Source organism: Amphibalanus amphitrite, unplaced genomic scaffold (assembly GCF_019059575.1).
Source record: "Amphibalanus amphitrite isolate SeventyFive unplaced genomic scaffold, NRLGWU_Aamphi_draft 001091F_arrow, whole genome shotgun sequence".
Classification (NCBI taxonomy): Eukaryota; Metazoa; Arthropoda; class Thecostraca; order Balanomorpha; family Balanidae; genus Amphibalanus; species Amphibalanus amphitrite.
The window spans coordinates 89,142-233,320 of NW_024882585.1; the positions used below are offsets into that span (position 1 = coordinate 89,142).

Sequence of the window (144,179 nt, forward strand, 5' to 3'; positions counted from 1 at the left end):
CGGTTCTGCTCCTTTCTCAATTCCTCAGTCATGCCTTGTGCAGCGCCTTCGGAGCAGGTCTTCTTCAACACGTGGAACAGCATGTGGGCTAGACGAGATCTCGTCCCAGTGAGGCCAAAACTGGCGGCAGCTGTGGAGCGAGTAGCGGGATCGGCTCCCATGACGGCGGGTCCAGTGGAGGTAGAACGTGCAGGCGTAACAAAGCTGGCGTTGACGGTAAGGCCAGGACTGTCGGAAGCAGCTGCAAGATTGGCGGCTGGATCAGAGCTGGCGTTGACGATGAGCGCAGGACTGTCAGAAGCAGCTGTAAGATTGGCAACTGGAACCACGATGAGGGCAGGACTGTCAGAAGCAGCTGCAAGATTGGCGGCTGGATCAGAGCTGGCGTTGACGATAAGGCTGTCAGAAGCAGCTATAAGATTGGCAGTTGTATCAAAGCTGGCGTTGACGCCACCAAAATCGCTCCCGACGTAGGACTCAGACGAGCCACCAACATCAACACTGCTTGTGGTGTAGATACCTTCACTGGCTTCAGCCTCAGCGCTCATGTTGGTGGTGGCAACTGTCGAGCTGACAACTGGATCATAGCTTCCGCTGCTGAGTAGACTCGGTATCATCTCCAAGTCAGGGTCTTCCGTTGTAGGAATCCTTTCGGCAGCGGCGAGGCCGAACTCAGCGTCGTCGAGGGTGGCGGCTGATCTCAGCATGAACACGCTGAACGTCAGCAGGACGAGCTCCATGGTGAGTCCTCCGACGCTCAGCTGGCTCACAACTGACCAACGTCTGACGCCGGAGCCAGCTCGATGGCTGTGCAGTTATGCTCAATGATGTCTGTGTTTATTGAAGGGTGATTCCCGTGTAACCAGCTATGGTGTGTCAGATTTTGTTCCTCCCCCACCCCTCCCCTTCGGGGGAGTCACAGCCCTCGTTTATATGTCCTTGGCATTCCCACGTTCTGAACACAAGGCAGACATGTTTAGTTGACCCGACTGAGCTGAGCTGTTGCAATTATAGTCAGATCCATCGCGTGTTTGAGTTCGAATATTGCATTTACAAACGCAAAAATAGGTCCTACCTAAATTTAAATAAAATATAAATTTTTGCATGTAAATTATGCGCAGTTCCAGTGTTCCGCCTAAGAATGGAATGAAGCATCACACCGAGGAACAATGATAGCAAAAAAAACTATCATTGTTGTATGACAAAAAAATGCGATCCAATGCAATGGCTTTCTCAGAAACACCACGAATTTCTGAATTTTCGTTTCAAAATATATCTCCATTTACAAAGCATCACTGTTAAGAAAAGATGTCTGTCTTCCTGCTATGGCTTACATTCCTCTTTCAAGCCCTAATTAGGTCCTTTCAATTTCTTATGGGTAGACACGTTACACATTGCACGTAAAAGATAGCGACGGGTAAGCTTAAAGGGACTATCCCACCTTTAACATGGGGTTTGAGTTGAGATAGCCAAGTTTGCGGCGAGGTTCAGAAACCACTATCTATCTAGGTTGCAACCCCCGCGGCCTCTTGGTGTTGAAGAAATTCGTTCCCTTCATTTGAAAATGGGCCTTGCGCAAGGCCCTATCTTCAACATGGAGCGACCGTTAGTGTGACGTCACCTCGTTTAGTCATTCTGATTTAAATGGGTTTGTTCGTTGAAAAATCGCTTAAAACTTGGTCTGAACTTTGTTGTGGTGCCTACAGAGTAAAAAGAATCAGCTTTATGACAGTAATGTGGCCTGGGGAAGGAGGTAATTTTGGGCTGTGACGTCACATATTTGAAAGTTTGTGTTTGGAATATGGGAAGCCTAAGATGTTTAATGAAAAATAAATGCCAGAACCGTGTTCCTGGTCATCCAATCTATAAAGTCGGGCACAATTTAACTGGTTTTAACAACATTTTAGAAGGTGGGATAGTCCCTTTAACTGAACTTAAAACATGAATGGCGCTAAAATATCTTGTTTGTATTAAGAGCCAGGTTATGTGGCCAAAGTTCAGCTCTTATATCGCAGATGCCTACGTTTTGAGCAATCGCCAAAAAGGCCAGACTTTTGCACCAACTCCAACCATTCCTTGGCCATGGGGTATTGATGACGTTTTTGTTCTTATGACACTTTTTAACGACTACATTCTTATCTATCATAACTCCCAAGTGACGTTCGCCGGCAATTTCCCTTTATAGCTCAAGGACAGGAGCATCCCAATTATTCACGTTAGCTTGTTTTTTCTGCTAAAATCATGAAGAAGTGGTCCAATCGTAACTTGTTTGTTTTATTTTGTCATGGGAATTGGGCCCTTGCGGTTCATTAAGACCATTGTAGAACCGGGAGGATTATAAGAATTAGAGGGGGAGAATGGTCTGGACAGGCAGCCTAGTGAGTCACCGGGGCTGAGCCCATCCAATTGGGCAGGCCGACCAGCCCCTCCCCCCCCCCCCCAAGCACTCACTGCACCCGACTACGGGTGTGCTCCCTTAGGAGCTGTAGTGCGTTCCAATGGGAGCCGCCCGCTTGGGAACTAGTCGCCTGTCCTGCCTGGACCAAAGGTTACAGCGTGGGGGAAAAGGATTTGAATGTCCTGAAGATTGAAACGACGGAACGAGTGGCAATTGTAGCCCTCATCGCCCACAACACTTCTAGATGTCGGGCCTCGAATACGATGTTCAGCTGTTTTTTTTTTCTTATTTCGTGTTATGTATTATCATGTATTACTATTTCGTGTTTTGGGACACCTATGTAAGTACATCTCGATCATTATCACGACTTCTCTTATGTAAGTATGTATGTGCAACTATGCATGCCCCCTAATTCTGAGAGCGCTGTTGCGGTCAGTCCCGTAGCCTCCCTGCTGGCTGGTTTGTTTGTAAGTGACGACGATTGGACTAGGTTTGACATTCCAACTGCATGCAGCTGGAGCTCTGAAGGGGCCAGGGGAGTCCCTATTCCACAGAGGCTCGGCGGCAGGGAAGAAACCACAACTGAGGTCATTTGTTGACGTCTCCAGTTGCCAGTAACACATCGGCTTGTTAGGGGCCATCCCCCCAGGACATTCCGCTTGAAATTCATAAATGCCGTTGCACTGTCCGACTGGGCTATCCTGTCTATATCCTTTGACGATTAGAGAATGGTCAACGCTTGTTATGACCCCCACATGGCGAAAACCGTCCAAATTTATATAAGTTATAGTAATGCTGCAGTAGGTTTCAACACAAAGTTTTAAGATTGTCTTAGCATGGCGTTTATTTTATCTTTGAGACATGTCAAATGAGCTATATTTTGGCCTTATGAGTTGAACTTGAAAAATCATGTCAAGCGTCAAGCTCGTCTATACCTAAACAGTAAATAGGAATGCCTACGACATAAATAGGCATGTATATTGGAAACCGGAAACCAGAAAAAGTCATGTATCCAATGTTATGGATGCCCTACTATTATGAACTGTTCTGGACTTCTGCCACATCTTGAGTCCCGGAATGTAGATGTTATAGCTTTACATTCCTCGTTTCCGCTAGCTTAAGCTACTTCTCAGGTCAGGATGTCAAATCTTCTTGGTCAGGTGAGGCTAACATTCCAACTCAAGACGGAGACAAAAGTCCGATTGCTTACATCCGTGACACTAACATCTCATGATTCACATAGGAGCTAGGACTAACTAATAACCAGGGCTGCGGAGTCGATGGATTTTCGGCGACTCCGACTCCGACTCCGACTCCGGCTTTCAAAAACCAGCTCCGAATCCGACTCCGACTCCGGGCAGAATTGTCGACTCCGACCGACTCCAACTCCCGACTCCGACTCCGCAGACCGAGCAGGGCTACGGAGTTGACAGATTTTCGGTGACTCCGACTCCGACTCCGGCTCGGGTTTCTAAAATCGACTCCGACTCCGACTCCGACTCCGGTCACAACTGTCGACTCCGACCGACTCCGACTCCGACTCCGACTCCGACTCCGCAGCCCTGCTAATAACTATGGAATATGATTCATATAATCAATCCAGCAGTATTATTGACCTGAGAACATCCGCGATGCAATATGGATCATCACTCTAGCATGTCTTTCAAAAGCTAATGTCTGCTAAGACTGGCTGCTAAGAACCTCCATGACCCCACGTGACTTAAAGGGACCCTCCCACCTTAACATTAGATTTGAGTTGAGATAGCCAAAATGGGGTCCCTGGCTCACAATTACCGGTTTCGGCACTCACAACATCGAGAAATGCCTTAAATCGGAAATATTGAATTTCAAAATTGCAGCATTTTGATTCAGAGGGGCTAATGCATAGGAATACCCCTCTGAATCATGAATGTGTGACGTCAGCGCAGATATCTAACGATTTTTGAATGTTTGACTAAAACGTTTTGTAGCACGCGGTGGTATATGCTGCTTTGCGCGCAACAAGTGCCGCACTTTCAGCTGCCAAACTATTGCTTCCAAATAAAGTCGCTAGGAACAGCGGAGATCCCAAAAAGTAAACAAAAGTAAAAGTCTAATATCTTGAAAACCGGTGAATATTTTTCGGTGAAATTTGGTAGATATTCGTTTTCGCTCTTTCTGAACCGAGCGACATCACTTTCATGCCAATCAAAACTTTTTTGAAGGTGGGAGGGTCCCTTTAAAAAAGGGTCATGTGGGGTCACGGGTACAGTTTTGAAACTCGGTATTCAATAGGAGCCAAGCCGTCCACTTGCCATCGGTCATCGCCAATGAAATAAAACTTCCAACGGGTGCGGTTGGCTTTGGTTTCACAAGTGACAACGCCACCGACCACAGAATAGGTGTGAGCCGATTCTAGCGTCACCTATACCTAAGCAGTCAGTGGACGGACGGCTGGGCCTACAGAAAGATGACGCCACGGTTGAAAAAAGGAACGCTGTGTGATTGTACTTATACTCAGATTTGCTAGCGAAAATTAGATTATTAGTCAGCATTTGCATTCGTATTTCGTAAGTGGCAATACTCTTGCGTGCATGAGTAATATACTTTTACTTATGTCTTTGCAACATCATCATTACACTTCAACTTCATTACCAGTAAAACACATTTTGGGACGACAAACGGAGCGAGCGAGAGGAATTACGAGGGGATATACCTAACTTCAAACTGACGTGTGGTCGGCAGCCCACTAACCGGTTTCTAGTGATGTGCCAAATTTGAGCGCAATCGGCCTAGTGATAACCGAGGTATTGCAATTGTTACAAAACTGACACCCCTTCGTTTTGCAAGTGGCACGTGCATTAGGGGTCACCCAAATGTATCGGAAATAGTTCAATACATGGTAGGAGAAATGAAGCGACCCTACAAAAAAAAAAAAACGCAAGTGAATCGGTCTAGTGGTTGCTGAGATATAAGCATCGCAGAATCGTAACCACGGACGGCCGCTCATACTCAGAAAATTTTTGCTATTCTACGTGAGACTTCGCTCGCTCCGCTTACTCCGTAATCAAAGAACAAATGTTATTTGAGTTTGGCAATGCAGTGTCCTATTAACCCTCGCCCGGCCAGGGGGGGGGTCGGTTGATGCAACCCCCACCCCCGCCCCCACCAAGGTTTATCGCAAATAACGTAAAAACGGCGGCGCATAGCGCTGCCAAATTTAGCATACCCTCTGGGCAACCTTTTGGCACCCATCCTGAAAATTTCAAGTCACAGTCTTTTCAGGTCAGGTCACCAGTTCACAAAAAGCGGTACAAGGTCAGGGGAAAATTGGACTAATTTAGCGGCAACTGAATGACAGAGTTTTTCATTGATAGCGTGAGTGCAGTGGCAATGCGCTACCACATTTCAGACACGACTTGGGGCATCTATTTGTCACATGACCTGATAATTTTAAGTTCCAGTGACCTCAGGTCAGGTCACAAGGTCACAAAAGCGGTACATTGTCAAAACGGTACTAAAAATGCACTATTTTGTTCATGAAAAGTGTCATCGATTTGAGTCAAACTTGCAGGATATGCTTAGCTCACCAAGTGCCATCATATGTACCACAGTTTTTTCATATTCAGTTGACCTGAGGTCATCTAGATGTCATGACAAATTTTAAGGAAATTTGCCTGAATGGGTCTAAATATGTAAAGATAAGAGATTTGTGCTTCATTTCAGCGTTTTTGTATTGTACAACCTTGAGTTATATCTACTTGATGTTTGCAAGCTGTAAGAACGCTATAGGTCGGGTCAACTGAGGTCAACTAAGGTCAAACTACGTTTTTGCTAATAACTTAGCACACAATGAGGCTAGAGCTTCAAAAATGGTGTCATCGTGTTCCTTGCGATCAGGCAATTCGAATGATATGCGATATGATGCGCTTTAATGAGCTTGAGCTTAATAAATTACTTTAAGTTCACTTAATTTTAAGAAAATTTCAGTTTCATTTAAATTGGTAACAAGGATCGATGGGCATTCGATGGGCACGGACGTGCTGAGTTCACTGCTGCTTTTATTTTTGCTTTTTCTTTAGGTACTAGATAAAACGTTATACGTGAAATACTTTTGTTATGTTTTAGCGAAATTTTTGCATTTATACCCCCAAACCCCCCTAAATATTGACCTATATCAGCAAAATTTGTACAGGGGCGAGATCTCTTATGGATCCACCTACCCTATAAATTTGGCGTTTCTAAGTGCTATAGGAGCTAATCGTCGGGTGGTGGGGGTGGGGGGAGGGGGTCGTGGTGAACTGGGTATACCAATGCTGGTAAGTAAGTTTTAATAGGATTGGCATTCGCATATTTTTGCATTCATATTAGGCCTACCTAACATTTGGGTTGTAAGTTAGTTTACCCTGGGTGCAAGGCTGCTCAAAGTATGACCACCATCACACATGGACGTAGCCAAGGGGGGGGGGGAGCACGTGGGCCATGCCCCCCCCCCCCCTGAATGCGAATAAAAAAATAAAAAAAGCAACTGCACCCCCTCCCCCCCAAAAAAAAGTGGGCCAAATCCGAGGAGTTTTCCTTTTTGGAAGGGGTGCACGACACTAGGCCGCGAACTGTGGCCCCTCCCTCAGCAAAATCCTGGCTACGTGCCTGACCATCAGAAAACTAATTTGGGTGGTATTTTAAATATTGTTATTATTGTTACATATTGTTATTTCAGAGTTAGCTCTAAGCTCTGTCAGTCCTATCGTTTCCTAAGCGCCCTCCCCGTTTGCACGGGGGCGCCGCGTCCCGTCCTGTCATTCGTGCATAGGCTCGTTGACCCGCCAGTGAGTAGAGCTATCGCTGTGCTGCGCGATGGTGACTGGTTGGTGTTGACTGTCTGCCGGGGTGGCGGAGTCCGGTGCACGGATCAGCGAGGCTGTGGCGTGACTGTATCTCTTCGTGCCCGGTGCAGTAGGTACAGTGGACAGCCGAAAGTGGAGGAATACTGCAGGGTCGTACAGGACGACCTGGTTCTGACGAGTCGTCGGGAACGCGGGCAGGAAACCTGAACGATACAACACAGCTCTGTTTAGTGGTGATTCGGTGAAAGGATTTATTGATGCTTATTTGTGTCTCAAAATAGATGTGGCGAAAGGATAAACTGGTTTGCCTATTTTTTGTTGTAAAGCGAGCAGAGAAAAATGCAATGATAGAGTGAACGCTTTTAGGCTCATGAAGTGTTGTACAGGTGTTGATGTATCAAATAAGGAAAGAAAACAAAAGAATTAGTTTAAGGGTAACTAGAACGAGCGTAGACAGCTGTGTGAGGCATGCCTCAGCTAATACAGTACGTACCACATGGCACATCGTACTCAGATGGATAGTGCGTCCTGTTTGCTCATGTTGATACTGAGCATTTAGCTTGTAAGGATCAAATCTTTTTTCATTAATTTTGATTAATGCGTTTGGCAATAGTGAAACTATATTTGGATATTGATGCAACAAGGATGTCATGTATTATAATAAGCCATGGTCTGGTAGGTAATTGTATCTTTCGTTGTATTTGTGAGAACGGTCACGTTATAGTCTTAAATCATTTATTTATCTCGCTTGAATAAGTATCCGCTAGTTTTGTAGTCACACTGCGCTATAGTTACAGTTCTGGAGTAAAGTTCTTTGTTACTTCTTGTTTGCGCGCTTATACGAAAACAACTACGCTGAATAGAGTCTATTAGGGCTTGAAAGTTTGTGGAAGTTAAATGTCAGCGAATAAACGAGGAGGTTGAATGAAATCTTACGTTTTTAGGTAAAATCCATACAGAAATAGCGTTAAACAGACGTGACTAAAGGTGGACATTGTTCGGATGACCAGATAAGTGCATCACCCTCATGGCATGTTCTGTAGTAGTTTTGCATACAATTAAGTCTATACCCTCCCATGCTTCCTTGCTTTAGGTTTCAACAGCCACATAATTGTCCCGTGCTTATTGACGTGCGCCTCGAGGAAACTAGTTTCCGTCGGCACTGTTGGGGCGGCTATTTGGTGGGGTTCAATCAGCCGCAATCGCTGCGGTGTTTCAGACGGTTCGGGGGGCCGCCTGTGGCACGCCACCGCCGGCCTTGGCTGGTCTATCCATTTGTGGTGAGGGCTGGCAGTTGAAGCCACAGGCCCGAGGCCTCCTCAATGAAATCCAGAGACGCGGTGCAATGGCAGACCCGGCCACATCTTTGAAAATTTCAACGCAGGAGACTGGATGTGGTCTGGAAACGGAGGATAGCAAATATTTTCTAAGCTCAAGACACTGCAAATAAAAGACGGAATTTGCATGTGAAGAAATGTATGATTTATCATACGGGCTAATCCTGTATTCTCATATTTTTGACATGTAAGTAGGTACCTATGAGTCCTATGACCTTATAACTACGTATGCGGTGCGAGCGACTTTAGCGAGTGTCATTTGAGCGAACGTCATTTGAGCGAACCATTTTCAGCGACTGGCAACTTGGCGAATATCAAATTGAGCGATTATCAAATATAGCGATAATCAATTTAAGCGAAAGCTATGTTTCAGCGACATCTTTTTCGTCGACTACAGTTTGAGCGACTGTCATTTCAGCGAAACACTTCATCGTCCCGTAACGGTGTATTTTTTCTTTTTTCTTTTGCGAGCGTTCGTACAACGAAAGTTTCCGGAACTTTCCATGGTGATCCGGAACTGGATGGCGGATGTCACGTTCAAAGTTCAGACATTAACACGCGCAGTGGAAGGGGGGGGGGCGGATTTCGCCCACCCCTCCTGTTTTTCGTTAATAACTCGCGCCGCAAGCATAATATCAATGTGAAATTTCGGCTACCTGTCCAGAATTGAATTGCAGATCTTCTCGTGCAAAAAATAAGAAAATCGGTTCACAACTTTTCTAGTAATAGCGGTGTAAAGTCAAACATCCTGCCGCCGCGGCGGCGCGGCGGCGCGGCGGCCGGCGCTAGCCGTTACGCGCCGCCTGAATTTGTAGACTGTGCCGGGGCGGGACGGTTCCGTCTTTACATCGCGCTCCTTACCGCTGATTATATTAGATTCGCGTAAAATTCGGTGAGAAGACTGAGAAATGTACAGGCAATCATATGGTCAAAGAATTTTGAAAATCGGCCGGTAACAACTTGAGTTATGAGTGTGTAAACACAACATTGTGATTGCCGCGTTTCCCGCGTCGGCCGATGCCGCCTCAGCCGGCGACATCTTACCCTTCGCAGGCTTCTAACTGCCATACTTATTGTTGGATTATCTAGAAATTCACCATACATACTCACAAATGTTTGCTCTTTCGTATAGTGAAAGATTAAAAAAAATCGGCCGGTAACTTTCTGAGTTATCGGCGTGTAAACGCAAAAAAGTCGCTAATATGGCAGATTTGACCACATTTGACCTCATTTGACCTTGAAGATATTGACCTAGGGTCATGAAATTCACACACAACATTTTTTTTGAGTTATCGGCGTGTAAACGCAAAAAAGTCGCTAATATGGCAGATTTGACCACATTTGACCTCATTTGACCTTGAAGATATTGACCTAGGGTCATGAAATTCACACACAACAGAGTTCCCCATGGCCCCCACCTACCCTCTAAATTTCGTCTTTCTAGCTCCAGTGGGAGCTGAGATCTTAGGGGGGGCGACATCCGCCCCCCCCCCCTTCCACTGGGCGTAGTACACGTCAAGTGGGACAAAAAATGATCATTTTGAACCTCACCTCCTCCGATTTTTGCGAATTTTTGTGAAACTACTCATCTATATGTGAAAAGAGAGGAGACATTTTTTTTTGTCAAAATATGACGTCACGTTTCGGAGATACACGTCATCAAACATTGACTTAGGCAAGTCACATTATCATCTTTAAGCGTCATAACTATTGAAGTTTTAGACATATCACCATGAGACAAAGTGTGAAATGGAGGGAAAAGATCAGGCTTTAATTTGAGGATAACAATGTTGTCGTAATTAACTAATTAGTGAACTTAATTAAAATTCAAAAAATAAATTTAGATTTTCTGAAAAATGGGTACCCTTCGATTTTGCTGATTTTTACATATTCTATTCTCCTATACATTAGCTACATCATATAAAAAATCCAGAATGGGCCGACGTCTACGTAACTGTCTTTTGGACTTCGTAATGTCTGGCACTCGCGTGTTTTGTTTTAGCAACCAAGGAGAGGCGCTACCCGGAGATGCTTCTTTCTACCCCAAACCAAAGCAAACCTTACCTGACCTGACGTGACCTGACCTAAACTAACACGCGTAAATATGTACACTGTACAGCCCTCACGGCAGTTGCCGACTGGCCAAATGCTACCTAGATACGAACATTAGCCCTCACGACAGTTGCCGGCTGGCCAGATGCTAGTTAAAAACGAATGCGCGTTAAAACACTTCAAGCTGACCGGCTGCGAGCCAGCGACCTTTAGATTTCGAGGTGGGTACACACTTACTACTAAGCCACGAAGATAGCTGGTCATCGTAAGTCAGTTTTTTTTAATGATGAAATTGGACATTCTTCGGGCAGCGCCTCTCTTTGGTTGCAAAAAGGAAATACGCCTGACTCTCCCAGCGCTAGGGGAGAAAGGCCCGGTTTAGCCAAAAAAAAAGGTATAAAAAAACGGAATTTGAATTGTAGGTGGGGTGGTGGGGAACTTTATCGTGTGCAAATTTCATGGCCCTAGATCAATATCTTCAAGATCAATTGAGGTTAAACGTAATCAAATTTGCTCTAGTGACTATTTGCGTTTATAAGCCCATAGCTCTAAGAGTTACTGGCCGATTTTCCTATTTCTTCCTTTATACGACATTTGTAGTGATATGAGAATCTCTAGTTAATCTAACCATAAAGTTGGCAGTTAGCGGCCTGCTAAGAGTAAGATGTCGCCGGCAGAGGCGGGGATCGGCCGACGCGGGAAACGATTCAGTCACAGATTCAAGATTGTGTTTGCAACCTAATAATTCAATTTTTACCAGTTGATTTTCGTATTTATTTGAAAATAGATTGCCTGTACATTTTTTAAGCCTTCACACAAAATTTGACACGAATCGATCATAATCAGCGGTAAGAAGCGCGGTGCAAAGATGGAACCGTCCCGCGCCGGCACAGTCTACCACTCAGGCGGCAACGGCCGGCGCCGGCCGCCGCGCCGCTCCGGCAGGAATGTTTGACTTTATACCGCTATTACTAGAAAAGTTGTGGACCAATTTACCTATTGCTTGCACGGGAGGATTTGAAATTCGATTCTGGACAGATACTGAAAGTTTGACGTTAATATAATAATTATGGCGTGAGTTATTGGTGATAAACCGGTGGAGTTAGCGAAATCGGCCCCTTCCACCGCCCGTGCTACGTTGCACTACTTGTTGCTATATCATCCGAAGTTATCGTTGGCCCACTCTATTTTTCTCAGCACGTGTGTCTTACGTGTAGTGGAAGACAATATCTAAATTTGAGCAAAATCGAAGGGTACCCATTTTTCACAAATTACATTTTTAGAAATTAATTCAAAATAAAATAAATTCAAAATCACCTAAAAATGTAAAAATTGTCAAATTTAACTAGCATAACTCCTTATGTACACATTTCAGTTTGTTTGAAATCAATAGCTTCAAAAATGTTGAAGCTATAGATCTTTTAAGATTGCAATACATGTCCAATTCTGCTCAAAAAGCAGAAGTTTAGCGACTTGTATCTCTGTAGCCCGAGGGCATATGACAAAATCCTTTCACCCTCAGAGGTTTCACCCAATAGCCAATAAGTATACCAAGTTTGAACAAAATCGCAGAGGTGGCCGATTTTGGCTGTCCCGGTTGACATGGAATGCCCCAGTACTCGCAACCCTTCCACTGCGCGTGTTAAGCTCCAAATTTAATGCCACATTTCTAAAAAATTACAGCGGTTCTATTTCACCCCCCCCCCCTCTCCTGCTGTTTGCCAATAATGATGACCAAACGTTTGTTCAGAGATTCATATTGCTTGTGCTGTTTTTCGCGAAATTCCCCCCGCTTGAATTTGGATCAGTTCCCCATGTTGTAAAATTTGTTCTTGCCCCAAGCACCGTACGAATTTCCAGATATTTGGGTGAGGTCCCTAAAACATAGACTGGATCCCCCTGTGCCATCCCTCGAGTTTATTATTGGTCCTTGGTATTCCTTCCATCGTCCTATCTCTCACGTTCCACATTTCCAGATCAAAGTTGCAGAATGAGGCCAGATATTTGTGTGGTTTCCAAGCTTAAAAGAAAATTTTTAATTTGCCGCGCGAATGCAAGAAATGCAAGAGCAAGAATGCAAGAAAATATTGCGCGAATGCAAGAAAATATTGCTGAAAAACGGGAGGGGGGGCTCTGTAGACCCCCCCCCAGTCATGCACGGGTTAACCTCCATATATTCGCTCAATCTGGTTTCGCTGATTCTGGTCCTCGCTTAACCCGCGACCTGGTGGAGGGGGGGCTATTTTTTGCCCCCTCTCCAGACTTTTCGATATATCTCCAGAACCGCTGCGCCGATCGTCACCAAACTTTCAGTACCCTCCCGGACATCAATTTTACACATTGTGACCAAAAATTTTTTCCAAAGGCTATGATAGGTTGGCCGGAAATGACGTCAGAGTGACTTCATGTTCTGCCGTTTCCGACTCAAAAAAGGGTTTCGCGGGAAGAGCTGTCAGGCCTATAGCTTTGCAAATACAGAAAAATGATAAAGACATAAAAGCTGTAGAATCGACAGGGCTACAAAACTGCCATCTCGGATTTTTGAAATATTTGGAATTTGACCCCCAAAAATCAAAAAATAATTTTTTTTATATAATTATCGAAAAATCTAAAAAGTTTTTTTAATTTCGCAAAAACCGGAATATATGTGATAGTCCTCACCGCCTTCCATTCAGATACCAAATTTGAGATTGATACCTCTTTTTTTGGCGAAGTTATAGCGAAAAAACTGTTCAAAATTGATGACGTCAAATTTTCAAACTCAATTTTTAGCAATTCTAGACCCCGTAGCGCAAAACAAAGACCACCATTAGACTCCCCGTGACGAGCTGCATCGAATCAATACCCACTTTATGCAAAACTATCAACTTTAAAATTTGACCTTTTTTGGCCTGACCTTGACCTGACCTTGACCTGAACTTCACCAGAAAGTGACCGAAGCCGTACCTGATAGTCTTATAACCAACACCATTGAGTTGGAAATGAAAAATTGGCCATAAAACATGCATCACACAACCCTAGTAAAGTTGGGCTCATGTGACCTGACCTGTGACCCTTGGTGACCTGACCTGTGACCTGACGTGGTATTTTCAGTGACCTCTAATAGCAACATATCTACTAGGCAACTGACGCCCTATCGCTGATTCTCGACAAAATGCGTTTTCCTCGGTGTTATAGCGCATTCCCTAGAAGACCCGTGAACGGTGAAACATTTCATCTTTGACCTGACCTGTGACGTCATCGGTGACCCCGAGGTCAATGAAATTTGGTTTCCCTCGACAAATTTGACAGGCCTTTCGAACGCCGTTTGAATTTTGTGGATCCGTCCAGTAGTTTCGGAGATATGAGGGGGGGCAAAAAATAGCCCCCCCCCCCCCACCAGGTCGCGTTATAAACAGACCCCACCAGGGCGCGGGTTAAGTTGATAATCGCTGTGATTGAATTCGCCGACTTGACAATCGCTGAAAAAGTCAATCGCTTAAATTGATAATCGCTGAAAAGTCTTCGCTCAAATGTCGTTCGCTGAAATGACGCTCGCTCAGGTGTCGCAGAACGTAGGTATGTACAGGTCTCGCGGGTTTTAACGGTAGGTTTTGCGCCTAGAAAATTTAGTGTACTTCAGGCTATATCTTCGTCGTCTTAAGCTTTTACGTGTTGAAGATGCGATCGACTTGTTGGGTAACAAGCCGTCCATGATCGTGTAAAATGGCTTCATCGTAGATTGATGTTTCTGAGATATAGCCGGAAATGTACCTAAATGTGCAAAACCTACAGCTTAATCTCGCGAGAGCCGTACATACATCTACTATGTAAGCAGGTATGAAATGCATCATACGTTAACGCATTACAGGCTACATTTTGGAATGAAAGAGATCCGCCCTGGCACTTCTAAATGGGCACGTTTTTTTTCAAAACCTCAAATTATTTTCGAACAAAGGAGGCAATAAATATGAGTGAAATGGATAGCTTTTGCCACTTTAAATTTACCTTAAACCGGCACCGCCTGGGCTATTTCCGTACCCACGACAGCCTGGGGGGGGGGGGGTCGGATCCGACCCCCCCCCCCCTGTTATCTCAAGAACCAATGGTCGTATCGAGCCCCGCGAGGCGGCGTTCGAAAGGTCTCTACGAGACCTTCCCAAAGCACTCTTAATATTTTAAGATTGAGGTCAACTTTCGGGTCAAGGTCAGGTCAAAGGTCAAATTCAGGAGTTTTGCATGACTGGGCTTACGGACAGCGGAATCGATAGCTGCTGCTCGAAACTCACCAAAAATGACCTCAAAGGCCTAGTGAAGGTACCATGTGCGTATAGGGGTCATACTAAGTACGGGTCAAGGTCAGGTCAGGTCACGAAAGGTAACGGTTTTCACTTTCTGCTACATGGGCGTGCGACACATGTTTTATGGCTTATTTTTCACGCCGAATCCGATGGTAATGGTTATATGTGACCCCAAGTCACTGTGCTGGTGATAAGTGTGCATTGAAAGCATAAAAAATCGTTTATACCATGCATAACTAAACGAGGGCCAAGAAAAAAAGTCAATTTTTCAACTTTTTATTTTTGACATAAAAATGCACTTTTCTAGACGAGCTTTGTCCCAGGAATCTAGTGGTGCCATTTGTTTTCACATGCGATGTTCAGAAGTGCCTCTAATTCACGAAAATGCTTATGACGTCACCATGCCCTATGCATGTTGGAGCTATTTTTTACAATTTGGGGGTCAAAAATCAAGATAGAAAGTTGAAATTTGGGACATCTAATGTTCTAATAGAGTTCTATAACATATATTCCGGTTTTTTGGAAGATCCCAAAGTTTTGGATTTTATTAGCTGTTTTCCAACAAATATAGTTTTTTGAATTTTTAGGGGTAAAAAACGCATTTTATGGAAAATCCGAGATAGCCATTTTAAAGAAATCGTTGAGCTGCGTCTATTCATGCCCTTAATTTGCAATTTGCTTAAAACCTCGATTTTTGGCGATTTTTTAAACATTTACCATTTTTTGACTAAAAACGCCATGTAGTTACATCATTAAAATCGATGTATCTCAAAATTTGTTGGATATTTTTCTTAAAAATTGCACAGGAGACGTCAAATTGATGGGGGAGAAGGTATGCCAAGTTTCAAGTAGATAGCGTAAGCGGTTCATGAGTTATTCAAGAAAAACGGAGGGGGGGGGGGGTCGGATCCGACCCCCCCCCCCTAGGCGGTCGCGGGTTAGTAGATACTGCCCGATTCAAGTTGTAATTGAAATGTTCCAATAGTAGTACCTATACTCAGCCCCAGGTGAAACTCAGCGAGAGTATTTTGAGGGATCATGGAGGGCCTATAATATTGTTGGGGGTCCAGGGCAGCAAACTGAAACTTAGACACTCGCTATTCAGATCAGACATTAACTACCCGCGAGCCACGCCCTTCCATGCGGTGTGCCCGGGCTTGAAGTGCCATGGGTGCATGCAAGTCTGCTGTCTGGGAGATGTTAATTGTGAAACTTGCCGAATGAGGGAGAAACGCCACAGTTAACGTTTTGCTCATGCTCTTATCGGCATGGTGTATTATTGCCCTCAAACGATGCATCTTGTCTCGACTTTTTGTTCAGTTAAACGGAAGACGAAGCCAGAGAATAAAGGAATGAGGGGGTGATGAGGGACAATAATAGATGCCTTTCAGTAAATACCAATCCGTGAGAAAATGGCTTGTCTTATGTGTGAAATCGGAATGTAGCCCCGTTTGTGATTCTCGAAGGAACGGCAGTACCTAAACGTGTAAGTACCTCACACCTGCCAGCTCACAATTCTCCTATCACGACCAGTGTCAGTTCGTGAGACCGGTGAATGTGTCAAGTTACAGCTGTCGGTGTCGCTTGTACGAGGTGTCCCGGTAAATGGGGGGGGGGGGGGGGGGCAGTGACCACAACTATACCGCTCTGCTCAGGAGGGGGACCAGAGCTGGCAGCTCTGTTCTGTCACACGACGCACCGGTTCGCGGAATCGGTCCCCCATCCGCTCCGCGCAGCGGAATCGACGCGACGGCTCGAGTAGTTCGGCGAGCTGCCGCCAGGGGCGCTGTGAGTTCCGGCCTGTTCCGCCGCCACTCGGCCCAGCCCGACGACTTTCGAGACGGCAAAAATCGGCGAGATCAGGCCCAGGGGCTCAGTCAGGGGCGAGCAGACTGTTTGGCGCCAATAACACCTGCTGTGGTGACTGGCTAGCCTCAGTTCTGGAATCGAGATCGTGATACGGATCGGTATTTGCAAAATGACGACGCAAAACGACGCCAAGGCCGAGCCTCGTCGTTCTGAAGAAGCGTGAGCGGCTCTAGGTAAAAATGTTGTGGCTTGCATTGTCTAAGAATATTTTTAGTTGGAAAGGATGAATGACTTAGAAGCTGGTCAGCCATTTGTCGTTAGTGGTTTCGTTTGGATCGTGTGCCTCACTGTCTCATATGAACTGTTTGAAAATAAAGAGATCGCCGTTTATGGTCGCTACAGTCGAGTGTTTACAAAATCGGAGCAATGTCAGTCTTTTGTAACAAATGGCATAACTAGTCTCAAAAATAAAAATGGCCTGCAAAATTCAGTTATGCCTAGTCATGTAAGCTATTGCGGAGCATTGCCGATATCATTTGAAACAAAATAGCTTTGCATTTAACCCAACATATAAAGTACCTACCTGATTACAGAGACACATGACAAACAAATGATGCGATTATTCAACAAATGATGAATAAGAGCACATCAGCACGATAGAAGAAAGCGAGCTGTTTTGCAGAGGGTACTGTCCTGAGTGCAGCCCGGCCCTGAATTGTTAGTGCAGCCCGTGCAACAGACGTTCAGCGAGCAACGAGCTGGTGAGAGGAGGGACGCGGTTAACGAGAGGGGGAGGCTGCCGGGCGGAGGGGGGGGGGGGTGGCTGAGGAAAGGAGGGATGCAGAGGAGATAGGCTGCCGGGCAGAGGGGGAGGCGGTTGAGGAGAGGAGGGAGGGGGTGGTGAGTGGGGAGGCAGCTGGTTAGAGGAGAGAAACAGTTAGTGAGAAGATGTAGGTTGTTGGTGAGGAAGGAGGCTGCTGGTTAGGGGATAGAGGGGCAGGGGAGGTGAGGGTAGTGTGGCGGCATCTGGCGCACACATGACCCGTCCGTCCGACCGTCTCGGCACGCGGGGGAGCTCGGCAGTCGACACTGAGTGGTAGCCGTCTCAGTTCTGCAGACCGCGACAGGGGATAGCGTGAATTAGTGGCGGACTTATCAGCCGACGGCGCTCACAGCCGAGGTAGCAGTCTGAGTTTCATCACGCTTGATAAGCCACATCTGTCTGTGGATGGAGTAACGGCCATTGCTGAACACAACGGCAGCAAAACGAGCTGCCTCCACGGGGGATATTTTCAGCTGAATGCGGTGCTGGAAGATATTCTTCTGCAATGACACATTCTGTTTCGACCTGAGCCCTAGCCATAAAGCAAAATATCGGTGTGAAAAAGCTTCAGATTTGAAGCCCACGATGCACATGAATCCTTTTATCGAAACAATCACATTTTTGCGATTACTCATGGCTCTCCAGCTTGAATCAAAAGCTATAGGGATGCGGGTATGCGAATAGGCCTAGTTCCTATCCTTCGTAAAATTACACAGCTCCGTCCCTATCTCATCCTCTGTATACACAGCTCTGTCTTCATCCCATCCTCTATAGTCTGTTCTTGCACACACATTACACAGCTCCGTGTCCCCTGGGACGTACTCGACCGGGTATCACATAGGCTCAGAGCCGTCAGCCGCCCGATCGAGGCCTCGTGACCCGACTGGCACGCAGCACGCGGCGTAGGTATATATCACTGTGCCATAAAGGGCATGCCTGTGACGGCATTGGCTTACATTGACGGTCGCTATCCTTGGCAGCGATGGCGGTTGAATAGAGATGTCTGGTGACGTGTGCCTCGCCAGTCATCGGAGAGGTAATATCTCATCCCAGTGTTTCTTTTGAGGATTACTGAAAGACAAGAATAGTTCAACTGACCTTTAGAAGAAAGGATTTAGATGAAAGGCTCTAGACTACCTTTAACTCGAAGAATCTTAAAAGACCTCGCGCTTGCCAACCGTCTTTGAGCATCAAAACACATCAGCAATGCTGTAATAGTGTTGGGCTCCGCTGCTGATCAAAGTACCTACCAGGCAGGGACAGTGTCGTCGATGGCCGACATTTACCGATGCCTCTACTTCTACCGAGCCTTACCAGATTTATCTAACTGCGCCGCCTGGCCAAACTTCCGTCAAGCCTGTGACATGGGTCGCCAAGGCTCTTCTATTAGCATGCATGATGACCATCTAATATGTATGCTAATTTTCCGTCCATATGCCATTGATGGTATACCCCGGTGCGTGGAAATCCGCAGGATAGCTGGGCACTGTGAACATAATCCAGTGTCTGACACCGTCCACGGCAAAGGCCCAATATCCCGCACACGTCTTTTGTAGGAGAACTGCGAGTAGATTGGCAAGCATGACCAGGGGCTCAACAGCAAGTCGTGCTACCAGCTTGGAATTCCTTAACCCTCGCCCGTATAGGGGGGGGGGGGGGTCGAACGGACCCCCCCTCGGTTTTTCGCGAATAACTCGCGTAAAAAGCGACCGGTCGCGACGAAACTTTCAGTACCCTCGCGTAAATTTTACACCTACCCTGAAATTTTCATGACCCTGACCCTAATGACCTTTGACCTGTGACCTACTTTTCGAGACCATGTTTGGCCGGAATCGCGATTCGGCGTTTGTCGGCTCGCATTAGCCGCGCGTTTGCAGTCTTTTCGTGGTTTTAAGCGTTCAAACATGGGATATAATGCTGCTCCCATGCATTAGGGTGGGTGTCAAGGTCACCGGAAGGTCAGGTCAGGTCACTGACCTTTGATGACCTCGGTTCACTTTTTCGAGTTTTACACGTTTCTAGGCCAGTTTTTGGAGCTGAATTCGAATTTAGCAACCATATGAACATTTACGAAGTAGTTTTGGCACCTTCGTAACATGTTACGAAGCTGTCAGAGGTGGTTGCCACCTACTACGAATACCCTTACCGGTTGACCTGACCTGACCTGACCCGACCTGGCCTAAATGCATGAAGACATCATCTGCGATCATAACTAACATGATATTCGTGATCAGCACCCCGAAAAACCCAATAGCAGCCACGCTTTACGACTTTCTAACAGGTCCCGATTTTCCCGACTTTTGGGTCATTGACCTGACCTGGAAGGTCAACCGATGACCTAGGACCTTAAAATTGGGTATCATCGGCTTCCTCTCGTCACGGGCAACACGCTCTTTTTTCCGCGAAGCTCTAGCTCGATCAGGGGCGAAACGGCAAGGGGGGGGTCCAACGGACCCCCCCCCCCTTATACGTTCGCGGCTGGAAAAACACCAATACTGGCGAGGGTTAACCCTCGCCCGTAAACGGTGTTTTGCCACCTTCGCCCATGCAGGGGGGGGGGGGTTGGTGCGACCCCCCCCCTGGCGTTTGAAAACGGAGCGTCGTAGAGCTTAGCGGAAAAGACCAACGGATTGCTCTCAACGAGATCTCGCGATTGGTGGTATATTTTTTGGTCCTAGGTCATTATTTGACCTACTTATGACCGGTCAAAGGTCAAATTTTCGGAAAAATCTAACTTTTTCAGATTTTCGCGCCAATTGCGGCAAAACGGTAAGAGATATCAACTTGAAACCTTCATTATCGTGATCCTTGATCAATTCTCTATCGTTTGGTGTGTATTTCGATGTCATAACTCTAAAAATGATGCGTTGGGAGCATCGGAAGTCTGCAAGGTCATTTGTGCATTGGGTCACGTCAGGCGTGTGACGTCACTGACCTGACCCTGACCCAAAATGAACTACAAGAAACAACCGACGATGCCTGAAATGGATGGCAAATTCGAATTCAGGGCATCAAAATACCCCGAAAAGGCATACAAGCGCAAGAAGTCATTACAGGTCAACCGAGGTCACTGACCTTACCTTGACCTTTAGTAACCTTCAAAATGTCAACGGACATTGTGCCAATGTCAAATCAGCCAGTTGTGATTCTAAAACAATCCATCAGTGTGTCAGGTCAGTCGGCATTTATACCAATGTGAAGCAATCTCCAATTTAGCGTAAATCTGGCCGGAGGTTGTTCCCTTTATGACGTCATAACTCCGTGACCTGACATGACCTTGATAAAAAATACCAAAAGTTGCGCAAAGGATGCCCCAGAGGGTACTGAAAATTTGAGCAGGCTATCTGAAACGGTTCGGCGTGTAGCTAAGAAAAACCTCAGGGGGGGGGGGGGTGCACCTGCACCAACCCCCCGTACATGGGCGAGGGTTAAACAAAAAGAAAACTATTGATTTTCCTAACACCAGCACAGCTATGCCTTCAATGGCTTAGACAAATAATCAGCACTGTGTGAACCACGGCATGGCCGTAAAATAAACTAAAGAACGACGTATCCCGTGCCGTATGAAAGGACGCATATGTATTTGGCGGGTCAGTCGTCTTATTACTGAGCTAACTTCAGTTTTAAGAACAGCCTGGCTACAATGCATACATTGAAAAGTATTTTGTTTGTAACCCATCAGAAACTGCATGGCAGTTGTAACCGTTTTCTGTTCTGTCGATAAGGGTCAAGATATGAAATCTTATTGAGGACGCTAATCTAATCGATGAAATCATGTAGCATTCAAAAATGATTGAGCTTCATTCGCACTCATGCAATGCGAGGAAATATTGTTAACCACGCAACCCGAGGTCTGCTGTCGAACGCGATTGCCTCGAATGATCCCCGATGGCAGCAAATGTTTTTGCTGACCTTGGTACAATGTACCGAGGTCATCAATAAATTTACCGTAGCACGCCGTCAGGCGTCATACGCCACTGAGAAAACGACCCACATTCTATTATAACGTGGCATTCACCTAAAATAAGCACAGCATTCCCTACCGCAGGGCACTCAGGGCAGAACTGCAGTCACTCCGATAGCGGCAGGGACAGGCTCTGCGCTGAACGCCGGCAGCGGCAGGGACAGGCTCTGCACTGAACGCCGGCTCCCTTCCTCTGTGGGTGGAAGTGCCGCGATAAGAAATGTGGCCACAGAGACATGGCAAGCTTTATCAGACGAGATGCTACCGCCGAGTGCTGTGCCTGTGTCGGTGTTGTGGAAAAAGTGTGGCTAAAGGGTGCATATCTGCTGCATAGCCGGACCCATCGATTAGCAGGTGAGTTAGACGAGCTCACTTCATATTTGAGTGGTTTAAGTGGGTGCAGAAAGCTGTCACGATGTCATCTGTCTTTGTGAGTTGCAATGTTAGGCATTGCATTACCTTTGTCTTAGTTATTATCACTGGTGAAGGGATAAGGCATGACGTCATTTAAACTAGGTATACACGAAGCCATTCGCTTGTGTGATTTTCCCCTTTGGTACAAAGCACAGTTCTGTCATGTAGCGTTTTCCATGGTGCGCCTGTCGTGCAGAAAGGTGCCGATTAAAAATGGTCGCCAGTGTTGCCCCTGCCACCCTCGTCTTTCGTCAATCATTGATGACTGTTGAGATCCCTTCCTCAGGTAGATCTGATCCTGCAGTAGTTAAAAGCCTGCCGCTGTTGGCTCTCAGCATTTCGAACGATGAGCTACGAGTGGGCGGGTCCCGGCATAACCGGAAGATATGGACCACCGCCGGCACTCCCTCCCCGACCGAGCCGAGAAGTGGCACCGCGTCCCAGCCGCGACCCACCACCAGTTCCGCGTCCGCGCCGAGAACTCAGCCCCGAGCCAGAGCCAGAGTGGTACTGGGGCAACATCAGTCGCGAGGAGGCCTCCGAGAAGCTCAACGGCCAGCCGGACGGCACGTTCCTGGTGCGGGACTCGCAGACGGCCAGCGGCGAGTACACGCTCTGTCTGCGCAAGGGCGGCAACAACCGGCTCATCCGCATCTGCTCCAAATACGGCAGGTTCGGCTTCTCGGAGCCGTACCAGTTTGACTCGATGGCGAGTCTGATCGACTACTACCGACGAGAGAGTCTGCGGGAGTACAACCCCCAGCTGAATGTGCGGCTCGAGAGGGCGCTGGTGGAGCCACGACCGGTGAGTATATGTAGAAGGAATCTCCTACCCAGGAGAAAGGGGCGTCGTCGGGGTAGAACTTAGTCGGCAAGGCGATGCCGAGCGGTTGTGATCTCTCGATTTCGAATTATTATTCTGGCTACACAACGGATCGAACCTTAATCGACCAGCTTGTCCCTTTTCTGCATACTCCGTCATAGTACGCTCTACTAATTAGCACATTTCAACGCTCGAAACGCACGCTTGAGCTTTGGCAGAAGTTGCAGCAAGTGCAACCATCCTTGTTTTAGCTCACAGGGCTGTGGACATCCTGGGTCGATAAGGAAATTAGCGGACATTGTGGTTTTCATGCGTTTCTGGACAGCAGCGTGACTCAAAATCCGATTCGCGGGCAAGTGGAGCTGTGTGACTTGTGTTTCAACAGAAACTGTGTCCGCTTCTCGTAACATCTTGACGTAGGTTCGTTGCTCACCGGATGCCCTGTGGCCGCAGATTGGTGACGGCCACACCATCTCCAGTCTGGTGGATCAGTTGCGAGACATGCGTGACGCTTACGACGAGGTGACGGCCGAGCTGGAGCTGCTGGAACGGCGCAGCGACACGCGCTCGTTTGCTATCGCTAACCATAAGAAGGCTCAGGAGGCCTACGCTGAGGTGCTCCTCATGTTTAACGAGCAGGTGCACATAGCGAAGAATATCCGACCAGAGCTCCACGAGCGAGACCAGTGAGTTTCACACAACATCGTCCAGCGCGCGATCGATGGATGGGGCGAGCTGTGCAGAGATGCATTGAGACGAGCTGCCAACTTCTGCCAATTTCTTCCTCATCACGGGCGTAGACTGAAGCTGTGATGGAGGATTGTGGTAGACCGATGCGTGGTGTTCTGGCCATCATGCATTACATGGAATATAGCATCATCAGCTGAAAAGCCATTTTATGTTAAGTTAGGCGGTGTAAGTCACGTATCACATGCGTCCCCAATACAGTATTGATAAAAAAAAATAGTTACCTTTCTGTCAGTTTTGTGGATCTGTTGACCTTCACATGACGTTGTCGGCCAGCCGATGACATTGATGTCTTCGTGTCTCTCCTTCTCAGAGTGCAGGAGAACAGGCGTCACCTGGAGCTGCAGCGAGAACGGGTGCAGCAGCTGCAGCACCAGATGGGACAGGAGCTGCACAGGTGGATGACGTCCCTGCGCTCCACCGAACGGGACCTGGGCGCCGTCCACCAGCAGGAGCGCCAGATGATGCAGGACATCCGAGACGTGGAGCGGCAGCTGCAGCGGCGAGGCGTCAGCTACGCCCAGCAGGAGACGCTGCTGGCAGGCCGCGGTTCTGAGCCGGCCAGCGGCCACGGCGAGCCCCTCTCCGAACAGCAGGACCGCTGGCTGCTCGAGCGCTGCAACCGCGATGGCGCCCAGGCCTTGCTTCGCGACAAGCCGGACGGCACGTTCCTGATCCGCCGGCGCAGTGACCGGCCAGATATGTTCGTGCTGTCCATCTGTGCGCAGGGTCGCGTGGAGCACTGCCCCATCTTCTGGGGGGAGCGAGGTTACGGTTTCTCACAGCCGTACGCCTTTCATTCGAGTCTCGGATCGCTGGTGGATTACTACCACGAGGAGGGAGACCTGAGCGACTTCAACTCGGTGCTGCCCAAGAGGCTGATGTACCCGGCGCTGGGTGTGACTGCGGCGTAAAACATCAGCTGGCTGTGCTCTCACTGATGTATTTTTTGTGTGATAAAAACGAGCATTCAGGTGTGTTTTATTTCTTTTTGTACTTACGCTGAGAGTCAAACGCTACATATAGAGCTTTTACTGCACGTTTTCCAGACCATACATAGTTATAGTTGCGCCATTTCGTTGTCACAAGTGCTTTCGTTTTGGGTAATGTACGATGTGATATAAATGCTAGGTAAGTGATATATCGCTTAACACGAATACTAAGCACGCTTACTCTCCTTTTATTTCTTGTTCGTCAGCCTTAATTAGCCGGAGACTCAGTCTCAATTATCCGGAGACTGAACAACGATTTTTTCTTATTTGTTCATAGGGTGATCGCAGATCCACAATGTTTTGCCAGGAAAAGCTATGTCATGTTATGCTGAGACCACTGCCACGTCAACGAGTAGTAAAGGAATCTTGACGTCAACCACATCAATTATGTTAAAAAGTCAATCATATCAAATTTTCTAAATAGTACAGTGTTCCTGTTTGACTCCGATGTTATGTTGTTGGGTTTCGCGACTTTATTCCACTTTTTCTGGCCTCCATTTGTGTGGATAGTTATTTGATACATGCTCTGCATAACATTGCTGCAATAAAAGGCTACAAGAATGATACGGTGACGTTTTTTTTTTTGTCGGATTGGGCTTTTATCATCATCTTTTTATCTTTATTTTGAGCTAGACAACGATGTGTTCGACTAACTCGTTTTTATATCAACTAAGTCTTTGAAGTTACCCTACCAACAGTCAACACTTCACATGGATTTAATTTAAGCCCAGATCAGCATTTGAGGAGCAGGAACCGATTCCGAGGCAGCCATATGACTAAAGTTATGCATTATGTCGTTTGATATTTTGCTTAGGACTTTTTATAAATACTTTTACCATAGATCAATTTGAGTTTTATGCCTAAGAGTGGTGCAGAATAAAGGCATAATTTGCAAAAGTCAGAACGTACCTACATAATGGGTCATGGTATAGGTCATACTTTAATCTGAAATTGATCACAAGTTAATTCAATTCTGGAATGCGTGCAGAAGATGGGTTTTAAGCAGTAGGTATCTATGTATGTACGTAGAGCAGGCTTTGATTCATTCCAGAAAACGTTTACTCATCTAACTTAATAAAGTGGGTTGACGCATAACTGGTGACGCTTGTTTTTACTCGAGGCGAATATCATTTCAACTTCAGGCATGTGTATACATTTGTAGCTTGTGCTCTGTGCGTCATCACGCAAAACTGATGTGTATAACCAGTTCATTCGTATGTACTTATCTTGTAGTTACTCACCGAAGATGTGCAGTGCTTGCATTCTTATGTAACGTGGATAAAAGAGTGAACGCATGATATAAGCATAACTGAGATTAACAGAGGATGAGACGAATGACGATATTTCGATAACTAGGGCAAATAGCCTGAACTGTATGGAAGGAGAAATTTGTTTTCAGTTGCTTTTGAGAGGAAGGGTTAGCTCGGTGGGCAGACAGCGACAGCTGCGTACTTTAATTTCTACGCAGACGTATGTTAATAACACGTGCAGATGCATGCATATAGATACACAAATTCATACATGCATAACTACCTCATGTACGTTGCAGTCGCAATGTGCATGCTTTGCGTGCGGGACCGGTCCAAGACCCGACGGTGCCAGTTCCGCCTCAGTCGGGCGGCCGGCTCAGTAGCGTGTCGCTGTGTCGTGTATAAATTGTCGGCGATCGTCGGCCGTTGTAGCCGCCTGCGCTCCCACAGGACCCCGGACAGTCGGCCACTCTGTACCGACTGCTCAGGCTCGGCTGAGAGTGAGGACAGCGACTGGGGGCACCAGCCGCAGCGGCAGAACTCGCGGCCCTGGTCGGACATCTCTGGCATGCAGTCCCTGGCTGATCAGTTGATGTTTCATGCAGACGCAGAGCAGTCAGACTGTACTCGCATGATGGATATATATTTTTGTGTTCGGAAGTTCCTGAGTTGACGGTGGCTCTATAGCCAGCCCTGGTCGTCGCTTGGGCCAGTGCCATGCTAATATCCGCTTTTAACCACAAGAATACCTAGTGCTGTTCATTGTGGTCTCAAAATGCACTATATGGTGTATTGTACAGGGAGGTGTGAAAAATGATAATCTTGTGTAAGCTCATACTGACATATATGGCAAAAGTCAATTATTCAAAATAATTTATAATAAGGACCAAAACGCGTTTCGATTATATCGTCATCAGTTGGTCCTAAAATGTTTTAAAAAGTTTTAATAAAATGTCCTAAAAAGTTTTAGGACCAAATGATGACGATATACCTAATCGAAACGCGTTTTGGTCCCTAAATAAATTATTTTGAATAATTGACTTTTGCCAGATAATCTTGTGATCTAGTCGTCCGATCTGGAACGAGGCAGCAGTTCATTCATTTGGAACGCAAGTTAAATTGGAGTTATGAAGACATTCTGCAGACGTTTTATGCAAAATGCATTCACTCTCCAGTTACGTTCAACTACAATGGTATGCAGATCCAATGATTGATTAGCCAAGTTATAAGGCAACTAACAGGATCCCACCGGGAAATCATCGCTTTTCTGAAAAAATGTTTAGAAATAATTTATTTGTGACAAAAACTCCTCCTCCGTCGCTCTCTAGCACTCCCCTGCCCTCTCTTTCCCTCTCCCTCCCTCCCCCTCTCTCTCTCTCTCTCTCTCCCTCTATGTCCGCCTTCTTGTCCCGTTCTCACTATTTCTGACGGCACTGGTAAAGTCGAGCTGTTCCGACCTGGCGTGACCTATCGCAATTGAAGTGTTTTGTCATTCACTATGCCATTTCCCGTGCGGATGACCTCATTTCCTTCACCAATGTGACTCGTCACCATCTATTCCGGCAATATGATTCCAGCGGATAACTCCTAACAGTCGACTCTCGAGCGCCCGTCCGGCTGACCCAGTCAATACTGGCTGTAATTATGACAACAACGTGCACTTATTCCTCCCCAATAGACTTGCAAGCGGCATCGGACCCAGACTGAGCTGTCCTGGGCCAGCTCCAAAGTGGCGGATTTTCCTAAAACTACACAGTCCAGGGCGTGACTTCCGTGGCAACACGTTGGTTCGAGAGGTCATTAGGTACATGCAAATTAAATGGGCGCTCGATTAGCTACGGGGGTCGGAGCGGCGGCGGGTCACAATATGGATACGGCCGGAGCACGGCATAACGCAGTCAATTATTGTCACACAGCACAGCATTGAGTTCATGCCACGGCCAATTACGGTTCTAATACTGCGCATTGCCTCGCCCCTCCCCATACTGCAGCCACCGCGTGAACAACATCTCACTTAGGTCCTGTCCCATTCCATCACGGCTTTACACAGACCGAAATGGTCTTGCACAAACTTGTAGGTCCAGCCTAGCAAGGCTCCTTGCTGCCTAACACGACCCAGCACATCCCAGCACGGCCTTGTCCGATGCAGCACGGCCAGATCCGGGTTGACCGCGTGGGCATCGATCGCCGCTCTGAGGCTGCCCTGCGGCGTACCCCCCACCCCCCGCCTCATGCCCCGAGCTCTGAGTCCCGAGAGCCCCACGCTCCGAGCTCCAAGCTTCACAAGCCATGGCAGTAAATTTGTTTAAAATTAATCATCACATACGATATGGATTTTCGACTTAAGATGAAACTCATTAATCATGTGATGACTCAAACGGTTCATGGGGCTCGCAACGTGGAAAGATGGCTATCAACCTTCAACAATAAGGCAAAGAAGCGCATTCCATGTGGATGATTTTGGGCAATCTATTTACAATATTTAATTTATGGTGTTCTAATAAAACTAATTCACTCACGGAGTTGGAAAGTTTTGTGCGTACCCAGCGGCTTAAATGTTATGAAATTAGAGTACAAGTTGAGTCAACTTATCTCCATTTAGGTATACGGACCTGTTCGTGGATGGGGCCCGGCATACCTTATGACCCCACCATCCACCAAGCTTCCATGGTACGGCGCACTCACCGACATTGCCGATCTTATGAGCCGAGACGGGCACTGCAAACTTCAGTGACGGGTCGTGTCGGCTGGCACGCGGCACGTGTCACGATGAATGTCACGTGGTGCGGCGGCGCGAACGTGCGCCATCCTGCAGCAATAGGCTGAGTGTCAGCAGACGTGCAGGGCCAACTGATGGGCTCAGGGATAATATGGCCAGTCAATGAGGTCGGCAGAGGTCGCACATAGGCACAAACGACTGGGTGGCCTTGGGACAGCTGGTGTCTGTGGCGGCGTCAGCTAGCGTTTCCTGTTACTACTTAATCATTTTGTTTAAACATGCTTCCTTATCAACAGGCTGGCAATGAGATAAACGCTACAACGTGAAATGGCAATGCATGCACGATACTGATTGGAAGAAGTCTTAAATTACTTGAGAATGTCATGCCATCACTTATCTATGGTTGGTTCACAACTAACGGAGTGCATTACGGGTCATAATTATTATTTTTTCAATACAGTTATCAAAGGATAACGTTACACCGTGCATTTGATAGCGCTAGCGCTCGAATGATATTGATGGCATACCAAAGCGAACATTGATTGATGCAATGTCTACCCTCACCATATCAACAGAGCATGCATTCGTGAATTCAAGTTGCGTTCCATTTATCAAACCTGTCACCTACCTATGCCGTGATAAAGCACCCCACCGCCCTTCTACTGCCATATTCAGGTCATCCCCAATCGTATGCCCACTCGCGATGAACCTCCTACACGCACCACATCTGGCCAGTTAGCTGCCCATATCTGATATACAAGCTACTACACTTGCCCGCATCCGATTCGGACGGCTGATGCGCCGACACAACCCACCAACACTATCACTATGGAGCGTTTCGCAGTCGCTCGAACACGACCAGCGATCTGGCGGGCTCCATATGCGGGCTCAGACTCATGCCCACGTTGGTCTACAAGCGCCGCTCCGCATAAGAACTGACTGCTCACCGCTGATGGGCAGTGTCCTCCACCCACGTCCGGACACAGGAGTGTCCGCGCCGTGTCCGGGACTGGACCGGGGGAGGGGTGTCCTCCCATGGCCTGTCACCGCGCCGGTGACCGGCTGAGTGTTTCTGGCTGGGTCTCCGGCGATATACCGCAGCCGCCCGGGAGGATCGGTCGCCTCTGGCGAGCAGCCAACCCAGCCCGTCCCCCGTCGGCCGTCACAATTTCTCGGCCAACGACACCGGTTTCGGCTGACTGCGGACGGACGGACACGGTCCCGAAAAGGGTCAGTGACCCTAGCAGGGCCCTCTCTGCCCCGTGTCGACCTGGCTGGCCCCACAGGCCCTCTGAGGCCCGTCTCGGGGGATGACCGGTCAGCCCGAGCGAACAAATGAGCTCTGTCATCACACGAACTAATCCTGATCGACTCAGCCGACCGGCAGCTCGACGCCGCCCGATGAGATATTGCTAATGGACCGACCAGCCCATGATCGCAAACTGCGCATTGAGCCCGCGATGCAGGCCAGGACCAGAGCTTCTGTCGTGTCGGATTTTCGTTCGACAAGTCCATTCTGCTCGCTCTGTCTCTCTTTCCGGTATATCCGTAAAGGGACAACAATAGAAGACTTCCACAGCAGATGAGTCTGCTTTGGGTTACGAGGACAGCCTCTGTGATGGTGAGACTTCGTGTCAGCGACAGACTGAGACACGTATCCACTATGGCTATACGGCAGGGCGAGGACGCTATCCTTGGTTTGAGTTGGAATGAGAGGAGAGCCCTGAGACACGGTCTACGGAGAGAGAAAGAGAGAGAGAGAGAGAGAGAGAGAGAGAGAGAGGAGAGAGAGAGAGAGAGAGAGAGAGAAGAGAGAAAGACAGAGAGGACAAGAGAGAGAGAGAGAGAGAGAGAGAGAGAGAGAGAGAGAGAGAGAGAGAGAGAGAGAGAGTGACAGTCTCATGATTTGTGTGTCTCATAAAGCCAATTCAGCCTTTAAAGACTGTGTAGAACAGGGTTACCCAATGGTGAGACCATTCTGCTGTGGTATGTACCGGGGTGGACAAACCATGGTTGACATTGAAATCCTCAGCGCGGCACCACCGAACTCCAGACATCCCTCAAGTCGGTGACAGATAGAGGCACCCTAAAGTCAGTGATAGATGGAGGTGCCCCACAGCCGGTGCCTTTGTGTGACAGAGGTCCTATCTCGTAGCTATGCAGAACTCTCAGCCATGAGAGTCTCTGTTTGACCATGCTGAAAGACAGACGGCTTTCATGAATTGCTAAACGGCATCATGTTTGAGACATGATTGAAAGATGTGCTTGAATCACTGTTATATAGGCGGGAAAGAAGCTTTTATTAAGCCACATAGATGCATTGTGTTCAGAAGGTGCAGCACTATAAACATATACAAACTCCTACATGCATGACATGTCTAGCAGTATAGCAGCGAGTAGCGCTTTTCCACATATACATAGTTATTAGTTAGTAGGCAAATGATAATGAGTTTTCAAAGACATGCACGTATAAGCAAATGAGCTCTAAGGGAATTTCATTACAAATCGAAGCACATTAAATACACTGATGCACTGCGTAGTGCGACGCACAATCCATGCGTATTCATATAGCGTGTCCAATAGATTCGACGAAGCTCACCTAACTATATCAAACGCAATATAACACTCTGTGAAAAGCTCTCTCGCTGCAAGGAACGATAAGTGGCTGCTAAGCTGCCGGATGGTTCTTAAGGTCGCCGCAGCTTATGTAACGCTTCAAGGTAAAATGTATTGTGCATATATGAACTTGCCGCGCGCTGGAGTGCAGTTTTCCCCGAGGCGACCCATTCAAACCAATCTTATGAGCTGCTGAGTCAGCCTGCAGCCAGAGTTGAGCAATTTCGCAAACTGAATTTAGCTCCAAAACTAAGTAAGCTTCTCAGACTTCTGGGAAGCCCGCCCCCGGACAAATGCGCTGACGGCCCGGGCATGGACTGGCGACGGGTCCGTCGACGGCGGTCCTCCCGGGAGGAGCAGATCACATCCAACTCGGACAGTAGGCCGGAGCTTGGAGCAGAACTTGGCTGGAACTTGCACGGTACGGCAGGGGCGTCTGTGGCCGCCGGTGGTCGATGTGAATGTCTTCAGTGGCTTTGTGCCATCGATCTGGCAGTTTCGGCAACAGTGATGTCAAAAATAGCTTCTGACAGCCTGGGTCAATATCTGGTACAGCTGGCGCAAGAAAAAAGTGCGTCACCCTTGTGGGAAGGCACTTCGATACTGGCAGTAAAGATAGTTACATTAAAAAATGGCTTAGCTTCAGCTATATAGCACCAGTCCTGCGCTCCATTAAATAATCAGAAATCACAGTCTCTGACTCTCTATTGCACTGCAGACACATCCGAATACCTTGCGCCGTGCTATTGAGGCCAGCCGGAGGTGCATTCCAGGAATTAATTATATCAAAGCGCCCAAACCAGGATCGTCCAGAGGCCGCTGAACATTGGAGAGCTTCGCCATTTCATGTCTGTACAGTGTACAGTCGGCCGCCTGCCTGGCGTACCACGCATGCGGAACACGCTGGCCGTTATGTAACCGGTGGGGCATTTCATTTCCGATTTCATCAGTTGGGACCGCCCTCCGACCGACCTCTGTTTAGTCTGCAGTAGCCACTGAAACGAGTCCTCTCCAAACGAATCTGCCAGGCGACCGTCACCAGACGGCAGTCAAGGCTAAGTAGCATATTGATGACATTTTGTCCCGAGTTCAGACGGTTGATATTGGAAATCGGTGATTAAGATACCAAGGATAAACATTAGAATAAGTTAATTTTAGCCTTTCAAGGATAACGTGCTGGGCGAAGCCAGCGGCTTGCAAGTTAATTCTTTAAGAACTGGTTTGACTAATATAGGTGTTAACGTTATAAAGCGAAGACATATTACACAATATAGCATGCACACATTGCACAGTCTTCAACTTAACACTGGCTAAAAACTTCAACGTTCAGTAGACGCCGGCTAAGGAATAAGGATATCTGGAACTTTTTGTCAAGATGTCAAGTCCTTCATTGGTCAACATCATAACTAAGTCTCATGAGTTATGTACTTCATTGGTAGGTATTCATTTGTCAAGCAGGCTTTATTTTTGTATGACAGTGAGTTTGCTAAGATCATTTTGGCATTAATTGATCTACACGTCATTCGATTTCCAAGTTGTGTCGTAGCGAGCAATTTATCAGGATTTAAAGATTACAGTTAACAGTGAGGTCAAGAGGTACAAATCAATTGGAAGTCCATAAAATGGCTGCTATGTGGATCCCATGTTTAATCAACCCGCGCCCCGCTGGGGGGGGGGGGGCAGAATCTGCCTCCATCCCGTTTTTCGCCAGAAACTTCTAAATGCGTTACGCCAGCGTCGTCAAACTTTCAATACCTTATCATACGTCAACTTAACACGTTCCTTGAAAATTTGAGCGAAATCTGTCATAAAATGTTTGAGAAAATGACGTTTAAGTGACGTCATGTCACGCCATATTCGCCTCAAAAACGGCAAAACTTCAAACGCCGGTAACATCGTCATTTTTAAAGGAATCAAGACGTAACAAAAAAGTTATACGTGATTCTACTTTGTCTATCAAATGGCTGTCTTGCTTTTGTGGAAATTTTCGATTTTGGCCTATTTTTCTTCAAAAAGATTTTTTTTTTGGAAAATCATTAAAAAATCCAAAATTTTGAGTGTATCGAAAAACCGGAATACATGTCAGAGAAGTCCTCTATGTGCACCTACCTACCAATTTTTAGAAGAATCGGTTCAAAAATGTGGAGTTATTCAATTTTTCATGACGTCACGACACAGTTTTTTAATGTTTTTTTAGTTTTAGACCTCGTACGAACACAAAATAAGCACCATTCGATTTGCCGTGAAAAACTGCATTAGATGGACACCTTTTTAGGTCTTAACAATCAACTTCAAAATTTGACCTCACTTGACCTGACCTTGACCTGGCCTGGACCTGAAATTCATCCAGATGTGGTCCATATCACTTATTGACGGATTTTACTAATTTTACGGATCTGTCCAGTAGTTTCGGAGATACGGGGGAGGCAAAAATGCCGCGGAAGGTGGCCGGGAGGCCCACCGCCTGCCGGATAAAAATCTTGTGTCTTCACATTTTGGCAAAAGAGTCCGTTTTGGCCGTAAAAAAGCAGACCGATAATTCGATTTGTTAAGTAGGCATACATATAACACAAAGTTCCTACCTAATAAATCAGGTTTAGAAGAGCTTAACAGCTTTGCGTTGGGTCCTATCCATGTCGAGCAATCCCCCAATTGGTATTAAGTCAATTTAGACATATGTCTAAATCATCATATGATGATTGCTGAATGCCGGGAGCTGGCAGTTGATTATCCTTAGACTTGCAAGCTCCATTTGAAAGAGGCGAGCCATTTGTTGATTTTTTTTAACCTATACGCCCCGAGGGGGATGTTTGAACAACCCCGTACGGTTTTCGGCACATCTTGTAATGTATTTCATCTGATTTCAGGTAATTGTTATCTTGTATCTGCGAGGAAGGGCCACGCCCGAATATATTGGTTTATGTTTCTATTTCTGATAGAAATGAGCAACAACTTATTCTTCATCCCTCTAATTATCGTATTTCATCTGCACATACCAAAAAGTCCCAGTTTCCTCAAGAGTCAAGGTCAGGGGTCAGGTCACCAGTTCACACTAAGTAACCTTCAGAAAAATGTAATGTTCACAATAGCTACAGCGACGGGACAATTAGGTTTTTAAACTTGCAGCGGCTTATAAGGATCACAATATTTATTAAAATATAGGGGAGAGTGGCCATATTGCGCCACGTTAAGCGAAACTGGCTTGAGCTTGGAATACAAAGACAGCACAGGTTAGCTGTTTTCACATTATATCTAGAAACCTTTTTCCTACCTTTTTAAACACTAATTTATCGCATACTTCAACTAATTAGCCAGACACGGTCTTTTTAGAAAGTGTTGCAAAGGACGCAATTGTCGAATACCTTCGATAAATGCGCCCACACCATGGCGCAATTGAATTCAAATGCGCCCACCGCAAATACGTGCATTAGCTACGGCTGTAAATATAAGAGTGATAAGTAGGTAATGCGTTGTATGATGTGTCATTATTTCATTAATTTACCATCTGTTTTTTAGATATTTTATTAGAAGTGCACAGTGCCCTCAAATTGCTTGTGGTTTTGTCATCTGCTAAGCCTTTCGAATATTAGCCATCATTATTAATGTTACCCATTTTAATAGCATGCCCGGGTGTGGCGCATTTACCCCGGTCGCATTTGAAAAAAAAACGTAGTGGTGTGACCGAACATGGCGTCCCTATTCACCGCAGCCACAATATCTTGCATGGAGGTGCTCAAATCATTCGAAATTAACCATCTGTCCGAAAAATTAGCAGTACCTACATGTGTCCAAACATTCACTAAACCTTATTCTACAGCTTTGAAGAATGCTTTTTTCGCTTAGAAACCCCAACATTTAAACAAAATCGTTACTTAAGCTCATGCTGCCTTACCTCTGCCAAGGTTCCACCGGAAAAGGAAGTATGATCGAGGTGGGTAACTTTTGCAACCACCACTAGGTACTTATGGTGTGCCAATTTTTCTGGAGCTTGGGAGGGCGCATTTATCTCGCGGGCGCAATTAGGGTACTCTCCCCTAATATCTCGGGTTTATACGTCAGAACCTAAAATATGAAAAATATGGAAAAAAATATGTGAATAATATGCATCGTGTAACCAGTAAGTATTGTATAATGAAATGGAACGTTGAAACCGCAACTCCACATTATATAGGGGAGAGCGGGGTCATTTGGCCGCCCGGGTCACTTTGGCCGCCCCATGCCTACGCGTTTTGACGGTCCCGAGCGATTATTTTTGAATATGGCACCATCCACCGTCATAAGAACTACTTTGGAAAGAAACTAAGGAAACTCGGCGACGCCCAGTTTTTTTGTAAAGCCAACGATATTTGAATTTTGGCTAAAAAACGTAACTTTTTCTTCTTTACGAAAAGTTGCATGGTGTCCCTTATTTGGGTGACATCAAAATTTTAACTCTATTGGTAGAACAATCTGGTAATTCGGGAGCTGTCTGACCCTTTTGCAAGTTTAAGTAACAATTTTTGCTTGTCTGCGGACCCATTTTCCTAAGAATGTCATATTGGGGTAAATTGGCCGCCCCATACTGGGCGAATTGGCCGCCCAGCGACTCAGTTGAATTTTTGCCTAGTCTGCGAGCGACGCGCTGCGCTGGCTAAGTTCTACCGCTGAGGATGGTAATGCGGCGCAGTCTAAATGCAAGGAACGACCTAACCAAGGTGTCCGCTGATTGGCTTTCGGCACCTGGCGGCAGATGGTAAGCCCGGGACGTCACATCGACCTCTACCAGGTGGCGCCGATTTTTCGTCGTGCCTAAGACGCCACCTTCACGCGGAAGAACATCCTTAAGGGATTCGAAGCGGCCGGGATATCGCCGCTCAACCGGGATATCTTCGACGACGAAGACTGCGCCGACGGCGGTCTTCGCACCGGTCGTCGCCCCAGCGACGGCAGATCAGCACACCGCGGCCCCGGCCGTGCTCCAGCTGCCTGCCGCGGCCGTGCTCCAGCTGCCAGCCTCGGCCGTGCTCCAGCCGCCAGCCCCGGGGCCGACCGTGCTCCAGCTGCCTGCCGCGGCCGTGCTCCAGCCGCCTGCTGTCGCCGTGTCTTAGCTGCTTGTCGGAAGCCCTGAGTCCATCCGACCACTTTCGCAGCTGCGCATCAACGTTCGAAAAGCCGGTCGGAAGAAAGGGCGTTCTAAAATCATGACTAACAGCCCGGAGCGGACGGCTTTGAAGGACGAGCAACAGGCACGTATGGCGAGGAGCAAAAACCGAGGTCCACAAGCTGGACCGTCGAACCATCGAACGTCGGGAGCTGGACCGTCGAAGAAACAGGGGCGCAAAGATGAAAAACAGTGAAGCGCAGTGATGACTGGACATGTGTCCATGCCGTCGGGACCGTATTTTACAGTGGATGTGCTTAAGTGCTGGGTCGAAGACGGGGCCTGCTGGAATCGTTTTTATTTCATGTTTACGACAGAGTTTGAAATAAACAAACAACTCGTGCACGGTGCACAAAGGACTCAGTGTGATTGTCGTCTAAAGCAATCTACGATCTGGCAGCCATTACAGTTGGCTGTTATTATCACTGGGCAGTGCTCAACTCATGAGTCGTAAGCTCGTAAATCAAATGCGGCTCCTCACTTGCACTGATTGAAATGAATCGGGTGTAAGCCTAGTCCTTTGAAAAATTAAGGATTTCAGGCGAATTAAAAATGAGTCACGATGCCCATCATTTGTGTCAGTATTGGGGCATCTGGATCGTCACATCAGTCATGCGTCGAGTCAATCCAGAATCCATGAGTTAAGCACAATCTTGGGCGTCAATATTTCAGGTTGTCTCAGCTCTGTAATGGGTATATCTCTGAATCACATGCCCGGCCAAATGACCCCACTCCCCCGGCCAAATGACCCCGGTACCGGGGTCATTTGGCCGCCGTGTAGTCTTTGAAAGAACGGTTAATTACTACCGAAACGAGATGTCCCGGCATGATGCAAGTAATAGGCCAGAACAACAATTGAACGCCCCACACCCCTCCATGGAGAAATCGACCAAACGCGCACTGGTTTTCTCAAAATATTGTTTTTACAAAAGGGCGGCCAAATCGCCCCGTTCTCCCCTACCTATCCCTGTGTCATCTTAGGTCATTTACCCGCGCCGTGCTGGTGGAGGTGTTTTTAAGCCCCCTCTGTCTTTCGCAAATATCTCACAACGGTGCAGCTGCGCTCCACCGTATTTGACACACCTTTTCATATTCCTGGGATAAAACTGAAATGCGCCTCTTTTGGATGAACGTTTCTAAACACACTCACACATCAGTTATGAGTAAACATGACGGCCTGAATCGGAAAATTGGACCCCTGACCCCCGTCTTTGTGCCCCTGAGGTCATTTCAGGTCATAAAAGGTCCTCAGCAGTTTTTTTGACAATAACTTTTCAATAGAGACATGCTATAGGGTTGAAAACACGTCAGATGTGTTAAGCTGGACGATACGGATCGACTGATATGCAACATGACCTTTTCCGGTCAGGTCAGGTCATGACCTTGAAATGAGGACAAATTTTCAAAATGACCTTTCAAGGTCAAAGTATAGTTCATTCAACGCGCCTCGACAGGCGAAACACGATGATGGCAAAATTAATGTCGTGAATCTTTTGAGTCAAAATTATTACAGAAAATATGTTTCATAAAAACGGCTATTTTTTCAAAGTTTTTGCCCTCTGAAGGCTAAACCGTTGACCTGATGTCAAATATAAAACATGATAGCGAAAGAGCGTTGAAAGAGCTATCGAATGCGCATTTTTGCGGCGCTAGAGCTCTATATTGATTCCCGAGTTATGCGCCGGGTTTTTGAACATTATTAATAAGCAAATTTTACCTTTGATGACTTCTGGCGACCTGACCCTCGACCTGACTTACAAAATGACTGGCGTTTTCTTAATTGTTCTTGACGCTCTTTCGAATGCCGCTTACCGCGTGTCATTACGTGACCCAGGAGCCGAGTTAGATGGGGGAAGGTGTGAAAATGCCCCCCCCCCCCTCCCAGCACGACACGGAAAACTCAGACCACCAGCACGACTATGGTCTATATGGTTGACTATGGTCCAATTCTAAAATTGACCTTTCAGTGTTCACTTGGCACGTGTCTTTACGAAAAAGAAACACGACGCCAAGGCCACGATGCGTGTTACAAGCGTTATGTAAAAAGCTATCGGGAAAAATCAATTTCACAAAAATGTCGATTTTGATGGTTTTAGCACGGAATATATAGTCTACGACATATTCCGTGGTTTTAGACTTCTGGAGCTGAACCGTTTACCTTAAGTCATGTTGATAGTTATTTAACAAAGCAACTTGTACTTGTAGAGCGCTAGTGTTTTCGTTTATTCGGCAGTGCTATGGCTATAGGCAGTTCTATTCGTTTCCGTGTTAAGAGTTGCTAAAAATATCGATATAGGTGACATTTGATCTTTGCCGACATCTGGTGATAAGACCCTCAATCTGACCTAAACAATGACTGAAGCTATTTCTTCCTATTTTTACGCTCCTTTGAGCGCCTTACTGGATGTCGCTAAGTGAAGCCGAGACAGATCGGGGAGGAGGAATTTACCCCCCCCCCCCGCCCGCCAAGTCAGCTAGTTAAAATTCTGAGGACTTTCGATTGATAAATCTAGCTACGCTTGAAGAAACCATCGTTTGAAATAGATGCGCATTTTCAAGTGAAGCTAAGTAGCCTAATCTTCCCGATGTACATGTATGGAACCGATTACCAGGCGATTGGAGGAAAAATGAAAAAGAAAATTATGAACAAATTCTCACATAACATCAAAAACTGATAATAAACAGACGTTTAAAGCGCTCCATCATTGGGTCTCATTAGGAAGTCAACGCAGCGATAGGTATGTCACTGGATCCTCAAGGATACCGTATGATGACGTTATTGTGACCTAGCCTTCATCAGTGTATTATTCGTGGTCGTCGAAGCTGTGAGACAAAAACTTGGAGCGGAAAAAATAAGCGGTCTACTAGGGTATGTAGGTAAGTGGCGCTTTAAAGGTATAAGGAATAGTTAATGGCATGTGATAAGGCCCGGTAGGAATTGACCCGAAACCAGTGGCGCGGGAACCGGGGGGGGGGGGGCTAGGGGGGGCTGAGCCCCTCCAACTTTTCGGCTGGGGGGCTCGTAATGTATTTGAGCCCCCCCCCCCCAGCTGGAGGAATCGAAATCGGAAATCTACCAACATAATTTTATAGATCCTACATAGGCGCGGGAACCGGGGGAGAGGGCAGTGGGGGAAGCTTGCCCTCACAACTCTGGGGCCGTGGGGGCGGTGCCTCACAACTTTTCATGAGGCCAGGAACCGTTGGGGCAGCTTGTCCTCCCCAAATTAGGGGTTGTGAGTCACAAAGAAAGAAAGCATGTAAGTGAAAAATCTACCTATTTTACGACTCGGCAACTCATTTGGCAGCTTAAAACCTTTATTCCAGGTTGCCAAAACGGTAGTTTCTTCACTCAGCTGAGACGGAATACCTCACTTTTTTGCAAAAATTTTCTTCTTTTTTTTCGTTGAAAAGGCCAAGGTCTGAAAAATAAGTGGCCTAAAACCGATGAGAAAACTAGATTTGGGGGTACCCTAGGTTGATCTCTCGGATGGTTCAGCCCCCCCAGTCTGGAAGAAGTTCCCGCGCCACTGCGCGAAACAGGTTTCATTCCGGTGGTGACAATGCTATTCGCGCCTGCAGTCAGACAAAAAACTCCGATCCTTTTGTTAAGGTCTAGCAAAGCATATGCCACATGTTCCGCACATCTGTGTTTAATTTTGATAACGTATGGCAGAAGCCATTTCAAAGACACTGGCCGCTGTAGAGCGCCGATCTCTCTCCGACTCAGCATTTACCGAACAAAATATTTGGATTACATCAGCCCAGGGGCCTGGTCTGGCTCATAGAGGAGCCGGGTGGCTGAGAAAAACAGCGTACAAAAAAAAAACGACCTAACTCTGCAGGCAGCAGCAGCAGCTGTGATCAATGAGCAATGATCAAAGATGAATTTCTTCCTCTAGACAATGACTGCAGGCTGCAGCCGCTAGCCATATTGCCTCCTCCCTCCCACCCAGCCTAAGTCGTTTCTTCATCAGCATTCCGTTCAGACGCTTACGTCTCAGTGTGTCAGTTGAAGTCGTAACCCTCTTCCTTCGGTAACTGTAATGTGTTTCTCCCCCATCCTCTCCACCAGACAGCTCGAACAGTTCCTGACCGAGCGGCCGTTTCTGCGGCTCGACTACCCGGCCGCGTTCCCCGCCCGGCCGGGCTCGTTTCTGGCAATAATCCGGCCGGTTCTTAGTGCCTGTTTGGCCGCGGCTCCCATGAGACAAGGCCAGATCACATGTCTCCGTCTGGCGCACTCGACTGGTGCATGATCGCCGGCTGCCACCACCTCTTCAGGGAGGCGCGCTGTGCCCGTAAAACACGACACGGGTGCACGAGAGGCCCAGCGCGACACGTGGGGTGGCGCCGCCGCCGCCGCCCCGGACCGGCGCCGCACTGCGCAGCCAGGAATGCATGACACGGCTATAAATAGATCGGTGGATTGAGGGAACCAGTTGCGTTCTGCAGTAACTTGTGTGATTAGCGGCGGTTTCGGTGTCCGTGAAACGCTACTGACACTTCTGCGAAGTATAGTCGATCGTGTGTTATGTTTTATGCCTCCCTTCCTTGAATCCCGTCATCCGATCCTGTCATCTACATTCCACAGCCTCCGAAAACATTAAGATAGAGCAGTTTCCCTGTATTCTTTCTCAATTAACTGCTGTACAAAGGGCGCGACCAAAACAACGTCTCTTCAACATGATTACACGATGCATTCGAAAGCCTGGTGTGAACGACTGTCCTTACACCTCGACACACCCACTCAACATAAATAATGGAATTAAGACAAGAGCGTGTGCCACGCGCAGCCGGCCACACATATGCGCACAACGATCTTACAAAACAGTCGAGCGAACCTTTCATGATAAATTAAAAGCAGCGAGCGGGCGGGCCGGCCGGTCGGCGTGAAGTGGCCGCACCGGCCGGTCGCCTGGGTCGCCCCGCTGCCTTTCAGTTCGCCGATATCACAAGTACATGAACAGCCTGTAACCTGCCGACTGCACTACGCCGTCCAGCGACCAGCAACACACAGGATTCGGGTCGGGCGTGAGCCGACCGCCGGACCCACCGGCCGTCCGCGGCGATATCAGAGCCCGCCTCGCACGCCGCCAACAATACTTTAACGAAAACTCGTATGTGAACTGCGCTCTCGCGTCCCGTTCCGGCGTGCCTCGGCATGAGCCCGGCCTCTCGGGGAGACTCGCCGAGGTGCGTCTCGGCGCAGCCGGCTCCGGCCGTCGTTTGTACTCGCCCGGGCGCTCGGCATGACTAGAGGACCGGTGCCGCGGCCCACACCATCACAGATATGCGCTGCTGCCCGTCTGTCCTTCGCGCGCTCTCCCGCCGCCGCTCAGTCGGGCAGGCAGAGATAGTCGGCCGGTGGTCTGGCCAGCGCCGGGTACTTGAGCCGCGTCGGCAGCTTGTCGTTGAACTCGCCCAGCTCATTCTCGGCGTAGTGGTCGACCAGGGCGTGCAGGCTAGCGTGAATGGCGTACGGCTTCGAGAAACCAAAGCCGCGCTCCGTTCGGTCGATTAGACAGTGCTGTACCTGGCCCAGAGCGCGGATCGACAGGACGTACATCTCTGGCCGGTCGCGGCGCCGCCGGATCAGGAACGTACCGTCCGGCTTGTCGCTCAGCACAGCGTCGGCACGCTGCCGGTCCCAGTCCTCGAGCAGCCAGTACTCCTCCTGTTCGGAGAGGGGCGTGCCGCCGGCGCCCCTGTCAGTGACGTCGGTGTCCTTGCCGACCTGCAGCTTCTCCAACCGGTCCTGGGTGATGCCGCGCCAGCGCAGCTCCCTCAAAACCTCGCTCTTGAACTGCTGCAGACTACGCTCCTCCTGCCGCACGCTGATCAGGCCATGGTCGGTAGTGCGCGCGTACGGATGCTGCTTGGCCAGCTCCTCCTCCACCTGCTCCTTGCAGTGTCGCACCTGCTCCAACCTGCTCTCCAGTAGCTGGAAGTTCTTTGAGAGCCTGTCGAAAGAAGAACAATGACGTCAGTAACGGATCAATGCACAACAGCGAAAAACAGACGGCAGTTTCTAAGAGTGAACGCACTGTGGGGGGTTATTGGAAACTACCTGCTGCCGAGGCAACATCTTCAAAGGATGTGTTCGCGGAGGTAGCATCAAAATGAATTTCGCTGTCAAACAAATTAAACCACTTGTCCAGATAATGAAACTACCTGCCAGTATGCGCGCACACAAGACTAGTGGCAGCAGTGCGCCGAGCGGCGGTTATTTATTTTCTGCAGTACGATTTACGAGCCATCGACTGACACGAAGAGCGTTCAGTAAACACACAGCCCTTCGGCCGCATATTTTCAGGAGTGGTCTGGCCGACACGTGTCTCGCCGCCTGGGGGCCCAATAAACAGTCGACCACTGTGACCGGGCTGGCCTTGAGGGCCTTCCAAACACAACTTTTCTCGGCAAACAGATCAGTTCGCTGACCGGTCCGACATGGCGCCCCAGGCCCGCGCCAGCCGACGTTCCCGTCGACCCCAGGCCACGCTCCCTTCCGCCCTAAATCTACCCCGCGGCAAAGTACCCGTCCCCATCTCCCTGTCAATACTCACTGTTCTTTCTCATGGAGCTGCGCTTTGCTGCGGTTAGCCAAGTGCAGTTCGCGTTGTTTCTCCAGCATATGCACGAGCTCGATATACGCCTCGAGCGCCTTCTTCTGGATGGTGATGCGCTCCGTGACAGAGTTCTTCAGCTTCTCCAGCCGCTCCAGCTCGCCCTCGAGCTTGTCGTGCCGCGCGTGGGCCTTGCACAGCCTCTTGATGAGCTCTGCCGCGGATTCGGAGGCGTGCTGCAAACACAGGGTGCGTACCGGTTAGTGGAGCGTTCGAGCCGGGGTCGACGTTTGCAGACGGGCCGCAAACAGCCGCTGACAATCAACAGTGGGGTGATTCAGCACGCGGTTGGGGGCTGTATTGTTTGGATATGCATTGAGATTGCCGATAGGACACTAGTTACACTTAGTTTCCTATGGCTGTCATGTACTACACGTTGGACACAGCTCGCTGCCCTCCCGCCCTATGGACGGGCGGCCGGCGGAACATAACACAGTTCCGGTGACATGGAGAGTGTCGGGACTGCGACACGCCCACCCGGCCAGCCAACAGCGGGGACCAGTCGGAGCCGCTCCCACCGGACCCACCCGCTAACGGCCGGGATCCACCAGACAGATCCCCCTTCCTGCGCAGTACCAGATCCAGACAGATCCGCAGCTGGCTCAGACTGAACAATGAGCGTGCAGCCCAATTCATCCAATTTAATCCAATTAGACTAATACCTCACAGACATCGGGAATGCCAGCCGGCTGAACCCGCCACCTCAGACTGAATGACCCTGACATGACCCCGCCCGCGCGCCTCTGGACAGAGACGAGTACTCACCGGTCGCGGCTCCGCGAGGGGCCTCTCGAGCCGCACGTCCAGCTGAGCGTTGTATTCCCTCAGGCTCTCTCTCCGGTAGTGGTCGATCAGACTCGCCACCGAGTCGAACTGGTACGGCTCCGAGAAGCCGAATTTGCCGTATTTGGAGCAGATGCGGATGAGCCGGTTGTTGCCGCCCTTGCGCAGACAGAGCGTGTACTCGCCGCTGGCCGTCTGAGAGTCCCGCACCAGGAACGTGCCGTCCGGCTGGCCGTTGAGCTTCTCGGAGGCCTCCTCGCGACTGATGTTGCCCCAGTACCACTCTGGCTTGGGGTCGAGCTCGCGGCGCAGGTAGGTTGGCTGAGACGACTCCCGGCTGATGCGCGGCGCGGCATCCCGGCTGGGTCGCGGAGGCAGTGCCGGCGGCGGCGGGTCCCAGGCGGTCACATTCGGCCCACCCCACTCGTAGTTCATCACGAGCAGCTCCAACACGCGTGTGTGAAGAGACGATCGCTCCACCCACGTCCTGTAAACAGAGACAAAAACATAGCGTCAGGCCACAAAGGTCGGACACACACGCATACACACACCTGTGTCCCACAAAAGACAGGCACACAGACATACCCATGACGACAAGTTTTCGAGGTCGGGCCTCCACAGCTCGCGGGACCACAAGGACAGCGCCCCACCGTGCCCACCCCGCACACACACACACACACGCGCGCGCAGACAGGCATACACAGGGAGCCGGCCGGCCGGCGCCACATCACCAATATCCACACACTGGCAAGCATATCACCGTCCCGAGTCAAAAACACCAAGCACTCACTCAGAGATGGTCCTTGCCGTCCAGTTCGCACGTTTCCATCGCAGAAGAGTGCCCAGCTCCCACGAAATAAGCACGAAACGGCGCAGCGCGCACCAACACCTCCACCCCGGCCGCAGTTTTATCAACGAATCCAGTCGCCGGCTGCGCCAAGGCCGGGGCATTCAGCGCAGCGCCACCACCGGCAGTATCGACGTGCGCCGGCGCCGCTGCGCTGAATGCCGGTCGGCCTTCGGGCGGACGGCTGCCCGAGCAGGCTGTCGGCCGGCCGGCGCCCGCTCGGCCGAGTGGATATGTCACAACGGCCGGCTGACGTCAGCTCGGCGCCTCTCAGCGCCGGGAAACGCACATAATGGTGCGTGTGCGTCACCACCCGGGGTGCGCACGTGCCGTGGGGAAGCAACAGACGTCGTCGGCGCACTTCAAAGCGGATTACTCTGATTGTGGGAATCAGAAACTCGGGTGGCAATGGAAGTCGCATTTACGATGCCCAATGCAACTCCACTCATCCTATCACCCAGACTACGATTTCTCTCCTGAACTTCAACCACTAACCCAGCCAGGGGCCCACCCAACGCAGCCGGTCCGAAAATACCGAAACCAGCCAGCTAAAATAACTAACGAAAATAGAGGGGCTGGCCGGCGTGCCGTGTCCGCCGGCGACCGGTCCGATCGGGCGGCCCAAACCGGGCCGAGCTGACAGCCGGCGAGGTCGCCGGTCGGCCGGCGCGGTGGCGCCACTCGGCGGTCCGAGCCGCGCCGCGTCGCCGGGCCAGAGTCGAGAGCGGCGGCATCCGTCGACCGCCGCCGGCCGGTCGTCATTTATCTGACGTCCACGCCGACGGCGGAGGGTGACGTCTCTCCGTCCGTCGCGCCCCTGAGCCGCCAGGAACCGGCTAGCGGCCGGGCCGAGCTCAGCACCGGGCGCCACACGTGGCATTCGACACACTCGCGTGTTCGTAGAGACGGCAAAAAAATCCACAGCCGGTTCGGAACACGGCGGAAAACGGACGCCACACCGCCGCACCGAGGCCGGGGCGAGACACGCGGCTCGTGTCCGCGCTCAGAGTCGGCGGGCGGTTGTTGCGCCGCTGAGTCAGTTGCTGAGAATGTGTGCCGGCCCCGGTCGACCAGGAGGCCACCGTCGCGCCGTGTACACGCTGTTTACATGGCCCGACGGACGCCGACGGCTGCGGCGCAGTGCTCGCGAGCCGGCCATGGCACGGTCGGCCGGTCTCGGCAGAGACCAGACAGACAGTTGCTCGGCGACCGACAGGAAAACCAGACAGCCAGCAAAAACGGCCCCGGCGAGACATGCACGCCCGAGAAATCAGCCATGCGGCGGCGGCGGTGGGGCTGACTGCGCCGTTCTCCCCTTTGGGCGGGGGCGGGGGCGGTCGCTGGCAGCTCAGTGTCCCGAGGGCTCCTGTCGGAAGTGACACGCCACCGGGTCTCCAGCCAGCCGCCGGTCCCTGACCCACTTCTTGGTGCCGCTCCGCAGTCCGCCGGCGCGTCCCTTATTTATCCGATCGGCGCCGCTGCAACAGCTCCAGCCGCCGTCACCGGCCGGTCGCGCGCAGCGGCCTGACCCGAACCGGCCCGATACAAGATGGCCGCCCGGCCGGCGCGGCGGGAGCACCGACAGCTCGCCGGCCGACAAACAGCCTCCGACATTAGACAGACGAGTCTCGAGGCCGGCACTCCCACCACGAGATGACGCCACACGGCTCACAGAGAGACGCACACATATACATATACACACACACCCATACATACAGACAGAAAAACAGCCGGCGCGCATACGGAGCACGGGGCGGCCACTGTTCCCTGGAGACAGGAACTCAGTGCGACTGTCAAGGGGAACAGGGCCGCGTTGAACGCCCACTGATATGTCGCAGATAGCACACGAAAACAGAGTGATACACCCGTGTGTTCACGACCCCACCGAGTGATAATACGCCCAAGATCGATGCTGGCCAGACCAACAGCCGCCGCAAGTCCCATGGGAAACATCGAATCAAAATAATAGCCGCTATCACATTACATGCACTGGCACACCAACAAGCATGGCTTTCGGCCGCTAGTCACTAGTCAGCCGGCGTCCTCCTTTCAGCGACAAGTCCCTTCCGCCAGCCCTGCCCTCTTTCCTTCTCTTCTACTCACGTTAGCTGGTCGTACGGAGGCCGGATGAGGACAAAGCTGAGCGTCTTGAGCAGCTGCGCGGGCGGGAAGCGGCAGCCCCGGTCCTGCTGTAGCCGACACAGACGGCACACATGGCGCATCACCAGCCGCAGAGTGGCAGCGTGGTGGTCCTGCAGGCGCGAGACGAACGCGTCCACATCCGGCGCGCACCCCTCCGCGCTATCCTTGTAGGCTGCGAGGAACAAAGGAGAGGGCACGGTCAGACAAATATCAAGGGCACAGCGCGGAGAAAATATACACTGCACACCAACAACAGCGACACTGTTTGTTATTCTTGTATGCATTTATTCGAGCCAGTCTGGCGAGGGCTCGTCCTCGCCCATCTACAACATCTCTTTCGAGTTTTACGTCCGTCCCTTCCGCGTCGTAGGTTTATATAACACCCCTGTCCCCCACAAATGTCCACGCTGACAATTTTTCGAAAACATTCATCGTTACATAAGCTTTGAAAGGCGTGCAGAACTGCGCACTGGTGGTCAGCAGCCAAATGCGCCGCGTGCGCCACACATGTCACGCCGAGCCGCGGCGTGCCAGACCAGGCCCCGGAAGGTCCGTCCCGGCCGTGGTGTGTCGTGCGCCGGCGTGGCGTGTCGGTAGACGGCCCCGCCCGGACGGCGCCGGTGTGGGGTCGACGGGTACGTCCCCTCCCACGGCCAACTCTCGGCAGGGAGAGGAGAGGACGCACCTCGCGACCCGCACAATTCCGCCCCTACACCACCCACGGACAGACGGCAGGGAGAGAGAGAGAGAGAGAGCAGTGCGCCGCGTGGGCCGAGCGCCGCCGGCAGCGGGCACGATACCGCGACATCAGGAGCTCACGGTACTCTCCCGCTAATCGCATCCACGTCGATCAATGCCCGCAATAACACAAAACCAATCTAGTTAGCGAGCGCTGACCATCGTCAGATACGCGCGCGGGCGGCGAGGCGATATTTTCCGTCTACGCCGGCGGCTAAGCCCTCTGCAGCGGTTTCCAAGATCAGTGAACCCCGCACCCGACCTCGTGCTGTCGCGCTGGAGCGGTGCCATCACCGGCAGACACCGGTGCCGCCAGCCCACGCGCGCCGCCGCGCTGTTTGCAGCGTTTTTCGCCCCCACGTGTCGTTGGCGCAGCGCGTGCGTGCGCCGCCCGGCCGTCCGTCACAATGCTCGGCGCTTATCCTGCTGATCACGCGCGAGGCCGACTAGTTCGCTCTGTCCACCTCTTAACTCTCTCCCCTCGGGATTTGGCCTGGTTGCAACACACGGCACTCAGCGAGCGGTACGGTTGGAAACAGCGGGTTATATCGGCCACCCGGGACGTGGATATGACTGTGGGTCCACCCCCGTCCCTCGGTTCGAGAGCTTAGTGTCACGGCACGGGCCTGTCGGTCGGCCGAGGACCCCCGTCCCGCACCGTGACATTGAATGTGACGTGACGGGCCCTAGGACAGTGCACTCCCAGGTCCGGCCAGGTGACACTCGCACTACCGAACAGCTGCGCCAGCCGAGCGAAATAGCTGACATTTCGATTTCCCGAAATTCCCGCTGGGATAACGAACCAGCGAGGCAGATAATTGGACCGGCCGGACCAAATTGGTCCATCGATACCACTGTCATTAATCGGCCCATAAAACGCCACACTTGCCAATAAATAAGGTCTGTTTTCAAACACAATGACAATTAAAACTAACTGAGGTTTGTTAGTCAAACTAGTTTATACGATGTCAATCGATCAAGGACTCACTTCGGTTGTGAATGAATTTGCGATGTTAAACACACTGTGAAAATAAACTAGCAGCGTGACTGAATAGCAAAGAGCAATACCATATTCAGCACAGCTGCAGCTAAGTTATTTCAAGCCAGCTGCGACAACCCCTGGCACATCAACCACGACGTTTCTGATGCAACTCCATCCGAACTCGACACACTAGCTGATAAAGCCGCAGAGTGCAGAGCGCAAACACTGCCTGACGACACATCCCGGCTGGTAAATAATTAAACAACGCCCCAGTTGCAGGACTTAATCAACAACAGAGGACAGAGGCTGGCGGTTGGCGGGCGGCTGCACGTACCTTTGGCAAGTGTCAACATGTCCTCATAAGCTTCTGTAGGCATCACAGGGTTGGGCAGCTGGGCCAGGTACTTTTTCACCAGACAGCTCACGTGTGAGAGCTCAAACTCGCCGAGATCGGCGCCCTCCGGATCTGAAACAGGAGAAGACGAGTTGTCAGTAAGTTATCCTTCACATTTCCAGTCACACACACAGCGCGCGCATCTATGTAGAGCCAGACTAATAAGAATAATATTGCGTTGGACCGTATGAGGTATGCAACAATATGGTTCATGACATAGCGTTGATTCAGTTATCACAGCGTAAACACGCTTTTCCACGAATGTCGGCGAGTTGATGCGTCTCTATCTTTCTCTCTCCGCTCTCTCTTGAGCCGATCGATACCACCAGCACGGTATAACGTCAGAACTCAGAGCAGCCAGCTGATCGCCCAACCGGCATACAGAGATAATACCTAACAGCGGTACAGCTATATCAAACGACACATATCGTCATTTTCCAATATCACATTCAGTGAGGCACCACCGCCATCTCAGCGTCCTCGACACTAGAGATAACCATCTAACCCAACTCTAAGCTCCTGCCAGCCGATCGACCCCTGGCGGCGACCCGTAAACTCAAGCTTCACCGTCTCACCGCCGGGCGGCCACAGCGCAATAGGCGGTCACCCCAAGAAGGGAGAGGGGAGGGGAGACCATGACGGCACGTGTCGGGCCGCCCCAGAGAAAATGACACCCATCTAGTAAGACGCCACTGCCGGCCGGCCGGCTCTTGCCCAAAATGAAATAAATAAATAAAAGTAAAGTTCCAAAGTAGCCCGAGACCAAGATTCATTTGAGGTCATATTTTGAGACCAGAAATAGGCCGTCGATTTATAACGTGTCGTCGGATAGAGCGGCACTGAAAACTTCCAATGGTATTCAATAACAGTCCGAAAATTTTATAATATAAATATGGCTGCAAAGAAGTATTTGGATACGTTTTTGCCGACAAATGAGGTTTCTATGTCGGGTGTTGGCATCTGCAAGAGCCCGTCTGTTTGCACGCCAGCCATCTGACATTCGAGACACCGCCAGCCCGAAATAGCCTATAACCACCAGCATCAGCACCCGAACCGCGAGCGCGCCGCCTATGCATATGTATCAGCATACAAAGCAGGGGCCCGTCGTGTTACATCGGCCCGGACCATGTGGAAAACCGGTCCGATTTGCACTCGGACACGCGGGCCCCTCGGCCGTACACGCCAGATAGCGACGACGAGCCCATCCCTGGCCGCCACTCACCGCGCTCCAGAGCGTCCCGCAGCGGCTTCAGGTCGTCCCAGGTCGGTGCCGTTTCCTCATAGATCTCATAGCAGTTGATGTGCCGGTCGCGCTCGCAGAGTCGCTCCAGCGCCGAGAGACAGGCGAGCAGCACGGGCGGCCCCAGCTGTCGGCTGGACTGGAAGGTGGCGGTGAGCTCGGCGCCGAACAGGGACGGCGCCGGCCGGCCGACGGTTCCGGGCTCGCAGGCGGGCAGGCCGGCCGGCTGGGAGCCGCAGCGCCGGTGCACCACCAGGCCGCACTCTGTCGAGCGGAGGAGGAGAGGCACGTCAGACCCCATAGCGGCGCCGGCCCGGCACACAATGCCGCGCCTGTTGAGCTAGGACGGTGCCGGTGCCGACCGGACGGCCCGGCTCCGGTGGCCAAAACGGGGCGGCGGCGGCGCCACGCACCCAGTCACAGCAGTTTGAAGTCGATCCTCCGACAACAAAACAGCCCGGATACACAGCGGTCGTTGGTCGTCCCTGGCCGACCCGACCTGACACTTCAGACCTCCGGTACACAAAACGACCCAATGTGAGAGCACATCAACCACGTACACAAAACGACCCAATGTGAAAACATATCACCAGAACAGCCCAACCCGGCTACAGGAGACACGAAACCGGACCCCAAACCAAAAGACCCTGAGCTTCTCAACTCCACTGCAACAAACCACAACAGAGGACACCAACAGACCACACAGACCCCACACTAACCACAAACAACACCTCTACACAGTCCAACCAAACGCCACAAGGACACTTCACAGTGCACCTGCATGTAGCGATTCGGCCGCCGCCGTCTCACAGCGACATAGCGCCACCAGATAGGCGCGCGATACGGCGCACCGGCCCGCGGCACCATTATCCGTGAGCGCTGCACGGCGGTGCCTAGCAACACACGGCGCTCGGGTCGTGGTGACCTCGTGAGGGCGGGGGCGGGGGCGGGGGCGGGGCGGGAAGGTAAGGCGAAGGCGAGTGACGCAACTAGTAACTAGGGGCGGCCGCCTACACACGAAAAGGCCGTAAAGACGAGAACAAGGCAGGCTCAGACATCACGACGGGCACGCCCAATCGCCCGAAAACAGCGAGCACCACACGACACCAGCATGGCATGAGCAATTCCTGTCTCCAAGCTACACCCAGATACCCAACCCTTCTCTGTAAATTCCAGTTCACACTGACAGTCCCACGATCCCGGCCCGCTCACCGGTGCAGCTGTATCCCTGGTGGTCCGCTCCGATCAGGTAGAGTCCACACACGTCGCAGGTTCGAAGTGTGCTGAAGCTGTCCTGTCGCAGCTGGTGCTCGGACGCCGAGTGGCCGGCGGGCGGGTGGCCGGGCCGAATCTCTCCGGCCGCCCCGCCCTCACCCGCCTGTAGTCGGCGCACGGCCATCAGCAGCATAGTCTGGGTGAACGGGTCCTTGATGCCCATACTCTGAGGAAGCAGAGACGGAAATGTTGTTAGAGGCATGGTCGAGGTTAGAGGTTGGTGCTATTAAACAGGCGAGATGACTGATTACTGAACGTAAAGCATAAAAACCGGCGTACATGAGGGAGAATAAAACTCAGTGGAAACATACAGCTCAGAACCAGCGCAGTGCCGGTCGTCGCGGAAGCGTGGTGCAACCCTGCAATTGACGCGGAGAGGAAGCCGCCGGGTACAGATGAGAATCCAGTTCAGACCGACTCTGTGTACCCAGGCGCCAGCTCGGAGGGAGGGACGGGGAGGGGTTGTGTGATTTCGGCCGCCACCGCGCCGACAAGTACGGCGCAGTAGGGCCGGAGGCGGGGCGTGGGGAACAGCGTCGCAGCAGCATGTGACCCCCGCCCCGCCCAGCCGGGCCCCCGGGGGGCCGCCCAGCCCCCTGACGTCAGTTCGCGGCCCGAGCCGTGTAGGCTTCACACGGTCTGCACCGGATTCATAAACAGCCGGCCATCATAACAAACCCTTGCTGAGGAGGCTGACACGACCCGGGTCACAGGAGATCGCTGATCGTCCGGAGCGTCAGCCGGTGTCAGCACGAGAGGCAAATCAACCCGGACGGAGGCGGTGTTTTGTATGCCGAGAGAGCGACGGTCGTCACAGCGAGCAACACAAAAACCTTCGTACCGAGCGCCGCCAAAAACGCACATATCATTAGCTGCACGCTGGCGAGGCGCCGAGCACGCCAGCAACAGGCCAGCGCTGCCGGCGGCCCCGTCTGACACGCAACGCCGGCGCGTGGTTTCTCAGCAACAGAGGGTCGCCCACGCGCGTCCCACACCGCGCGGATAGCCAGACACTCCGACAGACAGTCCGACATACAGACAGCCGGCCGGGAGCCGGCCCTGCGGCGGTCGCCTCCCCTTCAGATACGGCTCACTCGGTTTATGGCTCGTAAAGTCACAGACTCAGCCGGAGGGGGACGCAGCGCGGCCGTAAAGCGTCGCACACCGGTTGCCATCGGCGCACAGCCGGCGTTGGGGCAGGTCGGCCCCAACAGCTGCTGCCGTTACTCAGTTGTGCTCGCACTCTCTGTCACTCAGGCTTACATGAATCATTGAGGGCGAGGGAAAAAACGTCGAAAAAAACGCCAAAACCACGCGGCGCTGTGGCGGTGCGACCTTCGAGTCACGGGCCTCGGGCGTGCTACAAAGACAAACAGTCAGAGCTCAGAGGATGGCGGCCGATTTGGCGCGGGTAACCGTGCGCCCGGCGGTCGGCCAGTCACCAGGCCGGCCGGCGGGCCGCGGCGGCACGGGCGGCGGCTCGGGCCGGCCGAAGGTCGCGCTATCGCCGCCCGGTCCGCCTAGTAACGGCCAGATAGCGCGGTGGCCTGTTTGCTGGCCGGCCGGCCGGCTGTCGCGGAGCGCGCGTCAACACGCTGTCCGAGCTGTTTATAGTTTACAGCCGGTCTGAGGCGTGACCGTCGGTCGGGCCGACCGAGCCCGAGCCGCCGCTGCCGCCACAGACCACGGTGCACGGCCAGCGCGGCGGTCCGACCGCCGGATCAGTGGCGGCGGCAGGCGCATCCAGTCGGTCGGCCCGGCCAATCGGGGGCAGGCCACGCTGCCTCCCAGCCCCTCCCCTTCCCGTCCGTCCCCGCGCTCCCCTCCCCTCCCCGCGACCTCGTTCCCCGCAGCACCTGGCCTCTAAACCAAACCGTTCGTGCCCGCCGGGCGCGCTCTCGCCCAAGCAGCTGGGCGTCCTCTCACCCGAACCGTTCGACGCTATAAACCGTTTGGCATCCGGGCGCCCGTCGACCGCCCGGCAGTTTCCCTCTCTCTCCTTTATTTCATTGTCCGTTTTTCAGGGCGCCCGGCGGTCCGGTCGTTTGGGGCTAAATTCGCCGCGCGGCCGACGGCCGACCGCCTCTGCTGGCTCGCTGGGCCGAGGCCGCCCGGACGGCTGGCTTCCGGGCCGACCAGGCGGGGACGCCGACCAGGCGGCGGCGGCAGCGGCGGCGCTGGCGCCACCTGCGGCCGACCGCCGACCAGAGGCCAAAGAAGGCACCACCGCGCCGACTCGGGCGGGCCGGGCCGGCTCATCACCCGGAGAGGGCCTCACGCGGGTGACGGACAGCGGTGCGACAGCGAGCGAGTTTCTCCGCTGTTCCGATACCATCTCCCACCCTGCTCTGCTGACAGGCCGGCCGCGGCGGATCGGCCGACGAGTCAGTGCTGGCCGGCGTCCCAGCCGCGAGCGATACCATCAGCGGCCAGCCTGCGCGACCGCCGGCCGACCGGCGGTTCCAGGCCGGTCAGCTGACCGCCGCCGCCGCCACAGCCACCAGGAAGTCTCGGCCGCCGGCTGACCGGCGCGCGGCGCACCAGCTCTCCGCCGGGTCGCCGCCGGAGCAGACAGACAGACCTTCCGCCCGGCGCGCGGCCATCCGACACGTGCAGACGGATTAAAGCTCATGAGAGCGGGATTCCCTGCCTCTCGCGGCGGCGGCCAGACGGCCAGACGGGCGTCCGCTCCGGTTCCTCCCAGGCCGGGGAGTGGCCGGCCCGTCACGCGAGCAGGCAGCATTCCGCCGAGCGCAGGGGAGGCGGCCGGCCGCGCGGTGTTGAAACCCCGCAAGGTCACCTGAATTCCATCCGTCGCTCACCGAGGTATTCGGCCAGGCGCGCGCTCTCTCCCTCTCCTCTCCGCTCTTCCGTTCGCAGAACTGCCCGGCCCATTCCCGGAATGTGGGGCGTCCAAGGCGGCACGGCACGTGCACTCCTCCCCTCTCCCCTCCGCTGAGTGCCCAGCTGGGTGTCCCCTCCCGCCGGTGCTCCCCACGGTGCGCGCGGGACGCCCCCCGCCCGTCCCCGTCCATCAGCCCATTCCCAGCCGACTTACCATCAATTTCTCCTTGTCCAGATTGAGAAGTTGCATACCATCAACGTTCATAGACTTCAAGCATTCAGCAGTAGATATCATGTTGATTGACCCCACCCATTCAAGCACATTGTTGGCCGTCCACTTGTGTATTGGCTGAAACAGAGGGGGAGAAACGATCATTAGCCAATGGTAACGACACGATGATAATGAAACATTCACAGACAGCACGGGGAGGTGGTGGGGCGCTCGATGGCCGTTCCTATGGCGGTCGCTGACCGGTCCCACCCTCCCAGGGAGAGTGGAGAGAGCAGGGAGCGGCGGATGGAGCGCGCGCGGCCAGTGACAGGCCGCCGGCACACTGACAAAGGGAAATGGCACGCCGCTGTGACCGGCGGCACACACGCTCGGTTCGGGCCGCCGGCCGACAGTGCAGCGCTGGGAGCTGACAGAATATACCACCGACCGTCCGAGCGCCGCGCGCGTACAGAAGGTGCACCGGTCAGCTCAGGGCCGGGCGGCACACCCGGATCCAGCAGGCGGGGGTGCAGCAGGCCGTCCTCCATCCTGCTGCACCAGCTAGCTCATTATGCAGTTGCCAAGGGCGCACGGCCGCTGCAGCCGCCTTACGGCACTTTCAAAGCCGATGGCTCAGCATTTATTCGGCACCGAACAACGGCGTGAGCTGGCGCGGCGCACTGCGCGCAGTGGGGTCCGGTCCGACCGGCCACGGCAACAGGCACCGGCACCGGCACCGATCCGACCCGACCCGCCGCGCCGCCTCCGCTCCGGTGCCGCCGCCCCGGAGCGCCGGTTCGGTTCGGCTCGGCTCGGTTCGGTGCGGCCCGCAGCACGGCTCCGAAGGCCATCCGGCCACCAGATGAGCGCCAGCCGGCCGGCCGGCCGACCGGGCGGCCATTTCTGGGCCACGAGCGACCTCCCCCGCCCGGGCGAGTCCAACTCGCCTGGCAACAGCCAATCGGAGGCCGCTGCGTGACGTAACGATCCGCTGCAGCGGCGACCGGCCGGCCGGCGGCGGGCGGCCGCCGGCGCCGCGTGCACCAGGGAAAAACTGACCGGCCGGTCCACCACCGCACCGCCATCCGAAATTGGCCAAGCCGTCGACTCGGCCTGCACGAGCGTGCGGAGCGTGCGGCTCGTGCGACGGCCGGAACAGCGGCCGCACTCGGCGCTGAGCTGCTGCTCCTCGCCGGCCGGGCCTGGGAGCGCCTGCGCCGACCAACAAAGAAAGGTTCCTGGCCCGGTGCGGCCGGCCGGAGCGCGTCCTATCATCGCTCATCTCTCACAGGCCGTGCGCGCCCGGCGCCGCGACAGGCTCCGAATATTTCGGGCGCCGGCCCGTCGAGCTCGACAAGACCCGGCCCGACCTGAGCGGCGCCGCATCTGAAATGAACCTGAGAGCCGGTCTGTGGGACTGGCCGGCCGCATGGCACACTTCGAGGTCAAGCACGGGTCACCGGCCGCTGCACTGAAGGCAGACTGTCGGGAGATGGGCTAGGGTTTAGGAGCATCACCTACTCAGGCGATAGGCACAGTCATTCGATAATGACTGTGCTGCAAGGATTTTTGCAATACCGTGTGACGGGTGGCGGCCGTCCTGCCCGACGGGGCCACCGCCTCGGGCGCGCTGAGAACCAGGTCACGCCTCAGCAGCTAGCCGAGCGCCGCAGCCTGCCACAGCCATATAACCAGAAATGATCGACCCCGTATAAATAGCACGGCGTCGGTACCGACATGGGAGGCGGAGCGGCTGCGGCGGCGGCGGCGCGGTCTCAGCCTCAATGGCACCTCATTCAGCGCCGACAGCACACAGGCGCCGCTATTTCCAGCGCCAGGTCAGCCGTCGCGGTCCGGGGGCGTGAGCGGACCAGCGCCGAGCCTCGCCGGAGCCGACGGAGCGGCGCAGAGGCGGCTCCGTCGGCCGAGCCTGGCGCACCGCCCACTCTACCATCGCTCTCACAACAAAGGACGCACGGCCGCCCCTGCGCCGGCGACACCCTCCGACCCCATTGCGGCCTCGGGCAGCCGCCCATCGCGAGTCCCGCTCGTGCCGCCACGGCTCGGTTCGTGACCATAATGGGCCGAGCGGGCCGGCCGGCCGGCCGCGGCGCAGTGCCGACCGCCTAGCAACGGCCCGTAGGGGGCGCGCGCAGCGCCGGCCGGAGCCGCTCGGCCGCGGAGAAACTGCAGAGGAGGGAGAGGAGAAACGGCCGGCGGACCGTGCGGCGCCGCCGGCGGCCGCGGCCCGGTCGTGTTGCCAGGCTGCCGCGCCCAGTCGGAAATGTCACCCCGCTTCACCGAATCGAACGAATGGCCGAGCTGTGACGGTCGGCGGGCGGCAGCGGCAGTTTGCGCTGACCTCGGCAGGTCATCATCCCGACCTCGACCGGACAGCGGCCTGGCTCGGCAGGTCAGCGACCTACCTTGGCCCGGGGCCGGCCGGTCGGCGCCGGGCCGAGCGGGCTCTCACCTCGCCCGGCCAGCGGGGCGGCGCGCGGCCCTGGCGGCTGCGGCTGCGGCGCAGTCGGGCCGCCACCCTTTTGGGGCCCCTCGCCCGACCACGTGGCTGGCCAACCGGCTCGGCTCGGGGCGGGCTGTCCGCCGACATACTGGGTCAGAGCTCCGCCAGCCGCCGGTGGAAGGTCGCGGCGCCACGGGGCTGACCGCCGCTCCATCACTCCAGTAACGCCAGCGTCGGCCAGCAACAGCAGTCATCGCTCACGGAGCCGCAGACATCAGGCGCCTCTCGGGACCCCTGAACTGCAGCGCGGCACGTGGGCCAGGCCGCCACCGGACACCCCGCTCGCCCCGGGCCGGGTCGGGTCTGTGCGCTCCAGCGACCGGCGTAGATCGCGCCCTCGGTAACGGACACCGTCCCCCGCGTGCACCGTGTCACCGTGCACACCGCTACCGGAGCGGAACAGGGACAGGACTCGGCCCGGGACCGGGCCGCAGGTGACAGCCGACTGCTGTAAAATGGGCGACGACCTGGCCCGGAATCTGGGAAATGAGGATCGTGTTACGTAACGCACTCCCCTGTCCAAACGAGCGAGTGAGCGACCGGTCAGCAGAACGACCGACAAGCCGGCCGACCGGCGGTGGCTATTTGATGAACGCCAAGGTTCATGATAGCGACTCAAGAGACACGCAATGAAGCCACGCACCAGTGGCAAAGCATCTCTACAAAGGCTGAATCAGACTGTCTTGACCGTTGTAACGATTTTAACAAATGGAAGACTGAAGCGGCTGAATAGGATGAAGGCTTCTTACATGTTAATCCAATGCAGGACATATCAAAATTTTCCACCCAGCCATCGGCCAAGGAACGAATATGGAAGCGCGACGGCACCGCGGAAGGATCAGAGGTGCAGCTCAGCAGAATGGAAAAGCCGAGACGAGTCGGTTCGTCCAGCACGGCTCTGAAGACCGGGATCAGTCGGGCGGAGGGTACAGGCCGCCGAAACACCGCCAACTCAACACGAAAAGCCCCAGCAAACACAGTAGGTGTGGCACTTGGCATAGCACTCGGCACGCTATGCTACATAATTTACGATAGGTGGCGCCGTCAAAATTGGCCTGCAACAGGGGTGAGCTGGGAACAGCCGCAGTTGAACAAACAAGCCACGTAATGCAGACATTTACGTTGCGACATAATGACTATTCCGCAAGAAAACTCTAAAATTACTCATTGCTGGCACAAGGGGAGCGCGGACGACTGTATTCCACAATCTACAGTGAGGAATACGGCAGAGAAAAGGCTCGATCAGCACCCACTACGATCACGTGAGGGTCTCCTGACAGTGTGGTGTCAGGGACACAGCTCACATCCGGAGGTGGGGAGATAGGTTTTGGTCCAGTCAGCGAGTCCAGCGGGACAGAAGCCACACCCAGGGCACAGGGAGGTGAGAGAAGGCGGCATTTGGTCCAAAGACGGCGAGCTGACCAGGACAGAACATCAGACGATACCGCCTCTGGCAACCAGGCGTCTGGTGTGGTATACAACCTAACCGATTCCAGGCAGCGGGGACATTCAAAGCAGTCGACTCCACGCGAGGCTGGCTGCCCAGTGACGGCACGGAGCAGGCAGGACCGTGCGTCACAGCATGTCGTCAGCCGTCACCGCTGTGCAGTCGGCCATATTTCGGGCCGGCGTCCTTCGTGTCCGCCAGTCGATACAAGGCGCTGTGGCCGGAGCTCGTTCCAGACCGGCCAACACGGCTCTCTCTGACGTCAGGGCCTGGGAGCGGCCGGCGGCGGACACTGGACCCGCGCCCCTACAGCGGCCATACATGTCCGCCAGCAACGACGATTGCAGGGTAGTCAATACCCACCGCGTCAGCAGGCAGGCAATTAACAAACCCAGTTTAGCCACGAAATAACTCACCGCCGCCAAATGTTGCACCGGTATTTCTAGACAAAGAACATTCATGTCGGGCCCGGTACCGCCGTCAGCTACCTTGTTTTCCGACAGTACGAAAAGCCAGCCGCGATCCCATCGTCACGAAGTAGACGATGTTCACAGGTGACGACAAAATCAGCTCTCCGGGAGTTCCAGGAACGCCCGACCGGCCCTGACAGCGCAGGCAGCCCGCGGCTGCCGGCCCTGACCCGAGCTTTCCGAGCTCGCCGGGCCTCTGAGCTAGCTCACCAGCCGCGCGCCCGCCGACCTTTCCCGAGCCGCCAGTCGCCGAGTCCTCCCTGGAAAGGAAACGCGACTGGAGCCGGCTGCCGGGGCAGCACCTGCGACTGGAGCCTTCCCGGCCGGTCGGACGGGGCTGCCGCCGGCCGGCCGGGCCCGGCCGGACAGCACAAAAATGGAGCCGCGGCGCCGTACCGCGCGGCCCAGCGGCCAAAATTGAAGTGCCAGCCGGCTCGCCAACATGACTCTGGGCACAGACGGGTCAGGAATCGCCCTCGCCGCCCAGGAAATTGCCACCGGGTGCTAAATTCTAGATTGTTACAGCCTACAAGACTCACAAGTCGTAGACCGCTTGGTCCGAACATTCTATCGGCAATGTTAACAAAGCGAGCCAGCGACCTCACAAAAATATGAGGTTATGAAAGGTCACAGGGGCATGGGAAACATACCAAATGCAAAATGCTACCCGAATTAACACATTCTTACTGCAATATGGTCAACGACACATAACTAGCAGTAGCAGCAACGTAGCAGCGTAACATCAAAAATACAAGTATCCATTTCTACCTATCAAAACACTTCAAACGAAGCTCAACAAGCAATAAGTACACGGGAATGGTACCACTCACCTACTTTTTACTCAGGCTCGGGGTATCGGCTAGGAACGACGGTATCTGTCGGAGTCTGGCGTACCGGGGTTGATAAAGAACCCCAGCCAGGAACGAGGCTAGAGTAGTGGCAGGAGCAGGATGGTCGGCACCACGTCCTCCCAGGATATGCCGGTTCCAGGTCAGGAGCAGGAGCGACTCCAGCAGCGAGGTCCCAGCAGTGGCAGCAGGAGCGCTGTATCTGCGGCAGAGGATGAGAAGGGCTCCGTGGAGGCGGGGAGGCCTAAGGTTAAAAAACACCAAGACCGCGGGATAAGGGCGAGGGACACAGTCAGAGTAAGGAGAAAACTAGGACCGAGGTCATCAGAAGGCTTTTGATGTTGGAGAACATATAAGAACGAAACGTTCCGTTGGATGGAGGAACAGTCAGTAACACTGAGGAGCCCCACAGCCAGGCTTCTCTACAGAGGACATCTACGAGTTAGAACAAAGCTAATAGTTCGCTGAGGAGCAGGCTCAAGGCTGATGGAGCGGCACTTTTTCAGGACCCAGGGAAGAGCACAAGAGTGTTCTGGGCGGGCAGAGCGACCGGAGGGCGGTGCCGAGAGCGGCGACCGCTCGAGTCTGAAGTGAAAGGAGGGGTGAACAAACTGGCGTCGCCCGGAGCCGACGTGTAGCGGCCGGGCTAAAACAGGCCGGTACCGGGCGCCGGGTGACCTCAGGTCAGGTCGGGTCAGGTCGGGTCAGGTCAGCGGTACTCACCACCTGTTCGGTGAAGGTGCGGGTGGCCGGCGACTCAGCGGCCCCGTTCCGCTGACACGGGTACAGCGGGCTGCAGCGCGCGCACGGGCCGTGGTACGAGCCGCTGCACTCTGTCGGAGAGACCAGGTCACAGTTGTCACTGGCGTCGCCGGCGCTGCTACTGGCATTGTCACTGGCACCGCGAGCCGTGCCGCACAGCATGTAGTTATCCTTGTTGACGCGCGCAGCCAGCATCGCCGGGCTCAGGCGATCCTTCTTCGATGGCTTCTCACACCCGCTAGCACATTTCATATTTTCACTCGTGACATCGGCGCCCTTTGGCATCTTCTAGCAGCGCGTCGGGTACGGGGCGCGCTGCCGGCGCGGCCACCACATCGCACACTGCCCGACCGGCTCGAACCACTGTTGCCGAGTGGGCCCCCGAGCCGGTCGGCCGGCCAGCTCAGGGCCGCCGCGGCGGACACCGCTCGCGCATCCGCCGGCAGCGCCGCCCTGGCGGCCGAGCGCCGAACTAGCTTTGTAGGCAGCCGTCCCGTCGGCCGGCCGGCCGCCCGACAACAAAGGCTGACACGGATGGGAATGCCGCAGGCCTCGATAGGGTCGCTAAGACCGACAGTCCGCGCGACATCAAAAATAGAGCACGCCTCACGAAGCTTTTGAGTTGGTGGAAACGTAACAATAGAGCTGAGCTGGAGGAAAGTCGCGGGTTAGGCCAGCTGGTGGTGTGTTATTTAGCTCCAAAACACCTGAAACACGTACGGACCACTGCAAGCTGCCTAGACAACATGACAACAAATGACTGAACATGAAATTCTTACAGCAAAGTTTGCAAACTTCGCAAGATGTAAGGAGCTCTGAAAAGCACGGCCCCGTCAATAAGAATTTCAAGCATCAAGTGCTAACTTATTCGCTTTTCTTTCTTTTTGAGTCACAAAGTAACATCGTACCTACTAGTAAATCATTGAAGAGACCCCACGGGATGAAAATTCACACCCCGTATCTTCGATTCACCAGCGCTTATCATTTCAACAATGAAAGACACTGACGGCGAGCTCTCAATACTTGACCGACAAGCCGGCCGCTAGCACCGAATGTCGAGTGCTCTTAGGCTATGAAGCCACCCTCTGTAAGTCTACCCACCCCCTCCCTAGGAAGGGCTTTCACCCAGCCAGCCCCTGGAATGCGATATGTGGTAGAAAAGGTAGACACACCAGTGTATGACTACACATAGTCTGGCCTATGCCTAGCTCTATTGACAGGCATAGGAGCGTAGGTGGTGAATATCATTTGACCGAAAACACCAACCACCGCCTGGCGCACGGCCCGATCCGATATACCTGGTGTGTTGGTCGGTTCACGAGAGCTCCGCGCCGATCCATATCCCACAATGGAGCCGTGCATCCGAGCTGCCAGAGCCAGCCGGTCGGCAGAAATGAGCTCCCACACTGGAAAGCCGCCATCGGCACCGTCGCGCCGGCGGCGGTTTCGGCGAAACAAGTTTTGTCGCTGAAGGATCACGACTTTAATTTGCGGCTCCATCACTGTCGGCAGCGATGTTGTCTCCACCCAGCAACGTCGCAAGCGCCGATGAACTTTCCCTTTTGGTCCGACAAGTTCCTTCAATATGGCCAAAGTCCTTAAACGATTCTGGTGGGCGAAATGTCACGCTTCCAGAGAAATGGGATAGACTGTTCAAAAACACATCGTCATAAAACGAACCGGGAACTCTGTGAATCAAAGCCAGAAAGTCAATTTAACTTTTTCTTAAACTATGTACTTTGACATGCGATAAACATTGCTATGTAGTTGTATAAACATATTTATTTTTATGGTGGCGGATTCGTAGGCAAGTCACACCGCAAGCTTCAATCGCTGTAGACCGTGAACCGTCGTCTCTCGGTCCTTTCAAAATAAGCTTCTGAACACACTTCAGGATCAATCCAGATGCAAAGGCCAAGGTTTAAAAATATCGCGGATGTTGTGCTCCTCAGAGCATGCATGTATGGAAATTCGGCTCTCGCGCGACACACCCCGCATGCGATGAGACAGGCCCAGAAATACACCGTCCCGGCCGGTGCCGTCTCGGCTGGGCGCGATATGCATCCCGGTGTCCATGTAGGGCCATCAGGCTGTGTATGCAGCCGGCGGCGCGGCCAGCCGCTGTATAAGCCGCCCCGATCTGCAGCGCCGCCGGCCCCGCGCCGGCTGGTGCACTGGTGCTGGTGCTGGTGACTGGTGACTGCGGCGGGTCAGTGGTGACCCTGACACGGCCATCGGCACAGAAACAGCCGGGGGGGGGGAGGGTGGTAGGGGGTGCCTGGTGAGTCCTCCCATGGTGCTTACCAGCTGGAGACTGAAGCTCCCACAGCTCGGCCGGCGGTGGAACTACTGCACCAAATAACAGACAGCCCGTCACCTCTGAGGAGAGTTCGTGTACAGCAGAACATACAGAGACCAGCAAACCCAAGTCATGTGTCCTGAGAGATGATACCCCCTCCCGTCAGTCTCCCACAATCCCCACACTTACCACCACACCACCACCATTGCTGCCTCCGATAGCACCATCTCCGTCACCACTGCAACTGTCCCCGCACCCGTCACCACTGCCACTGCCATCACCACTGCTGCCATCACCATCACCACCGCTCCCGCTGAGCTCACACAGCCCCCAATCACCGCCTGACGTCAGCCCCGCTGAAAAATCAGCTAATCTTGCAACAAGTTATGATAAGCGGAAACGAGCTGACCACCAAAAACGCCGTACTTAATGACCGTGCTGTTTTCGTCGGGCGGGTTCAAACACTCCGCAAAATGATGTGGTTTTGGGCGTTCATGATTGTCGACTGCAGCTTTGGGTTGCCGAATCCACCCACCGGCCTAGCGAGCCGTGACTAAAGAATCACATAGCGGCTGAGAGGACCCTAGCAGGACCGCGCCTGGCTCCTCAGGATATCTCAGCGCACACCAGCACAGCTGCGAGGCACAGACCAGGATAGCCACGGCAGGCTGTATGCCGGCGCTGGCCCTCCGCGATGGATGCGCCCGGCGCCCACTATGGGGGCCGGTCCGACCCGGTCCGACCAGGTCCGACCGACAGCCGACGCCCTCTGATGAATACGGGACGATTATCGCATTCCTCAGACGAGCCAGTCCTCCGTCCGTCCTCAGATTTATAACAGGGGACACGGCTAAGACAAGTCCTTCTGTACGGCATTAACCCGCGAGTTGCTGGGGGGGGGGGGGGGGCGTTAAACGCCCCCACTTTTTTCGCCGGGCCATAGCATAAAAACGGCGCGCCGCAGGCGCGCCAAATTTTGGGTACCTGTAGGGAATTGATTGAAGTTTATTGTGACAACGTTTCAAAAAAATCGGTCGGGAAATTTTTGAGATATCGAGGTTTTAGTGACGTCATGATTTCTGAGTTTTCGACCAAAAACGGCATATTTTCAAAAAATCATATAAAATCACAGAATAGACATAAAGACATGCCGTAAACGCCAATAGACTGCCAATACCATGAACAATAGAATGGCTATCTTCGATTATTAATTATCGTTTCGCATTTCCCAAAATCTTGAACTGAATCTTGGCAATTTCTCGTGACTACTTCACGACCATGATACATGAATTTCTTAAATTGAACTTTTTGAGCCAAACACGTACACATATGATAAAATGAATGTCACCATCGTGTTCTACGCCCCAAATTACCCATAAAACATGTGTCACAGGCTGCGAATATCAGTTTTGATTTTTGGGGATATGTGCCTACCCGGTTGACCTGACCTTGACCCTGACCTATGCTTGACTGACCCCTACATGGAGCTGACACACTTGTAGGCCTTATATGATGGATTGTGCACCGTTTTGACAGAGTTTATGACGAGAGGCGCCCATTGCGAAGTCCTGAAGTCAATGCTACTGAAAGCCCGATTTCAGGTGTTTGACCTGACCTTGACCCGACCTGTGACCTCAAAATTCAACTTTAAAGTACTCAGTTGAAGCGTCTCGTCGCGTTCTTTCGTTTGCCGCCTCGTGCGTTTCGCTGCGCCTATTGGTTCTCGAGTTATCGGCTGGGGGCGTTTAACGCCCCCCCCCCCCAGCAAACGGTGGGTGGCGAAATACCCCAGCAACTGCCGGGTTAATTACCCGTAGGAAAACAATACATGTCTTTTTAGCGCCTATAGCGTTAGTTGTACAGGTAAAGGAATGATATTCGCTATGGCGAAGTGATGACAGAAATCTGATCGGCCGAACCTTAACTACCCGACGCCCGTTATTTGTGGTGCAGTCTGTCTGACTTTAGACGCCCACCAAAGGAAAAAAAACACCACTGAAGTCCAGCCGACACAACGGGCCCGAGATTTAACCAGCAGAGCGTTCGCGAATCAGCCCTTCTAAATATAGCGCCAGATCGATGGACGGATCTAACACAGTCTTCATTGAAACAATACGGCTTGACATTCTATTCGACTATATCAGAAAGCATCATGCGTATCCTGGTGGAATTCAAAGAATGAATGAAAAAACAATGAAATAGCGACATGTTGATGAAATAAATATACCTCAGGTATTACAGGCAAATAACAAAGTTAACAAATGTGGGCTGATTCAGCAAAAAGGCGGAAAACAAAATAAGTGTGACAGCATAATAACCAGCCAGCCCCCTGAATCAGCAGCCATCCATCTCAATTCTCTCATCATTACAAACACGGCTAGTGAATGCTCCCATGACAAACACGACAAACAGCACACAGCAGCTATTATCCAGCGAGTGAATCACACTCGCATGGGGAGGCCAGGTCCCCTCCAGTCCCCCCCCCCACGCCACCGTGAGTCTCCCTTTCGTGACATGGTATGGGGTCGTGATATCACGGCAGGCCCACGGTGGAGTGGGGCGGAGTCGTGACATCATGACCTGGTGCTGATGACTGTTATCAGCTCCAGAACCAGCACCAGCCTCAGCACCAGCACCACAGCGTCGTCGTCGTCGTCGTCGTCGTCGTCGTCGTCGTCGGCGTCGGCGGCGGGCCGCCAAACAAAGGAGGAAACGATGCCGCCCCGGAGTCGCCGCCAACGACCACCGATCGAGACCGAACAAAGACGTCAGCCCCGTCGGACCAGAGAAGACCGCTTCAACCCACCAGCAAGTCCCGCATTCTCCTAAACATTCCCACCGTAATGCAAGCAAAATGACACGAACAGTCATCATCGCGGCACGGGCGGTCGTTCTCGTGCGGCCGCGACGCGAGCTGGCAGCGCGTCAGCTGTTCGGAGCGGCGGTCTTGGCACCGGTCCAGCGCCATCGATCCGCCTCCGCCGGCCGGCCGGCCTCGGGCCGCCCGCATGGCAACAGCGTCCTCCCTCCCTCCGTCCGGCCGGACAGAGAGAGGAGCGGAGAGGGCGAGAGAGAGGCGGAGAGGAGAGCCGAGGCAGGCAGCCCGGGGCCGACTGCAGGGCGGTGGGACAAATGGAAAGGCCGACGGGTTTGGCTTCCTGCTTCGCGATTCATCATGGCTTTGCTTGGTCTCAAATGGAGGCACCAGCAGGGGCAGCAGCCACCGCAAGGCCAAAGCAGATCGTATATCTTAGAATAATTACTCGAGGAATAGACGTCCTGAAGCCACTTAGTTCAAAGGCTCCAGTGCGAAGGTTATTGTGAGAAATAATACATAAGTTTTATTGTTGCACTGCTAAGTTCTGAAATCGCCGCAGCCTAACACCAGCGATGCCCGCTACCCAGAGATTTCATGTCCTGCGGTACAGCCTACATTCAGGCGCCCACTGCTGTTGCCATCTAGTGACAGCAATATGAACAACGCCAAACGCCTCGGGCGCTTTGAAACATCCAAAGCGCTACGCCTGCATCTGGGAGTGTAGGCGGAATTCCAACACGTTTTTACGCAGATGTCATAGGATGCGAACAGCACCACAAAATACCTACAGATGCTCTAACGCTTTCAAACATTTCTCCACCTCATTCAATATCTAATCCTTGGCTATTCATTACATAATCGAGACGCATCACGCAAATTACCTGAAGGTTTAAAATGAGGCAACAGAGCGTCATATGCATAGACATAAAAACCACTTCTTGAGCACAACACGCAAGTGACATCGAATGCGAACTAGCCACAGCTGGTTCAGTTCCTTTACTTCACCGTACCCCAAAAAATTCCGAGCTGCTGGAACACAAAGGCTTCACGTAATCTGTCATGTGTGAAAGTTTGGATGAATGCATTTTACGGTTAAAAGTCGGAGCAGCAGCGTGCAGTGCATTCTCAGCTGTAAGGCTGCATCGAAGTAACGAACTACTGCAACAACGATAAACATTCTGCAACTTGCAAACTCAGATTTTACAACCACCAACATCACTCTATATGCCTCAAATCAATCCGTTTGACAAGAAAGTATAGAAGAACGCAAAAACCAGCACAGGGACAACAGGTGATATTAGCACCCGAGTTTGGTATTTAAGCCGCATAAGTCCACCCTGAGCCGGAATTTTTCAATAACCTATCGTAAGCCTTTAATCACAGTGCAGGTAATATTATACTTAATCGCTTGTTCAACTCTCAAAAACACATCATTACAAGGCCCTAACAAGACCCCGCAAGTCAGGCAGGAAAAACCGTCAAGAATTATATTCCTGGCGCTGAGCCAAGGTGCCGTTTCTGTAGACGGGGGGGGGGGGGGGGTAGGGGACGCACAGGGCTCTGTCGCGTTTCGGGGATCTGTCGGCGACGCCAGCACGGTCTTCTGACGTGTCTTCTGACCTCTCCGCCACTAATGATGAGAGATCACAGAGCTGCCCGCCCCGGAGACCGGCAGAGGATGGGAGCAGGGAGAGAGGAGAGCATGTACCGACCGGGAGCGAGATGAAAAATCATAGAGATGTTCGCCCCGGAGACGCGAGGGTAAAGAGGTGGGGAAAAGAAAGGAATACATCGCTAGGGATAGGAGGTGTTGGCTGGCGGGCCGACAGTTTTGACGTCACCTTTGTTGCGTCGATGGTGCTGGCAACGATGAAGGATTGCTTCAAAGAATTTTGAAAGAATTTGAAAATCCAAAGAATTTTCAATTCAAAGAATTTCAATTCAAAGAAAACAAATTCAAAGAATTTTGATCTCTAATATGGACAGATATTCGGACCAAAGGTAGTAGCCGGAGGTGAAAATTCAAATTCACATAGCCAATTTGTGTGGCCTGTGCCACGCTATCCGCATTCCTATCATCAAACTGTTACCTCCAAGAGCGCTGACAGGCCAGGTCTCTGGGAGAGCCAGCAGTTACTCCACTGGCCTGCCGACTACTCGTCGGACTTCAGCGTCACGAGTCACGAACAGTGCGTGCGGAGCCGGTCCTCTGTGATCACCGGCCTCGTGACGGTACTGTCAGCGCCGCTCCCAGTGGGGTACCATTTGGGCCACGCCCAGCCCGACAACACATAAAAACATAATGGGGAACGCCCGGCCCAGCTCACCACGCCACATCGGAACAGCCATAACAGCCATATTCCACACCGAGCAGCAATAAAATCCACCTCAACAAATGGTCCTAACAAATCACTGGCAACGTATGAAACAGTGCATATTAAGCTGACTTATCCAAATCACCGGCCAATTTGTTCCACGTTAGTCTAATGAATCGCCTTTGGGGCGCCCGGTGCCACCTCCAGCGGTTCCCATAACTCAGTACCAGTCGCCTGGAGCCGGTCGTAACGACCGAACCCCTCCACGGCCGCCCCGCCACAGCCGCCCGGTTCCAGGTGCCGCATTGCCAGATTGCATTGCCAAGCGGCGTTGCCAGGTCGTTTGGGCCGTTTTGGTTTCGCTCTAATTCCGTTTTCTGTCCGCTGGTGCTGGGAGCACGGCTCAACGCCTCGTGAAGCAGCTACGCGCCGTATCGGAGAGGCAGCAGCTGATGCTGGAGCTGAGAGAGCTGTAGACGGAGAATTGTGGCCTGTGGTAGCCCCTGAGCGAGCCAGGTCGCCGCTTGGTGGAACATTACGGCAGCAACGTCTGGGCCGGAGTTGGAGTCGTCAGCATAGGATCCAGAATCAGAGCCGGGGCAGGAGTCAGACGAGTAGCCAGGAAGCTCGAGCCGGGCCCAGAGCTCGATAAAGAGGGACTAGATTCATGATTCATGAAGATAGAGACAGGAGAAGCTAGAGACTGAGGTAGCACCAGAGACGGAGCTGCGTCCGAGGTTTGAGCCACCATACGAAGCAACAGTTGCAGGTGCAGTCAGAGCCGATGTTGGAACTACAACCAGGACAAGGTTTCAGAAGAGCGGGCCACACGCCGGCGTACTCCGCCACCCCTGTTACCATGCCGACCTGACGTCCACACCGGAGCCGTTACCGTCATCACCGAGCTGACCGCCGCACTGCACGGCACCGCTTTCCCAAAGCCCGCGCCGCCCGGCCACGTACGCCGGGCCGCAGGCAGCGGGCTCACCCAGGTGTGCAGAGCCCAGTCGAGCCGTGGCAACAAGCTCAGAGTGGGGGGCTGGGAATATCTGCGTACTTTGTGCGTTCTGTGGGCCAAGATCAGTATAAAAAGCTCTAACTTTAAGTACGGGAGAGCACGGGAGCCCCGTAGATATATGAATGAAAATAAGTGGGAACCAAATAACGTAAATATATTAAGTTAAGGCAGCAAGTACTGTACGAACATAGTCTAATATAGAATCACTAGACCAGCTTGAAGTAAATATTTTGCCTCAGGTGGATATATTGTTGAATAATTGTGTAGTGTTTGTTGTATGCAATTGTAGGTATATATATATATATATATATATATATATATATATATATATATATATACATATAGCAAAACAACCAGGTGCACTCAATAAAAACATCCTTATTACTTGAAGGGACGATTCCTCCCTTCCAAGAAAAGAACGCCAAATCTCAGATAAGCCAAATGGTGACGGCAGACAAAATCACTTTGGCCGAAAGGTCAAGGCAAAAAAAAAGTCAGCCAACTCCGGACAACTAAAGGCGATGGATGCATTGGGCTTCAGGATCTATGCCTTTGGGCCTTAGATCCCAGCTACATATAGCTGATAAGTTACTGGTTCAAAATGAATAAATAAATCGTTGCATGGACGCCTGACATTCTACACAACATTCTGATTAAAGCAGCTATGATCGCGTCCAAACATCAGTCAGTTAGTCGATGTGACATTATCCCAAAGAAAACTATTCAGGGGCCAGTCGTAAGGAATCTGCTATCTACTCTAAAATATCAAGTCTCCGCCACCGTCGAGCTATCATCGCTTTATATAGCAAAAGAAGCAGCATCGGCCATCTCTGAGAATCGCTCTGAGAAGCGCTGGCAGCAACTGCAGCATTAGCAGCAACAGCACGATCAGAAGACACAATATGATAAGCGACAGCATAACGGTAGCAACCAGTGCCAGAGCGAAAACCATCGGGAACCATCGACAACGATCGGTAACCAGCGGCACCACCGTCACCAGCGGCACCACCGTCACCAGCCGAGCATCTGCGTTCAGTCCGGTACAGGCCGGTTTCCGCTGCAGCGCCCGGCGACCGCAGCGGACGACGGCACCGGCCGGTCGCCGCAGAGACGCTGCCGCGGTACGCCACAGAGACGCTGCCGCGGTACACCGCCGTAACGTGACTGGCGACCGGCGGCCGCGGCTCGTCGAGCGGCTTCACTTTCACAGCGCGGTCATCGGCCGCTGCAGGGGGGGGGGGGGGGGGGGAGGGTGACCGCGGACCGACCCGGTCACGACGTGTGACCCCGGCGCCCAGCGGAAGGCCGGCGTTCCGACCGTTGCTAACGGCCGGAGGGCATCATAGCGGAGCCTGCGGCTCTTCTCCAACAGCCACGGAGCGCCAGCAGTAGATGACAGTTTCAGTTACTGTAAGTCTCGTAATACGAATATCAAAAACACATCACATTAGCCACCCATGTCCCTCTTGCTCTCCATTCACATCCCAGATGAACCGTTCGGTGGGCGCACGTGCCAGATACCCGGCCCGCGCCCCTTGGATGCAGGGCCTGGGCGCAAACAGGTTGCGCAATGCTTCCCACGCGCCGGGGTCAGGGCTCTCCCCGCTCACAGCCGCCAGCCGCACGCTCTCTCGCCGTCCCTCTCCCTTTCTCGTCCACCAATGAGGAGCTTTTTGCCGCCCCGCCTAGCACAGACATTCCGCACACTGACCACGGGGCTACAATACATCTGCAAAACAAAATACAACTGGCGGTTTGGGGGTAAATATGTCCTGATTGAATCTCTTAAACACCTTGATGTATACAAAATGCATGTAAGATATTTGACCTTTCACTTCGCAATTCGCATCCGCTAATATGAGGGACATCTTCTCATACACTCCGTTCAGATGGATAATTTGAACAGCATGCACCATCGACCTCCCATCACCATCGCCGCGGCACCCCACCGAGGTGTATTTTTAGCCGCGGTTGCAGTGTAGACTGTAGAGAGCCGAGCCTGTTTGTCTGGCGAAGCGCACTGGGGCGCTGTCACTACTAACACGAATGATTGGCAACATTTTAGGCACGGCAGGGCGGCTGTCAAGGCGCTCTCATCAACATAGAGCCTCGCATCCAGACGGGAAACAGGAGCGCGAAATGTGCGAGGAGGAGCGTGCTACGCTGCATCAGGAAACCGGCCTCGAAAGCCACATGCTGCAATGCTTAAAATCTGCCAATCGTCAAAGAACAAGCCAACCGCACAAGTCTAACTCCGGTCATTGTTACGCTAATATGAATCGTAAATACAACGCTAAAGACGTCCTAAAGCGTTGAAACAATGCAATACATTCAAACACAAGTCCTTCCCTCAGAGTTTCGCTCCTCAGTGTATTGTGAGGAGCTCACAACTGCGTAGTGGGAGGTCGATGTCTGTTTTTCATTCTGCACATGTGCTGAGTAAGTCTACCGTCTGCCAGCTGAGCTGTCAGCACCATCGCGCGCCGACCGATCGACCCAGGAGCCCGCACAGATTCTAAAAATATCACACCGAGAGCGCTTGCGAGACGATGGCTTTTACGTAAGGAACAAACATCAAGATACAAAAACTTCATTTCAGAGCAAAATTGGATTGATGTGGAATTTCCAACCCACAATTAATCATTATCGAAAACACATTTTCCAATAATGACCAGCTAATGTCCCATGAACTGCAGCCCTCGAGCAAATAACTCATCGATCGGCACATTCAACTCGCATGCTATATCGAAGCAGAACGACACATGGTCGTCTACCAATTTCCAGTTGCTAAGTGTATTCAGGGTCTTCCGTCAATCATCTGCACCTGGTCCTGTGAGTCAGAACCCAGGCACACGTCAGCCACACGTCAGCACCAGAACTGAGGTCGGTAGACAGTCACCGACTGTGCTAACGGTCGTGACAGTTCCCGTGACAGGCCGTCACCGGCTGCAACAACTGAACAGGCGTGACAGATGCCAAAGTGGGGTTTCAGAGGGAAGGAAATCCTGAGGCGGGAGCCAGTTGGCTACCCTTTCCCAGGCTCACGAGCAGAGGAGGGTTACATCGTGTGATGGGGACAATAAACAGCCGACAGCGAGACCGTGCCTCACGGCTAGGATGCAATTGGTGGCAAACCAATAACGCGCACAGTCATTCCGCACGATTCTAGTGTTCTTGCCTCATGTCGCATGGTTTGAAAATGGGCGAAGCAAATGTCTGAGCCTCGGCGCTGTTTTCAGCACGTCGTTTTGGCCTAATCCGTGGTGCAGCCACTCAGTCTAAGGGGGGCATTCCACGATAGATCGACCAAAAAAACTTAAAATTTACACCCGCATATTTTATTTTTTGCTTAAAATTGGTCTAATCACTAATGGGTTGTGATGGGCGGGGAACCCAGCTGTGGCAAGGATTTTTTTCTTCGAACAACGGTTTCCGAGATATAGCCTCGGGCAGTTCCTGGAGGTCACGCTGCAACCCTATGTTTGGCGGCTTATAACTCAGAAACTATTGGTTTTCTATGGTAAAAACTTGATATGGTTCAACTCGCAATCAACCAACAAACGTTTTGGCTATCTCGGATTTTCGATTTTTGAAAATTTTGATCACGTGACATCTTGACCTTTTTTTCGAAGAGTGACCTTGATATTTCCCCAACTGAAAGTCGCAATTTTGTCTGGTGACGATTAAAGCCTTATCAATTGTCATTCATATGCGATAATAAAAAAGTGGCTTTCGGCCTGCGTTGACCTCAGGTCAGGTCATTTTTATGACCTTCCCATTATTACGAGCGGGAGCGACAGCGAGATCTCGAGAACAAAGCAAGATAGCGACAAGCGGTAAACGGCACAGGGTACACATGGATAAGGTATACAATTTTTAATCAGGTCATTTTCAGGTCAGGTCAAAGATGACGTCACAGGGGTAAAAAGAAAGTCTAAATGGCGGCACTACATATATATGAAGTTTTTCTCGAATAACTTTCGAAGTATCCCAGCTAGGAACAAACTAATAGCACCATCGTGATCCTCTCGTCGCTCCGCATCGAAACATGTGTATGTTGACCTCGAAAGGTCAAGGTAAAAAGTTGACCTTAGGTCACGTGACCTTAAGGTCATCATATATATCATTCGATGGGCCTTGACGAGCTGAACACAATGAGCCTATCCGCGCGGCTGTATCTCAAACCTGTAAGGAGTTATTAGCAAAAAACATTCGGTGACCTTTAATGACGTCACATGACCCAAGAGCAACGTCACAGTTGACCAAGAGCAAAAAAGGTCTCAAGGTAGTCAAAGTTAGTCGCATATGGAGTCACTCATGGGATATTAGGCAATTCCGACGCGTTTTAGTGTAAAAATAAGGGAGCTGATTTTTCCCCAATTGACTTATAATGGGGTGGTCAAGAAATTGACCTGACCTCAGGTCATCGGTATCGAAATTCAAAACGGACTGGCGCTAGGCGAAAGCAAACGGATTGGTGCCTATTCTACGTCTCTTTCTTTATTAGATCAAAAGGTACAGCCAAAAACGGAAAATTATTGTGTGTTCAACGCGTGACCTCGGATGCCCTTTCAGCGGGTCACTGATACAAAGCTGCACCAGTGCCATCAATAATAGCCTAACTCAACATGATTCAAAAGTATTTGAACCGGTCAGATGCGTTTCGGTGGTAGCCGATATTTCTGCCATTGACTTATAAAGGACAGGTCAAAAAATGACCTGATCTCAGGTCAATGCAGGCCGAAAGCCACTTTTTATTGTCGCATATGAATGACAATGATAAGGCTTTAATCGTCATCAGACAAAATTGCGACTTTCAGTTGGGAAAATATCAAGGTCACTCTTCGAAAAAAAAGATCAAGATGTCACGTGATCAAAATTTTCAAAAATCGAAAATCCGAGATAGCCAAAACGTTCGCTGGTTGATTGCAAGTTGAACCATATAAAGTTTTTACCATTGAAAACCAATAGTTTCTGAGTTATAAGCCGCCAAACATAGGGTTGCAGCGTGACCTCCAGGAATTGCCTGAGGCTATATCTCGGAAACCGGTGTTCGAAAAAAAAATCCTTGGCACAGCTGGCTTCCCCGCCCATAACAACCCATTAGACCAATTTTAAGCAAAAAATAAAATATGAGGGTGTACGGCTTTGGTCGATCTATCGTGGAATGCCCCAAGGGCGAGTGGGCGGTCAGAGACCGTGTTTTAGTGGTCTGGTGGAGATTCCAACCCACGCACACCGGCCCATGTGGGCGGACCACTTCTAAATCTGCCCTGAGCTGTCCAAACTGGCCCTCGAATGTACCAAACGATACGCAACTGTTCCGATGGTGAAGAGATGGGACCTACTAACCGGCAACGATCAAATCGAACCAAACATGGCCCCAAGACAGCGAGTTGGTGTTATTGGTGACCTGCGGGATGCTAAAAATGGTTTGCAGTTGGTTCGTTTGCTAACGATGGTCTCTCACGCTATGTGAGTTACATCAGACTCTTGTGCCCCCGTTTCATCTGAGCACCACATCTCGTGAGCCGGAGACGAGTTGATGCCCTGCTGTCGAGCTGCAGACGCGTTTGAAACGGCCGCGGGGCCGGCGCTCGGTGGGCAGAGGGTTGGGAGCGCGGCCCCGCGCTCTGCTCTGTTGTCGCTGGCCGCTCGCCAGTCCAAAACCGAGTCCAAAGACACACATAAATGCAGCCAAGCACAGAGCCGGCGGCTGGCGGCACCGTCGTCAAACACTGCGAGAGCCGCTCGAACGGCCGGGACGCCCATTGGCGACCGTCACGTCCCGTCTGTCCGGCTTCATTTGCGTCATGTGCCAGCCACACGAGCCGGGGAAGAGCCAGGTTTGAGGCGGGGCGCTCAATTGGGCGTGGCAACGACTTAGCGTGGAATCCGGGGGGATATCGGACGATCCGCTTACGTCAATGCCAAGACACTACGTCACGGAATCGTTATAAAGGACAGCACAACAGGAAAATTAAGCGACATCTTCCACACACGACCTACTTCATCAACATCCGCATTCATGACATCAACCTCCCCACGCCTTCCAGTCAGTCAACCCTAGTCACTTTTCATTAAAGGTAGTGTGCCAGCTTTCCTGGACCGTATGGAGTTAATGGCCCAGATAAGGAGAACCAGATTTTTAGAACTTATCCATACCTTCAAAACTCATGGAAACGTCTTAAATTCTTCAAATTTTGAGTACCCCAGTGCGAAATTCGCCCCGACGGGTTGTCGGTCGTACCCCAACCACATTTCACACCACTATGAACAATAAATGCACACACTGAAATCGCTATTACCGATATGCTCATCCAATCAAGTTTCGATAAACCCGTTCATCATCATCTCCTGCGGTATCGAACACGCCTGTTAGGTGGTGCGGTAGACCGCGCCCAAAGCCAGGGCCCCGGTAACGTGAGGTAGCCGAGTCGGGGCAGCGTGCGCTGACCCAAGCCGGGGCCGCGCGTCCTCCCGGTGTCATGTGATAGCCCGGGGCTGCCCGCGGGGATGCGGTAGACCGCGCCCAAAGCTGCGGCCCCGGCTTGGGTCAGCGCACGCTGCCCCGACTCGGCTACCTCACGTTACCGGGGCCCTGGCTTTGGGCGCGGCTTCTGCTTATACTTTGTGGTGCGGTGGTGGTGCGTCGGGCCGCGCGCTCTGACTTCGGCCAAGAAAAATGCGTCAGCTGATCATTGTCATTTCTGCCACTTGCGTGTGAAGAAATGGGGTCATAACTTAAAAGACGGCTTTTTCATATCAATTATTTTACATAAAAACATATTTCAAACCATAAATAATGTTCGACAGCCAAATAAAAGAAACAATACCAATACAGGCTTACAGTTTAAGGCTCGACATTGTGTTGTCTACGATTAGACAGCTGATAACTCATTCCCGTACGTCGTAACTCTATAATGACCTTTGCTTATTGTCACATGTGCGCCGCATTCGCGATTGTTGCCGACGCCTGTTTGCAGGTCAGCCCACTACAGCTGTTATACATATCGAAAAACCGATAAACTTTTAGGCGAAAAAGGCACTATTCCAGGCCCATTTTTTATTTTCTTTGCGATGTTAGGTAAAAACAGAAGCTTCTTATCCTAGGAAAAATAAAATGGGAAATCTTTCAAAGGTGGCACACTACCTTTAACTCCCCTTCCCATAACCCCGCAACAGAAGCCCTTCATGGCGTCACGCCCACCGCCCGGTCAAGTTTCAAGGTGACCGTCAACAAACTAGGTCCGTCCGAAGATCCAACGAAGGGCACCGCAGGGTCAGCTCCCAGGTGACCCATCAGCCATCGACCGACACTTGGTAATAGCCGTGCATGCAGACGGCGGGCCGGCACCAGTCTTTGTTCGCCGAAACTCGGGGCGGCAACACAGCCAACTCGGGACCGATTACCAGCAGACGTTTCGTCAGGCGTTGGATGCTCTGATCCGTCTCACGAGCGCAGGAGACACATGTCTGGCGCACGTGACGACAGGAACTGGGTCACAGGTGGATCGGTCGTTACCGCAGGATCGGGAAACTCTAGTTTTCTCAGGTGCTTCCTCTTGATTTAGTGATGTAGGTACTGTTTGTGGTTCTAAATTTTGTTTATGCTGGATGTTTTCATTAAAAGTTATAGTTTGGTTTATGTTCTTGTTCGACATCACAAGGGTCACGTGGTGATGATCAAAGTCAAACATTGACTGAAAGACATGGCTGTCGGCAAACTGCCTAACGTGGCTTAGGCATGCTGACTATTGCCACCTGCAGACTGCTCAGTTGTCCAGTTGTTCCACTATCCAGCAGTTCAGCAGGACAATACAACCCTCCAGCCGCGCATTCGATCAGCCATCGACCAACCACTGTCCACTGTCCAGTGTCCATGCACCCAGCCGTTAAGAGTTCAAATTAACCGGCTATCTAGCAACCCAGACTTTGAACCGTCCAACTTCCCAACTATCCAACCCCCAACCGTTTGGCGTTTGGCACCGGTGTAGACCCACGTCCATCCAACCAATGATTCAGTCGTCCATCTCCAGCCGTTCAACTATCCGAGTGTCAAGTCATCCAACTGACGAGTGTACACTGTCCAGCTATCCAACACACCAACAGTTCACCTATTCCTGACTTTTGCGTCCAGCCGTCTGACTGTCTGGTGTCCAACCATTTAATCGTATAACTGTCTGTGTTCAGCAAAGCGAGCGTCCCGACATCCAATCTTCCAGCCGTCTGACGGTCCAGTCATTTAACCGCCCGTCTGTCCAGCCGTCTAACCGTCTGACTGCCTAGCCGTCCAATCGTCCAGCCGTCTGACGGTCCAGTCATTCAACCGCCCGTCTGTCCAGCCGTCCAACCGTCTGACTGCCAAGCCGTCCAATCGTCCAGCCGTCTGTCTGTCCAGCTGTGAAATCATTCAGCCGTCTTGACTGGACGACTAGAGGTTATCCAATCGTCCAGTCGTCCGACTGTCCAACCACGAAACCGTCTAGCCGTCTGTCTGTCCAGTCGTGAAATCATCCAACCGTCTTGACTGGACGACTAGAGGTTGTCCAATCGTCCAGTCGTCCGACTGTCCAACCACGAAACCGTCTAGCCGTCTGTCTGTCCAGCTGTGAAATCATCCAACCGTCTTGACTGGACGGCTAGAGGTTATCCAATCGTCCAGCCGTCCGACTGTCCAACCATGAAATCATCCAACCGTCTGACTGCCTAGCCGTCCAATCGTCCAGCCGTCTGTCTGTCCAGCTGTGAAATCATCCAACCGTCTTGACTGGACGACTAGAGGTTGTCCAATCGTCCAGTCGTCCGACTGTCCAACCACGAAACCGTCCAACCGCCTGTCTGTCCAGCCGTTTGTCCGGCTGTCCGTCCGGCAGCCGAGCGCAGTGTGTCGCGCCGTGCCGCCACCACCGCACCTGATCAATAGATGGTCGGCGGCGGCGGCCACCTGGCAACACAGACCCGGCCAGCCGCGGCCGCGGCCGCGGCCTCGGCCTCGCGTCGGCGCCGCCATCTTGCCCGACCGCCGCCGCTGCGCCGCGCCCGGCAACAAACCACTAATGAAGAGCGGCGCGGGCTGCGCGGCCGGGGGCGGCTATTCCGGTCCGGGCCCGCCGACAGGAAGGGGCCAGGTGGAACGGCCCGCCCGCCAGCCCGGCCCGGCCTTGACACACACATAGCGCACGGGTGGGCCAGAGCCCAGCCAGCCCCCGAGCTGATCTCCTGGCACCGCCTCTGAGACACTGTGGAAGGACCTGAGGTCGTTGAAGGTTAAGTGCTTTATGATACCCTCCAAATCCTACCCTCAGAAGGATCAGTGGGTTCGTAGTCAATATCAATTCAACATTTTGCCGCACGGGGATACACTCAGTAGCGGCGGAACACTTTCAATTAAGGGGGGGGGGGGGCACTGCCGACTTTTGGTCCCATTCTTTCCATGCAACGCCCATAGGGCTAATGTTAAAATGCCAAAATCAAAGGGGGGCACGGTGCCCCGGTGCCCTCCCCGTTCCGCCGCCTATGGATACACTTAGCCTCGCTTCCATTATTACCGGGGATCTCAAACACTCAGCATGGAAACAGATCGCAGACTTCCTTTGCTCAATACTGTCACTGGGTACATATTGCCTCATCTTGGAAACAGGTAAGAATGAGTTTTATTGTCAAGGCGATTGCCGCACATTCGCTCATTCGCTGAGTTTCAGGTGCCAAGGAAAAACACATATCATCCGTTGCAGTCGTACCTTATTACTGCTAAACCATGCATACACAACTGGAAGGCATTACCTGTGCGCGAAAAGGGACTTTTCGGAGACTATGCACCTGGAACCTAAGGAGCGCACGCCAATAACCTCATCCCATGCTTTTGCTGGCCTGTCACCGCCTCTGTCCCGCCGCTCTATTCTTGTCCTAACACCAGCCTTATTACTCTCCCCTGTCATGACACCACCCCACATCCTCTCTCGCCGTCCTATCATCACTCCCGACCCGACCCAGCCGCGATCTTTGCAGTCTTCAGCCTCGATGCAGATCCAGGCTGCAAGAGCAGGATGTAGCGGACACGACTACCCGGCCGTTATCGTCACTCAGCGATTGTCGAACGCCGTCCACGGCCCGGCAACAGCCTCACAGCTATCGGTAGCCGGCGAGCGGACAAGAATGCACCCGTGCATGGCCCGAACGTACCTGCATGTGACACTGAGACCGTCCGCGCACGCTATTTTTAACCGTGAAGCGAGCGACACGCCGTGCGGCAAAAAAGAAAGCGGTCGCCGAGACCTTGGCGTGGAGCGAGCTCTCGGGCGGAGCTTCACGCTCCACGGCTAGCGAGCGACCAGGTATGGTGGGTCGGTGTACTTGAAACGTAACTACATGAAACCGGCGGCTGGAGCGCAGGGCGACGACCCCGCGGATCAGCCAGCGTTTGAACAACTTTCACGCAGCCGCCGGCGAAGCTTGGCAGGGCGGCGGGGAGCGCAGGTATACGGTCACGGATCAGAGAACTCACATGCTCGCCGCTCACAGTGTTCCAGAGTGTTCCAGAGCGGATGTCATCAGAAGAGTTTGGTGGGAAAGATCGGAGCGAGTTGGGTGATCACGCCAGGCTTACATCAGCACCGGAGTGTGCAACAAAATCGGAGGCGCCCTCATTCTACCAAACTCTTCTAACCCTCTTCAATAAAGCTGCCTGGGATGCAAGAATGATCACGCAACCTGCCACATCTCGCGCCCTGTTTGGTCATGGCGGACAGTCGTAGAGCGGGGTGTATTGATCGGTACTAGGTGGCGACACCGCCGATAGCACAGCTAGCACCAACCAGGATACATAGCAGTCGGTTCAGCAAGACTAGACACATCGACGTATGACGAATAGAACAGCTGACGAACGATCAGCTGACGCCGGCGCCGCGCGCGCCGAAGAACGCGATGAAGTCACCCCTATTTTACAAAGCTGAGGGACGATATTGTCAGGGTGTGACACACTCTGTCGGGCAAAAAATAGGCACGGGACAGAGCCCACAACTCACGTCTGATGTGACTTCACGCTGACGACAGAGCCATGACATTTGAGCTCGGTGCAACAAAGGTCGTAGCCGCTTCAACAGAAGCAATGTGAATAGAAATTTCGACGTGACTAAGCCCAAGGTATAACGTCAATCGCTTCGAATTTGATCAGTGGCGTTGCATATCTACACCGTTGCCAGTATGCTTCTTTCAACGACAGGCTACGTCACGGCCAGCATTATGCTTTTACAATGATCCTGCTAGATAATGTATGTAATTACAGCCATAACGTATCTGTCATACCGTTCATTCAGAACATGCGCACCAGCTGATTACGCAACATGCGATTATGACCAGATACCGACTCCTGAGCGTAATGTCTTTCCATAACGTCCATAAGGTTGCAAAGACCCGAATCAGACTGGAGATGACCCCAATAACACTTACAATGTTCATCAATGCGACTATCACGCCGTGATTCTGTGATTCTCGTGCTGACAGCGATGATCGAGGTCGAACGTCACTAAAATGTCACACTGGCAGGCCATCAGCTGAGTCCTCCGCGCAGCAACGGTTGTTAAAAATGAGCAGATCGAACAAAAATGAATCGTTGAAAAGGGACAGGTCACCGGGGTTTGAGATCTTAGCAACACCAGAAACGTCTGCCGATTATACATTCAGACGGAACAGTGTTTTAACCTAGCGATGAGTCAGACAAGTGATCCAAATTATCCACCACAAAAACCCGACTAACGGGCAGTCGGCAAAAACTAATGACGTTCGAAAAACGGACAAGCCGTCCGTCTCCGCTGTAATTTGACAAACGGCACATACCATGCTGCGATGTGAGCCAACATTAGAATGCAAACCCTTTGCATTCGGTTGGTTACGGAGCGAGCGAAGCGAGCGTAGTCTTTCTTTTGACCAGTATAGCGCCTTTTGGGGCGACTAACGGAGCGAGCGAGGGGGTGAGTCTTGCACGTGCGAAATTTCGAGGGGGTACCTCCAACTGACTTGTGCACGGCACCCTACTGACCGGTTTCTAGCGATGTGCCAAATTTGAGCACAATCGGCCCAGCCGTTCTCGAGATCTGGGAGCGGCACCCTGCACGTGCGCACGTGCAAAATGGGTCCCAACTGACTTGTGCACGGCACCCTACTAACCGGTCCCTAACTGTGTACCAAATTTGAGCGCAATCGGTCGAGCCGTTCTCGAGATCTGGAAACGACCCCTGCACGTGCGCACGTGCAGCAGCACCCCAACTCTGGCTCATGGATATGCAGTGCCTAGTGGGTGCCTACCTACATGCCAACTTTCAGCGCAATCGGCCAAGTAGTTACCGAGATATCGCAACAATTACAAAAGTGACACCTCTTCGTTTTGCACGTGGCACGTGCATAAGGGGTCACCCACATGCATCGGGAATAGTCCAGTACTTGGTAGAAGGAATGAAGCTACCCTACAAAATTTACCGCATGTAAATCGGTCAAGTGGTTGCTGAGATATAAGCCTCGCAAAAGCGTCCGCACGGCCGGCCGGCCGGCCGGCCGGCCGCTCATACTCAGAAATTTCCATTAATCTAAGGAAAGACTTCGCTCGCTTCGCTCGCTCCGTAATTAACGGAAATTTCTGAGTATGAGCGGCCGGCCGGCCGTGCGGACGCTTTTGCGAGGCTTATATCTCAGCAACCACTTGACCGATTTACATGCGGTAATTTTTGTAGGGTAGCGTCATTCCTTCTACCAAGTATTGGACTATTCCCGATGCATGTGGGTGACCCCTTATACACGTGCCACGTGCAAAACGAAGAGGTGTCAGTTTTGTAATTGTTGCAATATCTCGGTAACTACTTGGCCGATTGCGCTGAAAGTTGGCATGTAGGTAGGCACCCACTAGGCACTGCATATCCATGTGCCAGAGTTGGGGTGTTGCTGCACGTGCGCACGTGCAGGGGTCGTTTCCAGATCTCGAGAACGGCTGGACCGATGGCGCTCAAATTTGGTACACGGTTAGGGACCAGTTAGTAGGGTGCCGTGCACAAGTCAGTTGGGACCCATTTTGCACGTGCGCACGTGCAGGGTGCCGCTTCCAGATCTCGAGAACGGCTGGGCCGATTGTGCTCAAATTTGGCACATCGCTAGAGTCAGGTTAGTAGGGTGCCGTGCACAAGTCAGTTGGAGGTACCCCCTCGAAATTTCGCACGTGCAAGGCTCACCCTCTCGCTCGCTCCGTTACTCGTCCCAAAAGGCGTTATACTGGTTATCTGGACTTCAAATGACGAGGTTCATACGCACGCGGCCTATCTGATTTTTCTAAAATCGTGCACCGAATGATAATCGAACGCTTACGTGACATTATTTAACAAAATGAAAGAACGTCGAACTAGCCTAATTAATCGGATGCCAGCAATCCACAACCTCATTCGTCCGTCACTGCCACTGGAAGATTTGGTAACAACCAAAATACAGCCAGCACTTCCACTAGACAAGTGGCGACCTCAGGGTAAGCGAGAGACAGGGTGGCAGCAGCCTACTGCAAATGCTGTGCCATCCTCTGCAGCACCTCAGTCCTAACTGCCTGAGCACTGCAGCAGTTGGGTCAGCACCGGCGCTCTTCCCGTGACCCCGCTCGGAAACCGCTGTCGCCACCAGCAGGCAACAAAGACTGTGGCGCGGTGCAACGGCTCGGGCAGTGCCGGCCGTGCACGCAGCGAGCTGGGCCAAACGACACACCCTGGGTACTGTGTCGGCCAGTGGAGGTGTTCGCTCGCGCAGAGGGAACGCTGGGTCCCTCCAGCAGCGCAAGAGGAGGGGAGAGACGGATGGTCGGCGAGAGAGGACGGAGGTGGTCGCGAGTCCGTCAGACGGTAGGAAAGAGGATGAAGAGAGGATGACAGAGGTCCAATGGATGACAGACAAATAACAGTCGGACCATAAGAAATCATGGGACACAGCCTCAGCACGTTCAGCTAAGCACAGGCTCCTAAAACATCCCATCGCAAGACACACCACCTTGAAATGACCACAGGACAATCTCCAACAGAGCGGCCGGTCGTCTCTGACCCAGCCGTAAGTATTGGCGCACTGCGTCGGACCGTTGCGCGTTGCCCAAGAGACAACGGTCGGCGGCGGCCCCTGCGCTCACCGAGCGGCCTGTTTTGGCCGCCAATGCGCCGGATCCGCCGCCAGGGCGTCACCTTGGCCGCTGATGGTCTGTTTTTGCCGGCGCTGCAGCCATTCCCCAGCGGAGCGCCGCCGCCGCCGCCGCCGCCGGCCAGCGATGGCCTCCTTTTAGGTCAACGGCGGCGCCGGGCGACAGCCTCATATCGGGCGCCGACCTTTATTACTTTCATTTTTAGCGGCGCCGCCGACGGCGTCCGACCATCCGTCGCCGTCGGACGCGACGCCGACGACGGCACCTATGACGTCACACGTCGAACGACGATGTCTCCGTCCGAGCGCCGGGGAGCCGCCGTCGCCGCGCCGGTCGCAAGAAGACGTCACTCTGTCCGGCCGGCCGTGCGCAGTCCGCCCCCGCTGCTGTGTGGCAGCTGAGTCACGGCCGGGGCGGCGCACTGCTGTTGCTAGGCGGCTGGCCGGGCGGCGGCGGCGGCGGGGGCGGGGGCGGCGCGATCACCTCCAGCGGCCGCCGCCAGCCGCCCGCGGTGACCCGCAAACGCGGCCAGTGGGCCCGCCTCGGCCGCTCCAATACAGCACGATCGGACCGGCACCAGCGGGGGCGGCGGCAGGGCGCCGCCCTCCTTTGTTCTTTGTTGTTGGCTGGATAGTCAGCCCCAGCTGCGCAGCGCTAGAGGCCGTCGCATCGAGAATTTCGCCGGCAAATGATTGATTTACATAATGGTATGAAAGTCTCGCGATACAGGATACGGATCAAGTTGGTCTTGCTAAATGACTTCCCAAACATTGAAATAAAAACCCGATATGCAATGTGAGAAACGACAGGCACTGGTTTCTCAGCATTTTGTACAAATCCACGACGTATCTTGCGAGTACATGTGACGTATTCAATCTTGTCATAAATAAAACCGGTTTAGAATACACCGACTCGTGTTTGGCATATGTTGAGTAGGTAGGCATTTTTAGACTCCTAGTGCGACCATAGGTCCCAATCAACAATGGGAGGAAATCGTTAAGAAAAGATATCATTATTTACTAGCGGAAATCGCGATCTTTCTGCAGCAGCTCACTCAATTAGCGATTGCGTCTGGTGACAAACTGGATATCTGACCGCAGGAGAACGTTGCAGCGCCTTCAACTCAAATCATCACAATCATCCCCTGGCCATCATTTAACCGCGGATTATGGAGAAAGGTCCTGCAAAGCGCACGAGCAGGCGTGCGCGCAACCCACACACACAGGGGCGGGAAGGGGGCGGGGGTCTTATCTATCAGCCGAGCCGCACTCGGCTCGCCGCCAGCTGGGTCGACGACGACCAGCCGGATGGTGCCGGTTTCAGTCGGTTCTGGTCGGCATGCCGCCCCGCCCGTTTCGCTGGCCCGCGGTTAGCATATAGACTCCAGAGTGAAATGTAGGGACCGGCTGCATATTGAGTACAGCGGGGAGTTGGAGCCATTCAGCCATGTCCAGAGGGATCGTGATGGTTCTAACCGGGCACGTGGCTGACGGGACGGAGGAGTCTTTCCAAAGATGCAATTGTAGTTGAACAGGGATATGGTGGGGTACAGGGAATAACGGTACATTTTGTAGGTTGCAGATAACTTTCTTGGAAGAGACAGCGAGAGACTGTGATGGACTTTGAACATCTTGAAGATAGCTCCCATACGAGTAACTCATAGCACCATGCATCAACTGTTGCCAAACTCCCCTTCAGATGACACCATACTACCCACACCGACGGCACCATACACCCACACCCCACATAGCACCCTAGCAGACACCCTGGGTGCACCCCGCGCCGCCGCCGCTCGGAGCCAGACACCGATCACCATCAGCTCACAGCCGCCCGTATGCATAATCACCAGCCGGAGACGGAGCAGGCATGGCCAAGGTGACCACCAACCCGTGCCAGGTCCGGCAGGGAGACAGACGGGCCACAGCGGACAGCGGGCCACTGCACAGGACAGGCGTGCCGCGCTCATTGGACGCGCTGTGCAGTGGCGGTGGTGAAAGATGGTCACGGTGATAATGTTATTCATGAACAAAGAACATGTCCGGATGGGCTATTGTTCGTGTAGTTAGCGGGGTAACTACTTTCTAAAAAGATGCTGCGGTCTCGAAACATGAGCTCGGATTGTCACGAGACTGTAGTTGGCTTCCTCAAATACACTTTCTATTATATGCATGGCTCGTTACTGGATGCTGGAATTAAGCGATAATCGAATTGCCTTGTACTCTCAACCAGCAACATAACATTTCATCACGCATTGGCCGGTTCTTCGAAACGACTCCAGCTGTTCAAACACCTGGACACACTAGCCTGATGAAACGACACCGGATTCGTGCCTTTCCGCAAACCTGAGTCACCACGCCTCACAAAACCTGCACGACACGATCTCAACCTCCAGCTATCCGCACGGCAACGCATGTCGTCCCCTTCCCGAGATCAACCTCGCCAGGAATACGGCGAACCGCGCGAGCCGCCTCCACGACGGGGCATAGTCGGGCCGGGACGGCCGTTGGAGCGCCTGCGCGGTCAGCAACAGGTCGACGTGGACTGATTGCGACAGGGGCTGCTCCCCTGAGCGGCGCGGCCGGCGCTGGTTTCTCTCACCACAAAAGTCAAACAGCACGGCCTCACAGCCATGTCACATGCATGTCAACGAAAAATGGCCGCCACCGAGGCGTCCGATGAGTTGTTGGAAGAGTGGTTCTGCTAAGCGGATTCATGCAATTATAACCAGCTCCGAGAACTATGATTATTGACGTGTGTGATGTGTTGCTAACAAAAATCCCTCCACACCCGACAGCTTTCTGAATACGGCCAATAAGCCGTATAACAGGGATTTAGATATAGCTCCGAGACTGTAAAGTTATATAACAGTGCAAATTATGTTTGGTTTTTGGCACTGGCAAAGACGCTCATCTGGTAAAGTAGGTCGGCATTGCAGTGTTTCTGGGATTTGTGTGGGCGCTGGATTTGGACTCGGTACCTCGAACAGAAGCCTGCCATTCGTCTATAGCGGCCCAGGCATCACCGCGCCATCACGTGATCAATGCACACACGACACAGGAGCAGCCCAGCTAGACTGCGGAGGTAATGAGCTTACGACACGCAAATATCCATCATCCAGGTAAAAATGAAAATAAAAGACAGCTACCAGCACTTAAGAATTTCAACAAGCGCATCGTTCAGTGGAACAGAATGTCGCAGTCCCAGGCAAGTCACGACAGCGAGCTCAGAGTTCGTATGGCCGTACTCCAGAGTTTGTGCGTTGCGATCCATGAGTCACAGCTTCATGAGTCAAGCTCCTATGATCACCAGACCTCACTCAGTCCCAGCTGCCGGTCGAGTCTCCAGCGCACGCCGTCGCCTACTTTCCCGGTAGCAACCGGGCGGTCGCGCTGCTGTTTCGGGAGACGCCCGCTGCAGGCTCCGTCAAAAATACCTCCTCGTCGCGCACGGCGGGCCGGTCGGCGGTGCAGCTAGCTCAACGGGCCGACGACAGCGGCGGCGGAACTTGGAGCGCCGCTCGCCGGCCGTCCATCATTCATGCAGCGATGAAGTTGGTCCCTATCGGACGGGCCCAATGAGGCGTACAGCGCGCGGCCACAAACAAGGCATCCATCTGCCGCACTGGCTGCAGAGGCGGCAGGCGGTGTGACGGCTAAATCGGCCGGCCCGGGGCCGCCGACAGCCGCGCAGAGCTCGACAGAACACACAGCCAGGACACGACCGGACAGCGTGTCAAAGTAGCGACTATAAACAAATCAGCATAATTCCTCTGGTCGACAGAATGGCCTAAATGAACCAAAGAGCACTCACCACTTCACCCACCGATCAATCCCATTGCAGAATGCACCATAATCCATACCCAAGACACCCCTCAAAACGAACATCGGCAGCCTTGAACGGCCGTGACCAGCGAACCGGCCTGTACCGGTAGTCGGCCACCGTCACCACTGACCGGCCGGTCGGCGGGCGCTGTTGATAGAGCATTAGCCCGCCGTGTCGCGCCCTCCAGACCCAGAAATAACAACGTGTATCGTGGATAGCGATTCGAAGGCACAGACTGAAGTTCAGCTACCGTTGGGGCGGGATGGGTTGGATTTGGAATGACAACCTTAGAGTTGGGATGGGCTGCATTCGACAGAACGGACTGCTGGTCTGATCTTCCCATCAGATTGGTGAAGTGTGGAAGAAGTCCGGGCTTTCTGGATTTGAGTGGAAGGTGAGTAACACACCACGTTGAAGAAGTTGTTAAGACCATGTTGAAGGCTTCAGCGAGTGGTATCAGATTCCCATCAGCTTCGTCACGAATGGCGGAAAACTGTGGGCGTGTCGCGTGATAGCAACTACCTGAAAACGGCGAGGAACGGCCTGCAAAATAAATAAGCAGGGCACGGTCTCTTCGCATTCTGCATCGTCGAGGCCCGGGGCTGGCTTATTTCATAGCAGATCTTAAGTCATTGGGATTTCATTAAGAAAACAGCTAAGCGACGTAAGCAGTTTCCGACACCACATATAGCTGCCCACAGGAGCCAACAGAAACCAGAGCGGGAACTCTAGGGTAAAGGACAACTGTCACTGATCGCTGACTCGCGGAAGCATGTGCTGGCAGATTTTCGCTTATGCAAACTAGCAAATCGGTCAGCGGTAAGCCGCAGACAGACTTCTGTCTGCCAGTCAGCCACCTCAGTCACCTCATCCGACCCCGTCACATCATCTGGCCCAGGAGCCTAACAACGCGTCTGGTTAGGACATCACCAAGACCGGGAGCGATGTCATCAGCCAGCGCGAGTCCAAAACGGTGACTTTTTACACCAGACTGACGCCGCTTCCGGCGACCCGACCGACCGCAGAGATAGATACACAGCAGGACAGACTCTGTGGTGGGAAAGATGACAAATGACAGACTCTGGTCGAGGAAGACGACAGGAGGGGCAAAGACCGTAGTCAGGAGACACGGTAGGAGAGATGGAAGAACCTTGGATCGGGGAAGACGAATGGGTTAGAAGGAAAGAAGCAGCCAGCTGATTGATGAAAAGACCGATATTTAGCATCCAGCTGCAAGGAATAAGTTGCAACTTGAGGATAAAAATGTATAAACTATAAACTGATGGGTGTGAAATGTTTTATACTGATGCCATGGGAATCAAATTATCAGTAATACAAAAAAGAAAATGCAGTTTCGTTTAAAGGTCCACCAAGCTGTTTGTCAGAGCATGGCCCCAAAATTCCCCTACCACCTTAGCCAAGTTTCTACCATTCTCCATCCCTCGCCGATGACGGCTGGCGGCCGGTTCTCAGAAACTGTCCACCGAACGGAAAACACTCGAGGACCGCGGGACACGACGAGGCCGCGGCGGCGTCCAACATTCGGTGACACCACGTCATCCGAGCGCCGCCGGTGTGCCAAAAAAGCCGCAGCAGCGCCGAAAAACGTCACCGCCACCGCCGGCTGCAGCTGGCAACGTGCGTGCAAGCTGTTTGATCGATTTTCCTGGACGGCTGCAAGAGAACCTGTTTGAAAAGGAAAGTTACCGAGTGCCCGATGTCGACTCGGAGACGCGTGTGCGACAGACAGCATCGAGAATGGAGCGGGACGGGATATATATGGCAGTGGACAGCCTGCGTGAACAGAAGACGCTCTTCTTTTTAAATGTCCAACCACGGATTTTGAATGGGCTAGCAGTAGACGCTCTTCTTTTTAAATGTCCAACCACGGATTTTGAATGGGCTAGTAACCAAGAAGTGTGTAGTTCCAGTCAAGCATATCATATGTGACATGGCTGAATGACATCTGAATAACACACCGATCGTACCCAATGCCCTTTTAGCGAGAAAAATTAAGGCGCATTGCACAGAACAACGCCGGGTAGATTGCAGCAAGACTTTTTCATATCAAATTAGGTAGCTTCACCAGAACACGTCTTGAAGGGGCAGCCTGATAATACATCTTTCCAAAGTGCAGAATATGTCAGCGTTCTGTCGACACGCTGATGAACCGCCATCCCACATCCCGATAACTACAGGGTGTCCCATAAGTTCGTTCTCACCTAAATTTTACGTTTTTAGGCTCTCTTGCTTAAAGGCACGCTGAAATTGGTTCGTAATTGAGCTTACGTGGTTGCCATGGCTGGTAGAAATATGCTCCACAGTAACTAATTTCTGTAGACAAAATAGTTTTTGCTAGAGAGCCCGCTTCCTACAGAGACAGCTAACGCCGCAACATATAGGTCTCTGATACTGGTAAGTCTCAGTATTTAGTCAGCACGTGACCATTCGCGACGATTGAGGGTGATTGAGGCCTACCAGTCTGCAGCCAATGTCCATCGCTAACTGGACGCACAGTCAGCAAGTGACGCCGATGATTTGTCGGGAGTCAATCACTGCAAGTTTATCCTCTTTCCAGTCAGCCCTCAGGAGTGAGCCAAGTTGCCAAAACTGTGTGGCGCCAAATTGTGGCCATAAAAAAGGTCAAAGGGTTAGAAAGTTGGTAACCAGACTTTTCAGGATGGATTACCAGCTGTCTAAGAGTGTTCTTTCGGGGTACATAACTCAAGGTGACTTAAGCTTTGCTTACCGGAGGGCACAAAACAGTCAAAAACGTCTTAAAATGGCCAAACATGAGTTTCGTTATGCCTGAGGCTTAACAAAACTAGAGGGTTGATGATATCAACCAGGTCATCTGGACTAACTAGTCCACGTTCGAGAGGAAACACTCGTCCAAACCCGAAAACGGCCCCATAAGAGCGAAGGAGGAGGCCTCCGTTTCGTCGTCCCGTTATGTTCCTATGCAAAAGGGCAGGGTCACGGTATTGTGAGGCTATAGGCGTCCAGACGCTGACCAGGTTCTGATTGGTACTCCAGAAACAGTTTTGGGAAGCAGAATGCTTTTCCAAGAACATCTAGGAGGATTATCAACACTCAAGCTGAACTCGAACCACGAGTATGAACACATTTATGGAGGAGAAAATGGCATCCGGGAGGTCGTATGGCCCATCTTCAGGCAAGACAGTGCATCAGTGTACAGGTCAAGCAAAGCTTAAAAGCGGTGCAAGGAAACTGTGACAGGCGTTTGTGGCAAGCTCACATGCCAGGCACCTCATCGGATCAAAATTTCATAAAAAATTGTTGGTAATGCTGAAATTGAGGCTCGTCGAAGCGTAGCGCTGTTCCAGCCTCGAGGAGCTCACGGCGCATGTCAAGTCAGTCTGGGTTAACTTTAAGCCTGCTATGCAGCCAAACATGCCGGTTGGCATGCCGCTGCATGTATTCATGTGTTTGCCTATTAAATGGGGAGCACATTGAGGGGTCATAAACATATCAAAACGCAATGTACTCTGTTTCACATGCAAACATAATGTGAGAACGAACTTATGGGACACCCTGTACACGCTGACCTCAGTTACACCATTGATCGGATGGAGCATATCGTGTAGCTGTTCTGTCCGAAGTACCATCTACCTGTGACTGGAGATGGCTTACAGTTGTCGCCGATGTCTACAAAAAGCACAAGGAGTTTCTATCAGGATTGCAGTGTCCATGGCAGGGGACCTTCCAACAGATAAACCATCCCTGCTGGACGAATGGGAAGCCACCTTTTCAAAAACTTCATAAAGGTAGGCCTTTTAGTGCAGTAGTCTCGAGCCATATCAAGAGATGCTCCAGTGAGCAGAGCACCATGAGCCAAAAGCCTAGAAAACCTTCCAGTGGAAAATCCGGTGGGAAATCTAGCTAGGTTTGGAAGCCGTCATACGAGTCAAACTAGCCAAGCCAAAAGTTTATTTCTGGCGGCTGAGTCATCCTAAAAAATCTTGAACTGAATTGCTAAGCTCAAAATCCAACTTACATAATGCCTACAATATAAAAATTCGCAAAACGCACATAGCCCAAACTAACAGCTACAATATGATCACTGGGACACCGGCCACGGAAACGATAATATTCGGGTCACCTTTGCCGACGGCGCGTTCATAAAGGTCACAGGTCAGCCCGTCTCGACGCCAGGGCTCTGTTGTCAGGAGACCCCTGTCCGCCTCGAAACGAGGACACCGACCAATGTTGTTCAAATGCACAGCTCAGCTCTGATGCGACACAGGATAGTTCTAGAAAGCGGCGCATCACGACGCTCGATATACACCACTAAAAGTGATACATGCAACACCGTGCTATAAATAGCACCGTTTCGGGTTACTGAGGTCATGAAGTCCACGATCACAAGTGAGGAGAATTCTGGCGCCAGCTATATTTAGAACAACTTCTTCCAATCTGATCTGGCGCGGAGCAGTGGCGTCCGGGATTAGGCCTTTCCTAACATTACCTGTCGTAAAATCCCTGTACTCGGCGCCCTCTCATGACGCGACATAAGCGGCATGAGCAGCGAGCAATGAACACCTCTACCAGACGGCCTTCTTGAACAACAGCGCTCTCTCCCCACACTCAGAGCCATGTGATTGGCACCATATTGGTAGCTACATCCCTGCATGGTGACACATTTTGCCCATGGAAAGCTAGCTTCCTTCTCTGTATCTGGAACAGCTGCCGTGGCCGACGGACCACCGTCAGGTCAATTTGCGCACAGGTCAGAGTCAGACAGCGCATCAAATATACATGGTAGCCGTAATTGGCGTTTTGTGTGCTTCGTTTGATCATCCATGCCCTTGGCTTATTGACAGAAGGGTATCGGACTGAACGGCACTTTACTCAGCTGACTGAGCCTACCACCGACATTCATTTCCACATAACACGAAGAAATAATAAATGAAACGAGCTGCATGACCTGAAATCAGCAGGCAAGCGGCTGGGTAGCAGGACATAACAACATTAAAGTTGAACGCATTTTCGCAGAAAGGCTGCAAACTTTCAAGTTATATTGCCACCTGCCCTTACATATATGACCCATCTGCCACTGGAATTTAGTTTCGAACATTGAATACATAGCGGCCGTAACAGGCATAATGCCTAAGTGCAGGGCCATAAATACACTAAAGCGGCCAAGGCTCTGGCAGCAGTTACTGCCATATTTGCTCGCGCGCCAACAGTGTTGCCAGATAGCCGACGACCTTTTGTGACCGCTGCATATATAATAAATCGAATAATAGCCCGGCACGGCACGACCGGCCCGGACAATCACCGTGAAATATTGAGGTGTACCAACACACGAACCGGCTCAGTAACTCCGGCCCAGCACGGCCCTGCCGACAAGCGGCCAAACAAACCGACCCAGCCGTGTCGGGTTTGAGTGGTGTGATTGGAACGGCCGCGAGGTCCTCCGGCCGTTTGGTATCAACATAAACTGTGCCGCGGTGGTCGGCCGTACCGGGTGTTTGGAGGTGAGAGAGAGGTCGGCGACTCCCCCCCCCCCCCCTGCAGTTTCTCGGGGTGACATCACCTGTTTGGTAGCCGTGAGCCATCATCAACTGAGCACGTTAGGGTCCAAGAGCAATGCAAGCGGGGACATTGGGGTTCTGTCGGCAAAGAAGAAATATTCAAGTTCATTTTAAAGGGACCATCCCACCTTAACATTAGTTTTGAGTTGAGATAGCCAAGTTTGCGGCCAGGCTCAGAAACCACCATTTATCCTGGTCGCAACCCCCGCAGCTTTATGGTGTTCAAGAAATTTCTTCCCTTTACTTGCAGGGTGGGACCAGCGTAGTCCCTATCTCTTAACCATTAGCGGTTTTTTGATGACGTCAGCAGTCATTTCAACGCCCGCCATTCCTTGAACCCGAGTTTTGCTGACCTTGAGCTGCATTTTTTATCAACGTGAAATCCGTCGTCGGCGCTGAGAAAGCCTATTGCTTTTCATTTTAATTTGAATATTAGAAGATACCCACCACTGGAACTTGGACTGATATTATACCAAGGCCGAAGATGATCAAGCTGCCTGCTATATCTGGAGCTTGGTGTTCAACTTCAACATGGAATAAAAAACAAAATATCAAAGCAAACTGGATATGGTAGTGCAACTTAAAGTCCAAAGAAATTTGAAGAGCTGACAATTGACATTAATTCTTTTCCTGCAAGGTTTCCATATGGAGATCACACCATGAAGAAATATTTTTGATGTTAACAGTTGAAAGGGGATTGATCTTCCAGTTTTGACGAAAGACGCTGCTGACTGTCTTTGGAAAAGGATGTCGGCATGAGGTGCAATTGTGCTTGTGAAGTGGTTATAACTGGTCTTTTCACAGTATTAAATTAAATGTGCCATTGCAGCCAAGTGTGTTATCATGTAAGGTAAAATCAAAACTACAATGTTGGTTTTACGAGCATTGAGAAGGCTGGTAGGTAACACCTGCCTGTGCTCGTAAATCATGCTGCCAAAGTATTCTAAATTAATTTTATCATACGCTTTTGTTGTCCAGAATGGTTGCACTATTGTTTGGTATCATATTATTCCATGTAAATATGGTAGTGTAAAGTCCGATTAACATGTTACCAGATTTGAAGCTGTTACGTTACCTAAGTACCTGTTTTTACTGGCGTGGTGAATGTCACCTGGATTTTGTTTTGAGGTGCAGACCTAGTAACTCTGACTACATGGGTTTGAAGCTATTATCTATTCTGTTTTTACTGGCCTGGTGAATGGCGACTGATGTTGTCCGTGGATGGCACTGAAACAAATTTTGAGTGTCATGTACAGTGTTTTAATACAATGCTGAGGGCTGAAAGTTGTCTTGTTTAGAGTGGTGAAAGTTCAGGATATGCCAGCCACCATGGTGGGTCAGAGTTAATGTGTTGCAGTCAGTTCGGCTTCGGCAAGCACACGGATGGGCATACGCATCAAGACCTGCTCTGCCATACTTTCAGCCAATTTTACCTAGGTAAGTCTTTTCTTTTTTCTGCCAAAAGCTATGACATTGTGAATTTCAGTGCTGTGGCCTGTGTGTAGCTTTCAGGAAAGCAATTCTAAATAAAGCTCTGATAAAGTGCAAAATCAGCAATGCAGCCCTCTATTACATTTTCTACAACATCTTACTTGTTCCTTGCATGGAGAGAAAAATGCAATGCTATGAATTCGTTTATTCACATAATTTGACAAGCATGCAGTTACCTGCTACTATCACTGCACAAAACAGAGCAGAAAACATCCGTTGATCAAACACAAGACACAACAGAAGTTTACAACATGGGGCTGCCGAACCTGCTTCCTCCCACCACAGTTGATGCCATTTCCTAGCCTGGCTTGATGTGAGCACTGAATAGCTGCTTTGTCTAATTACAGCTCACTACCTTTCAACTTAAACTACTCTCTTTAAAGTAAGAGTGAGAGGCGAGACTGAGAGCGTTCAGTGTTCATAGCAGCTCGACAGACGACAGACAACAAACATCTTGACAAACCAACCAGTATTTGATTTGGCTAATGATTTATGTGCTTGTTGTATCATGGCCAAACTACTTTAACAGCAATAATCCCTGTTTCATCTTGATCTTGCTTTTATTTCCATTTGAACTCAGATCTTGAAACAATCATCTGAAGTGATATCAGATACTGGCTTCTGTTTCTCTTGAAAGCAAGTTAAAACAGCAATGATAAACTAAGGCAGGAGATGTGAGTTGTGGCAGTAGATTTTTGATTCAACAATGTCAACCTTATATTGCTTGAGACCTCTGTGACAGACAAACAAATATTTATAGTTTTTTGATAGTTTGGATTCTTGGCTTGATTTAGCAGATCAGCTGTGAACCTTGACTTTGAAATCACATAAATGTCATGGTACCCGAACGAATCCTCGCATGACATTTCTTCGTAGCACAATTTTTCGTCCGCATTTCTTCGTCTACAAATCTTCGTCGGTGCATTTATTTGTCCCTCAATGCTTACTCTTGCATATATTTGCGTTGAAGAAGAAATGCGAGCCGATTTTCATATACCCTGATGCGAGACAGAGTAATGCGATACGAATAAATGCCCTGACGAAGATTTGCAGACGAAGAATTGCGATACGAAGAAATGCCATAAGAAGAATTGTCCTGGAATCCTTTATTGGCCATCATATATTGACCTTCATAAGATAAACGCATCATTCGCGCAATATTTGTCGCACTTTGATACCAAACTATTGCTTCCAAATGCCGACGTAAAGAAAACCTTTATGTGACGTCATAGAAACAGCGGAGTTCCCAAAAAGTAAACAAAAATAAAAGTCTTATATCTCGAAAACGGGTGAATATTTTCCGGTAAAATTTGGTAGATGTTCATTTTCGCTCTTTGTGATTCACGCTACATCACTTTTATGCCAATTCATTAACTTTTTTGAAGGTGGGAGGGTCCCTTTAAAAGTCTACCGCGCAATGTAGCATTCTTTTATTCCGTTCCAAGTGGCGCTACTCTGGCGGCGAATCTGGGAACTACTAACTGTACTCGGGCCATGTGACCTTGACCGGCTCCTGAGATTGGGGTCACGTGACGCTCGGCCTGCCGGCGGCCGGTCCCATGAGAAAATTCAAGTTTGCAGTGCAATTTTGCATTGACAGACACCATTGACATATGATTCTAGACTAGCATACGATACAGCGTTTAATTCTACACAGAATGACACTAAATTCAAGAGATTATCCGCTCTCACTTCGTCGCACTTTTTGTGTAACAGAGGGAATGTCCAGCCGACATTGCATTGCATGTTACGGCATGTTATAGCAATGGGAGCGTGCACTGTGACCTATGATGTGTGCAGACTTATTGCTTTTGCCAAGAAGCAGAACAATAACAATTTGAATCGAATCGTGTCCGAACGGGTCATTCACTGGCAGTACTAATTAGGTATTCGAAACATCAAAATAACATCTCGTCACAGATTTCAATTTCCTTACTCGTTCATAGTTCAGTGTTCACGGCTCATTCTGCATTGCTGGGCCTGATAACAATAAACTTCGAGTTATGTCAAGTTTTATGTTGACACGCACAATGCGATCGACCGATTCTAGATCAAGAAGGTGTCCGATAAAGTGCTCAATTCTTCACAGTATGGCGCTATTAAAAGGGGAATCTGCTATCACTTCACGGCACTAGTTGTGGAACAAAGCCATGCTGCATATTTCCCCGATGAGAGCGGGGCGTGGCCAGGGGCTCCGCCACGGTTTTGGGATTGGAGGGGTCCGACCCAAAACACAAAACCTCGCTGGCGAATCCAGGGTGGGTATTTTGGGCGAATTCACCCTCCCCTCCCTCCTGCAGCTCCCGAAGATGATGAAAAATCGCCGCTTTTTCTAGAGCTCCAAGAAAGCTTAATAATTTTATCGGGAGAATTCTGCTTTAAACCGAAAAACCAAGGTTCAATTTGCACAAGGAATCGAAAACCGAGAAGCGGAGCCCATTGACACCGACATTGCGGCCTCTCAAATCAACGTTCTTGAGGAGTGAAGGCCGCTGTTGCGCGCTCCAAGGGCGGTGTTAGCCATCAGACAGCGCATTAGGCTCTCAGTGACTGGCATGGGCTTGGGAATTCAGGGACCTTCATAGGCGCTCAGATATCTATCTATGTAGGCTTTTAGGCCAGTGCCGGGTCCTCCAAGGCCGTAGTTAAAGGAAAGCGCAGGGCTTTAGGAGTCGTTAAAGGGATTTGAAAGCCCTGCCCTCATACATATAGCAGTATGGACTTCTTAGATACTGACATTCAGTCTCTGTGATCAGAGAGTGACCTATCTTGACCTGAAAATGGATATCAAAATGCTGCAATTGAATCAAAGGTCAGGTTATGCAGGGGATTCTGTAAGACTTGTGACTTGTAGACGTATCTCTACCGACATGCATTCAGAGTCCTGTGCAGATTATTGCAGATTACCTCAGAACGGTGTGAGGCTGCTTAGACTAGTACGGTGCTCGAAAGACCGGCTTAATCCCCTTCCCCCAACACTATCGGTTGACCTCACATGGAAAAAGGATTCTCAGGTCGATTCGAAGCTCATTTAGGGCCGGTATTGTGTCTAAGAGGTGTCCTGCAAGCTGGACCTCTCTCACGAAATTATAGCCGAATCCTGGCATGCTTAGCTAATCCTATAGCAATCTTAAACGCATTCATTTTAATAACAAAATGGTAGAATAATGGCACTCCCGTACATACGAGTATAGGTCGGCGAGAGTTGAGCACTTCGTGTGTCACAACATTTTAAGGGATCCCTACATTTCTAGATCTTAAATTCCTTAGCTTTGCGACTGTCGACGTATTCTAAATTATTCAACACATTCTGTGAATGATTTGGTCATTCTTATGCGAAAACAAGCTTATAGTTATTATTCGAAATATTGGGGGGTACTGTACCCCCCAGGTAAATTATTGAGGGGGTCCGGACCCCCGCGTACCCCCCTGTGGCGGAGCCCTTGGGCGTGGCCGTGAACGATGAACCCCATGATTGATTATTTTTTGCGAACAGCCAACGGAAGAATATATTGGTTTTAAAATCACATCCGGGAAAAGATTTTACGGGCTATTCAATGATAATGATTATTCGAAGAATGAGGATACCTCGTCGCAGATTTCATTTTCCCTACATATCTTTATTTGGAGGCCCATGGAGCATTGCTAGCCAGACCTACGTTTCTATTAATTTTGTTATCGACATGCACGATAAAATGTCGATTTTTGACAAGCTTTTGATAAAGCGTTCAATTTTGCACAAAATGACACTAAAAATAAGGGATAATCCCACATAGTTTAACCCTCGCCCGTATTGGTGTTTTTCCAGCCGCGAAAGTATAAGGGGGGGGGGGGGGGTCCGTTGGACCCCCCTTGCCGTTTCGTCCCTGATCGAGCTAGAGCTTCGCGGAAAAGACGAGCGTGTTGCCCGTGACGAGAAGAAGCCGATGATACCCAATTTTAAGGTCCTAGGTCATTGGTTGACCTTGCAGGTCAGGTCAATGACCCCAAAGGCGGGAAAATCGGGACCTGTTAGAACGTCGTAAAGTGTGGCTGCTATGGGGTTTTTCGGGGTGCTGATCACGAATATCATGTTAGTTTTGATCACAGATGATGTCTTCATGTATTTAGGCCAGGTCGGGTCAGGTCAGGTCAGGTCAACCAGTAAGGGTATTCGTAGTAGGTGGCAACCGCCTCTGACAGCTTCGTAACATGTTACGAAGGCACCAAAACTACTTCGTAAATGTTCATATGGTTGCTAAATTCGAATTCAGCTCCAAAAACTGGTCTAGAAACATGTAAAACTCGAAAAAGTGAACCGAGGTCATCAAAGGTCAATGACCTGACCTGACCTTCAGGTGACCTTGACACCCACCCTAATGCATGGGGACAACATCATATCACATGTTTGAACGCTTGAAACCACGAAAAGACTGCAAACGCGCGGCTAATGCGAGCCGACATACGCCGAATCGCGATTCCAGCCAAACATGGTCTCGAAAAGTAGGTCACAGGTCAAAGGTCACTTGGGTCAGGGTCATGAAATTTTCAGGGTAGGTGTGAAATTGATGAACGCGAGGGTACTGAAAGTTTCGTCGCGATCGGCCGCTTTATACGCGAGTTATTCGCGAAAAACCATGGGGGGGTCCGTTCGACCCCCCCCCCCCCTATACGGGCGAGGGTTAACCCTCACCGGCACAGGGTCGTACCACAGTACAGGGTCGTACAGGGTCGTACCCCCCCCCCCCCTGTGCTGTCGAAGGACTCAAAATGGCCTGTGCCGCGGCGAGGGTTAATCGCATGTTTTGTGGAACAGAAGGGCCGTCATTGCATATTAACGCAATGGGAGCCTATCAGAGCGGCGTGTAGGTACTGTGTGCAGATTTGTTGCTTTTGCCAAGAAGAAAGGGAACGATAAATTGAATCAAGAATCATGCATGACACTAAATTTCATGAACTATCTAATGCTATTTATTATTCGAAGAACAAGAACGCTGTTTTGTTGCAGCCTTTCAACTTTCTTGTTCATAGTTCGCGGCTCATTCGGCATTGCTGGGCCTGACAACAATAAACTTTGAGTTTTAGTATCAAGTTTTCCTATTGACGCGCAAAATAAAATGTCAATTCTAGATAGCTGCTCGATAAAGCACTAATTTCTACGCAGTATAATGTTATTAAAAAGGAAAAAATATGATGGAACTCCTCCGCACTTTTGTGAAACAAAACGATGTCGCATATTTTCGTGACGGGAGCGTGGCGGGTCCCGCATGCGAATATATGCCGGCTGATGTTTCTTGCCAACAAACGTAACAATAATTGGTTTGTAGAATCGTGTCCTGGAATAAATTTTGCCAGCTATTCAATGATGCTAATTACTACAAGAATGAGAATGGTATCTGGTCGCAGACTTCATTTTCTTTTTGTCTTTATTTGGAGATTCATGGTGCTTTGTTGGCCAGACTTTGTATTTGCAGGTCTGGCAAGTATTTCTCTATGAGCGTTCGAATTCCGATAGGTAGGTATGTAGGGAAAATAAAATCTTCAACGATAGGTATACCATTTTTGTTCTTCGAACTAATATCATTTGATACCCCGTAGAATATATTCTAGGAAGTGATTCTATATGAAGAACCAGGGTACTTTTCCCTTGTTTATTAGCAGCAAACAATCGAACGGCATACATCGTTCGTGGCGGGGCCCCACTCCCCTCGCGAAACTATATAACATCCTTTTGTTCCACAAATAGTGCGGTGAAGTGATAGCCGATTTATCCTTTTCAACAGTGCCATACTGCGTAGAATTGAACGTTTCATTGCACAACCATCTAGAATCGACATTTCATTTTCCGCATCGATATGAAAACTTGGTGCGAACTCGAAGATTATTGTTGTCAGGCCAGCAATGCCGAATAGGTAACCTGGGAAATATTAACGAATGAGCAAATTGAAATCTGCGACGAGATGTTAGTTTAATTCTTCGAATAATTAGTAGCATTGAATAACCCGTTAAATTTTGTACTAAACATGATTCTAGAATCAATTTACTTTTGCCTTGCTTGTTCGCAAAAGCAATAAATATGCACACATGCACGCCGCTCTGGACGCACCCATTGCATTAAAATGCAACGTCGGCTCGACGCTCCTGTTCCACAAAAAGTGCGATGAAGTGATGGCGCATAATCCCTCAAATTTTGTGTCATTCTATGTAGAATTGAACGCTGTATCGAATGCTTGTCTAGAATCGACATTTTATAGTGCCCAATAAAACTTGATAAAAGCTTAGGAATGGCTAGCAGTGCTCATGGTCCTCCAAATAAACACAAGTAGGAAACATGAAATCTGCGACGAGAATTCATTATTATTTTTCGAATAATCAGTATTATTGAATAGCCCGTAAAATGAATTCCCGGTTGCGATTCTAGAACCAATGTATTATTCCCTTATTTATTGGTAACAAACAATCAATAAGCATGCATCGTTCCCGGCGGCGCCCGCTCCCATCGCAAAAACATGCAAATTCCTTTTGTTCCACAAATAGTGCGGTGAAATGATAGCCGATTTATCCTTTTCAACAGTGGGGCGTTCCACGACAAATCGACAAGTGCCCTGCACCCTCATATTTTATTTTTTGCTTAAAATTGGTCTAATGGGTTGTGATGGGCGGGGAAGCCAGCTGTGGCAAGGATTTTTTTCTTCGAACAACGGTTTCCGAGATATAGCCTCGGGCAATTCCTGGATGTCGCGCTGCAGCCCTATGTTTGGCGGCCTATAACTAAAAAACTATTGGTTTTCTACGATAAAAACTTTATATGGTTCAACACACAATCAACCAACAAACATTTTGGCTATCTCGGATTTTCAATTTTTGAAAATTTTGATCACGTGACCTTTTGACCTATTTTTCGAAGAGTGACCTTGATATTTTTCCCACTGAAAGTTGCAATTTTGTCTGATGACGATTAAAGCCTTATCAATTGTCATTCATATGCGAAAATAAAAAAAGTGGATATCGCCCTGCGTTGACCTCAGGTCAGGTCATTTTTATGACCTGTCCATTATTACGAGCGGGAGCGACAGCGAGATCTCGAGAATAAAGCAAGATAGCGACAAGCGGTAAACGGTGCAGGGTACAAATGGATAAGGTCCATAATTTTTACTGAGGTCATTTTCAGGTCAGGTCAAAGATGACGTCACAGGAGCAAAAAGGAAGTCAAAATTGCGGCACTACAGATATATGAAGTTTTTCTCGAATAACTTTCAAGGTATCCCAGCTAGGAACAAACTAATATCACCATCGTGATCCTCTCGTCGATCCGCATCGAAACATATGTATGTTGACCTCGAAAGGTCGAAAGGTCAAAAGTTGACCTTAGGTCACGTGACCTAAGGTCAACTTTTGACCTTTCGACCTTTCGAGGTCAACATACATATGTTTCGATGCGGATCGACGAGAGGATCACGATGGTGCTATTAGTTTGTTCCTAGCTGGGATACCTTGAAAGTTATTCGAGAAAAACTTCATATATCTGTAGTGCCGCAATTTTGACTTCCTTTTTGCTCCTGTGACGTCATCTTTGACCTGACCTGAAAATGACCTCAGTAAAAATTATAGACCTTATCCGTGTGTACCCTGCACCGTTTACCGCTTGTCGCTATCTTGCTTTATTCTCGAGATCTCGCTGTCGCTCCCGCTCGTCACGTGACCTACGGTCAACTTTTGACCTTTCGACCTTTCGAGGTCAACATACATATATTTCGATGCGGATCGACGAGAGGATCACGATGGTGCTATTAGTTTGTTCCTAGCTGGGATACCTTGAAAGTTATTCTAGAAAAAACTTCATATATATGTAGTGCCGCAATTTTGACTTCCTTTTTGCTCCTGTGACGTCATCTTTGACCTGACCTGAAAATGACCTCAGTAAAAATTATAGACCTTATCCATTTGTACCCTGCACCTTTTACCGCTTGTCGCTATCTTGCTTTATTCTCGAGATCTCGCTGTCGCTCGCGCTCGTAATAATGGACAGGTCATAAAAATGACCTGACCATAGGTCAACGCAGGGCGATATCCACTTTTTTTATTTTCGCATATGAATGACAATTGATAAGGCTTTAATCGTCATCAGACAAAATTGCAACTTTCAGTGGGAAAAATATCAAGGTCACTCTTCGAAAAATAGGTCAAAGTGATCAAAATTTTCAAAAATTGAAAATCCGAGATGGCCAAAATGTTTGTTGGTTGATTGTGAGTTGAACCATATTAAGTTTTTATCGTAGAAAACCAACAGTTTCTGAGTTATAGGCCGCCAAACATAGGGCTGCAGCGCGATCTGCTGGAATTGCCCGAGGCTATATCTCGGAAACCGTTGTTCGAAGAAAAAAATCCTTGCCACAGCTGGCTTCCCCGCCCATCACAACCCCTTACACCAGTTTTCAACGAAAAATAAAATATGAGGGTGCAAATTTAACCCTTTACCGGGCACCCATAGAAATAATTGGAAATCCATTCTTCTGGCCCTAGATCATGTTAATTTGAACCTTTGTAAGACTTTTTTACTCATTTGATTGTTTCGAGAACTTATGTTTCCAGTGCAAATCACGACACTTTGAAGTGCTGAAATATGGGGCCTCGCCAGCCTACGGTCAAACTGCCATCGTAAATTCACTTGCGGGAAAATTTACTTGGTACGGAAACCAGTACCTATTTATACTTCAGTAATCACCCCCCATGGTGCTGCCGGACAATATGCTCGCTACAGGCAACACTCGCACATAACTGCTAAATGTAATGTATTTTCCACTGAGGGGCAGGTGAACATTGCACACTCTGCTAGGTCCAATGCATCACACTGAAATTCACCCTGCTAGAAAACATTTTCATGGCACACCAGAAATCACTTTTGCCCCACTGAGGCGCAGTCATACCCTGAAAGCCCTGAATGTCCTGAGTTCTGAATACCCTGGATATCCTGAATGCCCTCCAGGCATTGTTACCACGACACACTAAGAACCGCCCACGGAGGCAACGCCCACCTTGCACGCCCTTTAGGCAACGCGTTCATGGTACTGCAAGAAGCAGTTTCTTTCTCCATTCAAACACAGGTGCACCTTGCACACCCTGCAGAGGAAGTTAGAGCGCATGATGTGCCCCTTCTTGCTGCAGAACTTGCAGGTCTGACGTGTCACATACATGGGAACATGGAACAGCGTTGTGTCGAAGCGCACTGAAGCAGCCGGCGTATGGCTGCGGTGTCCCCGAACGGCTGGAGGGATGTCAGCGCTGCTGCTGGGGACTGCGGATGTCACCGAGGTTCTCAGCAGGGGCCGATGGACTGTTGGGTTCCTGCAGCGGGCTGCGTAGAATACTTCGATCCGGAAGTCCTTCAGTGACATCCCAGTTTCGTTCAGGGCTTGGCAGTCTCGGCGGTATAGGAGCCAGGCATTGGTGAGACAGATGTCAATCACGTATGCGAAGAGCCGCATATACCACCTTTTCGACTTCATCGGTGTTCTGTACAGGTGGATCAGCATGTCACTCTTGTCGATTCCCCCCATGTTGGCGTTGTAGCTCTTTATCACTTCTGGGCAGGGAACATCATCCTTCTCCTTTGTTTCATTGCTGTACCTCTGGCAGGTAGTCACTGGCTCCACCCCCAGGTCAGTGGACAGCATTGTCACGACCTTGTTGTCCTTCCACCGGACTGCCAGAATACCGTCATCACTTGTGACGTAGTCAATGCTGCCACGGGGGACGCTCTTCTTCTCCATGTCCTTCACTGACTTCAGGGGAGGCTTGCCGATCCTGTTGTCTCGCGCAGTTCCTGTGTACCTGCAGCCCTTCCCCTGCAGGTACCTCACGAGCTCCAAGCTCGTGAAGTAGTTGTCCGCGAAGACGACAGTGGTTGATGACAAGTTCATGGTGCTGACCAGGGCAGCGACTATCTGGCTGGTGACTCCCATGGCTTCTTCTGCTGAGGTCATGGTGACACCATGGCTCTGCAGAGTCGTCTTGCCTTGATACAGCACCATGTCATGGACGAACCCATCCTCGGAGGCTCTGGAGAACAGCTTGAATCCCCACTTGTCTGGCTTGTTCCTGATGTATTGCCTCAGATTGCCCGCGGTCTTGCCCTTGTAGCCCACCATCACCTCGTCGATGGACTGCTTGCTGGTTTGGGGCACGCTCTGGAACGATGTGTTGATGAAGCTGAAGAGCGGTCGTATCTTGAAAAAAGCGATCAACGCTGCCACCTGCTCGTGAGTTGTCGTTGAAATGCAGTGTCCTCCGCAGCAGGCGAAACCTCTTCGAGGACATCACTTCAGCCACTTGGGGAACCCTGAGTTTCATAGACCAGTAGTCTTCCAGTGATGGAGCTTCCATGACACCCATGTACAGCAGCACAGCGACGAAATTCACGATTTCGTCATCGGTGGTAGAGAAGGTGGTGTTCACGTCCTTTTGGGTGGCATAAAGGTTGGTCTGGTATGCGATGTGCCGGACCATCTGCTCACTGAAGAAGGTGAAAAAGTACTGTTGTGGACTCCTCACATAGAGAGGCGCCGGGTGCTCAAAAGCTGGCAGAGCTGGATAAGAGACGTCCACTTTCTGCCAAGTTGTAGGCCTTGCAGGCACCTTCTTAGTCGTTGGCCTTTTTGCCTTCTTGGATGCTGGAGGCCTGCTGATTCCCCCCTCTTCTTCCTCGTCCTTGTCCTCTTCGACATCCTCGTCCTCGGACGACTGTGCCTCCATCATTTGGAGTGAGGGCCTGGCACGCTTCCCCTTGGTGGTAGGAGGCGCATCACTGGGGCCTGGAGTCTCGGGGTCGTGGTGGCGTTGTGGCAGAAAGTCAGGGTCGGCTACGTCGTCGTCATCGTCCAGGCTGTCGTCATCACTGACATTGGCACTGGCTGGCACAATGGCGCGGCCATGGTGCTCACTGCGGCGGCTGAACATTCCCTGAGGCAGCTGCAAAAAGAAGAATTGTTGGGTTGCTCAAACAAATCCCATAAATTACAAAAGTGACGCCCCGATATGACAGGATAGAATGTAGGATAGTTCTACATTCGATCCCCCCCCCCCCCCAGTCAATGCCGGCCGCCAGCCGGCCTACGTGGCAGGGGCTCCGATTTTCCGCCACATAGGTGTGCCATAGCAACTGCAGGGGGGGGGGGGGCGTACATACCAGTGATCTTCACAGACCATTCAGTATAAATCATTATAATGTGTTATACATGTGCCACTATCAAAAATGATGATTGCCCTAGATGGGGCATATGTCTATAAATGGGGTCTTCCCAAAAATACCAGTTTTATTGTAGTCGGGCGTATGTCCATTTATGGGACCTTCTGCCGTAAACAATGCCGTCTGTGAAACGGGCGCATGTCTATATTTGATCATCGCAATATTTGCACATCAATTAGACCACTTCCCAAAACGTTTCAGTAAATGTCGCGTTTATCACTGTTTGACGCACATATTGAACTCTTATTATGCACACTTTCATCAACTTACCGACATCATGAACAGAGGTAGGGCCTGAGGTGTCTGAAGCAAGCCGGCGCGCGGAACAGACTTTCGCGATTTTGGATAGGGCCGAAGTTTGCAAGGGTGGTACCAAATCCCAGAGCAATGACAGCTGTGACGTCACGGCCTACGATGTCCCCTGAACCTCGCTGATTGGTCGGATGTGTATGATGGCCTTGGAAAGATACGTCGGGTGGCTCCAGGGCGCCCGAAGGGGTGCTCCGTGAAGTGCTCATATACAGTTCCCTGCCCGATAAAGGGTTAATTTTTTATTTGTCGATTTGTCGTGGAACGCCCCAGTGCCATATTGTGTAAAATTGAGCACTTGATCGAACAGCCATCTAGAATCGACATTTGATTGTGCACATTAATATGAAAACTTGATGCGAGCTCGAAGATTATTGTTGCCAGGCCAGCAATGCCGAATAAGCCGGGAAACATTAACGAGTAAGGAAATTGAAATCTGCGACAAGATGTTATTTTAATTCTTCAAATAATTGGTAGTATTGAATAGCCCGTTAGATTTGGTACCATATGTGATTCTAGATTGAATTTACTATTGCCTTGCTTGTTGGCAAAAGCAATAAATCTGCACACATCGCACGCCGCCCTGGACGCACCCATTGCATTAAAATGCAACGTCGGCTTGACACTCCTTCTGTTCCACAAAAAATGCGATGAAGTGATGGCGGATAATCCCTCGAATTTGGTGTCATTCTGTGTAGAATTGAACGCTGTATCTCATGCTTGTCTAGAATCGACATTTTACCGAGCACGTCCATAAGAAATTGATAGAAGCTGTATGCCAGAATTGAAGAATGTATAGCCAGCAGTGCCCAATGGGCCTCTAAATAAAGACAAATAGGAACCATGAAATCTGCGACGAGATATCATGCTCATTCTTCGAATAATCAGTATACCTAATTGAATAGCCCGTAAAGTGTGTTCCAAGATGCGATTCTAGAACCAATGTACTATTCTCTTATTTATTGGCAACAAACAATCAATTAGCATGCATCGTTCCCGGTGGCGCCTTGCTCCCATCGCAAATATATGCAATGCAATATCCTTTTGTTGCACAAATAGTGCGGAGAAGTGATAGCCGATTTATCCTTTTCAGTAGTGCCATGTTGTGTAGAATTGAGCACTTTATTGAACAGCCATCTAGAATCTACATTTCATTGTGCGCATCAATATGAAAACTTGGTGCGAGCTCGAAGATTATTGTTGCCAGGTCAGCAACGCCGAATAGGTAACCTGGGAAATATTAACGAATAAGCAAATTGAATTCTGCGACGAGATGTTATTTTAATTTTTCGATTGATTAATAGCATTGAATAGCCCGTTAAATTTAGTACCAAACATGATTCTAGATTGAATTTACTATTGCCTTGCTTGTTGGCAAAATCAATAAATATGCACACATCGCACGCCGCCCTGGACGCACCCATTGCATTAAAATGCAACGTCGGCTCGACACTCCTTCTGTTCCACAAAAAATGCGATGAAGTGATGGCGGATAATCCCTCGAATTTGTTGTCATTCTGTGTAGAATTGAACGCTGTATCGAATGCTTGTCTAGAATCGACATTTTATCGTGCACGCCAATAAAACTTGATAAAAGCTTATGTATGGCCAGCAGTGCTCCATGGGCCTCCAAGTAAAGACAAGCAGGAAAAATAAAGCCGGTATCATTAATAAGCCGGTAGGATGTGTTCCCGGACAAGATTTTGGAACCAACGTATTATTCTTTTGTTTATTGGCAACAATCAATTAGCATGCATCGTTCGCGGCGGCGCCCCGCTCCCATCGCAAATAGGTATGCAATATCCTTTTGTTCCACTAATAGTGCGGTGAAGGGATTGCAGATTTATCCTTTTTTCAAAAGTGCTATATTGTGTAGAATTGAGCACTTTATTGGACAGCCATCTAGAGTCGACATTTCATTGTGCGCATCAACATGAAACTTGACGCAAACTCGAAGGTTTATGTTGTCAGACGAGCAATGCCGAATAAGTACCCACATGCCTAACCTGGGAAATATTAACGAGTAAGCAAATTGAAATCTGCGACGTGATGCTATTTTAATTCTTCGAATAATTAGTAACATTGAAAAGCCCGTTAAATTTAGTACCAAACATGATTCTAGAATAAATTTACTATTGCCTTGCTTGTTGGCAAAAGCAATAAATCTGTACATATCGCACGCCGCCCTGCTACGCTCCCATTGCGTTAGCATGCAACGTCGCCTCGACATTCTTTCTGTTCCACAAAAAGTGCGATGAAGTGATGGCAGATAATCTCTTAAATTTAGTGTCATTCTGTGTATAATTAAGCGCTGTATCGAATGCTAATCTAGAATCGTATGTCATTGGTGTCCGTCTATGCAAAGTTCCACTGCAAACTTGAATTTTCGCTTCGGAGCGGTCGCCGACGGGCCGAGCGTCACGTGACCCTAATCTCAGGAGCCGGTCAAGGTCACATGACCAGAGATCGGTCAGTAGTTCTCAGATTTACCGCTAGAGTAGCGCCACTTGTATCGATGTCCGCCCTTGGACAGTAACGAACATCGCCAGCTGAGCCCAGCGAGCTTACAGCTAACCTGCACTGACTACGACAGCGTCTCGCCTAGGGACAACGTTTCCCAGAGCGCTCATTATGTGTCCTACTTACCTGTACACCGGTGTGCGCACGGACCCGTTCCCCAGATGTAGTCTCCACCTGAAACACAGAGAGAGACACGGGTTAGTGACATGTCAGAGCTGGTAGCCGACCGCTGCCGGGCGAGATGGCTTCTACAGAATGGCGGCATTGAATGGATACTCATTTGGTGGGGCATATCCCTTACGCGGACCGCAAACATATGCATACGTAATATGATACATATAAGCCTACATCAGTGGAATATCACCCGAGGCAAGGTACCACATGAAGCTGGTAGCCATGACGGTGACACAAATAATGTTATAACATCAGTGATCATATTTACAGACTTTCCAGAACGCAATGTCCGAGATGAAGCCATCATTAGCACATATGTACAGTCAGCTAATTCATGAACAGGACATCATGACACAGAAAGACAGACAGACAGACAGACAGACAGACAGACAGGCAGGCAGACAGTCAGACTGGGCCCGCTTTCCAGACTGACCGCCCGACCGAGTCAGCCCGAGAGCAGCTAGCAACAGCTGCTCCGCGCTCCACCTCCGAGCCTGGGGCGGCCTCCCAGACCGGAGCCGGAGCCGCAGCCGGAGTCGGAGTCGGGCCGGCCGACGGTTGTTCATTTGGCGTCGGCGGCCAAGAGGCGTCATTATTGGCCGAGCGGGCGCCATCAGACGGTGAGGTAGGTCAGACGCGACAAAAACAACACCGCCGCCGGCGTCAGCGGCCAGCGCAGCAATCAGACCACGGAGAGCGCCGCCGACCGAGCGAGCGAGCGACCAGGCGACCGAGCGAGCGAGCGACCGGCCAGCCACTCCAGCCCAGAGACACAGCTCTAAAAACGGCAGCGTCAATACGGCATTAGAACATTTGCTCGGTTCGGCTCGGCACGGCATCAGGCACAGCCTCAAACATCAGCCTTTTTGCCGGTGTTTAGACTAGCACTGCACACATACACACGCCCACAAAGTTTGAAGTCGCCCCCGACGGCAGTTGACATAGAAGCGGGCTCCGAACGGCGATGTTTACACCCACGATGGCATTCGATCCAGGTGGTGCAAAAACTTGCCGATGAAAAACTACATAAAAAGCAGCGCTGACTGCCGAGCGATGTGACACAAAAGGCCCGGTGCGGTCGAACGGAGCATCCGCCCGGCCCATTACCCTCCTGTAATGTATGTATCCTCCCGAAGGACAACACGGCGCACCTGCCCCATAATGAAGCATTCCGAGCCTGTCACCGTTCGCGGCCGATAGGCAGAGGCCGGCGGATCAGCAGCCAGCTGACTGTATTTGACACCATGACGGCTGACAAGAGACCCGGGCTTAGATAACAGCCTATTCAGTAATCCTGCAGAAGCGGCAGGTGAGGACCAATATCACGACGGTGGACCGCGGAAAAAAATACCACCCCGACGCTCTGAGAGCAGCGTTCAGCCACCAGCGGCGCCGGTCGCGGCACCAAAACCGAGAACCGTGAGCGGCAGCGAACAGTGACGGCGAACAGCCGACCGCGGGTATCCTCATTGTTTCGTGTTCGTGAGCCACTGTTAGCGTGTGGCCGGAAAGGCGAGCGAGGCCCACGCGCAGTAAAACCTTCCTATGGGTTCACGTGGGGCACTAAAGAGCTAAGCCCTGAAAAGGGCAAACGTGGTAGGCAGAAAGGGCGTGGAGGAGGTGACGCAACGTTCAGACATCAGGAACATTCTCAAGGGCATGAACCCTGGAAAAGCGTGCGGTCCTGATAATGTCAGCGCTCGTGTCATTAGAGATGTAACGGAAGTTAGCCCACATTCAGCCCAGATTCGGCCCAGCCCAGATTGGGGCTGCCAAATCTAGGGAAAAATCTAAAAATCTAGGGGAAAATCTAATAACCGTTTTACGCCTAAACGGCTTGACGAAACTGAAAAATAGGACCACCATTTGAAAGATCTCTTCACCCCGGACCTAATTATATGGTTAAATACCGGATCAATTTAACCAAAAGCATGATTTAACCAGGATGAAAATTTTCGGTCAATGGGGCGGCCCCTACGATTTTCTTCAAAATCGGCATGGTGATACTACTGGCCCAGATGATCAATCTGGCTGAAGAAACCCCTATGGGCATTGAAATCTATGGGGTAAAAACGCCCTTGGAAAGTTTTACCCACGAATTTCTGGCAAGTGTATCGCACGCATCCCCCCAATATGGGTATCATATGAGAGCCCATGAAAACCCAAACAAAATGGTGGGGTAAAATTTACCCATTACCCCATCCAGGGTAAAGTTTACCCAAGATGAAAATTTTCGGTCAATGGGGCGGCCCCTACGATTTTCTTCAAAATCGGCATGGTGATACTACTGGCCCAGATGATCAATCTGGCTGAAGAAACCCCTATGGGCATTGAAATCTATGGGGTAAAAACGCCCTTGGAAAGTTTTACCCACGAATTTCTGGCAAGTGTATCGCACGCATCCCCCCAATATGGGTATCATATGAGAGCCCATGAAAACCCAAACAAAATGGTGGGGTAAAATTTACCCATTACCCCATCCAGGGTAAAGTTTACCCAAGATGAAAATTTTCGGTCAATGGGGCGGCCCCTACGATTTTCTTCAAAATCGGCATGGTGATACTACTGGCCCAGATGATCAATCTGGCTGAAGAAACCCCTATGGGCATTGAAATCTATGGGGTAAAAACGCCCTTGGAAAGTTTTACCCACGAATTTCTGGCAAGTGTATCGCACGCATCCCCCCAATATGGGTATCATATGAGAGCCCATGAAAACCCAAACAAAATGGTGGGGTAAAATTTACCCATTACCCCATCCAGGGTTAAGTTTACCCAAGATGAAAATTTTCAGTCAATGGGGCGGCCCCTACGATTTTCTTCAAAATCGGCATGGTGATACTACTGGCCCAGATGATCAATCTGGCTGAAGAAACCCCTATGGGCATTGAAATCTATGGGGTAAAAACGCCCTTGGAAAGTTTTACCCACGAATTTCTGGCAAGTGTATCGCACGCATCCCCCCAATATGGGTATCATATGAGAGCCCATGAAAACCCAAACAAAATGGTGGGGTAAAATTTACCCATTACCCCATCCAGGGTAAAGTTTACCCAAGATGAAAATTTTCGGTCAAAGGGGCGGCCCCTACGATTTTCTTCAAAATCGGCATGGTGATACTACTGGCCCATATGATCAATCTGGCTGAAGAAACCCCTATGGGCATTGAAATCTATGGGGTAAAAACGCCCTTGGAAAGTTTTACCCACGAATTTCTGGCAAGTGTATCGCACGCATCCCCCCAATATGGGTATCATATGAGAGCCCATGAAAACCCAAACAAAATGGTGGGGTAAAATTTACCCATTACCCCATCCAGGGTTAAGTTTACCCAAGATGAAAATTTTCAGTCAATGGGGCGGCCCCTACGATTTTCTTCAAAATCGGCATGGTGATACTACTGGCCCAGATGATCAATCTGGCTGAAGAAACCCCTATGGGCATTGAAATCTATGGGGTAAAAACGCCCTTGGAAAGTTTTACCCACGAATTTCTGGCAAGTGTATCGCACGCATCCCCCCAATATGGGTATCATATGAGAGCCCATGAAAACCCAAACAAAATGGTGGGGTGAAATTTACCCATTACCCCATCCAGGGTAAAGTTTACCCAAGATGAAAATTTTCGGTCAATGGGGCGGCCCCTACGATTTTCTTCAAAATCGGCATGGTGATACTACTGGCCCAGATGATCAATCTGGCTGAAGAAACCCCTATGGGCATTGAAATCTATGGGGTAAAAACGCCCTTGGAAAATTTTACCCACGAATTTCTGGCAAGTGTATCGCACGCATCCCCCCAATATGGGTATCATATGAGAGCCCATGAAAACCCAAACAAAATGGTGGGGTAAAATTTACCCATTACCCCATCCAGGGTTAAGTTTACCCAAGATGAAAATTTTCAGTCAATGGGGCGGCCCCTACGATTTTCTTCAAAATCGGCATGGTGATACTACTGGCCCAGATGATCAATCTGGCTGAAGAAACCCCTATGGGCATTGAAATCTATGGGGTAAAAACGCCCTTGGAAAGTTTTACCCACGCATTTCTGGCAAGACTATCGCACGCATCCCCCCAATATGGGTATCATATGAAAGCCCATGAAAACCCAAACAAAATGGTGGGGTAAAATTTACCCATTACCCCATCCAGGGTAAAGTTTACCCAAGATGAAAATTTTCGGCCAATGGGGCGGCCCCTACGATTTTCTTCAAAATCGGCATGGTGATACTACAGGCCGAGATGATCAATCTGGCTGAAGAAACCTCTATGGGCATTGAAATCTATGGGGTAAAAACGCCCTTGGAAAGTTTTACCCACGCATTTCTGGCAAGACTATCGCACGCATCCCCCCAATATGGGTATCATATGAAAGCCCATGAAAACCCAAACAAAATGGTGGGGTAAAATTTACCCATTACCCCATCCAGGGTAAAGTTTACCCAAGATGAAAATTTTCGGCCAATAGGGCGGCCCCTACGATTTTCTTCCAAATCGGCATGGTGATACTACAGGCCGAGATGATCAATCTGGCTGAAGAAACCCCTATGGGCATTGAAATCTACGGGGTAAAAACGCCCTTGGAAAGTTTTACCCACGCATTTCTGGCAAGACTATCGCACGCATCCCCCCAATATGGGTATCGTGTGAAAGCCCATGAAAACCCAAACAAAATGGTGGGGTAAAATTTACCCATTACCCCATCCAGGGTAAAGTTTACCCAAGATGAAAATTTTCGGTCAATGGGGCGGCCTTTACGATTTTCTTCAAAATCGGCATGGTGATACTACAGGCCCAGATGACCAATCTGGCTGAAGCAACCCCTATGGGCATTGAAATCTATGGGGTAAAAACGCCCTTGGAAGGTTTTACCCACGCATTTCTGGCAAGACTATCGCACGCATCCCCCCAATATGGGTATCATATGAAAGCCCATGAAAACCCAAACAAAATGGTGGGGTAAAATTTACCCATTACCCCATCCAGGGTAAAGTTTACCCAAGATGAAAATTTTCGGCCAATGGGGCGGCCCCTACGATTTTCTTCAAAATCGGCATGGTGATACTACAGGCCGAGATGATCAATCTGGCTGAAGAAACCCCTATGGGCATTGAAATCTATGGGGTAAAAACGCCCTTGGAAAGTTTTACACACGCATTTCTGGCAAGACTATCGCACGCATCCCCCAATATGGGTATCATATGAAAGCCCATGAAAACCCAAACAAATGGTGGGGTAAAACTTACCCATTACCCCATCCAGGGTAAAGTTTACCCAAGATGAAAATTTTCGGTCAATGGGGCGGCCCCTACGATTTTCTTCAAAATCGGCATGGTGATACTAAAGGCCGAGATGATCAATCTGGCTGAAGAAACCCCTGTGGGCATTGAAATCTATGGGGTAAAAACGCCCTTGGAAAGTTTTACCCACGCATTTCTGGCAAGACTATCGCACGCATCCCCCCAATATGGGTATCATATGAAAGCCCATGAAAACCCAAACAAAATGGTGCGGTAAAATTTCCCCATTACCCAATCCAGGGTAAAGTTTACCCAAGATGAAAATTTTCGGCCAAGGGGGCGGCCCCTACGATTTTCTTCAAAATCGGCATGGTGATACTACAGGCCGAGATGATCAATCTGGCTGAAGAAACCCCTATGGGCATTGAAATCTACGGGGTAAAAACGCCCTTGGAAAGTTTTACCCACGCATTTCTGGCAAGACTATCGCACGCATCCGACCAATATGGGTATCATATGAAAGCCCATGAAAACCCAAACAAAATGGTGGGGAAAAATTTACCCATTACTCCATCCAGGGTAAAGTTTACCCAAGATGAAAATTTTCGGTCAATGGGGCGGCCCCTACGATTTTCTTCAAAATCGGCATGGTGATACTACAGGCCCAGATGACCAATCTGGCTGAAGAAACCCCTATGGGCATTGAAATCTATGGGGTAAAAACGCCCTTGGAAAGTTTTACCCACGCATTTCTGGCAAGACTATCGCACGCATCCCCCCAATATGGGTATCATATGAAAGCGCATGAAAACCCAAACAAAATGGTGGGGTAAAATTTACCCATTACCCCATCCAGAATAAAGTTTACCCAAGATGAAAATTTTCGGTCAATGGGGCGGCCCCTACGATTTTCTTCAAAATCGGCATGGTGATACTACAGGCCCAGATGACCAATCTGGCTGAAGAAACCCCTAGGGGCATTGAAATCTATGGGGTAAAAACGCCCTTGGAAAGTTTTACCCACGCATTTCTGGCAAGACTATCGCACGCATCCCCCCAATATGGGTATCATATGAAAGCCCATGAAAACCCAAACAAAATGGTGGGGTAAAATTTACCCATTACCCCATCCAGGGTAAAGTTTACCCAAGATGAAAATTTTCAGTCAATGGGGCGGCCCCTACGATTTTCTTCAAAATCGGCATGGTGATACTACTGGCCCAGATGATCAATCTGGCTGAAGAAACCCCTATGGGCATTGAAATCTATGGGGTAAAAACGCCCTTGGAAAGTTCTACCCACGAATTTCTGGCAAGTGTATCGCACGCATCCCCCCAATATGGGTATCATATGAGAGCCCATGCAAACCCAAACAAAATGGTGGGGTAAAATTTACCCATTACCCCATCCAGGGTAAAGTTTACCCAAGATGAAAATTTTCGGTCAAGGGGGCGGCAACTACGATTTTCTTCAAAATCGGCATGGTGATACTACTGGCCCAGATGATCAATCTGGCTGAAGAAACCCCTATGGGCATTGAAATCTATGGGGTAAAAACGCCCTTGGAAAGTTTTACCCACGAATTTCTGGCAAGTGTATCGCACGCATTCCCCCAATATGGGTATCATATGAGAGCCCATGAAAACCCAAACAAAATGGTGGGGTAAAATTTACCCATTACCCCATCCAGGGTTAAGTTTACCCAAGATGAAAATTTTCAGTCAATGGGGCGGCCCCTACGATTTTCTTCAAAATCGGCATGGTGATACTACTGGCCCAAATAATCAATCTGGCTGAAGAAACCCCTATGGGCATTGAAATCTATGGGGTAAAAACGCCCTTGGAAAGTTTTACCCACGATTTTCTGGCAAGTGTATCGCACGCATCCCCCCAATATGGGTATCATATGAGAGCCCATGAAAACCCAAACAAAATGGTGGGGTGAAATTTACCCATTACCCCATCCAGGGTTAAGTTTACCCAAGATGAAAATTTTCAGTCAATGGGGCGGCCCCTACGATTTTCTTCAAAATCGGCATGGTGATACTACTGGCCCAGATGATCAATCTGGCTGAAGAAACCCCTATGGGCATTGAAATCTATGGGGTAAAAACGCCCTTGGAAAGTTTTACCCACGAATTTCTGGCAAGTGTATCGCACGCATCCCCCCAATATGGGTATCATATGAGAGCCCATGAAAACCCAAACAAAATGGTGGGGTAAAATTTACCCATTACCCCATCCAGGGTTAAGTTTACCCAAGATGAAAATTTTCGGTCAATGGGGCGGCCCCTACGATTTTCTTCAAAATCGGCATGGTGATACTACTGGCCCAGATGATCAATCTGGCTGAAGAAACCCCTATGGGCATTGAAATCTATGGGGTAAAAACGCCCTTGGAAAGTTTTACCCACGAATTTCTGGCAAGTGTATCGCACGAATCCCCCCAATATGGGTATCATATGAGAGCCCATGAAAACCCAAACAAAATGGTGGGGTAAAATTTACTCATTACCCCATCCAGGGTTCGTGGGTAAAACTTTCCAAGGGCGTTTTTACCCCATAGATTTCAATGCCCATAGGGGTTTCTTCAGCCAGATTGATCATCTGGGCCAGTAGTATCACCATGCCGATTTTGAAGAAAATCGTAGGGGCCGCCCCATTGACCGAAAATTTTCGTCTTGGGTAAACTTTACCCTGGATGGGGTAATGGGTAAATTTTACCCCACCATTTTGTTTGGGTTTTCATGGGCTCTCATATGATACCCATATTGGGGGGATGCGTGCGATACACTTGCCAGAAATTCGTGGGTAGAACTTTCCAAGGGCGTTTTTACCCCATAGATTTCAATGCCCATAGGGGTTTCTTCAGCCAGATTGATCATCTGGGCCAGTAGTATCACCATGCCGATTTTGAAGAAAATCGTAGGGGCCGCCCCATTGACCGAAAATTTTCATCTTGGGTAAACTTTACCCTGGATGGGGTAATGGGTAAATTTTACCCCACCATTTTGTTTGGGTTTTCATGGGCTCTCATATGATACCCATATTGGGGGGATGCGTGCGATACACTTGCCAGAAATTCGTGGGTAAATTTTTCCAAGGGCGTTTTTACCCCATAGATTTCAATGCCCATAGGGGTTTCTTCAGCCAGATTGATCATCTTGGCCAGTAGTATCACCATGCCGATCTTGAAGAAAATCGTAGGGGCCGCCCCATTGACTGAAAATTTTCATTTTGGGTAAACTTTACCCTGGATGGGGTAATGGGTAAATTTTACCCCACCATTTTGTTTGGGTTTTCATGGGCTCTCATATGATACCCATATTGGGGGGATGCGTGCGATACACTTGCCAGAAATTCGTGGGTAAAACTTTCCAAGGGCGTTTTTACCCCATAGATTTCAATGCCCATAGGGGTTACTTCAGCCAGATTGATCATCTGGGCCAGTAGTATCACCATGCCGATTTTGAAGAAAATCGTAGGGGCCGCCCCATTGACCGAAAATTTTCATCTTGGGTAAACTCTACCCTGGATAGGGTAATGGGTAAATTTTACCCCACCATTTTGTTTGGGTTTTCATGGGCTCTCATATGATACCCATATTGAGGGGATGCGTGCGATACACTTGCCAGAAATTCGTGGGTAAAACTTTCCAAGGGCGTTTTTACCCCATAGATTTCAATGCCCATAGGGGTTTCTTCAGCCAGATTGATCATCTGGGCCAGTAGTATCACCATGCCGATTTTGAAGAAAATCGTAGGGGCCACCCCATTGACCGAAAATTTTCATCTTGGGTAAAATTTACCCTGGATGGGGTAATGGGTAAATTTTACCCCACCATTTTGTTTGGGTTTTCATGGGCTCTCATATGATACCCATATTGGGGGGATGCGTGCGATACACTTGCCAGAAATTCGTGGGTATAACTTTCCAAGGGCGTTTTTACCCCATAGATTTCAATGCCCATAGGTGTTTCTTCAGCCAGATTGATCATCTGGGCCAGTAGTATCACCGTGCCGCTTTTGAAGAAAATCGTAGGGGCCGCCCCATTGACCGAAAATCTTCATCTTGGATAAACTTTACCCTGGATGGGGTAATGGGTAAATTTTACCCCACCATTTTGTTTGGGTTTTCATGGGCTCTTATATGATACCCATATTGGGGAGATGCGTGCGATACACTTGCCAGAAATTCGTGGGTAAAACTTTCCAAGGGCGTTTTTACCCCATAGATTTCAATGCCCATAGGGGTTTCTTCAGCCAGATTGATCACCTGGGCCTGTAGTATCACCATGCCGATTTTGAAGGAAATCGTAGGGGCCGCCCCATTGAACGAAAATTTTCGTCTTGGGTAAACTTTACCCTGGATGGGGTAATGGGTAAATTTAACCCCACCAATTTGTTTGGGTTTTCATGGGCTCTCATATGATACCCATATTGGGGGGATGCGTGCGATACACTTGCCAGAAATTCGTGGGTAAAACTTTCCAAGGGCGTTTTTACCCCATAGATTTCAATGCCCATAGGGGTTTCTTCAGCCAGATTGATTATCTGGGCCAGTAGTATCACCATGCCGATTTTGAAGAAAATCGTAGGGGCCGCCCCATTGACCGAAAATTTTCATCTTGGGTAAACTTTACTCTGGATGGGGTAATGGGTAAATTTTACCCCACCATTTTGTTTGGGTTTTCATGGGCTCTCATATGATACCCATATTGGGGGGATGCGTGCGATACACTTGCCAGAAATTCGTGGGTAGAACTTTCCAAGGGCGTTTTTACCCCATAGATTTCAATGCCCATAGGGGTTTCTTCAGCCAGATTGATCATCTGGGCCAATAGTATCACCATGCCGATTTTGAAGAAAATCGTAGGGGCCGCCCCATTGACTGAAAATTTTCATCTTGGGTAAACTTTACCCTGGATGGGGTAATGGGTAAATTTTACCCCACCATTTTGTTTGGGTTTTCATGGGCTCTCATATGATACCCATATTGGGGGGATGCGTGCGATACACTTGCCAGAAATTCGTGGGTAAATCTTTCCAAGGGCGTTTTTTCCCCATAGATTTCAATGCCCATAGGGGTTTCTTCAGCCAGATTGATCATCTGGGCCAGTAGTATCACCATGCCGATTTTGAAGAAAATCGTAAGGGCCGCCCCATTGACCGAAAATTTTCATCCTGGTTAAATCATGCTTTTGGTTAAATTGATACGGTATTTACCCATATCATTAGGTCCGGGGTGAAGAGATCTTTCAAATGGTGGTCTTATTTTTCAGTTTCGTCCAGCCGTTTAGGCGTAAAACGGTTTTTAGATTTTTCCCTAGATTTTTAGATTTTTCCCTAGATTTGGCAGCCCCAATCTGGGCTGGGCCGAATCTGGGCTGAATGTGGGCTAACTTCCGTTACATTCATTAGAGAGTGTTCTGACGAGTTGGCGGCGCCGCTGGCGATACTGTGCAGGCTGTCTTTTGACCAGGGCGTATTTCCCAAGGTGTGGAAGCGTGCAAACATTGTGCCGATCCATAAGAAAGGTACAAAAAGCTCACCGCTCAACTACCGCTCCGTATCGCTACTGCCGATGTTTGGGAAAGTGGTGGAACGTGTTGTTTGTGAGGTTCTGTACGCACATGTAAAGCCTGTTCTGTCAGACCGACAGCACGGGTTCATGCCGGGCCGCTCTTGTGCATCGAACCTGCTCACAATGCTGAACGCTGCCTGGAACAACATCGCTGCTGGTTCTCAAACTGATGTGATTTATACAGACTTTAGTTCGGCCTTCCAAAGTGTTAACCACAAACTACTTCTTCACAAACTCAAAAATTCATATCAAATTTCAGGCAAAGCTTTTGCATGGTTTGAGTCGTACCTTTCGGGAAGAGAACAGCGCGTTGTTGTGAAGGGCAAGTGTTCGCAGTGGGCGTCGGCATCGTCAGGCACCCCGGAGGGCGGACTAATTTCCCCGTTACTGTTCGCCTGCTTCATTAACGACTTACCTGACTGCGTGAAAACTGATTGTGTGCTATTCGCCGACGATGTCAAGCTGTATGGCAAGGTAGACTGTCCTGCTGATGCGGACTTCTTACAGCGGCAGTTGGACAGTTTGCATCGTTGGTCTACACTATGGAGACTCACACTAAACCCGGCCAAGTGTAAAGTGTTAACGTTAACACTTCGGCATGCTCCAGCTGTCGGTGTGTACACTGTGGGAGGCGAGCAGTTGGAGAGAGTTGGTGTGATGCGAGACCTGGGTGTGTACCTTGATGAGAAGCTAACATTTGGTGAACATGTAGATGTTACTGTTCGTAAGGCTAACAGGGCGCTAGGCGTGCTCATGCGATCATTCCAAACTGGCAAGCGTGGCAGGTCACTCCGTGAGTGCAATGTAAAGGCTGTGCTGGCTTCATACTGCGCAAATGTTCGTTCCATTCTCGAGTTCGCAGGCGTGGTGTGGGGAGGGGCGGCAGAGACGCACATGAAACGCATTGAGCGCGTTCAGCATAAGTTTTTGATGTGGCTGAGCGGTAGATGTCGAGACACAGATGTGTCCTTTGAATACGACGCCCTGATGAAGCGCTTCCACATGGCCCCCCTCGCAGCGCGGCGTGAACAGCATGACATCATGTTCATCCGCAACATTCACCGTCATGCTGTGGACTCGTCATACCTGTTGGAACGGTTTCCGCTGGCAGTGCCTCCTCGCCCGCTCCGGAATAGGACGCTGTTCCATGTGCCGTATGCTCGGGTCAACACGGTCAGAAATAGTCCATTCTGTCGCTTGCCGAAGTTTTGTAACGCGTTTCTCGACCGATACCGGGCCATTGACATATGGAACCACAGCGCTCTGAACTTCAAAAAGCATGTGATCACCTATGTGCGCGAGAAGTAGACCAACAGAGGTGTGTTTGTGTCGATATTGTGTCTGTTTTGCATTGTTATTCACCTTGCTGCGTTTGTGTGTTTTTATTCTGATGACTTTGTCTATAAATGGGTCATCTTACCCGTGGATGATATGCTAAATAAACTAAACTAAACTAAACTAAACAGAGGAAAGAAGCCACTTCACGATCGCGTACTGAATGCCTCTTACGTGCCAGGGGCCCATCGGACCTGGTAGCCCCACGCCCTTGGCATTTTCCTTTCTGATCCACATCAAGTGCACCCAATGTATTCGGAAGTCGCTGGACTCAATCGACCTCAGCGAAAATGTCGAGAATTGTGTAATACCTAATCCTTGTTGAGACTACGAAGAACCAACAATCCTCACATGTACAGCACGACGTAGACGTCTGAAGGATGTAAAAGCATCCTCAGAAAACGAATGGATTTCATTATTTAACTCTCATTGCGCTAGTCACCTTTCCTGGCACGCGCTTCTTACTGCTGCAACAGCTGCCGGCTCCTGGCGCGCGCAGGAGTGGCCACGCCGCGCCACTCAGCGCCGCGCCGCGCCGGTCCTCGCCGCGCCGCGCCCGGCACAGTAGCGGCCGAGCGTCACACATACGAGCCTCTCCATTACAAAGACAGCGGTCGGTGCAGCCAGCCATACGTAATTAGTGCCGACGGTGCAGCAGCGGCGGCGCGCGTGCAATGCACAGCTGCACGGCCGGCCACAACATGGCCGCGCCTATCCGCAGACATGGCTGCCGCCATTGTGACAAAGGTGGCCCGAATCGCCGGCCAAGACGAAATATAATGGGCATCGATAAAGGAGCATCATGAAGAAACGCCTCGTATCAGGTGTCATTGTACTTATACGGAGTAAAAAGGTATATGCGGACAAATACAAGTTGCAAGAGTAGACCGTTCCTAGAAACAATATTGACAACGCCCAGGTAATAAATCCACTTTCACATTTCCGAGAACAATGTTTTGTTGGACTCCATTGTAATGGTTTATGTTCAGCAGTAACAACACTGCAATGGTCACGCCCAACTAATCGCCGACCCTCGCAAGAGCACTAGCAATGGTTCGTGAGACGTTATATGCTTTCGTACTACTGCATCTTCACCCCTCTTTCTTCTCCAACAGTCTGACCTTAGCTAATAACCATGCGAGGAGTGGCCGGGAATGCTAACTCTGACTTCGCCTATCAGCTGGGAAGGAGGGCCAGACCCAGGAAGTCGATGGCCCTGTCTGGTGGCGCGGGCCCGACCAAACAGTCTCGTCGGCGACACACGATCGGTCTCCCGGGACAGGTCGACCTTCAGACGGCGTGGCTGGCGACTTGCCTCCACGCTCCTCCGACCCTTCAGGACGTCAGCAGCGTCAGTCTGCAACAGATACCGATTCTGCACCGCCCTGACGCTATTTCAGGAGCACTTTAGTTAGCGGACGGCCGAGACGTATTTCTGGACATCTTGGCGAGCCCCGCCGTTCGATAAACAACCAACAAATCAACTTATTTTTGCGTTCGTTATTCACAACCTCCGTATTTTTATACAGCCGTCCCGAGATTCCTTTGACGACAGAGTTATGCCCGCCGAGCGCACGCCTTTTTGACGAACGGTCTGTCCAGAGAAGAGGAGCTGGCTGTCTCATCACCACCACATTTCATATCGTCCTCCCAGGTCGACCACCGTGACAACACACCCGTCATCCAGCCATCAGCGACGCATGGCTACCGAGAAGCGGCAGGTAGCGACGGCGACTCGCCTATTCTGGCAGGCCTGGATCGTCTGACGCAACCGGCCGACCTATCGTGCCATCAGGTGTTGAGCGGCTGGCGACCGCGTGTTGTGTGGGTGTAGAGCGTCGCCAACGGCCAGAGCACACCTACACGACACGCGCCGCCCCATCCCGTCGCCAACGCCCTCGCTCCCTACCGAGCCGATGACGCGTTGATGGCGGCTGGGTGCTCGATGTCTGGCCTTCGAGGCCCACTGATGCCGCGGCGAGCCTGTCTGGGGCCGGGGTGTGTAGGCGCTGCGCCTGGCCGTCCAGTCGCCCCGGGCTGCGGGGCAGGCGTTGTTGCCAGCTGGGTTCACCTGCACTGCAGAGTCAGGGACAGCCGCCAGCTCTGAACACCCACTCTCTCCACCCGGCCCCCAATCGATGCAAAGAGCTCATGGAATCACTCATCCACCTCCACAGCGAGTCGCTTGTCGGATGATATCACGAGGTCAAACAGCATGTGACCTCTCGACCGGCTGAAGGAACACATCGCTACAACGGGATCTTTTCGTGTCTACTTTCGGTCAGGGAAGAGAATAGCATTGCTAATGCAGCGTCGACTGATAACTGGTACTTGGTAGAACGTTCTGCACACATGACTGGTTCCAGCTCATCAGCATTTTGAACACGGACCGCAGTCCGTCCGGTCGCCGGCGCCTCAGTGAGGTCACCTTCCGCTGTGCATCACTCGGCGACCGATAGATGCAGACGACGGAGACGGCGGGCAGGACATGACGCACGTCCAGCTGTCGTCGAGACAACGTCACGGGCACAGCTGGGCACGGAAGCACCGGACACGGAAGGATGCGTGAGTAGAGGTGACACGAAATCGGCACAGGCCACAGAGGTGACAAGAACACAGGAACGGATGGGATGTCGCCATCATGGACACATCCGCGGCTAAGCGGTCGCGATATGAGGCGGTAAGACGGCTAGCCAGAGGTGAAACGGGACACGGCGACGGTACAGCTAGCCAGAGGTGAACCGAGACACGCGGCGACAACACGGCTAGCCAAAGGTGAACACGAGGACGGCACGGCTAGCCAGAGGTGACCCGAGACACGAGGACGGCACGGCTAGCCAGGGGTGACAGGGCCCGTCCTGCGCTCCGGAGCCTGCCGCGGGCTGGCCTTCAGACCACCAAACCGTGGAGAGGTCGCCACCCTGATGACATTATGCAAATGGCAGCTCTGCCTGTGGCGGCATTATACGATTATACTGTCATTTCTTGTGTATGCATGGGTAGCCACGAGTTTCTAATTCACACACAGCTGAGCCAACGCTTTCAGCAAGAAACGACCATTTCAAACACTAGCTGGCGTAATTTCATTCCCCTTCATGCAAATGCCACCAAAATTTACCCACACTTAAAGCACCGTTTCCTTTACCGTTCCACTTGGGGAAGCTGGCAGTATAGTTAACCCCGAAACTCTCATTAACTCTCATTAGTGTAGCGCCCACCGCAGCAGCCGACACGGCCCAGGCAACAGCGGGGTGGTAGTAAACCTTTCCTGCCATGAACATTAAACAGTACCTACCTTTTCGTCGGCAACCAGCCCAATCCAACACAGCTGAAAGCATGAGTGACGCATATAACCACACGAAAAAGGAGACGTGACGAAAGAACTGCCAGGCTGTCTTCGCCCAGGCTTCTTTCAGGGGTCATGGGCCACGCAGCTAACCCAACATCCCTTCATCATCAAAGCTTGTAAACTATCGCCTCCTCGAAATGGTCGAGCTGCTGCCTCCTCACCGATCCTACAGGCTCCTTTCTACAGGACGACAGATAGTCCCTGCCTCCTCCTAACCTGGCGGACCATCCCGGCCCGCTCCCCTGGGATGACGTCGCGTCCGTCGGCCAGTCCTACGGCCGCTGTCGGCCGCGGTTTTGGCACGAGCGCCGCCTGCCGTCGTGCACAGACACCTGCCAAGGCCAGGCACCGGCACCACCAGCAGCCGATACGATCGCGGCAGGGACGGCCCTCACAGTCCCGACCGACTGGAGCTCGGTGGAACTGACACTAGCTCGGTAGAGCATAGAGCTAGACGGTGTGTCTGTTTAGACTGTTAGGTTGAGTTGAGGTGACTCACAATACAACTGTGAGATTACGACTGATCAAAAGGTCAGTGAAGGGCGTTTGGGAATGCAGAGGCGGTATCCTGTGACGTTGTTCCGCACGTCAACGATCGCGCGTCAACGGCCACGTTCGCGTGCGCTGCCTTTGCCACCTTTGCGTCACCTTCCCTGCCACCGACACACCGGTGCCAGGCCCGCCCCCGATCCGGCCTGGCAACAGGGTCAACGCCAGCGGCACAAACGCAAAAACGGCGCCACAACTGCCACAGCGCCGCACAATGACACAGGTGCACCGCATTCATACCGCCGCTGAAAACCAAAACAAACGCTCCACAAAGAGCGCGTCCCATCACATCCACGAATCCGCAGCGAAAACAAAGGCACCCACCCGGCCCGGCCCGGCTGACAACGAAAAGAGTTGAGTAATGCGTCGCATCCACGGCTATTTTCGAGCGGGCCTAATGGTTTTAATGGCGATGTAACGACGGAGTGCGACGGCCGGCGGCCACGAATCGCGACCGGGCCCGATGGAAAGCCCGGGTACGTGCTTAGTTTCGACATAACATTGTAATCAATCTAGGAGCACGGCAGCGGCCCGTCACCGGGTCGGAAATAGGCGGCCGAGAATACCGCGCCGCCATCCGGGATCGGCTCGGAAAATGTCCGGCAGACGCCGCGGTGACCCGCCGGGGTCCGCGTCCAACCGGGCCAGGAGACGAATCAATGTTCAGGGGTCGATACCAGACATGACCCAGACGATCGCTGATTGGATCTTTGGTGCAGACGGTCCATAATTCACGGCAGGGTGGCCTAAAATGTAGCTAGAAAAAGAATTGTCGTTATCGTGCTGATAGGCTACATTGTTAACACATGTCGTTACCCACAAAAGATGCCATTAACCCCAAAAAGTTCAAAAGCTCTTAGAGTCATTGGTGATTAAAGGGAGATTATGACCTTTTCCCACTTTATTGGAGTTGGGACCATTTTTTAGTAGAAAATGTATAAATAAAATGTAAATTCATTGCATTTTGCCGAAATCACGAAATAACCATGTTTTTTTTAATTTGAAGTAGCTCAAGCGCTCCGCGCTTGGTAGTGATGGGTAAGCAAGTACTTGCACCTGTTTAAGTCAAATCGGTGAGTAAAAATTAAACCTATTTGAAAATTTTATTATAATTGATTGCTGCCTTTATGGTCGATTCGTGAATAAAAGGTTTTCTTATACACACATTTGTTTTTTCGACGTGTACGAATGCTTTTAATTATTAGGTACCTGACAATACATAATTTAGTTGCAGCATTTCTCATTTTAAATAAGGAACGAATGAGAGCACAGTCTTGCTCTTTATTTTTGGAAGAATTTGGTATAAGTTATTTCATTAGTCAGCATGTCAAAAGATTCTTTTCATATATTGATACAAATACATTACCTTTCTTAGAATATCAGTGAGTCAAAATACATGTGTACCGGATGACATAAATTTCGTAGCTGCGTTCCATCTGATTTGAATGGCCACAGTACCTACACACGTTGGTTGTAGGGTACCATGCACCTATACAACCAACGCACTACACACGACACTGACAACCAAGCTAACGACATAAACAAAAACCCAAGCGTCGCTGTTTGAAACAAATGCGCCATACACTGCGGCTTTTTTATAGGGAAGGACAACGCATTTCGGTGGGTGTTGCAAGTACTGCGAGTACTGCTTCTTTTTTGCAAAAATAAAAATCATTTTTCACATACGAAAATGTGCTAGGAAATTTTCATATTTTATAGAAACCACAGTACAAATAGCATGGATGTCGAATAAATTTTATTTTAGAAAAAAGGAAGCTCATTATCTCCCTTTAAGCCACGGTTATCGTGGGTTTCAATATCCCGCGTAACTACTCAGGCACATGGTAGCACAATCATTCAACAATAAGACTGAGTTTTAACAGAACGTGAAAAATATTCACCAAGCCCCAATCCACATACCTACCACAGACCACAACGGCTCATGTCTCAGGGCCTCAACGCCCTGAGATCATAGCAACGGTCACGGTGTTCGTTGTGACGTTATGTGACGGCCATAACACCGTCACGGCGCGTGGCGTAACGTCCGTGACACACCCAATGTCACCGTGACACATCTCACATCACCGCGACAGAGCCGATGACACCGTGACGCACCCTAAGTCATGACAGAGAGCAAAGATGATGAATGGAGGAACGCTTCAGCACACAGACAGGCTAATATTCAGTGAAAGATGTACTGATACGGTGACTCACATTTTTAACGAAAAAAAGTAATCAAACTGACAGGCTTGCAGGTTGCAGAGAATGCCTGACGGCATTCCCCCATTGACTCACATCCGTTGATAAGGGCGCCAGCGGTGACCTGTCGCCCGAGGGGACCGGTGGGAGGGCTCCATGGTCTGTGTCATACCTCGGCAAGCTCCCCTGCAGTGGTGACAACTCCACCGCTGGGGGGTCACCCCTTCCCAGCGAGCGGCGACTTACATCACCCTGAGCCCTGCTCCCTGCATAATAGATGGTGTTCGCTCCTGCCTCCGACTCACACTACCACTCCCAAAAACTGTCCAGTCTGTCCGTCCGTCCGTCCGTCCGTCCGTCCGTCTGTCTGTCCGTCTGTCTGGTGCCATCCTTTCCTCTGTCCGTCCATCCGCCCGTCTACCAGCACATTTACCATGCACCATGCAAGAGTGACTGTCAGTGTCCACCCGTTGTCTGGCGGTGCAGCGCCGGGCCGTCCTGCAGCCCGCCTGGCACGGTACCATGACAGCCGCACGTGAACATTGGACCCACCCACCCAGCATACTGCCGTGACCAGCACAGGGCCGGATGTCCACTGACGCCCCGCTGTCCGTCGAGGTGTTGCCAGCCGCCCCAGGGTCCAGCCGTCAGCAGTTGGGACATGGCGGGGTGGTCAGCCGGGAACGCTGCCCGCGCCCACCCCTGGCCCTTCGCCGGGGCCTGCACACGAGCACGACTTTCCATGGTGAAAGCAGCGCCGGAAAACAGTCCCGTGGCACGCCAACAAAAAACCGGCGCCGCTGCGGCAAGAAATGGCTGCTCGTGCTGACGTCATTCTGTCAACAGGCTGGGTGGCGACAGCGGAGTGGCGGTGGTGCAGCCCAGCGACAGGGTGGGACGGGACGGGACAGGTCGGGACAGAACGAGACAGGACAGGACAAGATGGAGTGACTGTAGCCACATTGTGATGAAAAGGCTGACTCTCCAGTTCATATTTTGGTATATAAGAGCAATTCCCATTGCAATTGACATTGACCTATGTATCACACCACTGAAATCGCAATCAGTTTTGCTTTATTTGTCAAATGCCTACTCTGTACCTGTATTTAAACATATATGGGAGCATAATCAATCTGAATTTCCGTTGCAATCGTTCACAGTTTCTATTTAAAGGGACTATCCCACCTTCTAAAATGTTGTTAAAACCAGTTAAATTGTGCCCGACTTTATAGATTGGATGACCAGGAACACGGTTCTGGCATTTATTTTTCATTAAACATCTTAGGCTTCCCATATTCCAAACACAAACTTTCAAATATGTGACGTCACAGCCCAAAATTACCTCCTTCCCCAGGCCACATTACTGTCATAAAGCTGATTCTTTTTACTCTGTAGGCACCACAACAAAGTTCAGACCAAGTTTTAAGCGATTTTTCAACGAACAAACCCATTTAAATCATAATGACTAAACGAGGTGACGTCACACTAACGGTCGCTCCATGTTGAAGATAGGGCCTTGCGCAAGGCCCATTTTCAAATGAAGGGAACGAATTTCTTCAACACCAAGAGGCCGCGGGGGTTGCAACCTAGATAGATGGTGGTTTCTGAACCTCGCCGCAAACTTGGCTATCTCAACTCAAACCCCATGTTAAAGGTGGGATAGTCCCTTTAAAGGGACCCTCCCACCTTAACATTAGTTTTGAGTTGAGATAGCCAAGTTTGCGGCCAGGCTCAGAAACCACCATTTATCCTGGTCGCAGCCCCCGCAGCTTTATGGTGTTCAAGAAATTTCTTCCCTTTACTTGCAGGGTGGGACCAGCGTGGTCCCTATCTCTTAACCATTACGGGAATCTGATGACGTCATCAGGCTTTCGAACGTCCGTTAAATGTTTGACTAAAACGTTTTGTAGCACGCGGTGGTATATGCTGCGTTGCGCGCAATAAATGCCGCACTTTTAAATAAAGTCGCTAGGAACAGCGGAGATCCCAAAAAGTAAACAAAAGTAAAAGTCTAATATCTTGAAAACCGGTGAATATTTTTCGGTGAAATTTGGAAGATATTCGTTTTCGCTCTTTCTGAACCGAGCGACATCACTTTCATGCCAATTCATAAACTTTTTTGAAGGTGGGAGGGTCCCTTTAACAGTCTCGCCATGCTCCCTTTATGACGTCTGTACACGTGGCAAAGTAAACCTCTCACATCTACTCTCCTCGACCTCAGCACTGTTTACTGTTCACATTCTCCAAACTTTTCCACTGTTGAGGCCCCTCTTTCATCACATTACGTGAGTCCAGACACCCCCACACCCCCTCAAACGTCCCAAAGCGCCGTCCTTCGCTCGACCTCTGTCACGTGAATATCCAAAAGACGGACGAGCCGACCAACATTTACATAAACGAACCACCATCCGGCACCCCGAGCAGGCTGACATCATTACCACTAACCATGCAAACGAGCCCCCGACCAAAACAGCATCCGCCACCTAATTGTGATAATTATAATAACACGAACGTTGACGTTTGAGGAATGTGGTGACGTGTGCCTGGACTCGGGAGCACAGCCGATGAGCGAAGTTTGCTCCCAGATCACCAGCTAATAAGCTTGCCTATCGTGATCATGAAGTCACAATCTCCGTGCATTACAGCAAACGATTCAATACTGATCTCTTCGATTATGCCAGAGTAGCTATGAGCCTGTCGCCAGGACAGCTAAATATGGCTGCCTATTTGAGAACTCTTTCGCTCAATCTCATCCCCCACCAGATGAACCTATGCATGACCTCCTCAGACCTCAGCCCAGTGCCCAGGCCCACCCGCGGCTTCAAACAAGCGGTACGTGGCGCCGGCGGGGCTCCAGCCGGCCGGAAGTGGGTAGCCCTTCGACAAAAACAGCCCACCAAACCGCCTAGCAACAGCGGCGAGCGCCGCGGCGCGAGAGGGTCGTGTTTACGGGGCGCGCGGCTGGAACGCACAAAGGAACCGCGAGCGCGCCGGCACCGCGCCGCCGCCGCCGCCGCCCTCCAAAATCAATGTACCCGACCTGCAGCAAGGACAGGGCGTCACGGCACGTTGCCATGACGACGGCGCTGCGCAGGCGCCACCTGCGCCGTCCTGAGCCGCCGCCTTTCCACTCGGACCAATGTCAAGTAGCTGGGCGGCGGCGGTGCACGCTGATCAATACGCTATGAACGACGAGCGACCGCGAACAAAGAACAGGGCCGTCGCCGGCACCCGGCCGGGCCCGTTTGGGACTCCAGCCGCCCGGTCCCCTGTCAAAATACGGCCGGCTGACAGCGGCGGCACGCGTCCGCCGGCCCCCCGCGGCGACTCGCTGTTGCCAGGCGCGCTCCCCTCCCGGAGACTCATCCCTCCGCTCCCCTCCCCCCTCCGACCCCCAAGGACAGCCGCGACAAACGCCACAAACATCATTAGTGAGCGGGAGCCCCCTGCCGACGGGTCCCCCAGTGCCGCTGCACCCGGCTGGTGGCTGGATACCCCGCTGTTCCAGGCCTCCAACAACAAACTAACTAGCTACCACTACCTGAAGCACAACTACCGTAAAGTGGGGCTATTTGAGACAGTGGGGCTATTTGAGACAGTGGGGCTATTTGAGACAGTATTTAAAATCGCTATAAAATGAAGATCGTTTGATTCTTTTGCGATGTTTTTCTTCAGGGATGTGTGGAATCGAGCAGTAAATCGCCTGGCCAAAAATTGAGCATAAATTTCAAATGGTTTTTATTTTATAGCAATTTGAAATACTGTCTCAAATAGCCCCACTGTCTCAAATAGCCCCACTTTGCGGTATTTATTTCTGATGAACGGGTCTTTTATACTTCATGGCCTTTACGTTTTGAAGCAATACATACACAAACATTGTTTTTGATCCGGTGGTCCTCGCTTTCAAGCGTCATTACAGTGGGAACTGGGGGATATGATTCAATCTTTTAATAACTGAATCCCAAAGAAAGCCAATGACGTATTTTATCATGGAATTTCGCAATCAAATAACACCCACGGCACTGCACAAAGAGCACGATCGGAGGCTCCTCGGATCGTGCTCCGATCGTTTCAGGACGAAAGATGACCGGTAGAAGGAATTAGTATGGATATTTATTAACCAATACAATACCAGCTAAGCAGCCGAGCAAACAGACCAACTTGGCAAACTCCTTTCTGTTCCTAGCGAGAGCGCATCACACATTTCAAATCCTTTCATCTCGAGTCTTCTAGCTTGGGCTCGGGCGAAGACATTTCGTGGCATCTCCCGGTGCCAAGCTTCTTTATTTAAATTAATTAAGGATAAATGATGGTGGAAGAGCTCCAACTTATTCACCGTCAGAAACATGCAGCAGGCAATCTCAGTTGGGTGCCATCTCAAGGGACAAACACATCCCTTTCTGCAGCTTCAGCTTCAGCCTCACGGTCCCAAAGTTCGCACGACCTTTCGCTTCAACAACAAGCGAACGCCGACATGCGACACTTCAAAGAGGCCCACACTGTTCCCGTGTTTCCCATTTCAATTCGATGAACAGCGCCGTCACCGTCAGATGCGCGCGGTGCGGGACAGGTGGGAGCTCCTCGACCGATCTAGACGCGCGCCACTTGTTCACCAGGCTCACGGGCAGCACATGCGGCCGATCGCCGATCGATGACATCTGACAACTGGCCGTGACACGCTCAGCTGCAGGTTACTCATCTGAGGACAATGCGCCGAAACTGCGGGTACGGAGAGCTCAAAAAGCGTGTGCACTGAGATAGCCGTCCGTCCACCCCAGCCAACTCCCGTGTCGACGGTCAGTCATCACACACCGATCAGGCTATTTCAATTAACCGGTAAACCGTGTACTTCAACACAAAGTTGGATTGCTTGGTTATCAATGTATAACTTTAGATGCGGGGATATGAAACAGAGGTCTAAATGAGGGATATGCAACAGAGTTCTAGGAGTTTAGAGCAAGAGCTGTGCACTGTGGAGTGTGAAGGAAAGCCTGCTTTCGACGATGCGGCTGAGACCAGAAATAGCGTTCTTGTGCTCCAAATTTCCAATCACATCACATTCTACGATGTAAATAAATTAGATCGATGATGGACCTTTTCAGGTTAAACCCTTCTACCCAAACCAGACGCTCTCTGAATTGCTGCCCTGAAAATATTCCAACAGATAAAGCAGGTTTTATTTCCTGCAACTAAGGACCGACGAAGCAGCCTGCACGTTTAAATTGACCATTAATATCCGTCCCCGTCTGGCATATGAAACCTGAGACCCAGCCATCTGTATCGGAGACGCTTCCTGATTCGCAGAAAGAGGCGACCGTCTTCGCCCTGCAGTCGGTCGGAGATCAAACAGGCGCCAATTCTCTCACCGTCCTTGGTGCCCTTGGAGACGACTTCAAATAGCGCCCTGCTCATTTCATCTATATCCAGTCAGCTTTGTATTTCGCTCGGGGCTTCTGCCACCTCCCAGTACTCGAAGCACGACAAGCGAACAGGATATAATACATCGCAGCTCTCGACACAGGGTTTCGGGGAATCGGCGAGAAAAACACGCTGTCTCCACAGAGCTAGGAAATCACGTCCCACCCCAGTGGCAGTGCAATCAGTCTGTGACGCGCGACAGCCCGTGGGCAGACTCTTCTGACGAGCAGACAAACTGGAAGAAGACTGTTCGCTTTTTCGACGTCCGACATACTAAAGGCGGACCGCACTAACCTTCTACATGCTGCTCTCCACTTACATTCAGACTGCATGCAAGATTGCAGACTCCAGATTCAAGTCCGACTGACTGTAGCCAGACTCCTTACCAATCCGCGCTGCGACAGACTGGACAGACTGGTGCCTGGACGAAGCAGACTGTTGACCTTTGGCCTGTCAGCAGTTTATGCAGTTTGAGCAAGACAGAACCCGACAGGCACTCATGGATTCAGACAAGCTCCGACTCCGATCTTGGCAAGCCATCGCATCTGAATGTGCTTTGTGCTGACTCTTCCTGGCGCCGAAAGTCATTGGCTTCACAGTTCACATTCTCCCCTATCTGAGACGGCATTCTTTGCTAGTTGACTGCGACAGTGACCGATAGCACTTCAGGCAGTACGCGATGGGACTGCTAAATGGAGCAAAACACGGCGAGATGAATTGATAGTCTGTCCGCCACTTCAGTTAGAGCAAAGGCCAAGACAAAAGAACAAGCGGATAGCTGAGCTCGTGAAGGCATTCGCACACAGCGGATTCGATTTCAGTAATTTCAGTAGCCGTGACAAGAAGAACATGACAAATCATGGATCAACCTTTTGCGATCCTCAACAGCTACCACCTTCGGCCTTTTCTCCTTTACTCTTGACGCCGAGTTGTCCCGTCGCCAGTCGAAGATTCCTCGCCGGAGCCAGACGCCCTAATCCTGACGGAGCAGCCCTAGGTCACAGCTAGCCACCGTTACCCCAGCGGCTTGCCACTCCTTATCCTCCGACAAGAGTCAGCATCCCCTAACAATCATCTCCTGCAGCCAGTCGCCCAGAGAATCCCATCAACCAGACGTCCGCCCTCATCACCAGCAGCCGCATCATCAGCCTCCCGGTGCCCACTGCACAGCGCCTGCATCTGCTGCCGCTGCCGGGCCGTTCTCCGAAGTCGGCGGTGCCGGATCGACCCGAGCCGTGCCCGACCTGGCAGCTCGATACCCCGGCTCAGGTGGCGGCCAGCCAGCGAGCGGCAGCTTCTCGGAAAGCACGGCACACATGGTAAACAGGCGGGCTGGTGCAGAGCCGGCATCAGGCGAGCAGTCGAACATGATACACCTCCACTCGAGATGGAGGACCGTGAGCTCGGAAGTGCAGTCTGGAGGGATTATTGAAAGGAGGGTTGTGGCAACGGAGGAAAGAGTTTCGATGGACCGCATGGACGCATGCATAAATTTAGGACGGTTGGTGACAGTAGGCGTAGAAGCTTTCAAAACGCTTCCGAATCCCGACGAAGAGATTCAAACAATAAAATAGATATTCGTGGCAGTGCCAATATGTGAGGGACCAAGCAATATCAATGTTTACACGAACAATGCATTTGAAGTAGGCATACATACAGTGGCAGTCCTCACGATAAGGACACAATCGACAGTTTTATAGAGGGAACCAGAACATAAAACGCCAAAAGAGCCACGTTGACGCCAAGTGAATCGGCTGACCGATCTGACCACGCTGCAAACCGTCACCTGTGAGGCTTCGCTGACCACTGAAGGGGCTCGCCCGAATCTCCTCAAATGCTGCGTGGCTGTCCGACAGCTAGGGTTTCTCGGCGTCTTCAAACGATTTTTAAGTGAAATACCACAATGTCACAATAGCTGTTCCGCGAGTTAGATTGGTTTTCAAAGACAGAAATCGTTATTTTGACGGTGAAGACAAAGAACATCCCCAGCACAAGCCGTATAGGAAATGAAGCCTTGTGTTGCTCGCAAGGATTCCCGCTGCGACATGACAAATTAGCAAATTATTAGGTGCAACAGAACACCTTCGTGATGTTGCATTGATGACGCAGACAGTGCGAAACAGACATATCACAAGCACAGCACATAAAAAATATCCGCATGACTACAGTGACGAGGCATTGCCGGAACGGATCCATCATAGCCGTACCGCAAACGGGCGCACACGGGCTCATTACAAGTTCCCAAGAAAACGCCGCCGCAATTGCCCGCAGCTATCGGGTGGCATGACTGTATCCGCCTGGTAGCCAGCGGAGACAGTCTGTAAGGCGGGCAGCGGTCAGTCGGGCCAGAAGCAGGGCGGAAAACTGTCAGCGGGGTCGGGCGGCAGTCCGCGACGCAGAAAACATTATGTAAGATGGTGGGCAGAAGCTCGAAGGCGAGAAACAGATGGTGGATCTAGTAGCAGTCCGCAAGGAGGGAAACAGTCTGTGCAGCAGCCAGTGCCTACCTGTGAGCCGAAGACAGATGTCTGACTGACTGACCAGTGACCACCGTGCCATTCCATCCCCCCCCCCCCGCCATCCGGAATCGGTATAAGACCGAAAGAGACTGTGTGCATCTTCTGCCTAGTGGCAGTCAATGTTTTGGACCCACCGCGTTTCCACCTCTCAGCCTACCACACCGCTCAGATCATATCAACTGCAGGCTCAAATCCATAGCCCCTCACTAAATAGGTTCAGTCCAACTTCACACCCACACATCCACTTTTTTCAGCTAAAAGCAACAGCTTCTCCATCAGCCGCCGCCTCTAGACATCGCATTATCCCATCATCCTTCGACGAAAGGCGAACCTCACCGCCAACAGCGGCTGCCGGTTACCCGTCTCGGCCCGAGTCTGTCGGCACACACATTCCGGCCCGCGCGGTGCCTCCAATCGACTCGATGCCAATCGCCGACCGGGCGGAGCGGCCAACCGGCTCTCCTGCCCGCCGGCCCGCCACGACGGACGATTACCCTTTTTTGTCGCAGACCCTCCGGATTTAATGGCTCTGGAATACTTTTGATAAAGTGCTCTACTCGTCGTTTAGAAGATAGGTATCTACACGAATGTGGGCTTGTAAAATTATATTAAGACGTAAAAAGGACCTCAATAACTATATGGAGCGCACACAGAGGACCTCATATTGATTTTGAAGGAGTAGTTCTAGCAGCTGTGTGTGGCCTGTCCGGGTCGCGTTCCGGGAGTGCACTGATTCTTCCCAGAGGCCACTAATTGGTTTGCCGCGGCGAAGGCAGGCCATCCATCCATTGACAGGCCATTCGAGCATGACATCACAGACATTAAGGCGTCCAAAATAGAGTGAAGCGCACATCAGCGTGTTAGCTACATCTTTCATCTGAAGCTCGCGACAAAACTTAAAAATATCATTTTTAAAACACTTTTAATAAAGAGTCGTCGTAACGCATCGTCGGCGTTAGCTCACGGTAAATTGAATTACTACCGCGTCACCCAATCCCTTTTGGTTTTACACAGTACAAGGCAACGGATGCCTAATAATACAAAAAGCACGATTGACTCCCCCTCACTTCAAGTCAGACAATGTAACCGATCCCCGCCGTTGCTGCTGCTTCTGCAACAGCCATCGCGATTGATTAGCATGTAGTTATATGCCTGGGAATCGACTACCCGGGAACGAATGCCTCTGAGTCCGCTGCATAGTTAACCACCTTGTTGCTACAGCATCTCCTCCAGCCGTCAGACTTCAGAACTTTACAGTGAGCCGTTCAGTAGTCAGCCCGCAGGGCTTTGCCGCTGCTCCCGGCGGCCAGCCCGGCAGAAGTTGGGAGGCCGACTTTCCAGCCCGTCTGGTTCCCGGACGCCGCGGGCTATCCCCGCTCCTGACAGGTCATAGGGTCCATGGCCATCGAACATCGACGACACCTCAAGAACATCGACGACACCTCCTGATCTCGGGGTTCAGGAGTCGAGTCAAATCACAGAGTTTATTATCCTAAATGTAAATAATACGAAAAATTGAGTTGCTGGGTTGAACTACAAAGTCCTCATTAAGATCCTGTAACAATAGGGATTAAACCCATAAGATTTATCGGGTTCACCAGCTGGGGATGCACCGGAGCTAAAAAGTGCACGCACCTTCTACCAGCTGTGCCCTTTGAAGCATAGAATCATTGGAGGATCCAGCACGTTTTTTTGGGGGGAGCCAAATTGTCGAAATGACTCCTTTCTTTCCATGCACCGACAGAGGCGTAATGTTAAAACTCAGGTCTTTTTTCTTGGGGGGGGGGGGGGGGGGGCAAACGGGCTTTTGGGGGCGGGGGGGCATGGCCCTCAACACCCCCTTGATCCGCCAGTGCATAGAATAATGACATTTAACTATTACAGGCACTGAAGTATGGCCTTTTTGCATATCATTTAACTTCTCCCACCACAGCATAACATCGGATTTCCTTCCTTCGGAGCATGCGTAGGAGCCAGGACACCATGTCAATTAATTGTTCATTTTTCAACAAAGAAGTCGCAAAAAAATGGTCAGTGTTCAACCAAATGCCTCTCTCATTTCACAAAACCATTTTTTTTATTTTCCCTGGGAAGCAGCAGGCTTTAATTTCAAATTTCACGAGCCGGCCAATTAAAGGGACAGTATCATCGAAAAAAATCCATGTATGGAGCTGATTTTTTTTTTACTAGCATTTCTTATTTTTCTGAATCAGAAAAACATAGTTTGAGGACCGAACTCGGTGAAAAATATTGCAACCACATTTCATTTTCATGATTCATTTTCATGAGCGAACCACCACTATACAAGCATGGCCGCCAGTTTGGAAGCATGCAAAATTACTACAGAACTGGCGCAGATAATACATTATTGACGCTACGCTTACGCGGTCGTTCTTCTGATTGAGTTGTCCTTAGGGAGAGGTAGCCTTAGGTATTGCCTATAAAAATATAACGTGACAATTGGAGGGAGTGACAATTGGACGTGACAATTGACAATGGGAGAAAATATCACGTGACAATCACGTGATAAACGTCATACATTGGAGGGAGATTGTGATTCAAGCTGGAGGAATTCCTTTGTTGAGCCGCTAGAATCCGAAGGAAACAGCGGAAATTGCCTACGACTATTTAATGAATTTAACGGTGATGAATAAGTGCGAAAAACGTTTTGGCTTTATAAAATTTGATGAAATGACCAGGGTAAAAGTTTTATTACTGGCGGTCAATTCAAAACGGCGCAAACATTTAAACAGTGAAGATAGTGAAGCACGATTCAAAGTGTGGTACACCTTTCGTACTTTGAGCGGCGATAGCGGGATAACGGTGTGGAGCTTCGAGGATCGGTCTTCAGTTCCCAGACCAGAAAGGTGGGGCCTATGCAATGTCAAATTTCATCAAAATGGTGATACTGTCCCTTTAAAATTCAGTTGCGTCGCTGTCCCCCAGCCAGACCAGAGCTCTCCCCTCTCCCTCCTCAAGATCAGCTGAGCCGTCCGGAGGCCAAGTGAGGGGCGGAGAGGTGGGGGGGGGGGGGGGAGCGGGGCGCCGCGCACGAACCGCTTGCAGCGCCGGCCGCCCACCACGGGCAAAAAGTCGTGAGCGGGCGGCGCGCCTGCGCAGTGCCGCCTGGCAACAGCGGAGCGGCGCGGCACGGCGCGCTCCGCCCCTCCCAATTACGGGCCCAATTACGGCCGGGCTCGGTGTGATGCACGGCGCCGAGCGGCGCGGGCATCGGCCGTGACGGGCGCCCAGTCACGGCGTCACGGCCCGTCACAGAGACCGTCACGGGCGGCATCGGCAGCCTCCGGGGTCACATGACGGCCGCCTGGGGCAGGGGATGCTGTGATCTGAGACCGACTGAGCGGCAGAACATTACTGAATGAAATTCAGCGACTTGTTCTCTGCGACTAACGTTCAGCAGTGGCCGAAACAGAGAATCTTACAACGAATGAGCGTCGACGTGACCAAAAGACACACATGCTAATACCGCTTGTGGCATAGAGGACAGCGACAAACAGCTCATGACAAGCGGCAAGTGGAATATGGATGGACGATGGTCTGAGAGTGATATGCATATCAGATGTACCGCGGCCTCCTGCAATGCATATTCAAACAGAACCGCTATCATAACAGAAATAGCAAGCCCCTACCAACTGCGGCATGGAGCGACATGAACAATAAGTTAGACCTGTCACGATTACGTTGTTACTAAAAAAGGACAATCTCAGAAACCGTGTTCAGTAATTTGAAAAAAAATATAAGAACTAAAAAATGTGTTTCCTTTTGCAAGAAAGATGATAAATGTTTTTCATCAAGGTCCACGGACTCCAGACCGCCTTGACAGTCAGCTTTTCATGTCTTTATCCATCACCCTTTGTGAGGCAATCTAGCCTCTCATCTACCGCCTTTCATGGAAACAGGCCGTCTGTTTCGGCGGTGTAAGTAGCTTCATTTCCGACAATTACGGCAAACAATCGGCCCGGCCCGCCAGTGCCGGTCCGTGTCACGGCTGGGGCGCTGGGGAGGGGGGGGGGGGCGAGGTTCATGACCCGGCGGTGTCAGCCGGTGCTCGGCCGGCCGGCCTTTGACGGCTGTCAGTAGCGCCGAGCGCGGCCCTCTATTTCGGGCCACAGCGGCCACTCAAAGGCCCGGTAACAGCCACGCCGGCGCTACCGGGGTGACCCATGAACGGAGGCGAAAGGGGACAGCAGACGCCCGCACAGGTAGCACCGACTGAGAGAGTCTTTGAGCCAACGAAGAATCATCGGTGGAAAAACGAGTCCGTAGAAGTTTGAACAACTGCATCGGCACCAAGCGGCACCGTCGTCTGAACGGGACTGCGTCGGCCGAAGTCGAGCACGGCGCTCATTCGTCATGGCCGACGCGACGTCGCCTCTCGCGGCGCGGCGAGGTCGGTCGGCAGGTCTCATCATCAGTCACCGGCGGGCCCACCTAATCGGTGTGAGGCACACTTTTTGACAGGTGTCGCACGCGCCTCTTCCATCACTGCTAGCCGCTCGACCGGTCGGTCGGCCACGCGGCAGTTTGGCTCTGAACGCTCCTCCACTCCAACCCCTCGTCAGCAGCACCGTCACCGACGTCCCTCACCCGAAATCGGCAACATCAGCGCTGATTAATGTCAGCGCGATGGAGTCGACACGCGGACACGCTTTCCCGTGTTATTCCATGTCATTGGCGGCCCACGAAAAGAAAAACACGGGTGTTGAGGCGGCTTTCCGCGAAGCCGGTTGTGCCGGTCGGCCTACCCCACAGCGGTGCGTCTTTGCCCGCACTGGGCGGCGAGATAGTGTGAGTGGTCGGCGGGGCTCGCGTGCGGCTGCCAGATTCCGCAGAAGTCACACCCACCCAGACAGACGCGGCCCGAGATGGGCGTCCGAGGCACCGTACAGGGCCACCCGAGCCGGAAGCCCGGGCTGCTTCAAAGAAGCTCACGTGCTCTGACCGGTTCCAGCCGCGGAAAGGAGCAAAAAGTAGCCATGAAAACAAGCAAGCGACTATTAATGTGCACCCAAAGAAGATATCGCCAACAATCAGTAAGCATTTTTGTTTCATTCTGAGGGCATGCTTTCCAAAGTGAATTCGCTTCATTTTACAAAGACTTATCATCCAAAGCAGACTGGCACACGCTAAGTTACATTGCCATGAAAATATACCTTCAATTACACAAGCATGTAAAATGCACTATCCACTATCAGTAAACGTTTCGACAAAACACTTCAGCCAAACTGGCATAACGATCATCTAACAGACTGAAAATCATCCTCCCATCGTAAGCAGGACTAAGGAGCTATCGCAACGTCGGTTTCGGTATTGCTTGGTATGACGTGACAACATCTAATAACAGCAAAAGAACCTCTGTCCTCTAATAAATTCAGCGTCACTCCGATACGTCTTGAGAACAGACATTTCTATTTCTACCAGACTTCCAGCTCATCAATTTAATGCCCGAAGATAATATGCCTAAGCAGTTACGTCCGACAAGACAGCTCCAACAACCAATTCATTCCATTTACCTGATGCACATCTAACCCTCAGTACAGACCTCTACCTGTTGCAGCATCACATCAAAATGCAGCCCCATACCTTCCAACCGATGTTCTTCCGCTCGCCTGCGTCATTCAGCACAAACGGAAGCAGCCACATCCGTCCAGCGCCATCAGACGCCGTGTAGGTGCATTTCCGGCCGGTTGGCCCGCAGCCTCCGCGGCGTATTTGCATGTTTGCCTGTTCACCTTCCGGCGCGCGGCGCCGTGACGCTCCTGGTACGGCCAGTGTGAGCCGGCACTGATCCCTCATGAAAATTCCACAGCCGCGCGCGTCGCGCTGTCTTCCGGCAGGTGGGTGGGGGAGGGGAGGGGAGGGCCTGTGTCCGTCCGTCACCCCCCCCCCCCCCAGTCCTGTGCTGCCATTTGGGTGTCCCTCGCCCTGTGGCCCGCGCGGTCGCCAGCGCTGTCGCCAGCCCCGCTCCTCCCATAATGGTGCGTCTGTCATTGGAGGCGGTGGAATCTACGGCGAGACCTCGTGTCACTGGGAGAGGAGGGACACAGACAGGTTGGGCACTGCGCCCGCGCCGACGATTGTTCGCGGAATCGCCGAAAAGTCCCCGTTCGTGGAAGGCGGCACGCAGCTGACAGACAGATACCTGCGGTTCTAAAAGAGGGACAGTGGGAAGGAGAGTGGAAAGAGGGACAGGTTGGGGGTCGTAGGTTCGCATTTGGCACAGATGGAAAGAGTGACTTTTATTTTGAGTAGCCGCTGCATGTTTTCTATATGTTCTACCACAAAGGCAATTAATTAACGCACAAAATGCCGATACGTTCCACACACAATACAAATGCATGAAAATAATGTTTACTAAATAAATGAATATTCTTTAAGAACCCGCTAACAAAAGGATATATTTAGATAATAGTAGGCATCCTCGATGTTTTGGCTTTATCTCTCTAGCCAGCTGAGATCTACATCAAACAAACCACACAAGTGCGTCCTCATCGGCGCATACTGTATGCTCAGGTGTGCGTATGATGAAATATGAAGTGTGTGTATGACGACAGGCTATCAATCGTGTCCTCATACACAGCTGGCCTGGCGCAATTAAGCGCGCTTCTGAATCATGTACCCGAGACCAGGACATATCATCATAGAGTGCGACACGAAATTCAGCTCGTGTCCTTCCAGAGAAAAACGTTCCCAAGACCCCCTCTGGAAAGGGACCCCCAGACGTTCGACCGATGCGTCGCGACGAACGATGACGTCCGACCGCGTGACCCGAGACCTGTCGGCCAGTGACACAGTCCAGCGGCGCACCACGCCACCCGTGTGTACAAAAATCGTACCAAAACGGTCGCAGGGGAGCGGCTCGCCTCCAGCCGCCTCCAGTCGCCAGTCCATAGGTCAGATTACACAATATTCTGACCGAGCCGCCGCCACCACCACGTGGTATGGGTGCGGTGGCGTAGGGCGGGGCTCACGTGTGTTTGAATAATGAGTGAACGGCACATAGCCATTCAATAATTGTACGAAAGCCGATTTGTACACGGCTGGAACTGCGTGAAGCGCTGGAGATCAATTTTGCTCGAAATCCACGAATGAAAATCATAGGCATTTTCTTATACGGCTCCAACAAAAACTGGTCAATTATATTTAAAAAAAAATCAATTAGGTGGTCAATTTAATATTACACGGAATATTAGTGAACCAATGACTCGGCTTCGGACCAAAAACGCACAAATGTCCTATTTCTGGGCAATTTCAACGCCAAAGACGAATCACCTTTCACCCATCTTTAATTCTGAGAAGCACAAGGGAATAAATAACCACATAGCAACAAGTTGCCACTGTTCCCTTCTTTCCAGCACACGGAAAGGTGCAGTCACATAAGTGGTTCGCTAGTTTAAGCTTCGTTGGCGGTGAAACACACGGAAATGCCTGCAACTAGTCCACCGTAAGAACTGCGGCATAAAATGTAGAAACACCTGGACAAACAACAGTTACAGGAGCGGAGCTACGGTTACAGCAACGCTTAGCCGAAAAAAGCTCACCAAAACGGCAGAAAATAAGCCCGAATTAAAGTCACCGATTCCACAAGAAGCCACAAAATACACCGCTGGGAACTGCTTTTAGCCGACCAGTTCACGCCTGGTGTAAGTTCAAGGCTGGCAAACGGATCTAGCGATGATGCACCAGGGATGAAAGAGGCAAAAGCAGCAGCAAAACATCACATATGGATGCGTTCAAGGGACTTAGGGGCAAATACCATTCAACTGCAGATGTTGCATGGTTTGCTTTGATAGCGCTAAGTACGCCTGGATGAATGTAGCAAATTCGAGAAGTCAGAGCAGGTTGCGGGCAGTCAGGAAGACCAACATCAACAATCGATAATGTCAAGGTTTGGTCGTCTTCAATATCGCCCAAAATCGAATTCGCCCGAGATTCCAGCGACCCCCATGGTAGACACCGCCCTATTCGAATTACAGCAAAACAAAATAACTCGGTTACTGTTTCCTTGACGCTAGCCATGTCATCATAAATCCATCTTCAGATAGGTAATATTACCTTCATTCATACTTAATCAAAAAGGATTGTGCGTTTTGATCAGCGCAATAGCAGACGTGTAGCGCAAAAGCTTGACTTCAAGCAGCTGCGAGGGAAGATTAGAAGACACACGACATATCGGAGTCATTTATACAGCACGTGCGAGGTGGACCCTCAAAAGAGTACAGGCGCACTTAGCTCCGAAGCGTCAAAAAGCCCTGAGGCCAGGACACCTGCACTAGCCGGGAGCCCGTGGAGTCGTACTCATTGACCCCCCGGAACAGAAGCGACTCCTCAGCAGCCAGCTCAGCACGCGCCAGTGCCGGCAGCGGCGGCTCAGCGCGGCTGTCTCAGCAGTCGCACGCCGCTCCGGTGGCGTCGGGTCAGCCGGGTCGCGTCACCCGACCTCGGGTCGACACGGCCGTGACCCGGCGCCGGTCGGCACGTGGGTCGGATACCGCTCTGGCGGTGCGCCGGCCCGGCAGTCGCGGCGGCCGTCCACGGCGCCAGGCCGCGGGCCAAGCTTAGTCAGTTACTCCGCGCGGCCGGTGGGTGGCCAATGGAGCAACAGCGGAATACAAAGAAACGACCAGCCGAGCCGATGCCAGCTGGTCTGCTGATGTTGTCGGTGGTTTGTTCCAGGTAGGCCGCTTACAGCTGCCACCGCTCTGCCACGAACCAGCGTGATAAGATATGCATTGCATGTTCTGCCATGGTCGTGAATGCTGCCAAAAAGGCGCCCGACTGGATGATTTAGATCAGAATCTTCCAGGTGAAACGGTGCTAGAAACGTTTTCTGTACTGCCTCCATGACATTGCAGTATGAAACAGTATAACTGCATGCACTTCAGCGATGATTGACGTCGAAAACACCTTTTCATCGCTCCGCCTCCCTTTTTTGTTCCCATCGCCAGCGGTCGGGCGCTGTCAAAGGGGCGGGGTGTGAGTACCACAAAAACGCCTCCCGGGGTGGTGCCGACGGACGGGCCACAAAAAAACGGCCCCCGGACGGCTGGCGGGCGCGGGCCCTTCCTGTCATCCAGTCATCGTTCGGTCTTGGGGCGAGGAGAAGGACCCAGCTGGCCACAAACAAGCAGACGCGCGGCGACGGACGGCGGACGAGTGGCGGGTGGGTGGCCAGGGGCAGCGGCGGCCAGCGGATTTCACATGCCGCTCGGGGGAGCCGAGGGGAGGCCGAAGAAAGGGTAGATGAGGGTGGAGTCGCGGGTACCCACCACAAAGCCGCTGTACTTCCGACGCCCCCTGTGATAAATGAAGGGCGGAAGGGACGGACAGGTAGGGACCTAGCCCCAGCCGGCGACGGCAGTAGTCTGGCGGCGCGGGCGGATCCTCCGACCGGACACTGGGCAGGATCCGGCCACCTGAAGGGGCGCTGGACGGGATCCGGTCACCTGAAGGGGCGCCGTCTCCCCTCACACGACCCCGCCGCCCGGCGCCGGTGGAATCGGGTCAGCTGATGTCAATGTTTGTCCCAAAGGAAGCAACTGCAGGCCAGTGTATTCAACCCCAGACACCCACGCTAGCCCAGGCCACCCACAGCCAAATAGCAACCCAGTGGGTGAAGCAGTTGGCGAATTGCAATTCTCACCCATGACCAATGCTATACCAAGCGACGCGAGAGAGAAACTTCCGTAGCGTGATAGATTATTTTGGCGAATGGTTCACCAGCGACCAACTTTGTTACGCATGAAGCGGACATCATGGGTCATTGGGTCTGTGAGGTGTTGCAGGGCTTGATCTACGCCAACTTGTTAGCCATTTGCTGCCTGCAGTGTTGTTCCTAAGATATACGTAAATTATTAAACTCATATTTAAATTTTCAAACTAATCCAAATTAGCCACAACAAATCACTCCACAATTTGCAAAATGACAGAGCTAGAA

At 51.1% G+C, this 144,179-nt stretch overlaps 4 protein-coding genes across 7 annotated transcripts in view; 1 reads left to right on the top strand and 3 right to left on the bottom strand.

Moving 5' to 3' along the window:
* LOC122370025 (C-type lectin domain family 4 member F-like) overlaps positions 1-829 on the bottom strand; it is a 2,249-nt gene extending 1,420 nt beyond the window's left edge. Inside the window, exon 1 of the mRNA XM_043345256.1 lies at positions 1-829. This exon is cut by the window's left edge and continues 1,420 nt beyond it. Coding sequence (XP_043201191.1) covers positions 1-740 — 740 coding nt within the window. The 5' untranslated portion in view covers positions 741-829.
* Positions 830-21,717: 20,888 nt separating this feature from the next.
* LOC122370026 (phosphatidylinositol 3-kinase regulatory subunit gamma-like) lies at positions 21,718-24,420 on the top strand. 2 transcript variants are annotated; one of them, XM_043345258.1, is made up of 4 exons: positions 21,718-21,843; positions 22,190-22,708; positions 23,180-23,412; positions 23,787-24,420. In XM_043345258.1, exons 2-4 carry the CDS (start codon positions 22,250-22,252, stop codon positions 24,385-24,387), a joined length of 1,293 nt encoding a protein of 430 aa, XP_043201193.1. In that variant the 5' UTR covers positions 21,718-21,843; positions 22,190-22,249; the 3' UTR covers positions 24,388-24,420. The 2 variants fall into 2 exon arrangements, with proteins under 2 accessions (XP_043201193.1, XP_043201192.1); XM_043345257.1 differs by having other exon boundaries at positions 21,723-21,843; positions 22,194-22,708.
* Positions 24,421-40,802: 16,382 nt separating this feature from the next.
* Positions 40,803-108,023, bottom strand: LOC122370020 (phosphatidylinositol 3-kinase regulatory subunit gamma-like). 3 transcript variants are annotated; one of them, XM_043345247.1, is made up of 10 exons: positions 107,982-108,023; positions 60,285-60,394; positions 54,276-54,410; positions 51,155-51,383; positions 49,925-50,206; positions 48,643-48,774; positions 46,550-46,760; positions 43,582-44,086; positions 42,757-42,992; positions 40,803-42,153 (listed from the first exon to the last, which is right to left on the bottom strand). In XM_043345247.1, exons 3-10 carry the CDS (start codon positions 54,354-54,356, stop codon positions 41,529-41,531), a joined length of 2,301 nt encoding a protein of 766 aa, XP_043201182.1. In that variant the 5' UTR covers positions 54,357-54,410; positions 60,285-60,394; positions 107,982-108,023; the 3' UTR covers positions 40,803-41,528. The 3 variants fall into 3 exon arrangements, with proteins under 3 accessions (XP_043201182.1, XP_043201181.1, XP_043201183.1); XM_043345246.1 differs by lacking the exon at positions 107,982-108,023 and having other exon boundaries at positions 60,285-60,703; XM_043345248.1 differs by lacking the exons at positions 60,285-60,394; positions 107,982-108,023 and adding an exon at positions 56,286-56,304.
* Positions 103,058-105,351, bottom strand: LOC122370024 (piggyBac transposable element-derived protein 3-like). Its single transcript, XM_043345255.1, has 4 exons — positions 105,297-105,351; positions 104,000-104,749; positions 103,301-103,968; positions 103,058-103,076 (listed from the first exon to the last, which is right to left on the bottom strand). The coding sequence occupies exons 1-4, from the start codon at positions 105,303-105,305 to the stop codon at positions 103,058-103,060; spliced, it is 1,446 nt and encodes a 481-aa protein (XP_043201190.1). The 5' UTR covers positions 105,306-105,351.
* Positions 108,024-144,179: the final 36,156 nt, after the last annotated feature.

Excerpts from the sequence above, each read along its gene's own strand:
- LOC122370026 (XM_043345258.1), top strand. The coding sequence starts at position 22,250 with ATGAGCTACGAGTGGGCGGGTCCCGGCATAACCGGAAGATATGGACCA. Across the intron at positions 22,709-23,179 it reads CGCTGGTGGAGCCACGACCG|ATTGGTGACGGCCACACCAT; the intron begins GTGAGTATATGT and ends CTGTGGCCGCAG. Across the intron at positions 23,413-23,786 it reads GAGCTCCACGAGCGAGACCA|AGTGCAGGAGAACAGGCGTC; the intron begins GTGAGTTTCACA and ends TCTCCTTCTCAG.
- LOC122370020 (XM_043345246.1), bottom strand. The coding sequence starts at position 60,608 with ATGCCAAAGGGCGCCGATGTCACGAGTGAAAATATGAAATGTGCTAGC. Across the intron at positions 54,411-60,284 it reads GCACCTTCACCGAACAGGTG|CCAATACACAAGTGGACGGC; the intron begins GTGAGTACCGCT and ends CCTCTGTTTCAG. Across the intron at positions 46,761-48,642 it reads CATGTTGACACTTGCCAAAG|CCTACAAGGATAGCGCGGAG; the intron begins GTACGTGCAGCC and ends TGTTCCTCGCAG.
- LOC122370024 (XM_043345255.1), bottom strand. Across the intron at positions 103,969-103,999 it reads GCTTTTTTCAAGATACGACC|AGCGTGCCCCAAACCAGCAA; the intron begins GCTCTTCAGCTT and ends ACATCGTTCCAG.